The sequence below is a fragment of the Elaeis guineensis genome, chromosome 14 (genome assembly GCF_000442705.2).
Source record: "Elaeis guineensis isolate ETL-2024a chromosome 14, EG11, whole genome shotgun sequence".
NCBI lineage: Eukaryota > Viridiplantae > Streptophyta > Magnoliopsida > Arecales > Arecaceae > Elaeis > Elaeis guineensis.
The window spans coordinates 66,605,475-66,749,653 of record NC_026006.2 but is presented as its reverse complement, the minus strand read 5'-3'; the positions used below and the strand labels follow the sequence as shown (position 1 = coordinate 66,749,653).

General features: G+C 39.4%; 9 protein-coding genes and 1 pseudogene across 24 annotated transcripts; 7 read left to right on the top strand and 3 right to left on the bottom strand.

Moving 5' to 3' along the window:
• Positions 1-10,459: 10,459 nt before the first annotated feature.
• On the top strand, positions 10,460-16,040 carry LOC105057007 (ankyrin repeat-containing protein ITN1). Its single transcript, XM_010939427.4, is given in 5 exon segments — positions 10,460-10,624; positions 10,720-11,421; positions 13,019-13,428; positions 14,984-15,125; positions 15,128-16,040. Coding segments are annotated over 5 exon segments (1,956 nt in total). The 5' UTR covers positions 10,460-10,608; the 3' UTR covers positions 15,814-16,040.
• A 13,330-nt stretch (positions 16,041-29,370) lies between these two features.
• Positions 29,371-29,760, bottom strand: LOC140853666 (uncharacterized). The gene has a single exon (XM_073248317.1). It carries the CDS (start codon positions 29,758-29,760, stop codon positions 29,371-29,373), a length of 390 nt encoding a protein of 129 aa, XP_073104418.1.
• A 4,203-nt stretch (positions 29,761-33,963) lies between these two features.
• Positions 33,964-45,366, top strand: LOC140853590 (nudix hydrolase 9-like). 12 transcript variants are annotated; one of them, XM_073248229.1, is made up of 10 exons: positions 33,965-34,190; positions 34,878-34,952; positions 35,429-35,485; positions 36,462-36,544; positions 38,516-38,574; positions 41,646-41,794; positions 43,241-43,384; positions 44,188-44,346; positions 44,864-44,969; positions 45,082-45,366. In XM_073248229.1, the coding sequence occupies exons 1-9, from the start codon at positions 34,086-34,088 to the stop codon at positions 44,936-44,938; spliced, it is 906 nt and encodes a 301-aa protein (XP_073104330.1). In that variant the 5' UTR covers positions 33,965-34,085; the 3' UTR covers positions 44,939-44,969; positions 45,082-45,366. The 12 variants fall into 12 exon arrangements, with proteins under 12 accessions (XP_073104328.1, XP_073104330.1, XP_073104332.1 ...); XM_073248227.1 differs by lacking the exons at positions 44,864-44,969; positions 45,082-45,366 and adding an exon at positions 44,423-44,835 and having other exon boundaries at positions 33,964-34,190; positions 35,429-35,489; positions 36,462-36,528; XM_073248228.1 differs by having other exon boundaries at positions 33,966-34,190; positions 44,864-45,366.
• Positions 45,367-47,502: 2,136 nt separating this feature from the next.
• LOC105057010 (ankyrin repeat-containing protein At5g02620) lies at positions 47,503-53,678 on the top strand. Its single transcript, XM_010939436.4, has 4 exons — positions 47,503-47,933; positions 48,517-49,017; positions 49,743-50,152; positions 52,176-53,678. Exons 2-4 carry the CDS (start codon positions 48,684-48,686, stop codon positions 53,040-53,042), a joined length of 1,611 nt encoding a protein of 536 aa, XP_010937738.2. The 5' UTR covers positions 47,503-47,933; positions 48,517-48,683; the 3' UTR covers positions 53,043-53,678.
• Positions 53,679-55,230: 1,552 nt separating this feature from the next.
• On the top strand, positions 55,231-76,015 carry LOC105057011 (E3 UFM1-protein ligase 1 homolog). Of its 3 annotated transcripts, none has more exons than XM_010939437.4 (20): positions 55,231-55,516; positions 55,964-56,275; positions 57,773-58,039; positions 58,113-58,160; positions 59,559-59,624; positions 59,768-59,871; positions 63,516-63,609; positions 63,682-63,738; positions 66,618-67,065; positions 67,166-67,320; positions 67,451-67,516; positions 67,602-67,670; positions 68,319-68,411; positions 68,595-68,660; positions 71,131-71,177; positions 71,260-71,323; positions 72,666-72,743; positions 72,832-72,894; positions 73,361-73,474; positions 75,491-75,778. In XM_010939437.4, the coding sequence occupies exons 1-20, from the start codon at positions 55,343-55,345 to the stop codon at positions 75,590-75,592; spliced, it is 2,487 nt and encodes an 828-aa protein (XP_010937739.2). In that variant the 5' UTR covers positions 55,231-55,342; the 3' UTR covers positions 75,593-75,778. The 3 variants fall into 3 exon arrangements, with proteins under 3 accessions (XP_010937739.2, XP_010937740.2, XP_019710452.2); XM_010939438.4 differs by having other exon boundaries at positions 55,232-55,516; positions 73,361-73,453; positions 75,491-76,015; XM_019854893.3 differs by having other exon boundaries at positions 55,273-55,503.
• Positions 76,016-77,379: 1,364 nt separating this feature from the next.
• Positions 77,380-82,917, top strand: LOC105057058 (uncharacterized). 2 transcript variants are annotated; one of them, XM_073248485.1, is made up of 5 exons: positions 77,380-77,611; positions 77,849-77,916; positions 78,146-78,275; positions 82,153-82,253; positions 82,328-82,917. In XM_073248485.1, exons 1-5 carry the CDS (start codon positions 77,434-77,436, stop codon positions 82,364-82,366), a joined length of 516 nt encoding a protein of 171 aa, XP_073104586.1. In that variant the 5' UTR covers positions 77,380-77,433; the 3' UTR covers positions 82,367-82,917. The 2 variants fall into 2 exon arrangements, with proteins under 2 accessions (XP_073104586.1, XP_073104585.1); XM_073248484.1 differs by having other exon boundaries at positions 82,153-82,917.
• Positions 82,918-86,991: 4,074 nt separating this feature from the next.
• On the top strand, positions 86,992-91,346 carry LOC140853665 (uncharacterized). The gene is made up of 6 exons (XM_073248316.1): positions 86,992-88,230; positions 88,417-88,534; positions 88,889-89,028; positions 89,715-89,957; positions 90,156-90,428; positions 90,888-91,346. The coding sequence occupies exons 1-6, from the start codon at positions 86,992-86,994 to the stop codon at positions 91,344-91,346; spliced, it is 2,472 nt and encodes an 823-aa protein (XP_073104417.1).
• A 903-nt stretch (positions 91,347-92,249) lies between these two features.
• On the bottom strand, positions 92,250-96,882 carry LOC140853833 (probable membrane-associated kinase regulator 4; annotated as a pseudogene).
• Positions 96,883-97,026: 144 nt separating this feature from the next.
• Positions 97,027-117,891, bottom strand: LOC105057013 (uncharacterized). Of its 2 annotated transcripts, XR_833918.4 has the most exons (19): positions 117,489-117,891; positions 116,097-116,312; positions 115,104-115,199; positions 113,483-113,535; positions 110,903-110,999; positions 109,678-109,751; positions 108,694-108,814; positions 107,018-107,128; positions 105,611-105,687; positions 103,680-103,746; positions 103,532-103,597; positions 101,688-101,795; positions 101,418-101,548; positions 101,125-101,191; positions 100,916-100,983; positions 100,735-100,828; positions 98,643-98,713; positions 97,983-98,514; positions 97,027-97,055 (listed from the first exon to the last, which is right to left on the bottom strand). XR_833918.4 is itself a non-coding variant. In XM_010939440.4 (18 exons), the coding sequence occupies exons 1-18, from the start codon at positions 117,636-117,638 to the stop codon at positions 98,097-98,099; spliced, it is 2,085 nt and encodes a 694-aa protein (XP_010937742.1). In that variant the 5' UTR covers positions 117,639-117,891; the 3' UTR covers positions 97,834-98,096. The 2 variants fall into 2 exon arrangements, 1 of the variants encoding a protein (XP_010937742.1); XM_010939440.4 differs by lacking the exon at positions 97,027-97,055 and having other exon boundaries at positions 97,834-98,514.
• A 7,635-nt stretch (positions 117,892-125,526) lies between these two features.
• Positions 125,527-126,276, top strand: LOC105057051 (uncharacterized protein At1g24485-like). Its single transcript, XM_029268326.2, has 2 exons — positions 125,527-125,921; positions 126,144-126,276. The coding sequence occupies exons 1-2, from the start codon at positions 125,527-125,529 to the stop codon at positions 126,274-126,276; spliced, it is 528 nt and encodes a 175-aa protein (XP_029124159.2).
• The last annotated feature ends 17,903 nt before the right edge of the window (positions 126,277-144,179 follow it).

Here is a 144,179-nt window from a genome sequence, read left to right as displayed (position 1 = left end):
CTTAACGCGGATGTACTATGACTGGATATGACCTCTCCAAAAAACAACGGCCATGTCAGGAACAGGAGGAGAACCTCGTCCTGACATGAGCAAAGTCAAAGGCCCGGTTCTTTTAGACCGGATGGGGGAGAGGCCTTACAACGCCCTAATGTGCCCCCACAGCCCTGTTAGGGACAGGAGGAAAACCTCGCCCTAACTTGAGCAAAGTCAAAGGCCCGGTTCTTTTAGACCGGATGGGGGAGAGGCCTTACAACGCCCTAATGTGCCCCCACAGCCCTGTTAGGGACAGGAGGAAAACCTCGCCCTAACTTGAGCAAAGTCGAAGGCCCGGTTCTTTTAGACCGGATGGGGGAGAGGCCTTACAACGCCCTAATGTGCCCCCACAGCCCTGTTAGGGACAGGAGGAAAACCTCGCCCTAACTTGAGCAAAGTCGAAGATCCGATTCTTTTAGACCGGATGGGGGAGAGGCCTTGCAACGCCCTAATGTGCCCCCATGGCCATGTCAGGAACAGGAGGAGAACCTCGTCCTGACATGAGCAAAGTTGAAGGCCCGGTTCTTTTAGACCGGAGGGGGAGAGGCCTTACAGCGCCCTAACGCGCCCCCACAAGCCAGGCTGATGACGAGAACCTCGCCACCGGCTCAAGCAAAATGGAAGACCCGGACTCCTACGGGAGCCGGGTTTCACCGCCAGGTAAAGCTTCACCCGGACTCCTACGGGAGCCGGATTCCGCCGCCAAGGTAAAGCTTCACCCAGACTCCTACGGGAGCCGGGTTCCGCCGCCAGGTAAAGCTTCATCCAGACTCCTACGGAGCCGGGTTCCACCGTCAAGGTAAAGCTTCACCCGGACTCCTACGGGAGCCGGGTTCCGCCGCCAGGTAAAGCTTCACCCGGACTCCTACGGGAGCCGGGTTCCGCCGCCAAGGTAAAGCTTCACCCGGACTCCTACGGGAGCCGGCTCCGCCGCCAGGTAAAGCTTCACCCGGACTCCTACGGGAGTCGGGTTCCGCCGCCAAGGTAAAGCTTCACCCGGACTCCTACGGGAGCCGGGTTCCGCCGCCAGGTAAAGCTTCACCTGGACTCCTACGGAAGCCGGGTTCCGCCGCCAGGTAAAGCTTCACCCGGACTCCTACGGGAGCCCGGTTCCCCGCCAAGGTAAAGCTTCACCCGGGCTCCTACGGGAGCCGGGTTCCGCCGCCAAGGTAAAGCTTCACCCGGACTCCTACGGGAGCCGGGTTCCGTCGCCAGGTAAAGCTTCACCCGGACTCCTACGGGAGCCGGGTTCCACCGCCAAGGTAAAGCTTCACCCGGACTCCTACGGGAGCCGGGCTCCGCCGCCAGGTAAGGCTTCACCCGGACTCCTACGGGAGCCGGGTTCCGCCGCCAGGTAAAGCTTCACCCGGACTCCTACGGGAGCCGGGTTCCGCCGCCAGGTAAAGCTTCACCCGGACTCCTACGGGAGCCGGGTTCTCCGCCAAGGTAAAGCTTCACCCGGGCTCCTATGGGAGCCGGGTTCCACCGCCAAGGTAAAGCTTCACCCGGACTCCTACGAAAGCCGGGTTCCGTCGCCAGGTAAAGCTTCACCCAGACTCCTACGGGAGCCGGGTTCCGCCGCCAAGGTAAAGCTTCACCCGGACTCCTACGGGAGCCGGGTTCCGCCGCCAAGGTAAAGCTTCACCCGGACTCCTACGGGAGCCGGGTTCCGCCGCCAGGTAAAGCTTCACCCAGACTCCTACGGGAGCCAGGTTCCGCCGCCAAGGTAAAGCTTCACCCGGACTCCTACGGGAGCCGGGTTCCGCCGCCAAGGTAAAGCTTCACCCGGACTCCTACGGGAGCTGGGCTCCGCCGCCAGGTAAAGCTTCACCCGGACTCCTACGGGAGCCGGGCTCCGCCGCCAGGTAAAGCTTCACCCGGACTCCTACGGGAGCCGGGTTCCGCCGCCAAGGTAAAGCTTCACCCGGACTCCTACGGGAGCCGGGTTCCGCCGCCAGGTAAAGCTTCACCCGGACTCCTACGGGAGCCGGGTTCCCCGCCAAGGTAAAGCATCACCCGGGCTCCTACGGGAGCCGGGTTCCGCCGCCAAGGTAAAGCTTCACCCGGACTCCTACGGGAGCCGGGTTCCGCCGCCAGGTAAAGCTTCACCCGGACTCCTACGGGAGCCGGGTTCCGCCGCCAGGTAAGGCTTCACCCGGACTCCTACGGGAGCCGGGCTCTGCCGCCAGGTAAAGCTTCACCCGGACTCCTACGGGAGCCGGGTTCCGCCGCCAGGTAAAGCTTCACCCGGACTCCTACGGGAACCGGGTTCCGCCGCCAGGTAAAGCTTCACCCGGACTCCTACGGGAGCCGGGTTCCCCACCAAGGTAAAGCTTCACCCGGGCTCCTACGGGAGCCGGGTTCCGCCGCCAAGGTAAAGCTTCACCCGGACTCCTACGGGAGCCGGGTTCCGCCGCCAGGTAAAGCTTCACCCGGACTCCTACGGGAGCCGGGTTCCGCCGCCAAGGTAAAGCTTCACCCGGACTCCTACGGGAGCCGGGTTCCGCCGCCAAGGTAAAGCTTCACCCGGACTCCTACGGGAGCCGGGTTCCGCCGCCAGGTAAAGCTTCACCCGGACTCCTACGGGAGCTGGGTTCCGCCGCCAAGGTAAAGCTTCACCCGGACTCCTACGGGAGCCGGGTTCCGCCGCCAAGGTAAAGCTTCACCCGGACTCCTACGGGAGCCGGGCTCCGCCGCCTGGTAAAGCTTCACCCGGACTCCTACGGGAGCCGGGCTCCGCCGCCAGGTAAAGCTTCACCCGGACTCCTACGGGAGCCTGGTTCCGCCGCCAAGGTAAAGCTTCACCCGGACTCCTACGGGAGCCGGGTTCCGCCGCCAGGTAAAGCTTCACCCGGACTCCTACGGGAGCCGGGTTCCGCCGCCAGGTAAAGCTTCACCCGGGCTCCTACGGGAGCCGGGTTCCGCCGCCAAGGTAAAGCTTCACCCGGACTCCTACGGGAGCCGAGTTTCGCCGCCAGGTAAAGCTTCACCCGGACTCCTACGGGAGCCGGGTTCCGCCGCCAAGGTAAAGCTTCACCCGGACTCCTACGGGAGCCGGGCTCCGCCGCCAGGTAAGGCTTCACCCGGACTCCTACGGGAGCCGGGTTCCGCCGCCAGGTAAAGCTTCACCCGGACTCCTACGGGAGCCGGGTTCCGCCGCCAGGTAAAGCTTCACCCGGACTCCTACGGGAGCCGGGTTCCCCGCCAAGGTAAAGCTTCACCCGGGCTCCTACGGGAGTCGGGTTCCGCCGCCAAGGTAAAGCTTCACCCGGACTCCTACGGGAGCCGGGTTCCGCCGCCAGGTAAAGCTTCACCCGGACTCCTACGGGAGTCGGGTTCCGCCGCCAAGGTAAAGCTTCACCCGGACTCCTACGGGAGCCGGGTTCCGCCGCCAAGGTAAAGCTTCACCCGGACTCCTACGGGAGCCGGGTTCCGCCGTCAGGTAAAGCTTCACCCGGACTCCTACGGGAGCCGGATTCCGCCGCCAAGGTAAAGCTTCACCCGGACTCCTACGGGAGCCGGGTTCCGCCGCCAGGTAAAGCTTCACCCGAACTCCTACGGGAGCCGGGTTCCGCCGCCATGTAAAAGCTTCACCCGGACTCCTACGGGAACCGGGTTCCGCCGCCCGGTAAAGCTTCACCCGGACTCCTACGGGAACCGGGTTCCGCCGCCCGGTAAAGCTTCACCCGGACTCCTACGGGAGCCGGGTTCCGCCCCCAAGAAAGACTTCGCCCGGGCTCCTAAGAAAGCCGGGCTCCATCCGCCACTTCGCCAGCAAGGGTTAAAAACGGTGGCGAGGCTCGGCCACATGACGAGATCGGATGGAAGGGAAGAGCCCTTTCCCACGACGACCTCTAAGCCAAACAAGCCAAACAACGAGAAAGGATCGGCGAACGACAACATTGATGCTACGCGCGGACAAGGTAACACAAAATACCTTTTTCTCATTCTCGATATATGTACTACAGGGCCAGGACGGCCAGAAAAAGAGGGACAAAACGACAAGAAAAGAAATGGGGGCAGCTACAAAAAGGGGGTGACTACAAAAGAACTCTAAGGAGGTCCTGCTCCCTCTAACATAGGGTGATCACCTCCATCCCCCGACCAGGACTGCCTCAGGGTCTCCACCATTTCCTCTAGTTCCTCCTTCTTTTGCAGCATATCCTGGAGCGCCTGACGAAGTCGCCGGCTCTCAGCCTCCGCTTCCCGATGCCACTTCCGTAAAACTTCGGACTCCGCCTCTGCGTCCGCGACGGCCTTCCGCTCAAGCCCCAGCTGGATTTTTACTTGTTGAAGCTCAGCTGTCTTCTCCCCAAGGGAGACGGAAATCCCTTCGACAGTGCCTCTCAGGGCCCAGAGCTCTTCGTTATCTTGGGCGTTAGCAAGCTGCGCCCTAGTAACCAACTGCCTCTGGAGGTGAACCACCTCGTCCGCCGATCGACGGAATCTCCCCTTGAACTCCTCTACCTGTCGGCGCCAGTTGGCCCGCTGCACATCGTGGCTCATCTCGGCATCTTGAAGCTGCTTCTGGAGGTCGGAAACTTTTTGTGACCATATCTGCTCATCCCGCGCTGTGAGTCGGGGTGAGTTCCCTTCCAGCTGGCCGATCCTCCTCTTGGCAGCCGACAGCTCCACTTTAAGGGCGCTGATCCTAGCTTCTTGAGCCCAAGTTCGGTCGCTAGCGCTCTTCGTGCATTCTTCGAGCTCCTTCGAAAAGTTCGCCTTCCTCCGGCTGTAGTCCATGATCGCCTTCACTTGAATACTCCTGAAGTGGGCGGCCTCGGCAGCGGCCTCGGAGTAGCATTTTTTTGCCTGACGGAGCTCGCCTTCCGACTTCTTCAGCTTCCTCGTCAAGTGGAGGACCTCCTTTTTCAACCGTCGGATAGTGGACTTCAGCGGGACCCCCAGGGGCAAGGGAAGTGCTTCGGCAGGACGCTGCCATCGGAAGATGCAAACGTCAGAGACCAACTCTTTACAAGAAGAAAGGCAGAAAAGAAGGGGCAGGGGAAAGAAAGGCGATCCACAATAAAAAGTTCAACTTTATTGATTAATTTTGAAGACAAGCGGAAAGGAAATATGGCAACAAAAGAAAGATACAAGGTCGGAGGTCTCAGACCTCGGAGGCTGGGGGTGGAGAGCTCGGCGCGGGGGGCGCGACTGCGACAGCAGCAGACGAAGGGGCGCCCTTCAGCAACCCCTTCTTATCGAACTGGGGGGAGAAGTACCACCAATCCTTCGCTGAAGGATGGCATTTGAAAGTATAGAAATGTCTGAACAGGGAGAGGGAAGGCTGGACCTCGGCTATATGACAGAGGAAGAGAAACCCTATCAAAAACCTAAAGGAATTCGGGGCGACAGAAGCGAGAGAAATGTCTAAGAAACGAAAAAAGGCGGCAACAAAAGCTGGGAGCGGAAGCCGGAGTCCGGCACGGAATGCCTCCTGGTACAAACAGAAGCGACCAGGAGGGGGAGCGCTGGCCCGGTCGGAGGGGCCAGGAAGCTCCAGATCGTACTCTGAAGGACCCCGTACCGAGCCCTTATCAGGAGAAGTCCGTCCGGAGTCGACGAACAAGGAATGGCGCCCGGTGCGAAGACCGGGCGAGACCCTGCCCCAAGCGCGGGTTCGTCCGCAGAGACAGGGGCCTGGGGGTTCGAAGCCGAAGAACTCCCAGAACTTATGGGGGCAGAAGAATCGGAAGACATTTTTCTTTGGGAAAGAACCTAAAGGGCTCTAGAAAAGCAAGCCGAGAAAGGAGGGGGACACCGGAAGTCAACTCAGGAGAGGACACGAAAGAAGTGTAAGGAGGAGAGAACCCTAAGCGGTAAGAAGAAGAAGGTGGGCACTAACCTATCTTGCTCTGAGGGCCTGGGGAGCGAGAAGCGGAAGGCGCCTACGGCTCGAGAGGGCGTTCGCTAGAGCAGACTCTCGGGGAGATGACAGACGCCAGCAAGAAATCAGAAGCGGAGTGGGGTGCCTGAAGCGGGGAGGACGGGTTTAAATAGACCCTGGGATCCGGCGCCATAATGATCTCGAATCTCCCCAGGCCGGTCCGCATCCGACACGTGTCCCACTCCCCGTGGCAGACGGCTGAAGGCGGCTGGCGGTTGGCAGGGCCATAATTGCACCGTACCTAGGCCAGCGTACCTGCGGGGTCTTCGAAGCGTCCCCTCGTACCGCCCCAATTCGAAAAGACTCCGGCACGCGCTCATTTAATGCCAAAATATCTGGGAGCGGCAGGGCGCGGGATTCGACGGGACGGTTCTGACTGTACTTCTGTGTACTTCCTTCGTTTGAAATTCAAAACTCGGATGTAGGGGGACTGGTGTTGGGTATAAAATACCCACAGTCGGAACCCACGGCGGAACCGCCATCGGCACAGCTCCTCCCGGACTCCTACGGGAGCCGGGCTCCACCGCCATCAGCAAGCGCTGCTCCTACGGGAGCCGGACTCCGCCGCCAACATCAAAACAGCTCCGCCCGGACTCCTACGGGAGCCGGGCTCCGCTCTCAATATCAATTGCTGGTAAGCTCAGTCCGGACTCCTACGAGAGCCGGACTTCACCCTTGACTTTGTTTGCAACGCAGCTCCGCCCGGACTCCTACGGGAGCCGGGCTCCACCGCCATCAGCAAGTGCAGCTCCGCCCGGACTCCTACGGGAGCCGGGCTCCACCGCCATCAGCAAGCGCTGCTCCTACGGGAGCCGGACTCCGCCGCCAACATCAAAACAGCTCCGCCCGGACTCCTACGGGAGCCGGGCTCCGCTCTCAATATCAATTGCTGGTAAGCTCAGTCCGGACTCCTACGAGAGCCAGACTTCACCCTTGACTTTGTTTGCAGCGCAGCTCCGCCCGGACTCCTACGGGAGCCGGGCTCCACTGCCATCAGCAAGTGCAGCTCCGCCCGGACTCCTACGGGAGCCGGGCTCCACCGCCATCAGCAAGCGCTGCTCCTACGGGAGCCGGACTCCGCCGCCAACATCAAAATAGCTCCGCCCGGACTCCTACGGGAGCCGGGCTCCGCTCTCAATATCAATTGCTGGTAAGCTCAGTCCGGAGTCCTACGAGAGCCGGACTTCACCCTTGACTTTGTTTGCAGCACAGCTCCGCCTGGACTCCTACGAGAGCCGGGCTCCACCGACGGCATCAGCACAGCTCCGCCCGGACTCCTACGGGAGCCGGGCTCCACCGCCATCAGCAAGCGCTGCTCCGCCCGGAGCCGGACCCCGCCGCCAACATCAAAACAGCTCCGTCCGGACTCCTACGGGAGCCGGGCTCCACTCTCAATATCAATTGCTGGTAAGCTCAGTCCAGACTCCTACGAGAGCCGAACTTCACCCTTGACTTTGTTTGCAGCGCAGCTCCACCCGGACTCCTACGGGAGCCGGGCTCCACCGACGACATCAGCACAGCTCCGCCCGGACTCCTACGGGAGCCGGACTCTGCCGTCATCAGCACAGCTCCGCCCGGACTCCTACGGGAGCCGGACTCCACCGCCGACATCAGAACAGCTCCGCCCGGACTCCTACGGGAGCCGGGCTCCGCTCACGACGGCTCCGACCATTGTCGAGCTTCGATCGACAGATCCACGCCCCCTGGCAGGCCCTCAAAATGGCCGCGACCCTGCTCCACCTCCTGTGGCGGACTCCACGCAGTATCATCATTCCCTGACAAGCCGCAGCAGCCATAGCCGCCCTGCTCCACTTCCTGTGGCGGACTCCGCATAGCTCCATTATCCCCCTGGCAGGCCACAGTAACGGCCGCGACCCTGCTCCACCTCCTGTGGCGGACTCCACGCAGTATCATCATTCCCTGACAAGCCGCAGCAGCCATAGCCGCCCTGCTCCACTTCCTGTGGCGGACTCCGCACAGCTCCATTATCCCCCTGGCAGGCCACAGTAACGGCCGCGACCCTGCTCCACCTCCTGTGGCGGACTCCACGCAGTATCATCATTCCCTGACAAGCCGCAGCAGCCATAGCCGCCCTGCTCCACTTCCTGTGGCGGACTCCGCACAGCTCCATTATCCCCCTGGCAGGCCACAGTAACGGCCACGAACCTGCTCCACCTCCTGCGACGGATACCCTGCGATTCTCCTGACGACGGACGCTGCTCCACCCCTCATAACGGATTCCACGTGGCAAGTCGAGGTGATACCCACGTGTCTGCTCCATTATCTTTCGCAATCAATTCCCCTGACCATGGGCGGCCCACTACCAGGCAGCTACACACGTCGCCATCAGTCCGTTGCCTCCCCCGCCTATAAAAGGGGGACTCAGATACGTTATTTTTTAAGCTCATTTTTCTTATCTCAAAATCCTGCTAAATTCTCCGTTCGAGCACTCCATTCTTGTTGAGGCAGAGAACTGACTTGAGCGTCGGAGGGTCTTGCCGGAGCAACCCCACCTCCGGTTTAGACTTCCCTTGCAGGTCCCGGCGGCGACCGCGGCTTCCTCAACTCCAGCTTCTCCGGCGCAGGTGGATTTTTGCACCAACAGAAACAAACATGAAAAAAGATGGACGAAAAAGAATGGCCAAAGAAAACCCACTTAGATAGATGGGAGAAAGCTGGAGAGGCAGTTGAGGATGACAAGGGTAACTCCTAGATAGCCCTTTGAAAATGTTATGACAAAGAAAAAATCTGGACGGAGTGAATCTGGCATGGTGATGGACCGAGGGAGAAGAAGAGCCGAAAGAAGAGGGAGTGACTCGAAAGACCGCCAGCAAGTGTAAGAGGGAAAGAAGGTGGTGTAGCTTTATAGTCGAAAAAGGATGGCTCCAGAAGATCGCGAATCATCGCCATCGAATGGACAGTCCACACGTGGCATCTTCCCATCGGTCAGCTCCCCTCGTCAATCATCCAGATTAATGCACCGTGTCAAAAAAGGTACCTGTCAAAATTTAAATCAAAGCCCTATATTTCAGTCATGATGACCTACCCAGACCTCTTCACATCCGCCCTGAGAATTGCACGCACCTTTTCATCTAGGACCTTTCACATCTTTGGTGCTAGGGATCAGCAGTACTCCCTTTGTCCGATCAAAGCTCAGACTCAGAAGTAGGGGGTATGTATTGAAAAAAAATTTGTACAGATCGAAAATGTGAAAAAGTCCAAGGCCCAAAATACCCTGGCCCAATTGCTGGTAGTGCCAAAGATGTGGCCAATTCATGATCGGCCTCTACCCGAGTTAAGCTACAGCTAACCTTCAGCTCACATTGGCTAAGCGGAAGTTGACATCGAGGATTTGTTGGTACAACTTGATGAGTTTTATTTGGAATTGTCGATGGCCCTTTGGTGGCCTACCCCTAGTACCGGCTTTCAGGGCTATCTACGAATGATGCGGATTGATTGGGCATCTATTTATAGCCAGTGGTTTCTGACCGATCAAGCATCGACAGCAAATAAACTTCATGCTTAGCGATTAGCCTAACTCTCAATCAAGGGCTCTCTTTTCAAGAAAATAGTTGTAACATTCGACTATTATTCGGCCCTATTCACTAACAACGACTCGTCCAATAGCCCTTTTAGTGGCTGCCGACGCTCCTCCACCAACGATCGCTGCTGATGGCTTCCCAAATGTCACCGATAATACCTCGGATCAACCTAATCGATTTAAATATACTGATTAATCGGATCATCTGAGCAACCGGACAAAATATCCTAAGAAACTTCCGAAATGTGGTGGACAGAATATCCTGACAAACTTTCGAAATATGGTCACGTGGTGATATGGATATCCACGACTAACAATCTGATTAGTGGGCGGACAGCAAATAACCTATTCTGACAGTCTACAGGCTCAGACCTAACTACCTCCTAACTCCGTCTATGAGAAGACGCGAAAAAAGGGACCCCAAGATAAGCTATCACTCTGCTCCTCACACTCCTCTCTTTGTTGAATGGGATACTGACTTGAGTGTCGGAGGATCTTTACCGGAGCAATCTCTGACTGGAACTTTTCTTGCAAGTCTCATTTTCGGGAGACAGATCTCGACCGTCCGCTCCAGCTCCTTCGGTGTCGATCGAAATTTCGCACCAACAAGACCAATATCCTTATAGAACTCAATCAACCCAATGATATCAAATCATGTAGATCCAAAACTAAAGTCAGACCTCATCTAGACCAACCAAAAACTTGGTTCCATCTGGGTTCAAAATGTCTAACGAAGTCCACTGGAGTCCGCTCTAGGTCAAAACGAAATCCACTTGAGAAGGATAGGGGCGTCCCTTTCGCGAGAAATAAGGATTCACCGTCCATCCATGGATGACAGAGTTCGAAGTGCTTTCAGATTTGTGTAGTGGACGATCCAACGGTGGATTTGCGGGAAGGAAGGTGAATCCTTCTTTCCCGCCAGATACCACCCCGATTTCTTGCAGCCACGTCAAGAGCAGGTGGTTCGTTGCCTGATGCGAATTTTCCACAGGGGGAAGAAAAACGGAAGATAAAAAAGTGATATTCTGTTTTCCTCGTTCGCCCCGTTCCTCCTTTCTCTCTTCTTCTTTCTCTCGAAGACCCATGGCTTCGAAGCCCTAGCGAGGGCGATTCGCGTCTAGGGATTATTCTGATAGCGGAGAGGATGACGATGGAGAAGGGTAATCCCGCTCCTCACTCTTTCTAGGTTTAAATTTCCGATTTTTTGAATCAATTTATATGATTTTTTTTTGGGGGGGGCTCTGATTCGATGAAGGAGGAGAGAGGGATCTGGAGATGGGAACGACGAGCTTCAGCCCCGGCTGGAGCCCCAACTTGCAGCTCCCGTCGCCGTCACCGCGGGCGGCGTACTCACCGGCGCTGGTCTTCTCCAGCTCCGCCAAGCGGATGGATCCGAGCTCACCGTCGGCATCTCCGATTTGCCGAATGGAGGCTGCCTGCGGGCCGGTTCTGGTGCTGTCCAATTCCGGAAAGCGGTTGGACCAGGGTTCGCCGTCGGCGTCGCCCGCCACCCCGGTTCTTGTGCTCTCCAATTCCGGGAAGCGGATGGACCAGGCGTCGCCATCGCTGGTGCTCTCAAACTCGGGTAAAAAGATGGACCAAGCCGGGAAGAAGAAGTATGTGAAGCAGGTGACCGGGCGGCACAACGACACGGAGCTCCACTTGGCGGCGCAGCGAGGGGATGTGGCAGCACTGAGGCAGATTCTGAGCGAGATCGATGCCCAGATGACGGGGACGGCCGTGGGGGCGGAATTTGATGCAGAGGTGGCGGAGATTCGGTCCGCGGTCGTGAATGATATCAATGAAGTGGACGAGACCGCTTTGTTTATAGCAGCGGAGAAGGGGTTCCTTGGCGTCGTGGTCGAGCTGCTTAAGTACACTGATCGGGAGAGCCTTTTGAGGAAGAATAGGTCGGGTTATGATGCTTTCCATATTGCTGTGAGAGAAGGGCACAGAGGTGAGTGGAGTTTCGATTGTGTTTGATTTCATTCATTTCTTAACTATTATGTTGGTCTGGAATAGTTTGTCCTTACTAAATTCTTATAAGTTTCGCAAGTTTGTTTTTTCCCTTGAATTGTGCAATGAATCACAGCTATAAGGATATGTTTCAGAATTGCAATATCCAAGATTTTTCTTTTTGCTGCACAACTTATGTCCCAAGCTGGACAGGTGACCTTAGGAGGCAAAAATTGAAATTGAGTTGGATTTGAGACTGACTAGAAAGATGCTGATTAATATCTTAATCACTGCATTAGAGTTTTTTTTTCAAAATTTTGGAATTGCTTGGCTACCTGCATTTCATTATACTTGTTTATAATATTTCGGGATCTGTCCTCTTTCTCTACTAGATGCAGAGCTTGGATGTACTTGATCTATCATATGAATAAGAACCTACCATGTTTTTCACCTTTCTACCTCGGATAAATTTATTTGTTACTTGTTTGGTCTTAAAATCAGAGAATAGGTTCGGGGTGAAATTGAATCATGAAATTTGGTGTAGGTAGTCACATAAGAGGGTTTTGTACTTCTGTTACTGAAGTTGCAGGCAGCCCACTAATCACTCTTATCAACAAGTTTTCATCTACAATTTTGTACTACCTACTTGATCTATGGTTGTGTGACAATTTACACCTTTGTGCAGTTATCATTAGTCATATGTTATGTTGATAATATTCTTGACAGTAGAAACATCGAGTTGTTTATTTGTAACTAGCAGGCAACTTCTTAGCAATGGTCCAAACTTCCCGAACTTCTCTGCAGTGATATAGGTTGATCATCAGAGCCTCATTTTAGTTACTTTTATTGGAGTTTAGGCATCGACATGAAATATATATGGATTATATTTTGTGTCATCCTTTTGGTGTTCTTTAATAATGGTTTCTCCTCCTTTTCACTCTGTCTTGCTGATGTCTTGCTGATGATTCTTTCTGTCTCAGGTGTGCTTGTGTTGTTGTTGAATTTGTTCTTTTGTCTTTGGCTGTTATTGTAGGTTAACTTTAAGTTAAACCTGGCCTGGACCACGTAACCTCCTTCCATTTCTGTCCTTTGTGCATGATTTCACTCTATTTATTATTCATCCCAAGGAGACTGAAGTTCTACATTATTGCTGTCAGACTGTTAAAGATTGGGAAGCTATGTGCCCCTTTAATATGTATCAAGAACTCTGAAGTTTCTCAGATCTTTATTTTGATCCTGCGCATAGGGTGCTATGGACCAAATATTAAGCTGAATTTGCAAGCCGACAAGTCTTCACCTATAGAGCTGGATGTGATTCATTTGAAGTTGATATTAATTTTTTAATTATTGCCATTGATGGTGTAGGCATAAATGCTGCAATGACTTCCAGATATAGCCAATCCATGCTTGTGGTGATTGACTAAATTTAGAAAAAAAAAATGTCTACTTATTCATAAGTCTCAAATTGTTGTTTAAGCAACCTCCCTTCCTCCTGCTCTCATCTGTTTTGTTGTTTGAGGTCCAGCCCCCTCCCCACCTTTCTTCTCTATCTCTCGATCTTTTATGCAGCACATCTGTTACTAACTAGTTATATGCAGCTATTGTCCAGGTACTTTTGGACCATGACCCAACCCTTTGCAGAACATTTGGTCCATCAAATGCGACTCCGCTTATATCTGCAGCAACAAGAGGTCATACTGAAATAGTGAATCTGTTGCTGGCACAAAATACTACCTTAATTGAGCTGACAAAAAACAATGGGAAAAATGCTCTTCACTTTGCTGCCAGGCAGGGGCATGTTGAAATTGTAAAAGCTTTGCTAGAAAAGGATCCACAGCTTGCCCGAAGGACCGATAAAAAGGGGCAAACTGCTTTGCACATGGCAGTAAAGGGAACAAGTACTGCAGTTGTTAAAGCCCTTGTAGATGCTGATCCAGCTATCGTAATGCTACCAGACAGAGCTGGGAACACAGCATTGCATGTTGCAACAAGAAAGAAGAGGGCAGAGGTACTGCTTTATGATGTTCTTGTGGTTATTATTGCTTCATCTTAACTTTGTTTAAATGAACATTCTGATGCTTTTTGAATTCGAATTCAGATTTGGGATAATCTTGATTAGCTTCCTTCAGTTTTCCAACATGGTTGATGTTTAGACATTAACACCCTTTCCATATTTTACTTGACTGCGTTTGCATTAAGCTGGAGCTGGAGAATTTGAAGTATGTTTTATGAAAAGTTTAGCTTCTGATCAGTTATTTTGCAAGCCAGTGAAGCTTGCATAGTTTAAACCATTGGATCACACTCTGTTGGAAAATTAGTTGGCAATGATTGATGATTTGGAAGTGATTAAAGCATCGGGCATGTGAAGTAGTTGGCTTTTGACAACATTTTTCCTTTCTTTCTGCATTTTTTATAAGCTAAAGTTCCTTTAAAGTTTTAATCAACTTAGTCAAGAGTTGCCTGTCATCATATTCATTCATTTCTATATGACATTTCAGTTTCTTCCTTTATCTGCTAGTTGTATAATTAAGAGTCCATCTGGCCACTTCATCAGTCAAAACCATCGCTTTTTTTATCAGAAGATCTCAAACACTAGCATCCATTTGACAAACACTGTTGAGAGGAAGCTGACCAATCTAGAATAAACCAGAGAGAGCTCATGTTAATGAATATACCTATCATCTACTGCTAGTTATTTAGATTATATCTATCAAATGTATCATCTCATTTTAGTGCTTCAATCCTTTAAAGATTGAGTTGTTTTTAAAATGGTGGAAGTAGATCCAAAACAAAACACCCATCTTATAATAATAATAATAATGAAGAAATTTAGAATTTTTTTAATCCCCTTACAATAACTTCATGTGGCGCTCTTTAGGAAAGGCCCTGGATATGACCATTATGGGCACATTATTTTGGTTCTCGTCTGTGTCATCCTCTATCACTGTTTACTTATATTGTTGCTACTCGGTAGAAATATCTATATGTTTCTGCCAATTTACCTGCTCATGGAATGGAGAACGGTTGTCATCTTGAAAGTCTTGTATTATATGTTGAATTGGACTTATTTGGTTTGTTACCTTGAAATTATGTGAAAGGTAGTTCATGCCGAGTTGTCTCCACCACTGCCAGCATAAGATTTGTTGGAAAATGCCAATTCTTCAAGAAAAGTCTCCTTGGTGAAATTTTAAACTCTTGGTTATGAAAATATTTGGTTTATTAATATTTTGTAGTATTAATCTACTCTAAACTGATAATTAATCATGTGGAAGATTATTATCTATTATGTTATTGCAGTTTATGAGTCTGTATATGTGTCTAATCAAGGGAGCTTGAATATGATTTCCTTTACTTATCTATTTATTTATCTTTTAGTTTTTGCTATAACCAAAAAACATACCAAGTTGCGCTGCTATAAACACAAACTAAGGACTCAAAAACTCTAACTGTAGTGTTTTTGAGCATATTATCTTGCATTATGAGTTTAACAGTTTCAAGCAATATGGAATTTGCACCTTTTGTTATCTTGCTAAAATTACATTCATCTCTTTATCTTCTTGCAGATAGTTGATGTTCTGTTACTCCTACCAGACACCCACGTAAATGCACTGACGAGAGACCACAAAACAGCTTTTGACATAGCAGAAAGTCTACCTCTCTCAGAAGAGTCTGCTGAAATCAAGGAATGCTTATCTCGCTATGGCGCAGTCAGGCCAATGATCTAAACCAGCCTCGAGATGAGCTGCGGAAGACTGTAACTGAGATCAAGAAAGATGTTCATACACAGCTAGAGCAGACTAGAAAAACCAACAAGAATGTCCATGGAATTGCCAAGGGTCTCAGGAAACTTCACAGGGCAGGCATTAACAATGCCACTAACTCGGTCACAGTAGTTGCTGTGCTCTTTGCCACGGTGGCATTTTCTGCCATCTTTACAGTGCCTGGTGGAAATAAAGATGATGGAGTGGCAGTGGCTGGTCATTATGCATCATTCAGAATATTTTTCATTTTCAATGCTCTTTCCCTTTTCACATCTTTGGCTGTGGTGGTGGTGCAGATCACCCTTGTGAGGGGCGAAACGAAAACAGAGAGACGGGTTGTGGAGGTGATTAACAAGTTGATGTGGCTGGCTTCTGTGTGCACCACTGTTGCATTTATCGCCTCTTCTTACATTGTGGTAGGTCGGCATTTCCAATGGGCAGCCATCCTGGTTACGCTTATAGGTGGGGTGATAATGGCTGGAGTTCTGGGGACCATGACTTACTATGTTGTGAAGTCGAAGCGCACCCGTACTATCAGGAAGAAAGCAAAATCATTGAGGAGTGGCTCAAACTCGTGGCATCATAATTCTGATTTTTCTGAATCTGAGGTCGATAAAATTTATGCCATTTGAGGGAAGGTTTGTGATTCAATCTCTTTGGCTGATTCCTTCTCTGTCCATGGAAACCTGGTGAAGCCTGCTATTTAATGATTTATGGATGTAATTTGTGCGCGCTGCTCCTTATGATTTCTTGTGTCTAATTATGTTAAAATGATATCCATCACAAACTACAACGACATCTATTATGTCAGGCCATGGAGTAAACCTGATGGGTTTTTATATTAGCAGTTTCGCCATGAGATGGGATCTACTGGTGGCTTGAGTTGGATCGCTGGTTTGTTCATGTGAAGCAGTTATTTTTCATGTGGCTCTTCACCAGGATATCCAGCATGCTTTCTCCTTGGGATTAACATTAGCTAGGTGAATGTTCATCAAAAAACATTACCTAGGTGAATTACAATCTGGCTTGCTTACTTGGTTATATTCTTAATGCATGAGAATTGAGAATGCATGAAATCCTCCTCGCATGAACGGAGGAGCCATTGAAACGTAGAATTCCTGGGGATATTTCTCAGCCCACGTGTGCCGCAGTTGATGCAAGGTGATAATGTTTTAGATCGGATATGAATAGGATATTAGTATATTTATATTTATATTTATTTAATTTGATCAATATAGATATGGATGTTAGTAGGATGTAAAAATTTATATTCATTATTTATTTTAATGGATATAAATATAATTTAAATATTAAAAATATGGATATAAATATGGATATAAGTATGATAATTAAAATTTATAATTATAGAATTAAAGGTATTACTAAACGAATGGTAAATCAAATCAATAACATGTTAATATAATTTTTATTTTTTTTTTAAATTTATAAGTGCTATATAAAATTTAATAAGATTACAAATAGATTGGATATAGGGATACTAGTTGAGTAGTCGTGGCCACATATTTGGTTAGATGTTTAAATTTTTATCTATATTTAAATAGATTTAGAAATAAAAATGGATTTGATCTACTTTCAATTCTATATATCTTTCAAATCTGCAATGTCACCCCAAATTTGAAGCTCAAGGCACAATCTTGGGAGAGAACTGGACCTGGTGGAGGTTTCATTAAATTGTAAAGGGATCCCACTGTTATGCCTCTACCTTCTTACATCTTCATTGGGGGTGCAAAGGTATTTGGTCATGAGTGACATCAATCTGATCCGATTTTTTAATTGGATTTTAATGTTAGATCTAGACCCAATTCAATAGAAGATCGGATCAAATTCATAGTTTAAATTATCGATCCAATGGATCATTTGAGGTTCGGTCAAATCAATGTATAATCCAGTCCCAATATGAAAAATATGGATTTGGATCAAAGCCGGATCAAACATAGCCAACTATATTTTAATTATTATACAACCAACTACTATTAACTGTACAAAATATATATTAAATAATATTATTTTAAAAATAAATTAAAATATAATAATAATTATAAATCTATCTTTATGTTAAAGATATTGCTCGTACAAGTTTTAAATCATCACTCAGAGGCTCAAACATATTCGATTCCTAACGGTATACCGAGTTCGGATCGGATCAAATCCAAATGCAATAAATCCAGATCTGATTCAAAAAATGGAGCAGATCTAATTTTAAAATCTGATTTGATGTCTTAAATTATTTAAAATGGATAAGATTGGGTCAAACAAGTCGGGCCGCATTGAATCACAAATTAATCCGATCTATTTGTAGCCTTACTCTTCGCACCCTCCTATGCGTTAAACCAGCTCCGATCGCTTGTGCCACCGTCCCATTGAGCAACTCTAGCCTATCCTTGCCGTCTTCCATTTTCCCTGATTCCTATGCCATTAGAACATTCTTCCCCGCCGCCTCTTGTTGTTATTTTTTTGTTTTTCTATCTATTGTGGGCCCTTGGGATGGCTTGACAAAGCAATACTCGTGGCCAACGGCAACCTTGCTGCGATCTTGGTTGGTCCCAACTCGAGTGCCTTTGGAGAGGAAGCATGAAAGATGGGTTGGCTCGCTCAATGAGAAGGCGATACGGGTGGTCGGTGATGGTGACGGTAACAAATTAGTCGAAATTGGTCTAGAAGAATGAGAGAAGGAAAAAAAAAAAGAAAAAGAACAGATCTTGAGGAGGAGGCATGAGTTGGAGCGACGATGGTTTTGCACTAGATCATGACTGCAATGGGGTAGAGCGGGGGAGCAAAACCGTGATAGGCAATAGGCTAGCCTAGAGCAGCCAGGAGTCGTCATAGGGTAATGATTCATGGGAAAGGAGAATTGATTTAGGAAATATTTGGTTGCGGACTTGCGGGAGAGGGAGAATTGGATTCTAAAATGAGAACGAGAATGAGTGATTCTCATTCTCTCTTTTGGACGGAGGATTAGAAAGTTTTATTTCTATTCTGATTTAAAAAAGGAATAGAAATATTTCAATCTTTTAAAATCTAATTCCTACTCTTCTCTCATAATCAAATTTTATTTCAATTTTAATTTTGATTTTGATCATAAACTAATTATATTAGAAGATATGGCTATTTAAATTTTATTTCAATCCATTCTAATTCTGATTCGAAACAAATGCTCCCTTATAGGTGATGGAGGATGTCAGCATTGATAAGTAACAATAGAGCGGTTGTAAGGCACGGAGAGAGGTGGAGTGAGCTGGTAATCTAAGCAACCGTAAGAATTAGAATGAATGGTGATGGGAGCCCATGAAAATACATGATGCTAAAAAAAGAGTAGATGGGAGCAAGAACGAGAAAAGAATCAGTTATATAATCATATAAATAACTTCTTAATTTTATAAATATTATAAAAAAATTAATGATGTAATTGATTAGATGGTGCCTTATATGGTCAATCATACTAATTGGATGGTATCTTATGAAACCAATCACACATGTTCAATATTATAGGATTCCATGGCATGTCTCTCTTATTCTTTGTTAAATATATATTTATATTTATTTTATTTTATTTATCTGATTTATTAAAAAAAAATTTGATGGTGTCAACCAGTCGTGTATAGGGTGACAGCGGATCGCCCGTTCTAATTTAATTAATCTCTACTACAGAGCAATGGAAGAACGAGGACACCAAATCGGAGTTCATTACCTAAATAATATTAAAAAAAATTATTTATAAAACTCATTCATTTTCTAACTTATTTATCATATTAATGCAAATCTGTAAGACGTCATTTGAAATTGCATTTTACAGTGCCACGTCACCTGCCACGTGGACTAAAAAAAAATTTCCATGTGAAAACACCATTTGGAATGGTATTTTCAAAAATACCATTCCAAATGGTGTTTTTAATTTTTTCTAATAAAAAAATATCTCAAAAATAAAATATCTCAAAAAAAAAATGCCATAAAAAATGGTGTTTTTGAAATGGCGTTTTTTAAAACGCCATTTTTTTTTAGCATTTTTTTTGTTTAAGAAGCAAAAAAAAAATAAAACAAAACAAAACTCACCTCAGAGAGAACCACAACTCACCTCGATGGCGAGCTCTAACATTCCCTCTAGCATCTTCCTTCTCCTCTCCGACGGCACAGCGGCGAGCTCCGACGACGGTGAGCTCCTTCTTCTCGCTTTTCTCCTCCTCTCTTCTCTCCCTCTTCTCTCCTTCTCCTTGGCCTGCCGGCGACGACCGACCGCGGTGGTCCCGCGTGCCGCCCCATCCCCTTGCTCGGCCGCCCCTCCTTGCACCCTTCCCCCTTGCTCGATCGACGGCAGCCCTGCGGCGGCCGGCCGACGGCGTGTCCGGCGACTATCCCCCGACGGCGGCACCGCACGCCACCCTCCCTCCACGTCCTTGGCCTGGCGGCAGGGAGGCGGCGGCCGCCCCCTCCCCACCCGCCCCCCTTTCGTTGGCCCTCCCCCCTCTTCAGCAGGCGGCGGCCGGCCGGCGGCAGCCGACCGGCGTCGGCCTCCCAGCGATGGCCTCCCGACGGCGGCCCCGCGTGGCCCGACGGTGGCCGACCGACGATGGCCCTGTGGCGGCCCCCAACGGCAACCCCGGTGGCCCTGCGGCGGCCCCCCGATGGCGGCCTCACACGGCCCTATGGTGGCCGACCACCAGCGGCCCTGCGGCAGCCCCGTGTGCCCCCTCCCTTCTCTTTGGCCGATGGTGGTGCGGCGGCCGGCCGGTGGTGGCCCTGCGGCTGCCTTGCGCCCCCCCACGTCCTTGGCCCATCGGCGGCGTGGCGGTGGCCGCCCCCTCCCACCCCCCTTCCTTGGCCCGACGTGGCCCTGCGGCGGCTAGTCGGCCCCCTCCCACCCCCCCACCTCCTATTTCAGTCTTTTTATTTTTTATTTTTATCTCATTATTTTTTATTTTTATTTTTATCTCTTTAGATTCAGATTTGATTTAAAATTTGATTCGACCTTAATTTAAGAATTTTAAAATATGTTACATTTCATGGAACGGTAGATCTGTCAGTTGACCAATGTAGGATATTCTAAGATATCCGTATAAAATATATATTTAATTATATATTTTTATACATGCATCGTAAAATATATACATTGATCAATTGATTGTCCAGTTTGGATACTTTGAGAATTGCATTTAATTCTGTAGGTAATTACATTATTCAAACGAATGCAAAGAGTTCGAAAAAAATTTCAGATAGTATTTTTCTTTAGTTCTCCTCACACATTTTTAGCCGTATGGAGAGAACTCAGGAGAAATACTGCCGAAATTTTTTTCGGTCCCTATTGCATATCGTTTGATTAATGTAATTAACCTATAGAATTAATGCAATTTTCGAATGGGATAGGACCTATCTGTCCCTATTAGTTGATGATATGATGCGTTTATCATGTAAATCTTTTGAAATGATAAAATAATTACTAATACTAAATTTTTTGATTTTAATTTTGTCATAGATTTCTTTGAGAAAATGGCCAGTACTCGGATTCATCTACTATTGTATTATAATAGCATAATACAGAATAACGAAACTGACATGCAGTACAGTCACCCTGAAAATTAGATGATTAGAATATCTTCATTATTATCACGTCAAGAATTATTGACCATTTATACAGTAGTATTCCTGTAGACAAAGAAAAATATGAAATAAAATTGAAATGGAGATCTCCCAATCTGTCGGGACAGTTAATGTAGAGCAAGTATATCTTAGTTCTAATTGATGACGATGAAAATATCGAAAAAATGCTGACCTTTCCTTTGAAATATTCAGAATATTGATTTTTAGAATTATATATTGAAAAAAAAATGTACCGAGTTTTGGATACTATAGTCGATTTTTAACCCAAGCGGACAATACTATTAGGCCTTCCTCGTCTTTCGTAACTCCTATGGTGCAAACCGATAGTGTTGAGGTCATATTTGCAGAACAACATTCTACTACTGTCGGCCCTAGTTGTCCAATTATTCAAAGTTCTATGGTGACTTCTCCAATGTCTTCTGCTATGGTGACTTCTCCTTTGATAGAAGTAGTGGTAAGTGCGGGATACGACACTCATATAGGGGAGGATGATTGGATAAGTGGTGGAATAAATTCTGATAATCTAGGCTTTGAGTCAGATGAAAGTGGGGATGAAGATTATTGGATGGATGAGGACAGTAGCAGTCATGATGATGATGATGAAGATGAGGATGATGATGAAGATGTTCAGCCTAATATTAATGTGGGAGATCCAAACAGAAAAGTAGACCAAAGTCAACAAGACTGCGAAATGAGATGAATGATAGGCAAATAAGAAATAAGAACCACTGTGGTATTTGTAAGGATAAGGATCATGATCTCCGTCGCTGTCCTAAGATACTTCAACACACTTCAACTTCAAGCAGTAGAAGAAATTAAAGGCTCCGAAGATGTATTTTTACCATTATTTTATGTATTTCTGTGGGATTATATTTTCAATATTGTTTAATATCCAGAGATGAACTGAATTGTGTGTTTAAGTTATATTATGTAACAATATTATGTTTAAAATATATTTCTTATAAATAAATGGCTATCATATTTCTTATTTTTTAATACATTTATGATAATATCATTATTTTAGATTCATTAGCATATTATGGCTTACGATCCGCGGCATCCCGACCCTCGAGACAGCAGTATTCCTACATTACAGGAGCACCATCAATCACAGACTATTTTAGATGATGGCGTAAGCATTCCAATCCTACTCTTACTATTTAATTTTTTTTGAAAAGTCATATACGTTATCTAATTATTATATCTTATTGCAGGAGCCCAGACACCTTCGTCTACGACGATCCGATGCTGACTTCTAGAGGATAGAGGACATCCCACATAGAGTGGTGGATTATTTACAATATCTTAGATTCTATGGAGTATATCGGATTGGTTGTATACAGATGGACGTTGGTCTTATTACTGCTTTGCTTGAGAGATGGCATCCAGAGACACACACGTTTCATCTTCTATTTGGTGAGGCGACCATCACGTTATAGGATGTCAGCATCCTTACCGGACTACCAGTTAATGACGATCCAGTTATCGGAGTTGATCCCATGCTTATCATTCTGGAGTGGCAGGCTTTGTGCTTGCAATTGCTAGGGTTTGAGCCCGACGCCCAATTTTTTCGATCATTCACGACTCGGGATAGAATATTTGGATGATCGTTATCGATATTTTCACATTAGAGATGATGCACCAAAGGAGATGATGCAGCAGTATGTTAAGGTCAGGTGCTGCGGTTGCTAAGTGGTATTCTATTATCCGATACTTCATTGAACAAGATAAAGTTGATATTTTTGCCATTATTAGAAGATTTAGACTTCGCTCGTAGGCTCAGTTGGGACAGTGCAGTACTAGCTTGTCTGTACAGAGCTATGTGTCGGAGTTCTTATGCTGACCGAGCAAGATTGGTGGTTATCTTATATTATATTGTAGTACCCAGATGACATCATCGATACCAGTTGGCCACATGAATATGACACTTTCTTTTTAGGCCATCCATATATCCAGATGACGGGATTGAGGGTGTCACTCAGTCCGCAGATGCTCCGACAGCATAGCAGACCATTCCTGAGGAGATTGAGGAGGTTATTCCTGAGCAACATGACCAGCAGACCTTCACTGATATGGGGGAGGAGCCATCACAGCAGATACAGGAGCAGGAGCGACCGTTGAGAACCGTCCTTAGAAGGTCCAAGCGACCACGGACACCACGATGTCCTTGTGGGATTTAGTATTTTTTAGATTTGTACTTAATATTTTTGGATCTTTTATTGTACTATTTTTTTATACTTGATATTTTTTATTCTATTTTATATTATTAATTATTATTTTTATCAAAAATTATTTTAATTTCAAGTGATCGGATGTTATGCTTTGTGAACATTGATACACATAGTCTCATGTGTCTCAGAAGATTAGGAGAGAACAAGTTATGCTAAAAGAGCTATAAAAATTATAACGCAAATAATAATAATATGTAGGATAATTTAATTATATTTTTTAAAATATCCAAAAATAAACTAAATCAGACAAGTCGGTAGGGCACGAACCGCTATGTACAGTGGATATGGGCCGATACAAGTCGATAAGGCATCGGTATGATATGGTGCTTTTACCAACCGCTCGGTGCGATCGGTTTGGGTTGGTATAAGTCGGTACGGTATTGGTATTGATCGATATGCGGATGACACGGATTGGTTTTTTGATCGGTACGGGGATGACACCGATCGTGTGATGTAATTTGGATTAGTATATTTCACTTGGTGCTTCATGATTTTTTTCTTTCTTAAAGTATTTTCCATGTAAAAGTTTGTTGTTCTATTCTCTTAGTTGTTTGATTTTTTTATGTTTATTGGGTTGTTGTTTGCCATTGTACATTGTGCTTGTGAAATATTATCAATACCTTACCTAAGAAGGGAAGAGAGCACTCATTCCCAACAAGTAGTATCAAAGCTATAGTTGGTGCATATAAGGTATTTTATAAAATTTCTAAGTTAGTAATGGAGGTGAATACAAATAGAATGGTGAGCCTAAATGGTGATAATTGGAGACATGAAAAGGCAAGATACTAGACTTACTTTATTTTAAGGAGATGCATGCTCCCTTGAAAGGTGATCATGCCAAGCCTAAAAATATGACCAATGAGAAGTAAAAATTTTTTAACTGATAATGTGATGGCTTTATTCGATAATGGTTGGATGACAATATTTACCATCATGTAGACAATAAAATATTGGCTACTATACTTTGGAAGAAACTTAAAGATTTGTATAAGAGAAAAAAACTAATGATAAGATTTATGTGTTTAAAAAGCTTGTTAATATTATTATAATATTATATTATATTATATTGATATATTATTATATTATAATATATTAATATATTATTTTATTTTATTATTATATATTATTATATTAAAAATATTATATTATATTAATATTTTATTTAATATAATATAATATATATTTTATAATATGATTATATATTAATATAGTATAATATATTATATTAGTATATATTATTATATATAAAATCTTATATTATTATATTATTATAGTATTATACAAATATTATGATATAATTATATTGTTATATATTATTATAATAATATAATATATTATATTATATTAATATCTTATATTTTATAATAAAATATATATATTATATTATTATTATATTTTAATATCTTATAATATTTTTATAATATTATAATATAATATCTTATTTTATTTTATAATATATTATATTAAAATATAGTATAGTAATTATATTATATTATAATATACTATATTAAAATATAATATAGTACATTATATTGTAATAATATATTATAATATCTAATATAAATATTATTATATATTATATTATATTATTATTATGATATATTATATTATATTTTATATATTATATTATATTTTATATATTATTATATTTATATATTCTAATATATTATTATTATATTATATTATTTTATATTATATTATTATTATTATTAAGGATATAGAATTTTTTAAATTAAAGATTTTGAAGCTTTCAAAAACATCATTTAAATGATGACTTTAATTTTTTTATTTTTTATTTTTTTTATGGTGGTCGCCGTAGGTATATTTTTTTATTTTTTTGGATATTTAATAGATAGAAATGTCAAAAAAAATGATGTTTTTGAAAATACCATTTCGAATGACGTTTTCAAAAATATCATTTTCTATAACTTTTTTTAAGATATTTTTTTGAGATATTTTTTTATTAGACAAAAATCAAAAATACCAAATGGTGTTTTCACGTAGAATTTTTTTTATGTCTACGTGGCAGGTGATGTGGCACTGTAAAACGCCATTTCAAATGATGTTTTACAGATTTGTATTAGTTTAGTAAATAAGTTAGAAAATATATTAGTTTTGTAAATAGTTTTTTTTAATATTATTTAGGTAATGAACTCTACCAAACCACCTGGCACGTCGCGTTGGTGCAATGTTGGGTCGGCCAATATACAGTCGCATTGTGATGCAAAGAACCAATCCATACGAGACGCATGGTAACGTGTGGCCGTCGGTTGCCTGATCCTCAAGCAATTCTACCGTGAGCAAACTTGGATTTCATCCGACCCTCGTGTGGCACGTGCGGACCCACTCTCCGCATATTACATATTAGAGGGAGGGCTTAACCTAAGTCGCTGCCGTGAGGCATCTACTCTTGAGTCTTTCCACGGGGCTCTGGAAGCTGTTTTTAAAGTCCAGAGGCGTGGGCTCCATGCCTTCTTGGGTGAGCATTACGCCCTGTTGCTGTTAATCCCCTCATCATCTGTTCATCAAGAACGAGCACCTACAAAATGAAGTTCGCACTGATCGGAGTTGTCTCCGACGGAGATCCTCCGATGCTTAAGTCGGAGAAGGGGACTGGGCAACAATAGAATAAGAACGGAGACAGAGCTCAGTGTATCAAAATTAGCTTATCGAAACTTGTTGTTTTATCTCCTTTTTATAGAGTAGATCGTCGTAACTATCGGATATGGTCCCGCATTTAGCGACGTAGAATCACAGGACGATAATCTTATAGTGAGTTATTAATCTCTATGGATTATGGCACGATATCAATGGAGTAACCATCCGTGATGGTTATGATATATTTGAATGAGTCGGTCGACTGTGCGTTGGGAGTTGGTTGTCGGTTAGTAACTCTGAAATACTGACGATCGAAGTAGTTTATTGTCTGTAGAGTCCGAACATTGGCCACCTACCGATCTTGATTTGGTGAGGGATGTTCGGTTGGTTGGTCGAGAGTAGCATCAGTCTGCTCAGCCGACATATAGTCAGTAATCCTTTCAGGATTGTCTGTTCGTTGGGTGGGTCAGAGTCGGACATCGATCGGTGTGTGTCGGAGATCGGTTAGTTTATGGAGGTCGGTCGGTTTACTCCAACAATTGCCCCCCCCCACTTTCGAGTCCAATGGTGGATCATCGCATGCGTCATCATGTGGTTAATTGCTTTGGATGAAATAAGTTGTTGTTTGTCATGTCGAATTTCAGTTCTGACATCACTTTTGTTGGAGTACGATCGAACAGTCATTTTGTTGCTTTCGAGCCATTGTATCGACAGGAGGATCTGGTGTCATGCGTCATATCAGAAAGGTGAGCCAGCGCCAACTGTTACATTGGAAAGGCGAACCGACGTCACGGGATTTAATTCTGGCATGTAGAATTTCACCACGTGTCGGGGTGCCATTGGGTCGGAGACGTTCACACGAATAGGGATGACATGGTTCAATCTGAGGCAGGTGCATCGAACCGTCCGATCCATGGTCGGCCCAGATGTTGTCATGTGTCATCATCCAACGTGTTCTCGATCTGACCACTTTCATCTAGACTGTCGGGCATTCCTATATAAAGGAACCACTGTCAGCCAGGTACTCATCACTCATTTCGTTCTTTCTGATGGGAGAGCTTTGTCAGAGAGTCGCTCTTGAGTAAAAACTATTCCTTGTCATTTTCTAGAGCCTCCCAAATGATTTTGATGGGTGAGGTTCTTGCAGGGGATGGTTGGTTGGAGATTCTGATCGACGGCTCCCTATCGGACCTAGAGATTTTCCTGTTATGTGGTCCGATTGTAAGTTGGTTTCAGAAGCAGAATTGTGCTTTGAGCCGGCGTCAGCTTTTCACCCCTGGTGCTGAAGGTGGGGTCGACGATCCGTTATCGTGTATTCTACGTCCCCGTCTCAGCTACCTGATCAAAGTCATTTTCATCAGTGGACAAAAATTTGAAGCTCGCCTCTAGCTCCGGTTGCTGGTCGGGCTTCAGCAAGGAGGGTGCAGTCATTGATCGCATTCTTCATGTAGAAGTGGGTTAGGCTGTTAGCGTGGTTGGTCAGGCAGTATGATCGGCCAACCATCTTCGCAGTTTTAATCCGATTCATATCGTTCTCGAGCTGGAAGGTAAAGTTTGTTGGAGAAGTCGATTCAAAGTGGGTCCGTCGATTCTTCAGCAAAATGAAAGGTAGCGACGAAGATTAGTCGGTATTTTTTTTTTTGTAAAGAAAGTTGTAATCAAACTTTGGTCTAATTTTGTGCTTTCTTTTCTGATAATGAATGAAAATATTTTTCTTCAAGATAGAATTTTTGTTTGCTGAAATGTCTGTGATGTTCGTCCATGGAGTAATCTCCAAATGTAGATTGTAGATCCGACCATTTCGTAGATTGTAAGATCTGCTGGTCGTGTAGTTTCCAATGTATTTAGTTAGGATAACGATAGTAAGTCGTATATCCATTAGCCAGATTTTGATTAGGTTTATACGTCGTATTATCTAATAAATGATGGCAAGCCAAATATCTCTCGACTGACCATGGCCATGTCAGTATAATTCCAATCCGACCTTGATCGTTTTGGTATTTTGCCTTTCTTAGTTGATACCAAGTCGGTAAATTAGCCAGCCATTTGAATAGAAAGCTGACTATAGGGGTGGTGCGGCTTTTGTGGAGAAAATCTGTGTGGCCGGTGCTAGCCTCCTGTTGAAGTAGATTGGTCGGTTCTGCAGGGGAGTCGGGATGCAGTCGGTGGTCAGGTTGAAGGTTTCTGACTTCTTTGAAAAGTCAGACCCCAAGCCATGACGTAGATGATCCGACCTCCACAACGAGGATCGATATTTCATTAGAAGTCTGGTTTACGATTTTGGAACAGAACTATATTTTCAAGTGCGTATAAGGATTACTGATAGTACAACTTTAGATTGTCAGTATTCCATGTTTGGGGAATGGCTGAACCTTCCAAGATTTCGAGTCGATAGGCACCCGGTCTGGTTGTCTCTGATATCCTATAGGGTTCTTCCTAGTTCGGAGATAGCTTTCTTTGATTTAGAGGTTTTGAAATTTTTGCTTTTCTCAAAACTAAGTTTCCTGATCGAAAAACTTTCGGCTTGACTTTGGTGTTATAGTACCGAGCTATCTCCTGTCGGTACATGACCATACGAAGTTGAGATTCATGTCGGAGTTCTGGTAGGAGATCTAAGTCGGCTCTTCGACACTCGGAGTTGTTCGGTTCATTATATTGCTCAACTCTTGTCGATAGTAATCCGATCTCGAGTGGGATCATCGCCTCCATTCCGTAGGCTAAGTTGAAAGGAGACTCTCCAATCGGTATATGGAGAGTTGTCCGATATGTCCATAAGACTAGATATAGCTCTTCAATCTAAAGACCTTTAACCTCATTCAGTCGGGTCTTTAACCCATGCAAGATTATTCAGTTGGTCACCTCAACCTCTTCGTTTGATTACGGGTGTCTAACTGATGTAAGCTTATGTATAATATAGAACTTCATACAGAATTCTCTAAAATCATGATTATCGAATTGTCATCCGTTGTCGGTGATGATGGTATGCAGCAGTCTGAATCTGTAGATGATGAATTTCTGGACGAAGTCTTTCATTTTACGTTCGGTGATTTGGGTCAGGGGTTCGGCTTCTACCCACTTGATGAAATAGTCGATTGCGACTACTATGAATTTTTTTTGGTCAAACATCGAGGGAAAAGGATCGAGTATGTCGATTCTCCACTGAGCGAAAGGCCAGGGTGCGACAATGGACGTTAGCCGATTGACGGATTGATGCTATATGTTGGCATACTTCTGGCATGGTTCGCACCTCCGGACCAAGTCAGCCGCATCCTTTTTCATGGTGGGCCAATAGTAACCTTGTTGCAAAATCTTGTAGGCTAGGGACTTGCCTCCCAAGTGGCTTCCACAAATTCTTTCATATACTTCCCTAAGTGCATAGTCGACATCGATCGATCCTAGACACTTCAGTAAGAGAAGGGAGAATGATCTTTTGTAGAGACAACCATCCATCATCACATACTGGGAGGCTGCCCATCGAGTTCATTTTGCTTCCACAGGATCTTCAGGGAGGACTCCATCGGACAGATACCGGATGATCGGATCCATCCAGCTAGGTTCAGCTGTTAGCTGCAACACTTTTTCATTTTTGTCGATGCTCGGTTGCTCAAGATACTCCACAAATATTCGGCCCAACGAACTGTACGCAGTCGTTGCCAGTCTGAAAAGTGCGTCGGCTCGAGCATTCTTGATCCTGGATATGTGGAAGATCTCGAAGTATCTTAAATTCGTCACGAGGTCTTTCACCTTTTAAAGGTATATCATCATGATTGGGTCTCGAGCTTCAAATTCGTCTTTGACTTGTCCCACGATCAGTTGAGAGTCGGTGAAGACTTTCAGACTGTCAATCTCAAGCTCCTTAGCCATTTTCAAACCGGCTAAAAGAGCTTCGTATTTGGTTTGGTTATTTGAAGCTTTGAAGTCGAACCGAAGGACGTACTCGATGACTACTCCTTCTGAGTTGGTGAGAATGAGGCCAGCTCCACTGCCTTGAGCATTCGATGCCCCATCGATATGCAGCACCCAAGTCAATCTTAGGTCAGGCTCGGGGGTTGCAGCCTCCTTCATAGTTGCATCTTTCGATTTGTTGTCGGCTATTGTGCATTCTGCGATGAAGTCGGCTAAAACTTGTGCCTTCATGGACAGTCGTGGTCGGTATTATATATCGAATTTGTCTAGCTTTACTGCCCACTTCGTCATTCATCCCGATGTATCAGGACGGTGCAAGATCACTTTTAATGATTGATCGGTAAGGACCATAATGGAGTGTGCCTGGAAGTAAGGGCGAAGCCGTTGCATCGATATGATCAGAGCGTAGATCATTTTCTCTGCTCTTGAATATTGAACTTCGACGTTGTGGAGTATTTTGCTAGTGTAGTAGACGGATCGGTGAATTCAGTTTTCATCTTTCTGAACGAGTATCGAGCTAACCGCCTCTATCGATGTCGCCAAGTAGAGATATAGTATTTCTCCAACCTTTGGTTTTATGAGTAAAGATGGAGAAGCCAAGTACTTCTTTAGGTCTTTGAAGGCTTGTCAGTATTCATCTGACCAGGAGAAGTCCTTCATTTGCCTCAAAGTCTTAAAGAATAGTAGACACCTCTCAGCTGACCTAAAGATAAATCGGCTGAGCGCGATGATTCTGCCATTCAGTTGTTGTACCTCTTTCTTCGTATTTGGATGCTTCATATCGATGATAGCTTTTATTTTCTTGGGATTGGCTTCGATGCCTCATTGCGAAACAAGAAATCCAAAAAATTTCTCCGAGGTCACTCCGAATGCATATTTGGTCGGATTTAACCTCATTTGGTATCGTCAGAGTGTGTTGAAAGCTTCTTCCAGATCTTGAATATGATTCGAAGTCTGGGTGTTTTTCACCAGCATGTCGTCCACGTACACTTTCATGTTTCATCCGATCTGTACTTTGAAGATTTTGTTGACGAGTCGTTGATAGGTGGCTCTGATATTTTTCAGACCAAAAGGCATTACTTTGTAGCAGTATAAGTCTTTATCGATTAAAAAAGCTGTGTGTTCCTCATCCTCTGGTGCCATGCGGATTTGATTATATCCAGCAAAGGCATCCATGAAGCTCAGTAGTCGATGGCCCAATGTCGCGTCTACTAGCTGGTCGATCTTTGGCAGTAGGAAGCTGTCTTTCGGATAGGCTCGATTCAGATCAGTGTAGTCGATGCAGATCCTCCATTTCTCATTGGACTTTTTCACCATCACTATGTTGACGAGCCAGTCTGAATATGTGGCTTCTCTGATGAAGCCTACTGTGAGTAGTTTGTCGACTTCCTCGTCGATGGCTTTCTGTCTTTTCGAGGCAAAAGATCACTTTTTCTGTCTCACTGGCTTGACGTTTGGACTGATGTTAAGCCGATGAGTCATTATTTTCAGAGGAATGCCGGGCATGTCCATGGCCGACCAAGCAAAGATGTCGGCGTTGGTTTTGAGCAATTTGATTAGTTGTTGTCGCTCTGAGTCGGACAATTGTGATCCGATTCGGATCATTTGCTCGAGATTTTCTGTTATCGGGATGGAAGTCAATTGTTCGGCTGGCTCACCCCTTTCCTGGTTCTTCCTTTGGTCTAATTTGTCGGCCGGCAGGGAGTTCTCAGGTTTATTGTTCTAGGCGGAGATCGTGAAACAACGTCGGACGAGTTGTTGATCTTCGCGCATTTCTCTGACGCCATTTTTGATCGAAAATCGGACCAACAGGTGGTATGTCGAGACTATCGCTCTCGGGACATTTAGTCCGGATCTTTCGAGTATGGCGTTGTAGGCCAAGGGTACTCAGACGACTGTAAAGGTTATGAAGATGGTGCTTTGTTGTGGTTCAATCCCAACGGTGAGGGGAGGGTGATTTCTCCTTCCACTGTGACCGCATCTCCAGTAAAGCCGACTAACGGCATCGAGATTTTTCTGAGTCAGTCAATCGGCAATTTCATTCGGAAGAAGGTCGAGTAAAACACAACGTCAGTCGAACTTCCATTATCAATAAGTATCCTTTTTACATCATAATTCGCTACTGTTGCTGAAACAACAATAGCATCATCGTGGGGAGTTTGAATTCCTCGAGCATCTTCCTCCAAGAAGGTTATTACATCATGGAGTCTTGGTCGCTTCGTTGACTCCTCATCGGAAGTTGCCCCCCGATCTAGCCATTTGGTGATCATGTTGATGACTCACGCGGTCGGTTAGTTATTCGTAGCTTCCTAAGTCGTATGGGGTCGTTGATCGAGAGGGGATTGAGTCAGCGGCTCCCTCCTATATTTTTCGAGGTAGCCATGTCGTATCAGGGCTTCTATTTTATTTTTGAGCTGGATGTATTGTTCGGTGTCGTGGCTGTGGTCTTAGTGAAATCGGCAATACTTCCTTCGATCACGGTTCCTTGCTTTCATCGGCGGAGGGTGCGCAGATATTCCGTCCCTTCAATCTCCATGAGGATCTATGCACGAGGAGCAGAGAGAGGGGTATGGGAATTACACATGTTATGTGTCGGTCTCGGACTCCGTCGTCGGGGTGAGGCTTGCTTATTGGATGTGGGCTTACTTGTTTCGACCGGAGCCCTGCTCTTCTTCTGTTTTTTCTTCTGATTTTTGTTTTCTGTCTGACGCCGGTTAGAAGCTCCTTCATCCGCGCACATATATTTGTACGCGTGTTCTAAGAGTTCAGTATATGTCCGAGGAAAAATTTTATCCAATGAGTACGTGAATCGGGACCCCTTTAGACCTCTTTTCATAGTCAATATGACCATGTCTTCGTTAAGGTCCCTGACCTCAAGTGTGGCTCCGTTGAATCGGACCACGAAATCTCGGAGTATTTCGGTCTCTCCTTGTTTGATCGAAAAGAGACTATCCGAGGTTCATGGCGGCCTCCGGCTGGTGTTGAAATAGGCCACGAAGAAATATTCCAACTGCTCGAAGGAGTGGATACTTCCCGACCGAAGCCCAGAGTACCAGGCCCGAGCAGCTTTTCGAAGTGTAGCCGGGAAGCCGATGCACAGGAGGATGTCGGTTGCTCCCTGGATTGCCATGAGAGCCTTATAGCTCTCGAGGTGATCGATTGGGTTGGTGGAACCGTCATAGGGCTCCACATGCAGCATCTTGAACCGAGTCGGGATCGATTCGTTCAAAATAAGTCAGGAGAGAGGCTGGGCGGTATGAAAATCGAAGTCGTTTGACGATTTCTGACCGTCTGTCTAGAGCTGGATGAGTCGGCAGTCGATTTTCTCGAACTTACATTCATAGTCTTCAATCCGCCAGTGGTGGGAGACTCTGAGGGTTGATCCTCCCGATGAATTAAAGACAGACGGTGTTCACGGTCGCTTCCCCTTCCTTGCTTGATCTAACTGGGAAGGAGAGGGATGCCGTGAATGGTGGGTGGCACGTTGAGATTGCCACGAGTGCCGCTGCTCATCCCGTTGAGAGAGCCGAGATCGCCGCTCTGGTGGAGAAGACGAAGATTGTCGCAAATGACAGCGGCTATGCTTGGAAGACGCTGAATGCACCACCGGTTGCTCCACCGACGGTTGTGGTGGCTGGGTTTGCTGTTGTTGGAGGCTTTTGACTGCCTTCGTGAGGACGTTCATTTGTTGCACGATCGCAGCAATCTGAGCGTCTGTGGTAATCACGGGGCGTGGAGAACTGAGTTCTGCTATCGGGGGCAAGGGAGGGGCCTCTTCCTGGTGAGAAGAGTGTCTCGCCGAGCCGGTCGTCGTTGATCGTTGAACTCTGGTTCTCGTCATTGCGAGTTTCCTTCTTGCTGCTGTTTTTTTCCTACCTGATGCGCCAATCTGTTGCTGCCAATCTCCTCGTCGCTTGTTCGTCGAAAACGAGCACCTGCAAAATGAAGTCCGCACTGATCGGAGTTGTCTCCGGTGGAGACTCTCCGATGTTTAAGTCAGAGAAGGAGACTGGGCAACAGTAGAATAAGAATGGAGACAGAACTCAGCGTATCAAAATTAGCTCATCGAAATTTGTTGGTTTATCCCTTTTTAATAGAATAGATCGTCGTAACTGTCGGATATGATCCCGCATTTAGCGGCGTAGAATCACAAGATGGTAATCTCGTAGTGGATTATTAATTCTCATAGATTATACTGTGATATCAGTGGAGTAATCGTCTGTAATGATTATGATATATTTGAATGAGTTGGTCGATTGTACATCAAAAATTAATTATCGATTAATAATTTTAAAATATCGATGATCAAAATAATTTATTATTTATAAAATTTAAATACCAGTCGTCTATTGTCCTTGATTCGATAAAGAATATTCGATTGATGGGTCGAAAATAGCATTGATCCGCTCAGTCGACTATACGCTTTCAGAAATATCTGTTCGTTTGGTGGGTTGGTGTGTACCGAGAGGTCGGTAGGTCTACTCCACACGTCCTTTGGCCCTCTCTCCCAGTTTCTTCTTCCTCGAAGTCGCCTCCGCCTCCGATCGTGCAGGAAGATGACATCCACGCTCGCGGGAACGGGGGAAAGCGGCGGTCCCGTTGATCCCAGGAATGCCTTCAAGCTACTACTGTCCTGCCCCTCTGGTCTCCCCCCATCTCGGGTAATTTCTCTCCACGCTCCTCCTTCCTTCCCATTTCTTTTTCCGTTGCATCAATCTCGGATTTATCTACTCTAGGGTTTTCTTGGATTTCAGTTACAAAACAATCCGGAATTTCTTGTTTCGTGAACCGTAGCCTGATCTTGATGCAGTTCTCGTACTGCCTTCTTCTTGAAATTTAAGCACGAATGAGAGTTCTGTTGCCAAATTCTTGAGTTTTTGGGATGATGTTGTCTTTGCTACGTTCTTGGAGTTAGGGTAGGTTTCTAAACGAAATGCCTTTGCGAACTCTTCTTGTTTACTTTCTTTTCGTGACATAGTATCATATGCTTGATTTGATTCTTGGTTCTTTGTAATATATATGATGCAGCAGCCGATATTCTTTTTTCCTATAACTCTGTTTGATCTTGATGCCTTCGTGTGGGTTCCAAACTTGGGAAGCAAGGATTTTTCTAATGTTTAGTTTTGATTACCAGTAATTTTCCTGGATATTTATTGAGGTGTATACTTGATTTATCTCTTAGTTTGTGATACTTGGGTTTTCAACGCAAGGAATTATGTCATGCCTCGTGTCTAAAAAGTAATTAATGATTTTTTTTTTAGATAGTTGTATTTGCTTTGCGGTTATAATTTATTTAAGAAATTCCAAGTTTTATTGAATATTAAAGTTCTGTACCATGTTTAATGAAGGTTTCTGTCGACTTTCATCCATCTTATGACAGAATTCCTCATCCAGATGCCAATTTAGAAGACTCTATAAATGAGGTACGAAATCTTTTTTAAAAAAAAAAAAAATTTCCAGTCCCATTTCCTCCTTCAACCTATGCTAGAGCTGCAGTCAAGCTATGTAACTAAGATATATTTCCTACAGAGTTTTCTTCAAAGAATGCTCTAAATAGTAATCATGTAATTTTTTCTATTAGCTAATAAATGCTATTCTTGATAATAGGAATAATTGGCTTCTAATGACGACCTTCTACTCTGCAGCACTGTTTTCTTTCTTGAAACTATTTTTCAAATCAGTTTAATGGTTGGGACAATTAATGTATGCACACATGTATATGGTTAACTTCTTTACCCATTTAACTTTGTTATCCTTGTACTGGGAATCATCTCAAATTGAAGATTAGTCAATTGTTTTGATGCAATCTTCCATTCGCTGGATTGCTTCAGCAATTGAACTGGCATTTAAATCTGATATATGTGTCTCGTCTTATGATATTTTCTTTCATATGTTGTAGATTTGGAATCGACGACTGGAAGAGAATCCATCACTGTATAATGGAAAAAAGTTCAGGGTTGGTAGTTTTCTAAAATCTTGCCTGTCTTTGATGTATATTGATTTTAATCTATCTGTAGTTCTTGCTTTGCGATCATGCCTGTTTTTGGTATACCTTGCTGGCAGTCTGTCTCTGCTGCTGCCTGTTGAATTTAAATGTCTTGAGTTGATGATATTTGTTTGAAGTGCCTAAATTGCAACTGAAGAACATTTGCTCAATTTTAGTGGCAACTATTTTTATACTCTTGTGTCTTAACTTTAATCTAGAATTCCAAGTTTATGCTTCTAGAGATGTTGGAGATTTTCAGAGATACTAACTTAAGGTGGTTTCATTTATCATAATTGGTTTACTTTTCAGTGCTTTTAACTGAATTTTATAACTGATGATTGTCTGCCTATACTAGTTTTTTTCTGGTTGACTTGATTGCACATGCATTTTACACTTTGTTTCAAGATTGACTCTCTGTCATGGTTTCTTGCTTGGTAATTTTTCCTGACATGTGTATGGGTACTTCTTTTATGACAGAAGATTGTCTGTCTTTTTGATATATCTTGATTGTAGTTTGTTATGCTGCTGCCTTGTGAAATTAAATGTCTTTAGTTGGTGATACTTGTTTTAAGTGCCTAAATTGCAACTAAAGACTATTTGCTTAATTTCAATGGCAACTATTTTTATACTCTTGTGTCTTAACTTTAATCTACAAATTCCAAGTTTATGCTTTTGTAGACGTTGGAGATTTTCAGGGATACTGAGTTAAGTTGGTTCTATTTATCATAAATTGGATTGCCTTTCTGTGCTTTCAATTTTATGCAGAGGATTATCTGTCTAGAGTAGTTTTTTTTCCTTTTAATAATTTTTTTCCATTTTAGTTGACTTAATTGCATGTGCATTTTACACTGTTTCAATATTGATGCTTTGTCATGCCTTCTTGCTCGGTAGTTTTTTCCTGACATGAGATTGGGTACTTCATTTAACTGGTATTATTGCATTTCAGTATGCTGGACATGCTCTGCGTCATGTGGATGGCTTGGACCAAGAGTCATCTGTATGCCTTCACTTAGGTCTGACAGATTACAGGTTTTTTCTTTCTTCTTCATATTCTTGATTGCATTTCTTTTGTTGGTTATATTTTCCAGATGATGTCCAATGGATATATTAAGACTCTTGCTTCTACAAAATTATCGTAATGTTCATGAGAATTAAATGCTGACATATTTATAATGTTATTGTGCATGTAATCCTCTTAAAGCATAATTTTTACACCTTCCTTTTTAGTTTGTCTTGTGGAAGGGTCTAAATTCTATAAATAAGCAGTGCATATTACACATGGTAATAATTTACTTTCTAAGAGGATGGGAGAAACAATGGTGATCCTGAAAACATTTGTTTTTTTTTTTTTTAAAGATACCTTTTATCAAGGTCCACATATCGGAAATCATTGTACACCTAATATTCGATGTATGTACTATTGATAAGTGCATTTTGCATTGGTAAATGAAGCAATAGTCAGTACACAATATTGCGGTAGCATATGATCTTTTGTAGGATACCATCTTACTAGTTACTAATGAGGTCTTTATACTGGTCTTCTTTACATGAGGAGATATAGTCACCTCTTTGAGCTTGTTTAGAAGCACATATTCTAATCGGCACACTAAACCCCTCCAACAGCCTTATTTCACCATATCTATTTTTGAAATATGAATTAACCATGCAATACACCCATGCAACCAGCTCTAAATTCCCATCAGTCAAATCTTAGTTGACAGATATAAAATTCTTCTTATTCTATGCCAGAAGACCCATGCACAATGTGTTCTCAATGTTACTGGCCATACTTTCTTGTTTTGGAAGCAAAATTATAAGTCCATGCAATTGAATTTTTAAACCTTAGAACTATTTCTTTTTCAGCAAGCAAGTTGCCACATGTTTGTTGCTAGACATTTGGCATTGAATAGTTGCATCTATATGAATAACTAGATCTAATATCTTAGCTACACAGTACATTATTTACCTATTTTGTTCATTTTTAAGTGGAATGGTTGGGCATTATTTGATTAATCCTGAATATTTTGAGAATTTTTTCCCTTTTGTTCTAATGGTGAAATGGAATTCAAATAGTTGATTTGAATACCTTATGTCATTGCTTCTAAAGCTCAGAATCATAAGGTTGATTCTTGTGAATTTTAACAATTACAGAGAATGATATTAATCAGCCATATGAAATATAAGAACTATGAAGAGAACCTGGAGACATTCTTTTTCCTCCAAATTACAAGATCATAATTGGGATTTAGTTAGATGTAGAAGATTTATCTAAACTTGGATAAACTCCTACATTGGTATTTCATTTGTTAAAAATTTTAACCAATGTTATGAATGAACTTACTTCATGGGCTCGAGAGGTTTAAGCTGCTGTGATCTGCTCTTGCCTACACTTTCACAGTCTGAAAAGCTTTTTTTTCTTTTTTTTTTTTTCTTTTTTTGTTTTTGGGGTTTTTTTTTTTGGGGGGGGGATATTTGCTATGCTTGTCTTTTTTCCACTTCTTTTTTCTTGATGCTTATGTCAAGGTTGGAGTTGATCAGTTGGATAACTGAGGGCTTTGGTTAAAGCTGGTTCTTGTTTTATTTTTCATCAGTCAACTTGTGGGGTTAAATTGAGATCTATGCAATGCTACCCTGACCCTTTGGTTTAACCTCAAGGACCTGCACCTGACACTTGGACATAGAGTATTAGTATGACATCGGAAAAGAAACTCTTAGAAATTGGAAGGTTTTGACCGTTAGATACCAACACCTGACACACCTGACCATGTTCATGTACAAGATTCATGTTTCTTTAGTTAGGGGATTCATATTATCATCTTAACATATTCTAATGTTTAATATGATTCATTCTGAGATTGGTCACCAAGGTGTTAGTTTTAGTAAATGGTTTGCTGTTTTTCTCATTTTCGTGGTGTAACTGGTGTTTGTTAGAGCTGTTAATTTTTAGACTTTAATTCTGATTGAAGCCAATTATTTTTTTTAAACTTGTATATTTTTCAGGACATTTGTGGGTACAAATTTGAATCCTTTATGGGAGAAGTTTCTCATTCCTTCAGAAGGTAAAGCATGCAGATAATATTGGGGTGCTGCATAATGTTGATGCTTTTATGTAACTATGAAAATCATATAATCTGAAAATTAAGAGCAGGTTCTTATTAGAGTTAATTGACTCAAAACCTGAAGTTCCATGTTTCTGTTATTGTAATTACTCTTTACATTGTAGAATCAAGTTCTGTGTGCATATAATATTGCCTAGAACACAACCCTTGTGTACCCGTGTCTTATAAATTATCAATCTTGTATAAACATGAAGTATGGGGTGAGTAATAATCATGGAACAAATGTGTCTGATGAACTGCAAATGTTGGCATCTTGATGCATCACTAGGTCAGATCAACAAGTGCCAGTTCAGCTCTGAAACTATTACCTTGTATTGCACCATCGTATGGTTACTGATGGGAGTAAGAAGTCTCTTGAGAAAGTTGGTGAATTTATCACTATTTAACTAGGGAAATATCTACTTTTAAGTAAAGTAATCACTGTCCATGTTGACAAATCCACACTATTCGTTATTCTGAATTTGAGATTGTGAGAACCCTCTTGGGCTTCTCCTAGTTTGTCCCACCTTAGCATGTCCTTTAGCATCTGAAGCTGGCTAGTGGATTTTAGGGCAGACTGTCTTGCTTCTTTTAAAGTGCTCATGTTAATATTGCATGACCTGCGACAGAATAAAGTTTGTATGTGCAACTTGATACATGTCTGGTTTGGGTTTCCTTGAGCAACACAGATAAAAATCATAGATCAAGGTCTTCTGGAGGTCAATTTTTTGATGCTTGTCATTGTAAAACCTGAGGATGAAATTTACACCAACTAGGTGACAATGATGCATCCCAGAGCATGTGGTCAGATTGAGAAGGCTTGGAATGAAACCAGAGGAAAATTGCGGCAGGTTGCATCATTTTTTTTGGTTGCCAAACGGGAAAAGCAAATTACATCATCAATACCTGAGCATCCAATCAGGGAATTTGTGCAGTTCAGGAATTTCTGCTCAACTTGAGGACATCTCTTTTTTGTTTTATTCTCTCAGTCAGTCTGAAGACGTGAAAAATAGCTGGTTGTACTTAACATTTGGTTTGCGTGGACTCAAAAATTAGCTGGTTCTACCTAACATTTGGTTTGTGTGGGCTCGTTGGATGGCTGTCTCTGAAGCACCTAATTGAGATTTTAGGAGAGAAGTCAACAGACAGGCACCAAAAGCTTTAAGTGGAGAGTAATGATCACTTGAGCAAGAAAGGAAATCCAAATTAAGATGTTAAAGAAGAAGATTTCGAATGTTGTGAAGTCGTAGTAGAGCTATGGAAGAAAGGTGTGATTTGTTTTCTTGGTATCATTAAATTATCAATGGTTTGGTTCATCAGAAAGAAGATCCATTTAACTTAGAAGAGATTGAGATAACAAAGGAAGAGCATCTAGGGGAAGCCACTTCTTTGAAAGTAATCTGTAAATAGTAGGATGGAGTTCCCTTTCAGCCTGGGGCCATAATGCAGCTCATATCACCCTATCATGTTGGAGTAACATCCAATCACATTGGTTTGCATCTGAGTGTGCCATTTTGTCAGATACATATTGAACAAGTTCTAATTATATCAAAGAAGAATGCCAATTTTTGTGTTTGCCCATATACTTGTGGAGGTCATCTATTTGTTTGGCCTTCAGGTTAGTGAAGCTTGTGATGTGTGTGAAATTCGGCAATAACTCGAAAATTTGTCTTTTTCCCTTTTTTGGTAGTTCTTTTACATGGTTTAAAGATTATGTACCTTATTGAGAGGTGTTCATTATTAACTAGGTCTGGAAAGCTGAGTTGAAAAGGTAAAGAAGTCATGGAGTTTACAAATGCTTCAAGGTTAGTAAAAGGCCAGAGTTTCTTTTAGGTTAGATTTCTGAAATATCAGGATTAATTCTTGCTAAGGGGCAGTCAGACTGTTAGTATTTGTGAACTAACTGATTCACCTATTTATGCTGAATTTTTATATAGTGCTTGTATTTGATTTTTGTTGATGTAGTCAGGTTTGTCATTACACATTGTTGGCCCCTTTCTTTCTGATCATACCAACTAGAAGGAGGCCGAAAATGCATATACCTTTTGCTTTTAAAATTCCCTTTCTTACCCCCAACACTTCATATATAATTTTAAATTGTCAGGGGTAAAAGGAAATTGGAGATAAGAGAAGAGGAAGTGGGTGATATTCTCTAGTATACAAGGTCAAAATCTGAAGCATTTTTAAGGTTCTAAAATGAAAATTGAACTTTTGTGGCCACCTGTATAGCCATCTCCTTTGGTACTTTAGTTTGTTCCATGGCATCTCTTCCTTCACAAAATAGTTGCTTGGGTAAGTTGGAAAACCCACTAACAGTGGCTGCTGATTTCCTAATCCAAAATTGTGTGTCCCACATGCTATGTTAATGAGCTTGAATTACTTCTATGTATGGTTACTTGGACAGTTTTAATATAGAGAGCCTTGTTTTGGGCGTTTTATAGAGTATGCCATGGAAATTTGAAGTGTGAATCACTTGCTTTATGTGGCATTTTGTTTTAGTCTCCTCTTAGCAACTAAGGTGCCAGGTGATACTGTGGATCATTATTCTTCTTCGCCCATGATTTTCTTGAGTAATTAGGTAAATTGCTGAAATCAATAATGGCAGTGGTACTCCATCAACAAATTAAACTTTGATTTGGCAAACTGCTGAATTGAATTTCAAATTGAAATGAGACACATAAGAGCCACAGATCTTACTACTTTTCATATTTGTTTTTTCATTTTAGCTTTTAGAGAGCTTGAAATAATATCAGAGCTACCACTAGTTAGGAACTAATTTGGCAAATGAGGATTGGCAAAACCAACCCCAAATGATTATGATGCTTGATGGGTCATAGTTTTGGTTCTACATTTGTTTTCAAAATGAAAGTAGATACTTACCCATATCACATTCTCTTATGAATAGATCATTTATATGCAGCCTGCTGCATTCATCAGTCAAGATACAGGCAATCTTTTTTCATTCTTAATTTTTTTTTTTTGCCAATTACTAATTCAAAGCTTTTATTTATTTATTTGTTATTTTTTTGTAGATGACTCTGTACGTTGCCAACACACATCAAGTCCCCTAGGTAATGGAGCTATTGTGGAAACATCTGACAATAGGATTCTTGTATTACAAAGAAGTTATAATGTGGGGGAGTTTCCGGGATACTTCGTGTTTCCTGGAGGTCATTCAGAGGTAATGCATTGACATGTCCAATCATTCAAGACAATACTAATATGGTACCCTTAAGATGGGCCACTCTTAAGTCTTCATGCTGAGCCTTTTGTGTAACTCTAGAATCATATTGGAGAAGCCCTTCCATGTATATATCCATACCATAGAGTCATTTACGAACTTTAGGTAGGTTTAATTGCACAATCTTGTCTTATATTACCTCCTAGCTTGTGCTCCTTAATGAGATTTTCATGATTTCATCATAGGTAGACAAATGTTAGTCTAAGTTCAGTCCATTGTTTATTGCATAGTGGTTTTTTAATGCCTACTTTCATTCTCTTCGAGATATACTGTGTTATATATATATATATATATTTGTATTTTTGGGCTATGATGTACCTCAACGACTTGGTCAACCACTAGATAACTTGCAGTGAACAGTGAGTCTCCTCATCATCCCTATGTTATTTTTAACTGTATTTTGGAAGCCATCTGATACAGGAAATGTGGACTTACATTATGTGATTGAATAGTGGATGGACATGAAACTGAGATCCACCAGTTGGAAATTGATATGCAAACATGTATAATATTTTAAATGCTTTCACTGATAATTATTGTTTTCTAAACCAAATCACTTCTTCTTTTATATGCATGAGAGGAGAATAACAGGAAACTGTGCTTTTCTGCAGACAACCACATTAGTCACTGACATTTTCTAGAGACTTCTCTTTGTACCCACTCAGCAACTTTCATTAACTTCCAACTGTAGCCATTGGTTTTCTATGGAAATATAATTCAGTCCTGCTTCAACATTTTTTAGTCTACTACCTTTGGCAGCTGAGCTGGATTCAACTCGAGGAAACATAAAAGAAACAAATAAGAATGCAGGAGAAGCTGGCCTCAGAGAGAAACTTTTTGGCTTCATTAAAGCCCATGCTTTATGAAAATAAAGATTCTTATTTTATTTATGGGTAATGGCTGAAACCCTGAAAAAGCCTCATATCTTCTCTGTGTGGTGGGGCTGTGTAGATAAGGGTCTATTTGAACCCCATTAAGGACACCACCTGAGTAGCATAGGTGCTCCATTGGAATGAATTTTTGTGTCCTATTCATGTGAGATCAATAGGCAGTACGGAATTCTATGCCAAATTATGCTTTTTTTCATTCAAGTCTCTAGTCATTTGAATATCCTTATTGGCAGATGGTTTTAGTCACCTAGTTATATTCTCCAGAATGAGTAGAGAAGGAAAACATGTTCTTCCATCCGCAGAAATACCGAATTTCTTTCGTATCAATAGGTTGATGATATCAAGGTTCTTTTGCAATAAATAAGAAATGTGATCCATCTAACTTTAGAATATGTGACAGAAATGAACAGCTGTTGCATAGTTTGTGAAACCTAAGTAGTATATAGTTTCTATTTTGAACCAGTGCAAGTAAGGTCTGTTTTATTTTCTCTTGCAGCCTGAGGAACTTGGCATTTCAGACCATCAAAATGACAAAGGTTTGACACAAGCTGCAGATCTAAATCGAAAGGTTTCACAAGAGATGTTTGATGGCATCATCCGCGAAGTGGTTGAAGAAATTGGGGTTCCCGCAGAATCTCTGGTCAAGTGGCTACCCTAATTTTCTTTGTTTTGTCTTTTTCATGGTGTACTTGGTTGCTCAACTTTGTTATACTTGTATTGTTACAAGTCATAACGTAGGCTTATTGCTCTGTTATGCTCTAATATATAGCAGCAGAATATGCTGCATTTTTGGTTTTCAGTTTTCTAGTTACTAGTCTCATTTACAGATCTTTCTTACCAGTGGGGGATTATAAGGTCTCGTCTTGTCGTTGTAACTTGTATGATGGTGATTGATTGAGGCTAAGTTGAGACTAGTTTTATCGAGCTTTTAACGTTGAATTATATGTGTATCAATTATGGATGATACGTACTTGTGCATAGCATAGTTTACTTTCCAAGTACAAATCTCAGCATCTGTAAGTATCATTTGTTCACGCATACATACATTGCATTTGTATACACAGATGTGAGCCTGTCAGTTCATTACTGATCTTATACATTCATTTTGTGGTTATCTGTTGTATTGCGTGATATTTGAGCCTGTTAGTTGCTATTTCGAGGTGGTTTTTGCTGGGATAGGCTTTTTCAGATGTGATATGTTGAGGTTATATTTAGATTAGCTGCTATAGGCCTCATGGATTGTGATGAATCTAAGCAATTTTATTATTAGGGACAATTGTCCTAGATACTATCAGAGTCTGTACTTTGTCTCTCTCTTCAAATGTCAACTTATTCTGGAAATATACTCCAAGTAAGAAAGGATGCTTCACGTCTGATTCTTCAAATTGCATCGCACATGTTATAGTCCATGCACGTTACTGACAGGTGTTTAATTGCATGCAGACAGATCCAGTCTTTATCGGAATATCTTGCAGGGAAATGAATGTCAGACCAACGGCTTTTTTCTTTCTGAAATGCAATATGGAGTCAAAGGAAATTTACCAGGTGTATTCTAGAGCTCAGGATGGTTTTGAGTCCACTCAGCTTTACACCGTTTCAAGGGTTAGTTTCAGTATTATGTTTTGTTGATTTTTTGTTAATTTTGTATATTAATTTCTAGTAACTGTTGCAAAACTAGGATGAATTAAGGAAAATGGCTCTTAGAATGCCTGGCTGCCATCATGGTGGATATACCCTGTATGAATTGATGATACAAACTGTTGAAGATGCCAGACAATCGTCCGTGAGTACCATGATTGCTTAATTCAGTGTGCTGTTACCATCATTCACGTCTTCTCTAGTATTATTTGGTTCTCCATTTAGTTCTGAATCAATTTTTATATGCTTTCTGCTGTATCTAGGATGTGCTGCCTTGAACTTAGGTCGTTTTTTTGTACAAAAAAAAAACTCTTCATTAAATAAATAGATATTTTATTTTTTGCATTGAAATCATGCTTTCCAAACCTTCTTTGCTACTTACATTTAGTAGAATATGCTGCCATATCCAATGGTTGATCTGTATTTAATGAGAGCACTGCTAATTTTTTGATCTGGTTCTGGAATATGATGTACTCTGCAGGATGGCTGTGATCAGATCAGCTGCATGGCTTGTAAATGCTTCTGCTGCAATTTTGTGTCATGGTGGGAGAGATGAACATAGCTTGTTGCCATGTCAACTCTGATTGGTACATGCTGAAATAAATGCAGATTGGCTTCTAATTATAATAACAATTAATGTTTATTTTCAATAAGGGAAGCTGTGATTGATGATCTCTTTAATGGTTTCATTATTCCCAGTAAATGGAGTTTTGAAGGTCAAAGGGTTATCTATTGTTGATGCTTTATCCATGGCCTGTTGAAGAAAACCAATATGAATTTGTCTTCCTTCTGGGAAGAGCTGTTTTATTTCATTTCATAAAATTACCCCATACTTGTTTTGCCCCTAATATCAAATATTCATATAAGAATATTTTGTAAAAGCAACTCAAGTCCGAGAAAACTCTGAAATTGATATGATGTTGTCATTTACAAATTATCAATTTTATGATGGTAGTCAAAAAATGCACGATGCGTCTTCGTTTATCTAATTTGCGTTTCAATATTTTCTTCATTATATGACATGTTTTATCATAGTATTATAACGGTGGAGCAATTGTTTTATTAGAGTTTTGGATTGAAACAATGGATGTATTTGTATCCAAAGGACTGCAGACTCAGCATCTAAAAGTGAAGGGGTTCTTCTACATCCCCTCTTATTCATTTGTGTCCTAAGATGAAGATTTTATTTCAAAGTTTCTTTAATGTAAGCCTATATCTATATTACATCTTTGTGCACTCTTTGATTTTCCGTCCGGTTTCCTTTTTGGTTGACAATCCTATCTTCTGGGCAGGATGTCACTCCAACAAGCAAGCAGAAAACAAAAACAAAATCTGATCTTTTGGAAGCTTTCACTGTTAAAATTGTAGCACGTTAGGTTATCAATTTCAAAATCTTAGCTCTAATGCTATGTAAAATAGTATGTTATATTGTTTGTATAGCCTAATATCTAGAATAAATATCAGATATAAAAATATTTGGAGAGAATTCTGAGAAAAAAATGATTATGAAAATAAATTGATAGAAAAAAAATTATTTTAAAAAAAAAGTCAAGATTGGGTGAGATGTTGAACTTCTATTTGAACTAAAATATAACAATCCAATGTAAACTCATGAAATAATTAAATAGGCTTCTAAAGTCATTAAAATTAATGATCAATTAAAAATATAATTTTCATGACTTAGCAATAAATTGCAACATTAATTATTCTGGAAAATTCTTTATTCGAGTGCAGCCGTGTGGAGTCAACATTGATGTCAAGAGTTATAGTGGTTTGCTTCTGCGTGACATGAGATCGGAGCACCAAACGGTAGAAATAAAATTTTATTAAAAAAGGAAAATCCAATTGGGAAACGGTGAACCGTGCTACAAGGTTGGTAAGTCAGCATCTCTAGACTATCCGGATAGTTACGGTTTAGGAGATTCACACGCAGATTGCTTGATTCTTAATCCATCGAGATGAAAATGTTAAAACACTGTGAGATGATGGTTACGGTTTAGGAGATTCGCACACAGATTGCTTGATTCTTAATCTATCAAGATGAAAATGTTAAAACACTGAGAGATTTCAACTTTGAATCAATTTTTGGTATGAGCTTTCTTTTGTAACGTTGCTTGATTCTTAATCTATCAAGATGAAAATGTTAGAACACTGAGATTTCAACTTTGAAAGAATTTTTGGTATAAGCTTTCGGTGTGGATAAATTCCTTGACTTTTTCCCTTCGGGGTTTTAATGTCAACTTTGGCATGAACAGTGCTGCAAAGCCCATATGCATGTCTACACCCCCCCCCCCCCCCCCCCAAAAAAAAAAGGCCCATATGCATCAGACTCAGTAATGTAGGCGCTGATTAGTTTATGCAAAACATTATTTTAGTCATCGACATCCCCATTGATAAGATCCTTGGATGCTTGTTGAAGGCTGGAGACCCACCACATGGACGGAATCAGCTAAGTTCCAGTATTTTATTATTCAGTCATAAACATAAACTTCGATAAGTTGCTAACCTGTTCCAATATTTTATTCAGTCATAAAAATGAACTACGGTAAGTTGCTAACATGAAAATGAAGTATATTCGATCCATCAGCCCATTGGGCACCACGAGTGCCATCTGATCTTGATCGCACGGTCCAACAAATCACCGTGGTTTGGTGGAAGCATTAATCTAATGTCGGGACAAGTTTGGAGTGCTTCCCTCCTGCGGCCTGGATTGGAAGCCAAATGGATCACGACGTTGGATTAATTAATAAACGGTCACTGTTGAAGTCGGTCAAAAAGTGTTAGTTGCGGCACGTGCAGAATTCCAGCGGCCCTCTGACATGCACCCGGCCCGGTCGTTCCTCGGTCGGTTCGTGGCGAACCCCGACACGTGTGCTGGGGTCTCCGAAACCCAAGTTCGGAGACCGGTAGCATAAACTTACCCGCGGAGCAGCGCAATCTCTCCCCTTCTTCCTCACCCGATCCGTCCGATCAGCTTGGCGCGCCTCTTCGGGTGGTAATAGCTAACCAAGGAAGCGATAAAAACGCCCTTTTCTTTTATTGGTTACGGCCGTAAAAACTGAACCCCTACACGGGCCCCACTCCGGCCGTACTCTGGCGGGTCCCATCCGGCCTTCCCTCGTCAACGGTCAATGTCCTTCTTGGGTCGTTGTCGCCCTCGTCAAATCCAATAAATTTTCTGATTCAGACAATACAATTTCTAACTACTAATTCGTTATTCAATTGTCTAAATTAGTAAATACTCCCGAAGATTTTCTCCACCTTAATGCTGTTCCTTCTTCCAATCGAACGCCACGATCACCTGCTTTATATACTTCAGTGAAGACATCTATATATCTGTTATTAATTGATAAAATAAGCAGATGTTTCCATCCCCGTTTCTTATGGATTTAAATGGTTCCTCTCCTCATCATTTGATGAAAGGCCCCCCCCTCGGAGAGGATTGCTGCTTCCATGGTCTCATGGCTCCCTGAATGAAATGGAGGCAGGAGCCCATTTCCACATGGCAGGGGATGGGTTTGGGTCTTGAATCATAGATAGCACCATTGCAGGTATGTGTTTCTCCCATCCCCCCATGTGAGCCTTGATGATCTTGTCTCTTTTTTTATTTTTTTTTCTTTGTTCTCTCATTAATATTTCCTGCATATATTATCTTTCTCTGGATTCTACCCAAATGTCGTGTACGCAATACCCATGTGATGTTACCATCCTAATTTTTTTTTCCCCTCGTCTTGTTTTGATTGTCTTTTAAATTTTTTAAAAGAAGATTCGAGCTGGGGGGAAGCTCTGGTGCTTTTGTGTTTATCTTTTTTATGCATAGATATGGAAAGTGTTGAGGCCATATGGGTGATCATCTTGTTTTCTTGCGTCCTCGTTGTGTCATTGATGGGAGGCCACGGCAGCCAATAGTTAATTCTGTCCAAATGGGGCTCATTTGTTTAGATTGTGGCAGTGGCGAGGCACTGCAGCAGGAATTCCCCTTTACCATTTTCTATTCCTTTTTCCTTATCTTTATTGCTTTTTGTCGTTGATGTTAGAGAATGGTGGATAGATGGGAGGCTGGGGGGAGCCAGGGGGGATGGATTCAGAAAGTACAAAACTTTGCGGTAATTGGCCTGCTGCTTTTGGATGCAGGGCTTCATGATGTGGGATTGTATAATTCACCTGGCTACTTTGAGTTCTGAGGCTTCCGATCATGGCGACTGGAATGATGCTTTGCAGAGATTGTCTCTGGATTTGAGTTTTTGATCTGAAAGGAGATTTTAGATTAGGAGGTGTTGCGGTACATCAAGGTTAGAAAGATGGAATTGGTGGTCGGAGAGCAGAGCTTCCGCCGGAAGAAGATGACGAAGCAGCTGACGGGGAAACGGGATGACACTCCGTTGCATTCGGCTGCAAGGGCAGGAAATTTGACAGTGGTGAAGGAGATCATTTCAGGAGCCAATGAGGAGGAATTGGAAGAGATGCTGATGAAGCAGAATCAGGCAGGTGAAACTGCGCTGTTTGTTGCCGCCGAGTATGGGTATGTTGATGTGGTGAATGAAATGATCAAGTACCATGATGTTTTCATGGCTGGAATAAAGGCTAAGAATGGTTACGATGCTCTGCACATAGCTGCTAAGCAAGGGGATGTAGGTATGAACTCTATCATAAAAAATGTTGCTTTTGAACGTAAACATTGTCGATCAATGTGGCAAAGTTCTAGATATTCTATTCAGTTGTTAGTTCTTCAGAAATGCAATACCCTTTTCCTAAGTTTTTCTAAAATTTATTATGCAAGACAATAATTTACCTGGATACAGAGGATTGAGGTTTATGTCACTTCTTTTCCCTGATTATCTTGAGTAAAATGTTGTCCGAATAGTTCTTTATCTCTTTTCTTTTTTTGTTTACAGAATGGTTCATCCTAAATCTGAACATTATTTCACTATTATCTTTTCTTGTTTCACTTGTTGGTCTTTATTTCTAATTCTTTGTCTCTTATCTATCGATCTTTCATCGATGCAGATAGGTGACTACCTTAACGAAGTTGTGTGTACATGTGCTCTAATTAAGTCAAAAATAATGTTAAGACATAGGAAAGAGGTTCTGCATGTCAAAAAAATAGTTAGCATGAGAAAGCTGTTTCACTAGTAGACACCTAAATAAGTCAATGTGTTGATGTTATTTTCTTAATTTTGAGCTGCTAAATTGCATGTTTGAGATGTCATTGGTAGACTGCATGGTCGCATCCATACATAGTCAGGGAAGTTGGAGAATCTGTCACCTCCGGTATCAATTAAACATCAGCATCTCTCTCTTGATTAAATATGGATTTCGTTTTATCACCATTTGACTAACTAAGTAATTACATTGGCTAGATGTTGTAAAGGAGCTTTTGATGGCTCTTCCAGAACTCTCAATGACTGTGGACTTGTCAAACACCACAGCATTACACACTGCTGCCACACAAGGCCATATCGAGGTGGTGAATCTCCTATTGGAAGCTGATGGGAGTTTGGCACTCATTGCAAGGAGCAATGGTAAAACTGCTCTGCATTCTGCTGCAAGGAATGGGCACTTGGAAGTTGTCAAAGCTCTTCTGAACAGAGACCCTGGAATTGCTACTAGAACTGATAAGAAAGGACAGACCGCACTTCACATGGCTGTCAAGGGAACAAGCTTAGACGTTATTGAGGAGCTTCTCAAATGTGAAACCACTCCAGTCAACTTGGTGGACACAAAGGGCAATACGGCCCTTCAAATAGCAGCTAGGAAGGGTCGTACTCAGGTGAATAGCTCTCAAGACATTTATTGTTTTTATGAAGACTATATTTTCTCAATATTTTACTTTCTTAATGTGATCAATTATCAATATATTCATCATCCGCATTTTGCAATACTTCTGGATGTTGGTGGCTTCTACATGAGTTTTAAGGAACACTTGCCATGTCATTTGTTGATCACCATGCCAAGCCATCACTGTTATTTCCAGTGCAAACTGCAGATAAATCTAAATCTAGTAATTATTGGCTTTATTGCTCCTGTGCCTATTTTCATTGCATTCTGTAATTTGCGATATTTGTTAAATATTGCAGGTAGCCCATACTTATCTTACATTTTGTTTTTTTGTCTATTGTCCATATTAAAAGGAGATGTGGTCAGATGCAACTTAATTACAGCAATATATTATTTGAAAAGACAAGAATGCATTAAAATGCTTATCTTGAATCATGATGTAGCAGGAACAGAATTAACACCACCAAAAATGAACTGATATTATAGGAACAACAGTGAAATGTCCAAGGCTTATTATGCTTCCCTATCATCTTTGTAAGATTAATTTGTGTGATAGAGGTTTTCTTGACCAAGTGGCTGATAAATTCATCATGCGTATGCAGTTTGGCTTGAGAAACATGTAGGATGGCTTTTTTTTGTTCATCGAGTGCATTGAGTAAGGAGGCTATCCAGTGTTGATTCTGAGTATGATTATTAGGAGCCTTTGACGAAGTTAGGTGGTATTTGCTAGTCAAGATATTCTGTACATTCAACTTTGCCTTTAGTAAATTTGATGGTTCAAAAACTTTATTGGGCCAATGTTTTGATTCTTGTAAGTTTTCTGTGGATTTTTTAGCTCATAAGCAATGTTGCTTAAAGAAGATTATTCTTCATTTCTCAAATCTTTATTATTGATATTATGATCAGAATGTTTATGCTTTATCATAGCCTGCAGGATTGCAGTGCCATTAGTCCTATCATTGACCCAGAAGAGTCGCCAAATTTGCCACCATTTTGCAAAAGAAGAGAGAAAAAAAAGGAAAAAGAAAGCATGCAACTCTATTTGATCTGTAGATGGGGACTCTTGTCTTCAGCAAATAAAAATGATGAGCGTGCTACTTAATATCTTTTCATCATCAGTTTCCAGCACATAAAATTTTTAGCATTTTGGTTGTTGGCATATCATCAATTACATCAAAGATGAGAACTGAATCTTGGGCAGGAGGGCATTCAGAGTCTTCTAGGTTACAAATACAATATTCTGATTTATGGGGTATTATGGGAAATAACTATCACAGTAATGAAAATTACTGTTGGTACTGCTGTGGAAATACTTTTCCAATCCAATGGTGGAGTTCTGGACTTGATCAAAGGCCATATAAATCATCACTGAACTCTCTCTCTCTCTCTCTCTCAAAAAAAAAAAAAGAATCATTTTGCCCAGGGTTTCCATGTAGAATATTTCTTAGACAGAATATTCAATCTTCTTATACAAACTTCCTAGGAAAGTTAAGAACTGAGAATAAGAACAATGGATGGTGGTTGCCTGTTGCTCATTACCATCATCATAAAGTTAAGAAACCTACCTCTGAAATACAACCAGAGTAGTGAGATAACACATTTGCTCATGTTAGAAACAAAATGACAGCACATTTATTCAGAAGATTTTATACATTCTTGCCCTTACAGCTGTAGTTTATTAAGTATTAGAGCCTTGAGGTTGCGTAGCTAAGCCATAATGGCTACAACTACATTACATATGGCATGAGCATGTTGTTTCTGGCATATCGCATCACCTGATGAGGGAAAAGGTAGTCAAGGCTATGGTGTTGAAGCCCCTTTTATAGCCAACCTGCTACTGTATTTTCTTCTTGATTCTTTTGTTATCTTTATGTCCTCCAGCACCTTTAGCATATGAAAGATGTGTTCCCAAATATTTCTCAAGACCCCTGGCAAGCTAGTTTTGTTTTTAAATATTTTTCATAGACTACTCAGATTTACTAAATTTATGGACTCATTAAGAAATTTTTGTGCAGATTGTAAAAAGACTTCTTGAGCTTGAGGAAATCGATATTAAAACTATCAATAAATCAGGAGAGACGGCGCTTGACACTGCTGAGAAAATGGGAAATACAGATGTTGCCACCATATTAGTACAGCATGGTGTCCAGAACGCCAGGACCATTAGACCTCCAAATCCTGCCCGTGAACTAAAGCAACAGGTAAGTGAGATAAAGCACGAGGTCCACTCCCAGCTCGAGCACACCCGCCAGACCAGGAAACGTGTGCAGGGAATTGCGAAGAAGTTGAACAAGCTACATGCAGAGGGCCTCAACAATGCAATCAATTCCAACACTGTTGTTGCTGTCCTCATTGCCACTGTAGCATTCGCAGCCATCTTCACCGTTCCTGGTGAATATGTAGAGTATGAAAACCTGGCCCCTGGGGTCACTTTAGGGGAAGCCAACATCGCACACCAAACACCTTTCATGATCTTTTTCATCTTCGACTCCGTGGCTCTCTTCATATCTTTAGCTGTTGTTGTGGTACAAACCTCTGTAGTGGTTATAGAGAGCAAGGCAAAGAAACAAATGATGGCAATCATCAACAAGCTTATGTGGCTAGCATGTGTGCTTATTAGTGTTGCATTCCTCGCACTGTCTTTCATTGTAGTAGGGAAGCATGAGAGGTGGTTGGCCATTGGAGTGACAATTATAGGGACTACCATATTAGCCACAACATTGGGCACCATGCTCTACTGGGTGATTGCCCATCGGATCGAGGCTAAGAAGCTGAGAAACATCAGACGGTCGTCACTAAGTAGGTCGCGATCATTTTCTCCTTCCGGTTTGTCTGATGGGGATTTGTTCAACAATGAGTACAAGAAAATGTATGCAATTTGAGAATGAGAAGGCCAGCTTCCTGACTGCGCTATGGCTGGCTGCTGCACCTCTTACCACAATGTATATCAACCAGGTCATTGCTGTGAGTTCTTCCCCTGGCAGCAGTGCTTGCTTGGACTGGAAGGACAAGTGCAGGGAAGAATAATCAAGAACAAGTTTACATGTTGATGGGAGTGCACAGGTGAGGGAAGTTTAACTTATACAAGGCTGATTTGGTGAACATTATGAGAATTGAGAAGGGCCTGTGTATATTTTCTTACAGAATATTACAGTGAGCTCTTTCATTTTGTTTCTCAGATCAGGCCAAAGTTTTCTGAAATTGATTGCATGCCACCATAGTGATTTTGTCAGTTATTTTACAGAGCGCAGTCTATTTTCTTGTCTAACCACATGGTGGTGAATTTTGTTCCCATATTTGTGGAAGTGCACCGTCTGGGAGAAGCGGAAATCATCATAAACCATGTAGATCATCATCAAATAGGAAGGAATAATTTATTTTTGTGTATCCAAAAAGTGGTATTGATACAAAAGCAATATATAGCCGGGCAAACTTAATTTTCTCCTGCTAGTGCCTGGTATTATATAATTTCATTATAATCAGTGTGTGGTCTATGGAAATACTCTCTCTTGTTACATGATGTGCTTTTTATATAAAACAATATTAATAATGTGTGATGTACGTGAGAAACATGATGAATGGCTTCGATAGCAAATTTCTGAATTTTTTTGAGACCTACATTGGATGATAAATGTGATTGCACAGTCGATAATTTAAATTTTTCCATTTTTTTTTAACAAATGAATAGAAAGGGCAAGGCCAGATAAGGTGCTTTTAGGTCCATGTGGTATTCCTTTTTATTTTTTAATTTACCTTAAAATAAAATTATATAAATCAAGATAAAAAATGTATTTGTTGCTTTTTTTTATTTTTAATAATATTTTTATTATTTATGTAAAATATGAAAGAAAGAATTTTTTTTCATATTTTTTTTAAAAAAAAATTATGTTTTTGATCATCACAACCAACACATCTCCACTACTATTATTCATATTTCAACATTATCACCTCTACCTTTACCATTTTTGTCATATTTACTATTGCCATCATCAATTTTATGTTGCTATGCCATTGTTGTTATCATTATTTACTTCAACTATATTACTATTGCTTCCATCATCGTTACTGTCATTACTACTACCATCCTCTTTTATTATGACCACCTTCACACCATCATGTATCCTTACTACTGTCACTTCCATTACATCATCAAGCCTCTATTACCATCATTGTCACGATTGCTATCATTGTTGTTGTCATTATTGCCATCGATACAATTGTTATCTTTATGATATTATTGTTGTTATGATATTGTTGTTACATTTAGCACCAATATCACCTCTACCTCCACTATCTTTCTCACTACTATCATGATCTCCATCACCATCTCCATAGTTTTATAATACTATATTACAATAATCAATTATATTATTATATTATAACATTATTATAATTATATAATGCTATTATAAATATATTACTTATTTATAATAAGTATTAAAAACATCATTGGATAATTAGATTAAAATATAAAAATAAATAATTTATAAAATTAAAAATATTATGCGAGTTTTTTTTTATAGTATAAATAGATAAATAATTGAAAATGTTATGCAATATCCTCTATCATCACTTTCTTATTATAAAGCATGTTCTCAATTTGATTATTAGATAAATAAATACTAAAATTTCGGCACTTTAAAAATATAGTTATCAAATAGGTTTTTATCTTTTTATTTTTAAAAGCTTAGCGGACAAAAGCGCCATTGCCCAGAGAGAAATGGCAGAGGGGCGAAGTCAACTCGGGAGTCAAACAGGATTTGGTGTTACGAGTGGTTCGTTTAGTCGGGCTTTATATATGATATTACACACGATCAGGTTTTATATGTAAATATGTATTAGGTTTTCCATTGACGACTGCAACACGCTTGCCGATTCTTCTTCAAAGCTTCGATTGCTGATTTTCCGTCTGACCGTCTCTGAGGGTTTGATCTCTAGGGGTTTAAATGTAAAAAGGCATATCCTAAGTTTGGACTAACATCGGCAACTCAAGCACCGACATCAGTTCAAACTTAGCACAATCATTTTTTTTATTGGCCCTGCGGTTTTAAATCGTGGCAAGCGAACGCGATGCTTCTGGCGTTATAAAGAGAGAGCCCTTGTTGTTAAATTGGAAGAAAAAACGTAAAACCTCCTGATTTCCATTCCTTTTCTTTCCTGTTCCTCCGATCGATCCATCGAGATGGACGCGGAGCTGCTCGAACTCCAGCGGCAATTCGAGCTGGCGCAGCAGGTCAAGTCCAGCGTCCGCCTCTCCGAGCGGAACGTCGTCGAATTGGTCCATAAGCTCCAGGAGCTCCGCTTCATCGATTTCGACCTCCTCCACACCGTCTCCGGAAAGGAGTACATCACCACCGTAACCCCTTCTCTCCCTTTTTCTTTCTCTAGGGTTTTCTTTTCTCAATTCGATTTATCAGATCTTTAGGGTTTCTACGGCAATATTTTTGCCAGATAATCAATTCAATTCAATCATGTAAAATATTCCTTTTTATTGGCCATCAGAATCATGTTTTATTTATCGGACCAGATATCGCAAATTCTTTTCTTTCTTTTCTATTCATCTTGTTTTCTTTTGGAACTGATTATGAAAAAGAACAAATCTTGTTAGGTTTCATGGCTTCCCTCTTACTTTGGTACCACCAGCTATCCCAAGTTCAATTCAAATCACGCGGGAGATTCCCCCGTCTCCCGTAATCTTGCCTTTTTTTTTTTTTTTTTTGGAGCCAACTAGGAAAAAGAACGATTCGCGATAGCTTTCAGGGCTCGATCCTCTGTGATTGATAACTTGGTGTTTCTGTAACAGGATCAGTTGAGGCTGGAGATGGAGGTGGAGATTAATAAGTCTGGTCGTGTGTCTCTAATTGATCTCTCCGATAATATTGGAGTTGATCTGTACCATGTTGAGAGGCAAGCCCAGAAGATAGTATCAGATGATTCGGGTCTAATGTTGATTAATGGGGAGATTATTTCGCAGTCTTATTGGGATTCCGTGGCGGAGGAAATAAATGAGAAGTTGCAGGAGTGTAGTCAGATCTCTTTGGCTGAGATTGCTGCCCAGTTACATATTGGGTCGGAGCTGGTGGTGTCTGTGTTGGAGCCCCGCCTTGGAACACTTGTGAGCGAACTTTATAATTTTGCCTGATATTTTTTTTCCTCATTTTCTTCTTGATATCGATCATACTGGGCTATTTTTTTTTTTCTATATATGATGATATTTAAACATGCAAAACAATATCATGATCAACCAGAAGTCTGATATTACATAGGAGAATCGGTTGCATCAATTGCATGGCTTGGTGTTAACAGATACACAGTATTGCACTTTTGTTCTCCTTTTGTTCTTCAAGAAAGATGAGAAAGACCTTGAAGAAAATGTCAGGGAAAGTTTGTTGGAGCTGAATGCTATTTTATTTATGTTTTCTTAGATGTTAAGATAATACAGTTTAATTATTGTATATTGTGGAAGTGTAATACAAATTAAAATGGATTTATTAATGACACAAACTTAAAAAGCATGATGATATGGGATAAATAACAAATGTCAGAAACTGTAATTTAGGTAACAAAAAGGGGTGAGTGGGTTGTTGCTGCTGTATGAGAAGTGGTCCTTTTCGGTCTTATCTTTTTTTGGGAGAAAATTTGATCTTAATCTTGCATAAGAAGAATAAAAAAAAGAGGACCATAGAAGCAAATCTGGTTAATATTAAAACAATTAATTTTCAAATTACCATTACGGATATACATATTTTGGTAAGAAGCTAAGGTTCATTGGACAGGAGGACAAGTTGTCAGCATTCTTATTAGTGAAGCAAGTAATTCCCATGTGGTACAAGAATCATGATTGAAGGCAAGTCATTTTTCTGGACACAATTCTCACTGCCTGTTGCAGAGCTATGATTTATCAGCCTGATGCAATTGTTATTCTATATATGTCTAAACTCATTTCAAGCTTGAAGATAAGTCATAAGCAATCCCATTTTATTGGTTATGATATTGAAGATGAAAGTTGGACTTGCACATGGTGGAATTTAGGGAGAACATGTTGGCAACCACAAAAGCTTATTTGAATTTTGAGTGTTCTGTGATCACTGTGAGATTAGGTGAAATAGTCGCAACATGGTTGAAGGTCAAGTCACTAAACTTACTTGTTCTCATCTTGTTCAAATGCTTGGGTTTTAGTTGTTGATGCTTAGCAATCTCTTGGATGCCATATGCTGATCTGGAGCTTCTTTTAATTCACTTAGTGTGTGTTATTATATGTTTATATCATGTATGTATGTATGTGTTAGTGTGGATGAACAAGAACATATAGTGAGGAATTGCGATGATCTTAGGTCTTGGTAGTCTTTCTTTTACAAGATTGTTCATATCTTGAGGCTGTTCAGCCTGTTCCTTATTATTGTCTCCATAAGGATTTTCCTTTTAAGATTTCTTTCTTTTTTTTTTTTTTGGGTGGGGGGGGGGGAGGTGGGCCGTGTGGGGTGTGGGTGCAACTGTTTATCGCAATTGTATGTGTGATACATTTCCCTTCTGTTATATGTTGCCTCGAATATACTCGCTCCTTCCCAAATTCTAGCAACATATGCCAATTAGTTCTTTATCCTCTGCCTAGGTAAAAGGAAGACTAGAAGGTGGACAGTTGTATACTCCAGCATATGTTTCACGTATCACTGTTATGGTTCGTGGTGCTGCAAGGGGTATCACAGTTCCAGCGAACTTACCAGCTGTTTGGAATTCCTTGCAGCAACTACTGCAAGATATAGATGGTGCTAATGGAGTGTCTGTTGAAGGTGCATTTTTTCAGTCCTTATTTAATGGGCTGCTGAAGGAGGGGGAGATTCTTGGGTCACTTCGTGCTGGAGTGCAATGGACACCAGCTGTAAGCCTCTTCCTCTTTCCTGTCAATACACTGCATTTAAATCTTATCCATAAAAAAATTTATTGAATTTTAGGTTTTCGCCCATGCTCAAAGGGAAAGTGTGGATTCTTTCTTTTCACAGGTTTGAGACATCTGCAGCCCTTGTCTTTTTATTTATCTATCTGCCTACATTTTTTTGCATAATGTGGGCACTTCATCGTTTTTTAGGGTAAAGTGCTGAAGATTTTTTTTTTTAGTTTGTTAAAATGCATCTAATTTTAGTAAAAAAAAATCTGGCTATGAAATTGACAAATGAAATTGGCAGCATGTCTTTGTGTTAGCATTGCCTGGAAAATCCACATTATTTCCGATTCATATATTTAGATATTTACTTTGTGTGAGCACACCATTGTTAAATCAGATTTTTACTGCTTTGGGTGTATGAGATATATTTTTGCAAAGATTATTACTTTAGATTTTTGGGTGCACATTGTATGTTCATAATATAATTACTTTGGCTTCTTTGATTTCTGATTAGCCTAATTTTGTAACAAGACAAATAGACCATGAAAGACCTGACAAAAAAAGGGTTCTTCGTGTGTGGAAGCTTGATAGCAGCGTAGCTTATTGTTAACCTTAGTTTTCCATTGTTGCAGTAACATGAATGATTAATTTCTTCTTGCAATTGCTAAAATGTGGGATTTAGATGTTTGATATCCTTTCCTGCTGCCTTGCTCACAAGGTTTCATGGTAAGCCTTTCTCTTTCACGAAGTTGTCTTAGGTTGGAAACCAATACAAATATAGAGGTTTATGCCAGGTTGAGAGCTGGTTCTGAAACATTTCTATAATTTGAATATATCTTGATTCATAAACCCATATAGAGGGAACAAGGCCTGTATTCATTGGTTTGGTTTTTAGGGGCAGTTGGAGGTAATTGTGATGTTATAGTTCTTTAATTTCCATGACATATTTGACTTTAATTTGATAATAAAGTTCATATGGACTGTTATGGACCTGAATTGGAGATCCATTATCAACTATATTTGCGGCCAGCTGTCGTTAAGAATGGTTTGCTGATAGGTGGAGTCGCAGTAGATGTTGTCGTACAGCCACATCCATAGCCAACAAGCCTTATGTATGTGGGGCCCAATTGATGCGTTTGATCTCAAGTCATACCTTATAGCATTCTTCTTAAAAATTGTTTGCCTTTAATTAAGTAGTATCTTTGAAATATTTGTATGACCTGTCACAACCACTTCTTTGATCAAACTACTCATTGTTGATTAACTGCATGAATTGAATACATGGGCAATAGTTGATTGTCCATCTGTTATGCAGAAAATAGATTTACAATTCTTTTGTAGGATCTAATGGATACTTTGGTTAACATCGCATATCGTGTTTTTGTGCCAGTAAATCTGTGCAAGTATATTAGAGCATCTTTTGTTTTGTGGGAGAAGTGAATATATATGGAACATTGCATAAATTTACTCAGAGATCTAGTGGATTTCTTTTTTGAACAATCCCTTTGCATTACAGAATTCATACATCAGCTATGAAGTTCTTCATAAGCTTGCAATACCTCAGCCTAAGCAGTACTTGCAGGTATTTGAAAAGCATACATTGTTGCTTCTTCCTGTTATAATATATTATTCAGAACCATATTGAAGAAAACCTTCATTATTTTTTATTAGGTGCATCTTTGTGATATATCTTGTAATCCATTGTGTTTATGCACTCCAATGTAGTCCAGGTATCCCGAAGGTATTGCACTAGATGCTGTTTTTGTTCACCCTTCATTGGTTGAAATGTTGGATGCTGCTATAGAGGATGCTGTTGAGCATGGGAACTGGTAAGGATCATAATCAACATTTGAATGGTGACATTTGCTTACTTTTCTTTTGAATTGAACATATTTGGTGTTACATAAATGGTACATGATGTCTCTTTTCTCTTTTCAAGATAGTTTTGCACCAAAGTAGCCTGGCATATCCGATGGCATGATTCTATATCTTATGGGCTGTTTATGAGTCACATAAAGTAATGTAATGCATGATGATTATTGCTTAGTATATTACAAACAAAGAACGAGGATCAAACCTCATCTGCTTAAACATCATCAGAACATCAGGAACAGGAATAGTCTTCAGTGGTTTGTCGTGATAGTATGGAATTCCGTACCGGTCTGGATTGGTCTGTACATCCCATATCAAGCTGGACCGACGGAGAACCGGGACAGTTCGGCCGGGAAAAATGGTATATCGAAGGAGGGAGAGGGAAAGAGAGGAAGAGAGAGAGAGAGAGAGAGGAGAGGGAGAGTGAGCAGATGCCGTAAGAGGTCGGTGGTGGTCCGTTGCGGCCGTCGGAGGGCTGCGGAAGCTTCTGCGGTCGAATGTTGTCCGATAGAACTTTTAAACGAGCAAGAAAGAGAGAGAGGGGGAACGACGTATCGGAGGAGGCACAGTCGGTTGCGGGGTTGCTGGAGTTTTTTGGGTGGCCATTGGGCGGTGAAAACGCGTGGGCGGAGCCGTAGTCGCGATACAGGGGCGACCGCCTCTATTCACACATCGGATTTTTTTTAAAAATAGAGATGAATAGCGAAGTCGGCAAGCGGTTTACTGACTTCACTTTTTAAGATTTTTTTTATAAAATTTAAAAATAATGAAATCGGCAATTGATTTGTTGGCTTCACTTTTTAAGAATTTTTTTAATTTAAAAATAGTGAAGTCGGTAATTGGTTTGTTGGCTTCACTGTAATTTATATTTAAAAAAAAATCGTGAAATAGGGGCGATCGCCCTTGTTTTATGCCACATCGCTGTAGGCATTGAGCATGCTGTCTGACAGCCACGGCGGCCAGCCAGAGGCCCTCTGCAGCCTCTTCGGTGGCTTTCCTCCCTCATTTTCTTTCCCTCTCTCCTCTCTCTCGGTCGAATGGTTGATGAAGCGGAGGCCTTCGCAGCCCTTTGAGCATGCCGGCACCCGCTCGTGGCCATCACCAACATCTCCTCTAGCCACGGCCTCCCCCCTTCTACCTCCCTTTCCCTCCCCACCTCCTCCTCCCCTCTTTGTCTCCTTTCCTTCCGGTTCACTTCTTCTCCTCTATGTCGGTTCGTGTTGGTCCAGTCCGGTACGGATCCGTACTGAACCGTACAGCCGGCCGACCGGCACGGACTCTGGTACCGAGTACGCGAATCTTGCGCGATAGTATAGAAAACCCATCATGAGAGGTTGGTCCCCCCTTTGACAATCTTCATCATAATTTTTTGTCATCATGGTAGTCTGGAGGGAATGATGTCGCATGCTATTTGCATTCTAACAATTTTTCTGATGGATTTATTGAAATAAAGTTGACGATTTTGCGGTGTCTGCCAATCATTCAGCCCTTTGAGTTTGTTCAGAGATGTTTTGTAATAATTCCATGTTCTCTTAGGTTTTAGATTCCATAAGTGTCTAATTCTGAGTAACAGCTTTTTTTTTTAATGACTAACCAAAATTGTTGATTAGCTCAACCCTGGTCCTCTGTTTCTTTCATTTTGCTGGGAGTAATTCTTTGTTCTTATCAAGGTCTGTGGAATCGGTACCGGTGGTCGGATCGGCCGGTCGGTGGTATGGTTCGGCACGTCTCTGTTCCGTTCTGAACCGAGGTGAACCGATGAAGGAAAACAAAGCCAAACCGGAGAAGAAAAAGAGAGAAAGAGAGAGAAATAGAGAGAGAGAGGGAGGAAGAAAAAAAAGAGGGAGGGGGTCCGTCGGGCGCCACCGTGGAGGCGCGGCTCCGCGCGTGGAACAGAGGCGATCCACCTCTATTTTTTTTTTTTTTTTTAATATTTTTCAAAATGAAGCCGGCATGGGGTTTGTCGGCTTCACTTATTTTTCGTTTCTTTTTTAAAAACGTTTTTCAAAATGAAACTGGCATTGGGTTTGCCGGCTTCACTTAAGTGAAGCCGGCAAACTCCATGCCGGCTTCATTTTGAAAACTATTTTTTAAATAAAAAAATGGGAAACAGGGGCGGATCGCCCCTGTTCCACACGCGGAGCCGCGGGAGGTGTTTACGTCGCTCGACGGAGGCCCTCCGGTGGCCCCTCCGGCGGACCTCCCTCCCCTTTTTCTTCCTCTCTCTTTCTCTTCCTCTCTTTTCCTCTTTTTCTCTCCTTTCTTCCCCGTCACCGGCATGTGCCGTTTTGCATGCCGGAACCGTCTCGGTTCCCTGCCGGGACGGTTCGGCACGGTACGGTATTCCTTTGTTCTTATGCATAGTTTCATGACATTCGATAGTCTTATTGTTGGTTCTAGTCGATGTTTGCAACACTAGGATATCATTTAGGATTAATTGGGCCAATCTGTTCTTTTTCATGCACGTCGGGTTCTCTCTGTTTCATAAATCTTTGGTTCATAACTTCATATGGAACGTTATCCTTGTTTGTACTCATTTCTTGTTGTTTCCCTGTATATCTTGGTTATGTAGCATTAGGGTGCTTGGCTTTTCTTCTCTTGGTTCTCAGAGTTTCTTTTCTTAAATCCTCTGTATCTTTACTTTTTGTGCATCCTTTTGGTCATCCTATTCTCTCCCAATTATTGAATACCAAAATTTTCTCCTCAAGCTTAGCTTATGACCAGACTAGTAACATGCTTCAAGTTTGCAAAGGAAACAAACTTTATCTTTATAGATCAAAATCTGTTGCAAAGTTCAATTAAATTAGTTTATTTTCATATTTGATGTGGCATCCGCTAATCACATCCTTTTGTCTACATGAATCAGGCACCAGTTGGCCTGCCTGCCTGAAATCTTGTTTATCTATATGCTTATTTCAAGTTAGGTTGCTCATTTTCAGTTCATCCCTGGCTTATAAGGGGGCTCATATCTAATAATGAAGTCTTACATGTGCATGCATTGGTCATAGATGGAAACCGGGCTTGGGACTAGACTGAAATTAATCAAGTCTAAATGAACTATGACTTGACGCACTGGGCTGAAAGGTCGCCTTAGACTGACTGCAATTAGTTAGATGCAGCACTAAAAGCGATATGGTGTTTTAACCCTCTGAAACTAGAGGCACCCAAATTAACCATCTTTAGTATTATTGGATTCCATCCAAAGTCCTTACGCATGTATAATGGAAAAATTCAACCAAAGAATTAACACCAAATAACAATCGATAGCCATCTACCAGTTAGCACACTTCTTAAATATTTTTAGAATGGTCTTGGAACTAGTTTCTCATATCACTAGAAGTTCATTTATTGTCAATCAGGTGTGAATCTATAGCAGTCACAGTTTTCCCAATCTGGCAAGAATATCGGTTTGACTTTGTTGAGGTTCATCACAAACCAATGGCTTAAGTATTAAGTTCACACTCTTGTATTGAAATTGGTTTCTTTATTCAATGTTTGTGCGATTAAAGCAATTTAAAAGTGTAAATAAGGTTGTATCATGTTCAAATTTTTACTATATTCATAATGGGAATATAATGTATAAAACTTTTATTTGTTGCAGGATAGATACCCTTTCGGTTCTGCCAGCATATATTGGGGGGCAGGATGTCTCTAAGATTTTGTCACTTTGTCCAGCTGTTCAGAGAGCCATTAAGGTTAGTGTCTTTAATGCAGTTTGACTTTCTTAATGATGCTATTTGTTGATTATTCTACATTTTGTTTTTCAGTCTTCAAAAGCAGTAGTACTGGGAGACTCCTGCCTTTTTAGCAATACCTATATTAAGGTGAGGTTATACAGCCTGCTACTTGTGTTATCATTTTATATTGAATATTGTTATCTAGCTTTGTTATGATTCAAACTGTTTATGTATCATCATTCTTCTAGATGTTTGAAGTAATTTTCTTCATTATCATACTTCTACATTATTTTCTTCATGTTTATATTGTTCTGTAAGTTTTAAGGTGTGTATGCTTGGTATTACTTGGACTGCTACAGATACATATGTCTATGTATGCAATATTTTTCTTGCTACTTTCATTTACCTTTCATGTGGAAGTGAAATATATAAGTGTGTAAAGCATCTAATATTGCAATTTTTTCGCATATGTGTGCCGTGCTTTTCCTTCCTCTGCTAATATCTGGCCAAATTTCCTGATAGTTTGATATTTGTCATTGTAGCTATTTGATATGTCTGTACTTCTTTTTAAACCTGGACTAGTTAATGTATCAGAAAAATGACATTTTGTTTTAGAGTTGTGTACTATATACCTACTTCTGCTGCATATTTATTCTATCATGATATCAGAACACAAAGTAGAGTTCTGTCTTTCAACTGAAATAAGAATGTTGCTCATTCATTTTAAGTTCTTAACATTTATTGACTTTTCCTTTTGACTTGGATATTTTCTACAAGTAGTTCCAGCGGCACTTACTAACTGGAAATTACATGTGTCAACATGTCTGGGCACTTTGGCATGTGGAGAAACATCCTATATGATATATTTCATGTTCCTGTTGACTGATTTGTAGTTCAGTAACCCTTGACCACCATCGCCTCCATTACTCATGGGTTTCTATGGGTTAGTGCTTTAACCTTGAAAGCAATAAAAATATGTAATGTTTGTTTGAGAGAATCTGGAGCAGGTTCAGTCATGTGGCTGATGAGCATGTGATGGTAAACCATGTGGTGAAGAGCATAGTGTGATCATGTCTTTGATATCCAAAGGAGTACTTGGACTATGTCTAGATCTGATTGATCAAAGGTCATTTTCAATTTTGTGGAGCAGATGCGCATGCCAAAAGCTGTTGATAAAGGCTGATTTAAGGTTAATATTTACACAGACAAGAATGTTTAAGATGCAAGCTAAGGTGAATTAAGCAAATGACACAGAGTAGAGGAGTGTTAGGTCTTTGATGCCTGATCACTAAGGAAAAGCCAGGTTTGCGACAATCTTAGTTTTGTAATCCACGACACAAAAAGAAGGAAGTTAATGTTAATGCATATCTCTGGGTTGATGGAGGTAGTATTTCGATTCTGTTGTTTATCGAAGTTCATTCAATTTAGGACATTTGATAATTGGACATCACTTGGGGTGGTTTTAGAGTTGGATATGGTTTTAACTTCGATAAGCTATCGATAGTATCATGATGGGTAAGGTTAGTTTAGAGTGAGTCAATAATGATTGGGTTCACTCCAGCTGATGTTAGCTCTCGACAAAAAGCTTGGAGGTTGTGTTTTAAAATATATCAATAATTGATTGTTTTGAACAATTCTTTTAAATTTTATTTTCTGGTGCTTAATGCCACTTTTTTCAATCCACCTTTTCTCAGTATCTGTTAAGTAACAATTATGTATCATGTTGCTACCAACAAATATGCTCATTTGGAGCTGGAGTTGATTTAAATCAGATCTGGACTGCTTAATTATCTTTGAGTCTCTGAAGAAACTTATGGAAGTCAGTAGGGAGCAGGAACTGCTACAGATACACATTACTCAAATAGGTGAAATGAGATTACAAATGACAAGTTTATGTCCACTTTCACTATGGAGAAGACTGTTGTTTTCAACTGTGGATTGCAGATGTATCCTTACCTGCTTGCTGTCATTGTGGGACTGATTGTTGCTTGGGTAGTTGTCATGCAGATCAGCCCTTTATTTTCACAAGCTTTGCAATTATTTTCTGCAGTGCTCTGTTTCATATTATTGCATTAGAGTGGTTTAATGTAGCAGAAGATTATTTCTGGAAAAATTTGAATGAGAGGAGAGTAACATTGGTACAGATAATGAAATTATATGCAACCTTTTGACATATATGTTTATAATTGGGCAACTTTTTGTGCTTTATAGTGGAGGAGAGGCATGCTTTCAACTTTCAAGAATTTGCATACCATATATTGGCATCCTTAATCATCTAGAACTAGTGTTTTATAGACCTGAATGCAGATGTCAGCATGCATGCAGTTGTATTAATTAAGGGAATTTAACATGTGGTCCTTTATTTGGCTGCTGTTTTACTTGTAGCCCTCATTTAGCATTTATGTTCAGTACACAGTCAGGCTTCTTGCTTTTGCACACAGTTATCTGTTTCTGTACAGTCACTACTGCATTCTATACCCTTGTACATGGGCCTGAGATTATAAAGCAGAGACTCGAACCAGGGATGCGAGTAAATTTCTCAGTCAGCAGGGATTAAACATAAAATATAGTCAATCCAGGTTGCGAACACCAATTTCCACTATTATCAATTCTAAATGCTATATATATGTTATCGAATGAAATTATTTAAAACAACTGTGAAGAGCTACAAACATGAATAACATTGACCTATCATAGCACACCCTATAAAAATTAACCAAGGGGATACCAATTATTGGCTCTATATGACTAATGTCACCCAATAATCAATCAGCGAACATAAGCACAAAGTATATTAAAAGAAGCACCATTTTACTCTCTACAAATTCTCATTTCTGGAGAGTGTCCATTCCATTTTTCTCTAATTGATAAGCTTATGGAGCCATATTGATATGCAAACTGTAACTGATATTTCAGATATATCGATAATAATTAAAAATGATAATGCTTTTTTACTTTCTGAAGAATCTTTCTAGATTTGTTATTAAATTGTGACTCTTATGCTTTCATATCCATTTATTGAGTAGGATATGTTTGATCAAATGGAGAAAGAGTTGGAAACACTTAGTTACACAAGTTCTGGTCAAGGGTTATCCAAGGATTTGCGTTCAGCCGGTGAACCCAAGGTTGGTCTTAGTTCTCGTCAGTACTCTGAGTCAGAAGAAATTGGTGACAATTTAGGCAGCAGTAAAAGTGTTACTGAGAAAGGATCAAAGAAGAAACGAGGAAAACACTCAGGTCCTGCCAAGACAGGAACATTTGAAAATGATCATGACGACCAGGAAAGTCTTCCTACTAAAGTTAAGAAAAACCAGCGGAAAAACAAGGATGCAAGTTCTTTGGATGCTTCTGACACAAAATCTGGCATCAAGAAAGGTTCAGATAAAGTGAAAGAGGATAATTTGAATATTATATCCGGAGAGTGGATAGTGCAGAGGATATTGACGCTTGCCCCAGATCTGGGAGAATTGGGAGGTTTGAACAACTCACTGATATTGCTGCATGCTTTGTCACTCACATGAATGCATGAGCATCTACTTCATATCTAGTTTTGCTGATAAAGTTGGTTTATTAGATCCCGAGGATCCTGATGCATTGGTGAGACACTTGTCCTCTTATTTGAGGCCTATGCTGCTTGAGTCGTGGACAAAAAGAAGAAATACATTGCTAATGGAGAATGCTGCAAGGAGGAGGCAGTTGCTTGATAATCTGCAGAAGCAGCTAGATGAGGTTCACTTATCATTTTTTTTCTTGTTCTGTTACAATAACTTTCATATTGCATTCAACATGGAACAACCATAATACAGGTGCAGTTTTGTTTTATGCTAATTTTAATTTTGCTGGCATTATGTGGTTACAGGCTTTCTTAGATATGCAACTGCATGAGAAAGCACTTGATCTTTTTGAGGATGATCCTTCAACCTCCGTAAGTTCCATCAGTTGTTCATGTTGTAATCAGACTCATCCTTGATGGCACAATTGATTAATAATTTAATATTATGTATTCTCAGGTTATTTTACACAAGCATCTTCTCAAGACAATGGCTGCTTCCATTGTTGACAACCTTCTGTTAACTCTGGTAAAGTTCATGGATGGTCACCTGAAAACACTCTATTATTTGCTTTGATCCAGAAAGCTATTGTCTATTTTGGTCTTCATGTGATCTAAAACCTGTCTATATTTGTTAGCCTGTGCTTAAATCCAAGGACTTGTTCTTAGCTATGGAATGAAACAATTCAAGAGTGTCAGTTATCCTGTTCAATATCTTATTTCATTTCTTTTACCCTTTGTCAGTTGTCACATTTTTTTTTCCGGTTCAATGTACATTACAAATTTTTAAAATCTTATCAAGATGCTTTTTTTGAAGAGAAGGGATGGAGATCCACCCATACAAAAATTACTGAGGTCCTGATTTTTGAGGATGCACCATACTAAGCAGAGGGGTGTGACCAATGCACCATCCTAGAATTGAACCCATTACCATCTGATTTCTATGTTGTTGAACTCTTGGAATGTTCTGAGACTATGAATATGAAAATTTTTAGTCCTGCATTGAAGGTTTTGGTTGAGGGGCCTTTACCTGAATCTTTTGTTATATGACCAAGAATAGTATTATTTCATCAGTTCTGCAAAAACGACAAGATCTCGCTGGTTTATTTGTTTTATTTAGACTGTTTGGGCTATTTTGATGCCTAACTGGTGAATGTGTACTATATTACATTTTCAGGACAGGGATAACAAATTGAAGAATGGAATAGAAGTTGAAGATCGTCAAAACCTGGAATCTTTGCCACTGAGTTCTGCAGACCGTACATCTCTGGTCCAAGACAATTTCCCTCAACCATTATTAATTTCAGCATTTCACAGTTTTCTAGCATTTTGATGTTCTATCATTTTTAGTTGTCATGCTAGGTGTATCTGCATGTGTTTTAATTGTTCAAATGTTTTGTTTCTCTGCCTTGGTTAGAAACTGTTATTGAAGTGTTTTCCCCTTTTTATATAGGCAAAAGGTTTATCTGATTCTCTGTCGATTAAGGCTCAAGCAGTGGTTGAAGCATTGGAGGGAAAGGTTAGTTCTTGACTAATGTTAAGAGAAGTTTTGATCTTGTCAGATTTCAGATTACTATTTTTTGGAATTTAGAGCTTGAGCTTGCACAAACAAATAATTTTGAATGAGAGAAGTTTCGTTGTTTGGAACGTTAATGTTTTTGCTTGATGGAAATTTAAGGAAGTTGCTGTTATTTACCATTGATCTGGAGACATTATAACACTTCTGAAACTCAAGAATAATTTATGTATCAACCGAGTTCTCTAAGCAAATCCTGCATTTTATTACTTCTGGTGGAGGCATGTGGTTCTTATACACATGAATCACCCTTTATAAATGATAATGAAGGCAATCAAGATGCAACATTAATTTTATGCAAATCACAGTTATTTTTCACCAATGCCATTTATGCACCTTGAACAGCAACTACATTTCCAATCTTCTAGCAACCATGCTTATATTTGTTGTGCTTTATGAAATAGGGATTTGGGTTATAAGGTGATTGGACCAACACTATTGAAACCTTCATTTTGGACAAATTTCTACATATTGTTACATCATCAGTAGAAAGGCTTGGTTCTGGAGCCTCCATAGTCTTTACCCATGATTCAAATGGACTCTGCTGTACTTCCATTTTCCTTTCCAAAGTGATGCATTTCATTATTAACTTCACTTTACCAATCTTCACTTCACTTGGTCATCCCATCTCTTATGTTTCTTTCCCCATCATGTTATCATTTATTGGCAAAATTGTAAGCTTCCTGCTTGTTTTACCTTAAAAATGAGTTCTTATGTAACTTAAATACTCTATTATGGCTATCCTATTCTTGATTACCAATGGATATGGGATCAGTCTCATATTTGATTATTCTACTCATATTTGAAGTATCATAAAGTTTCACCTAGCTATTTTTTTAGCCTTTTATTTTCATATTTTTCCTCAGGTGTTTATTTTCTCCTTGACTACGTGCCTTAGTTTTGCTCCCTCATGTACGTCAGAGTGACCCTGGTTTTCCTTGTTCTTACTTTTTTAGGACAACATGGTAGAAAATGCCTTACCAGTTAAAAAATATCATGATCAAACAAGTGGGTCAACTCTGGCCTAGTTAAGCTTCAGAGCAGATATCAAAATGTCTCTGGCAGATTTACCGTTGCTGACATTTCCATGGTGCTGGTTATTTCCTCTTCTTCATCCAAGTAGTCATATGACCTAGGTTGCCTATGGGGCTCTCAATATGTAGGAGAAACACGATTTGGATTTGGAATTTTTCATTTCATGGTATGTCACTCACTGCTTCCTGAATCATCCACCCTAGTGCAAGGCATATTCGCAAAGCATCTCAAAAGTTTGCTTACAAGTCTGTGGACGATATGCTCAAATGTCAATCATAACAAATGTATGTGTGTGTGTGTGTGTGTGTTTATGTAGGTACACAGGCATATACATTATGTATGTGTACATCCATCCATCCATGCATGCATACATACAAAAAGTGTGCGTGATAGAGAGAGAGAGAGAGATGTATCTGTACACATGCACATGTAAGAGAGAGAGATGTATCTATACATACATGCATGCACATGCGTATGTGTATATTGATGTATGTACTATTATATATATATATATATATATATGCATTAGTAAGGCTCGGAAAATGTATTATATCATTCTCTTATTGGAGAAATAAACATTGCCATGTATCTGAATGAGAAAGGAGAGAGTGATTGCCTATGTTATAAACTGCTTGTGTTTTTAATGTCACCAGATGTCTAGGCCTTCCATTTCTTAACTTTGATTTATTAAAGGCATTCACTATTGAGATGCATTACTGATGATCTAAAAATGTTAAAGATTCTCAAAGCATCCCAATAGTTGGCTCAGAGATCTATATACAGCTTGCTTAGACATTGAAGAAAAGGTTGTTGCATATTGTAAGAGGAGGCAGATATTTTGCATCAAGGTTCACCATACTGGTCGGTACTGTATTATACCAGTCCCAACTCGGTACGCGGTCTTGTATCGTACGGACATTTGGTATGCCTCGTAGTCTCGTACCATACCGTGTGCTAACATTGTAATTGGATGGTCCCGTATCAATATGGCAAACCTTGTTTTATATGCTTTTAATGATTTCTTGCTGTTAAATTTCTTCAAAGCTTTCCCTCATCAATGTAAAGAGAAAGGTGAGAGCGAGCATCCTTAGTGTAAAGTGCTTGTGTTCCTAAACAATACCGGTCATTTGTTTCTTGGCCTTTGATTCATTAAAACTCTTGTTATAAAGATGCAGCATTTGTGATATAGGATTGATTACTTTGGGGGATGGGGCTGCACCATTCATATTTAAGATTTCTGCATGCAACAATTTCATCCTTGTGCTTTTATCACTAAAATTTTGGTTTGACAATATTACACATGTGCCTTCACAACATTTTTATTTCAGTAACTTTCAGACATCTGGTTTAATGTTCTGTTTGCTTTGATTATTGGCAGCGAGTGGATGCATTCATGACTGCATTAAGAGCTATAGCAGAGGAAAGGTAATAACAATTCAATGTAGTTTGTGACACATACTGAGCATCTTTTATCACCTTGGATCTTAAGTACTCTGTCATTACACAGTGGATTGCTATTGAAGAAGCTTGATAAAAAATTAGAAAGGACAATGTTGCATTCTTATCGTAAGGTATGCTTGTATACCTGTTCAGATCTAGCAAACAGTCTGTTTTTATTTACTATCTTGCAAACAGCCGTATTAAGTAGACTTACTCGTCTACTGATTAATATGTGCTCTGTGCCTTGTGCATGTGTTCATATGTGTGTACTAATAGAGCAGACATATATACTTACTATTGTGTAAGATTCATGTGGTTTGTTTTATATATGCATGCATGAGCTATTGTAGTTACTAGCTTTCAAATTTTTGTTTCTATATTGGGAAGTGTGTGGGGAAAAAAATATTTGATACAGTGGTGGGAATTCAATGATAGAAATTATTTTGTTACATGGCAAACAGTGCAAGAAAACATGTGAAAATGCAAAGGAAACACCTGGAGAATCATGATCTGCTGGGACACAACAAAGATGTGGACAGCAGTCTCCCTGATTTTCTCACATGTGAAAGCATATTTGCTGGTTTGTTTTCCTGTAAATTTTGAGCAGTTTCCTTAGCCTTTCTCTTGGACCACCCCGCTTTTGGAAAACCAAATTGCATCCATTTCCTAAATATGTTATTGGGGAAGCACATATTTGATGGATAATTTGTTTCTCAGCAGTAACCGTCAAAAAGTAGTGCTTGTAGTTAGATATATATATACATGTTGTATTCACAGACATCTCAAAGTTGTTATCATGATTTTGGATTTGTCTTGACTTGTTATAAGACAACCTAACACAGATACGCATATAGAGATGGTTGTATCTTGCATGGATCAAGGATTTAGGTCCCAATAGGACGTCCTGTGGGACACCAGGATGGAGTACTATCCCATGTGTTGGGACACTGGGATGGGGATGCCTTGGGACATCCTCTGTCCCAAGTGTCGGGACGGGACGGGATGGTGACGCGTTCTATTCCATGAAAAAACTGGGACAGTCCTGTCCACGGGATTTAAAACCTTGGCATGGATAATGATGGGATAACTGGCAGACACCCACAATTGAACATGCATATAGATATTGATTCCTCTGTCTGTCACTTGTTAGTCATTTTGTTAGCCAGATTTTTCCTTTCCCTTCCACCATCTGCCATTGAATTTGCTGCTCTTCTTCTAGACTTGGTAGATATTCTGTCTCTAGCTGTGTGGTCATAACTCTAGTATCTGCTGATTGCTCATGTCCAGATTATTTGCATATTGATTGTCATCCCTTTTGGTGCCATGCTTTTATTCGTATATATAATTCTTATGCTTCTGAGAGGACCTTGTTTGCATCCTGTATGTGTATTTTCATTTGGTGACATGCTTTTTGGTGTTGGTGATCTGTAATGCTTCTGAAATGGATGCTTATCATGGTCTTGTGAATTTTAGGACTTGATATCACAAGTTTCTTCAGAAACTGATCCAATCAAAATTTTGCCAAAGGTTGTTGCTCTACTATATTTGCAGGTCAGTTGGGCATATATGATTTTCTCTTCCTATCTCTCATTGTTGTACAATTTAGATTGAATACGTTTTATACGCAATCTCTTTCTAGGTGTATAACAAGGCTCTTCAAGCACCTGGAAGGGCCATATCTGCTGCTGTTGCTCGATTGAAGGTGTGTAACATGTGCTTTTTATTTAATTTATTCCAAGAGATGTTTTTAGTTTCATTAAATAAAAAAGATCTTTGATGCCTCACACCTTAAGGCAAGCCCTGAGCCTTATGGGTGACGCTTTATAAAACGAGTCCTGTCTTACAGAGGCTCATGCATGCACACAACTCGACCTCAAGTTACATGTCATGTGGGAGGCACACAAGTCAGTTTTGATTATTTCCAAAAGAAATCATTCACCAAATTGAGTTCAGCCCTATTTGAGACCTAGACTTGCCACATACCATGAAATCTCTCTCCATTTTTGCACAATCTCGGGGATTTAAATAATATATGATGCTTGCCAATTTAAACTACAATTAATGCTTGATGTACTTCAACCAGCAAGTTTATTATATAGAGATTTGTATTTGTTGGACAGCTTAAATTGATTCTTTATACTTACAGAAACTTGTTTGAATCAATGCAGGATAAATTGCCAGATTCGACATATAAGAACTTGATGGATTATCATGGTGCTACAGTTACTCTTCTAGCATTACAATCTGCTGCGACTGAAGATGTGAGTAAAGGCAAAGATAATGTATACAATTATCTTGATATACACCAATTGTATTACTTTATTTCATTTCTACATTTGAGTTTCCCTATGCTTCCTTTGAGTTGGTTATCCTCGTATGAAACAAATAGAACAGTCCATCTGTTAAAATAATTTTTAGAGAAAATTACAGGAACACTCCTTCAACTTTAATCCAATTTTACTTACATCCCTTCGACTTTAAAACGTGTCAAACTAGTCCTTCAAATTTTTGAAATATTTAATATGGTCATATCATTTATCTCTGTTCATAGAATGATACTATTATTTTATAAAATGACCAAACGACTTTTCTCCATCTCTTCCTTCTCTCTCTCCGATTGCTCTTCTTTTCCACCTTCGGCACCGACGTCTCCTCCTTTTTTCCCCATCCTCCTCTTCCCTCATCTCCTTTTCCTCATCATCCTCCTCCTCCAAGTCCTTCCCTCTCCTCTTTCTCTTCTCCTATTTCTCCTCCTCCTCCAAGCCCTTCCCCTCCTCTCCTTTCTCTTCTCCCACTTTCTTCCTCCTTGAAGCCTATCCATGTCCCTCTCCACAGTGGCTCCCACCATCTCCGCCCCTTCCTCACCGGTGATTTCTCCTTCCCCTCCTCCCCTTCCTCCTTATTCACTTTTTCCCTCATTCTCCTCCTTCAAGCTTACCTACAACCCCTCCTTCCCCCTCCAAGCCCACTTGTGAGCCATCTCCCTTCATGGTGGCTTCCTCCACCTTTGTCCACCTCGCGGCGAACTCTCTTTCCCCCTCCTTCTCTTCCTCTCCTTCCCCACCTCCTCTCCCCATCTCCTCCACCTCTGTCCTTCCTTGTCGGCAGTCCCTCTTTTCCTTCCTCTCTTTCTCCTCACCACATTTTTCATCATCTTCTTCTCCTCTAAGCCCATCCATCAGTGCTCCTCCTTCCCATCCTCTTCCTCTTACCCCATCTCCTCCTCTTCCTCCTCCAACCCCGCCTATGAAGTTTTTGACGTTGTCCTCCCCTTTCACGCTGACCTCTGCAATCCCACCCTCCCCCTCCATGGTAACTCCCTCCACCTCCATCTCTTCCTTTTCGGTGATCCATTCAATGAGAACAAAGGGATTTTTGTCTGTTAAAATAGAAAACTAACACCATTAGTTGGTAAGTAAACAGTATGACCACATTGAAATATTTCGAAAATTTGAAGGACTGGTTTGACACGTTTTAAAATCGAGGGAATATATTTGAAATTGGGCTAAAGTTGAGATGTTCCTGTAATTTACCCTAATTTCTATCCTTACTGGATTGCTATTGGACATCTGGGGTGCATGTGTTATTAGAACTTTCTTTTTTCAAAATTTATCATATAATATTAAATTTTATCTGATAACATTTGTCCCTTCTTTGATCTTATGCAATGTGCTTGAATTTTCTACACTTGTACACTGCAAGGATGCAATATTCAATAAATAGACACTTTTAACAATATTTTTTGGATTGTTGTCGGTATGGTTGAGTTAGAGACTATTTAGTGCATAATGAAAACATTCTAAGAATTAGTATTGCTGTCATTTGGCTTCCATTTCTGATGCTGACTATGCCATCTGTGAATTAATTGTTCATTGGTCCATCTATTATCTTTTCCAACACAAAAAACCTACAGAAGTCCTCAAACTGTTTCATGATTGTACATAATTTTGCTCCACCATTTCCCCTTTAGGTTATTGTCCCTTCAGTTTCTACTAACAACCTGTATACTGTATTTACCATGACATGTCATAATACTACTCTAAACGGATCTAACCACTGCAGAAGGGTTTTTTTTTTGTCTCATGTAGCTCACATGTCAGGAGAATTTCCTGTTTGAATTTCATCTCTGGTGAAGTTTAAGGTGTACCCTATTAGCCGTAATAATATAAAGTTCTTATGACTGATATCATACACCAACTTTGATTCTCTTGGGGGGTGATCTGGGTTTGTTCTGCTTAAACATTTATTTTAGGACGCTCTTATTTTGATATGTCACGTCTGCTTCTTCTGTTGTGCAGGAAGAAGACTGTACATCTGACAGGATTCTCAGCAAAAAAGAGTTGTTGGAGAGTAAGATGCCGGAACTGAAAGCGATGGTATTGGGTACTGCAAGCACCTGAATTGTCGAACTTCCCGAAGCAAAAGCAACTGCAGAGACCTTCATATAGACATAATGGCCCAATTTTTCAACCATTCTTCTACATATTTGACACAATCCTGGAGGCCGTATCGGAATATGTAGACTCGGGCTCTTGTTCTTGGATGAGTCACATATGCGATCATCCATGTGTAATCAAGTGCAAGGATGACAGGGACTATGGAAGATTATGTTTCAAAGTCTGGTGGAAGCAGTGGCACTTGAGAATGTGGGTCTGTCTTTTGTAGTACGTATCAAAAAGGCATGACGGTTGTTTTATTTCTTGGACACGAAATAGTAGTCAGTTTTGTGTCATTGTTAAACCAACAGCAAAAAGTGGATGACTAGATTGTTTCATGATAAATTCTTAGTTAAACCATGGTAGAGTCATTGAAGGTTGGCATTAGGTTCGAGTGTCCACCTGATTTTTGGTTAGAACCTTTCCTATCCTAGTTCTAAAAAGATGTTAGACATGTTGGGCTGATTGGTTGAGGGAAGTTTAACTGAAGTGCTTTCGTTCAAAATTCAAAGTGAATGAGTTTAGAAAGAGGTTTGACGTATTAATCCTTAACCAGATTTCAAACAATCTTCTTCTTCGACTTCTCCTCGACTCTTTTTGTCGAAAACCGAAGAGGCTAGAGAGCCTGAAAAGGTAGTCCTGAAAAGGTCTCTTTTCTGTTCCAAGTAAAGCCTTTTTTTAAGTCGGATCTGTGGAGAGATATATATTTTTTAAATTCTTATTATTTAAAAATTTTCTTGGGAGAAATTTAATGTTGCCTGGGTATGTTCTCCAGGGATCCCATGAGCGAAGTCATCTCTCCCTTTCATCAACGAGTTTTCCAAAGAACCGGTTGTTGAGCTTGGTTGTCTTGTCCGTCACAGCCGAGTGCTCGTTGTTGGTCATGATTCCAAACCTGATCAATGTCCCTAGAACTGTTGGCCTCACGCAGTTACCCTGAAGCGAAAGTTACAGGGGTGGTGGGATTTCGCAGGGATGCCCTTAAAGCCGGGACTGTGGAGTGAGACGTTATTGGTCATGGAGATCAGTTTGTCCATCGAAAAAAATCAACATAGATTCTTACCCCCACACCCCCCCCCTCGCCCACACAAAAAAAAAAAAAAAAAAAAAAAAAAAAATCAAAGATGACACAGTTGATCTAAGACCAAAGTATGTGAGAAACGTGCAAATAGACATGAATGGAATTGGTTACCGTTCCACTATCATTGTAAGATTGGAACTTGAATCAGCAAAAGAGCTAGCGGGATTATTATTATATGAAGATTCCGCCGATGAATTTTGGCTAGGGACCTCTGGCACTATGGCATTGTGATGTTATGGTTTTATCTTTTCAAAAATATTTTATAGAAAAAAAAAGTTTCCATCCTTATAAATCGGAGTCCTTATTAGCTCACGATCGACACGGAATTAATGATATCCTAGACGACGACAATCCCTTCTAACTTTTTTTTTCTTCTTATGGTCAGATTATTTTAAAATAACAGACATTTCATCTACATGATAACCTCCTGTTTCTAAGCGCATCACGGCTCAAAAATAAATAAATAAAAAAAGAGATGAACAAACGGACAAGAACCGATCGAACGGTTAAAGGGACATCCATCTCGCACGCGCTTAGAGAGATACACGGTGGAAGATTCTAGATAGAATGCGCAAATGGGAAATAGTACGCGACGACGACAGCCGGCGGGGTCCTGCGTCCAAGAACCTAATTGTATGTTGTTTCTATTGTGAGGACTCGTTGCCTATTTATTGAGTTGTGAGGCACGAAGAGAGGAGAGAGGAGAGAGGAGAAGAAGAAGAAGATGGTGGTGGTTCATGTGCAGGCGGCGGAGTCGGAAGAGTTCCTGTACGAGTGCCCCTCCTCTTCGACCATCGACGAGATCGCCGATTCCATGTGCGACATCGCCACTCTCCAGTCCAAGATCCATACCCTCTCCCGCCTCCTCAGACGCCGCGCCCTCATGGACGACGCTTTCCGAGGTACCTACTAGTCTTTTTCTTCTCTTGATTTCTCTTTCTTTCTTTGTTCCTGGACCAAATCCAGGAAGAATTCTCAAGAGCGGGACGGAATCCCCTCCTCTTTAATCCAATATACTTTCGTTCTAGTAGCTACTTACAAAAATTTTGAAACCTTTGCGTTCCCTTCCTTTTGAAAAAGTTTCGAGCTTTTACTGTTTAGCAGAAGAAATTGATGGATACCTATTTATTCTGTTTCAGAAAGTTATCCAGATGTCGCGCTTGCTCTGGAGAGAACGTTATCGGAAGCCGAGGTTTATGCTTCTAAGGTTTCTCCTCCTCCTCCTCCTCCTCTTGAGCTTCATCGTTCTAAGTCTTATAAGAGAGATCTCTATTGGGTATATTTCTTTTGTTTTTTGCCCGAAATCAGTTTATATACAAGTGAAAGGCATGGAAGGTTTTGGGTGACAAAAAGTTGCCAAGTAGCTGTCAGTTTACATTTCTTGGTTTCTTTGCTGTGTCGGGAGCACTCGTTGAAAGATTGGAATTTTGTTCCAGGACCAGGTTCAGTACAAACGGTTCTTGTCGCCTCATGCCCTCAGAGCACATATCAAGAGCATTGAGAAGGAAGTCAAGGGTTCTCAATTGATGAGCTTGTCTGATTTAAATCTTTCACAATTCTTTTCTGGTACTTCTTCTGTGTATATTACTTAGAATGTTGTCCATGTGCTATGCATTAATTTGAGTTACTCATGATCATCTATTAATTAAAAACATGATTCATTTTCTTATTTGTTTGTCGGTTAACATGAAATCTCAATGAGGGATTCTTGGTTCGATGCCAATAATACCTAATTATAAGTGGTTAGTGATGAGGTGTTACCAGCTAGGAACTTTGTACACCTTGTTTTGATAGCATTCAGCCTGTGCCTGTAAAGTTTTACTCATTTGGTTGTTAAAGGTAGGATAAGTATTCAAAAACATACAATAGAAGGTGGCAAGAAGATCATGGAGGATACCTAAGAGAGACTAAAACACACATTTTATTAGGTTAGCATGAGTATGAAAAGTAACGAGTACGTTAGGTATAATTGTATAAGGTCCTGGAGCATTCTCTACTAGTGTAAGAATCACTCATTATTAACTAGTCTGCACAACATTGTTGGATACTTGTCTGGCTGCTTGAGATGATCTCATAAACCTGTTCGACAAGTTTGTAAGCCGTGAGTGCTATTTCCTTTTGCACCTTAGCCTTTTGAAAATTTTTACATGCTGTTTTCAGTAGTTAAACCTCCATGCACCCATATCTTGGCAAGTTCTCAGCCTACAGTAAGCTCTGAGTTATCTTGTACATTGCAAATCCCAAAGGGCCATGAAGAAATTCAGTCCTTTTGAAAGTCATTTTCAGTAATAAAATTCCAGTTAACCATATCTTGGCAAACTCTCAGCCTATGGTAGGCTGTCCAATATCTTAAATTGCATGCCCTGGTGGGTCCTAAAGAAATTCAGTCACTTTGGAAGTAGCATAACAGAATCAACCAGCTATTTTGCCAGCCCTATTTTCTGAAATAGATATTTTTAGAGTCTTGGCAATTGAAGGGTGTATAGTAATGATGGGAGATGCTTTCCTTTTTAGGTCTCTATCGAGGATATGATAGGCTCCTTGAAGAAAGCTGTCATTCATCTGCTTTTACTTTTATAAACTAGAAAACACTTACCCTGAAAGGATTGTGGAGGAGAGGAGTAGCACGACTTCCCTATGATAACATTTTGAGAGGAGATCCTCTTGATTTGTTTATGTATGTATAGAACTACATCCAGAAGTAAACTCTGGGATTAACCATGCATATTAACTGAACTTAGTGGCTTTTGGAGTGGGGAAAGAGGGGTAGCATGACTTTGCAATGGTAAGTGAAAAATAGGATATTGGATTTCATTTTAACAACTATTTTAGAAGTTATTTCCTATTCAAGAATAAGTAGTTTGGAAAGCTCACCAGATTTGATGTCATAACATTGTATTTATACAATGTACCAAACAAATCATTCATAAAGTTCAAAGCAAGAGCAGTTGATTGGGAATTTGGAAGCCAAGCAATAATCTCCCTATCATACATTATAATACCTATCCAACCGTTACCTAATCCTAGAATGATGCTTCCCAATATTATATTCTTTATGTAGGATTGTTCCATAGTCTATCAGATTTTTATTTGAAAAAGCCTCATATCACAATTAAAAGATTTCATGCCAGCATTACTACCAAAAAACCTCTCACTTCACCATAATTCTTGGATATATGCATTAAATAGTTTCGGATGCGATTCCTATATCGTCATTTCAAGTGGGGTAACTAAACCTGGGCATGCATTAAGGACATGAAGGAAGGTATAAGCTAGCTAGATGCCTTAGATCAAAAGTGAATTGTCCTTCTTGAGAAACATAAAATAGATCTGCTTGTTTGGGGCCAACTTCTACTTAGAACTTATATATCACATTCCCATGTTTAGCTTCCTTAAGAAGGGTCACTTGTTATGAGTTAGAGTCATCGAAAACCTCTGACCGGTAATTTTTGCATGCTCTTTTAGTGCTTTCTACCACCTTTTACCACATGTTTACAATTTTATCAAAGCTTACTTTTTATTGAACTATTTATTGTCAATCACAATCTCAAACCACCAAAAGATAATTCCAATGACATGCCCTTGCTTTTGAGAGGCATCACTAAGACAAAGGTATCATATGCAAGTTAAAATTGGAATTCAAGTGCCACAAAATCTTGCAATTGGAATCCATTAATTAATCCATGTTACATAGGATTGTGAAGGTTTGGTGCATAAGCAAATGAGACACATTTCTTGCTTTACAAACCCACATGTGGGGTTAGTGGGGCTTACAACTGATTCATGATTGTTTAAGTTAAGTGCTGAATGTTAAGCGTCCACATTTTTTATATGCAAAAGACCAGACCATCAACCTTCTTAAGTTGGGGAGTAAATGTTCCCATTGGTGTGCATCCTGTAGGAATTGAACCTACAAATTTGCCAACTATGAGTTGGGCGCTTTAACTATTCAGCCATGGATGCTTAACAGGATCATCATACATCGTGAATAACCGAATCAAACATGGACATGGGTAACAAAGTGAAGCCTAGACTGTGACTTTGTCACATTTGTATCCTTAAAAAACACAGTCTTGCTATTATAAGCATGAACCCTTTGTCTTAAATATCTTTGTGCTAATAAGCTTCCTTGCCTCACCGTCAAGGATGGACCTCAAGTTTTTGGGAGATCAATGCCAGGGCAATTGATACAAGCAAACTGCAGAATTGCTTGCTTTTTAAAAGGTTCCTAGCTTAACTGAGATCATATACCCTGGTATCATCTAGGACTTCTTTTTGCTAGAAGCGACTTGGATCAGCTACACTTTTCTATCATCCTAGTCTGACTATAAGGTCAAAGTGAGAGATGATTTTTACTGAGAAACTGATCATGGATTTAAGTAGAAGTTATCATCACATTTTTCTATAATTCAGTTTTCGATTAGAGGTTTTACATCTTATTGAATAAATCCACACCCATTTCACATTCTTTTGGAGGTCACGCCTCAAGTATGATCCAATTTATATGATAAAGTTCCCTCTTGATCATGCCATTTTTCTCATTTTCCTCCACTAAAGATACGTTGACAAGGGACCATCTAGCCTCTCACCTTTAATAATGTGAACATGGAGAGAAACATGACAACTTTCTGCATTATGTGCAATACTCATCTTATCATTCATATAGGACAATTACCCTATAAGATGAGGTTCGCACCAACATGCAGATTACACATGGCCACATGAGTAGAAATCCCAGTAGCTGTTTGAACCATAAATTTGAATTTTATTTTTCGCAAACTCTGTAACTTTGAGAATTTACTTGTAGTCTCCCAATTTTAAAGGACTTTGAACATTGATAATTATTATCAGAGTCTGCAAAATATAATTGTATGAGAATTTTGATGGAAACTAAACTTTTAATTGGCCAACTCAAAATAGGTTGGTAGCATTTGGGCCAATTCAAAACTAAATGTTCCAGACCCTCGGCTAATTTTTACTGTGTCCACATTTAAATCCTCTCTCTCTTCTCTCTGTGTGTGTGTGTGCACGGGGGCGGCGTGCATGCATGCACATGCACATGCACATGCATGTGTAGATTTGAGTCCATTTCAGAATTTATAGTTTATTGCAATTGCTTTGCTGTAACATCTTTTTGGAAGACAACCTTTCTAATGTACTTAAATAGTGACTTCGCCTTTGGACTAAGAGTTCTTTTTCTGTGCATAGTTTCATAATCTTATGGATGAATCAATGTTTTCACCAATTTTATCTCTTTTACCTGTACTTGGTTATCATTCTTTATAATCTCAACTTTCCTGTCTTAACACTAACTACTAATTGTTCACTTGATGTGCATTTGAGATGATATTTTTTGTGCTCCTGTTGTATTGTCTGATAATATCATACAGAAATCCATTTGCCTTTTCTAATTCTCAAGCTATCATTTTATTTTCTATTCTAGACAGTGAGCATCATGATGGTATGCAACTGTGGTGGGCTGGAAAAGAACTTGTTAGGGGAAAAAGATTATCTGATTACATAGGTGAAAACGAGAAGACAAAGGTAGGTGTACTTTGTAGAATCAAAGTCATACATTTCTGGGGGATTCCTTAAACGAGTCAGTCTTTTGATGGCAGATTATCATCAGATTGAAGTCAGTTTCCACAGGGCCGTAAGGTTTCTCTCATATTAGTGGAAGACATGCAACTGCTGTTTAATCTGTTTTGTGCAGTTTTGTTGCTTGTGGCCGTTCCTGGAAGCTTTTTAGGTTCTCAAGTGTTTGGTACATCTCTGGTGGGTTGCCATCGGGGCTGCAGTCCCGCACTAGTTGAATTATTCCTTTTTCAGTATTGCTGTTTACCTAACAAGTAGACTGAGGAGGAATGCAGGTGTCACAGCAGTAGCATCATTATTGAACAAGGAAAAAGTATCCTGTGCACAGCTATTCCAAAGAATCTTTCAGCACATGACTCTTTCAGTTCAGGCACATGCTCTGTTACCCTGATCTTTTATTCTGTCTCTTGTGCAGTATGAACTTCATGATTTAGCCAACATGTACTAATTTCTAGTTTCAGGGGACATCTAACACCTGCAAGTACCTTCCAAGACACACGTGTAATGATTAATGTTCAGATAGTTGATATTCTTGTCTTATATTTTGTTACTGCATGATTGTTGACCTTCTGAAATTACTAATATACATCAGAATTTGATCTTTTGTTATACTCATGAAAGAGGTAGATTGTGCGTAACAGCCATATGAAAAGTTGCTGTTGCTGACAAATATGGTGCAGTTAAATACATAGAGCATATTACAAATTATATCACATGTTGCCGAGTATGATCCTGTCCTGGCTGCAGCTTTTATCTGCAGACGAATCAGGAAAAACTTGAAAAAGATGAGCAAGTGGTATACAGGAAAGGTTGCAAGGCTGTGTGCTTTTCAATGTTCTTTTTCTACCATTCGAATGGCCACTTGTTCTGAGGAACATGCATTGCAATAAAGTTCATTGTCAGACAAGTTGCTTAATGGAGAAGTTTTGCAACTCTTAAATGCATCTGCAGGGAAAAAACAAAAGGCCACCATGCATCTCCTGATGTCATTTATGTTCTTTGTTTGCTGCTTATTCTGGCCATCATTATGAAAGAAGCCTTCAACACAATTTTATGAGCGTATGATTACATGATGGAAGCAGCAACAACGCTTAGGAGTAATCTGTCATTAGCTCCCAACACGAAGAAAAATCCAAGGTGAATTACTTGCAGATAACCTTCAGAAATATATTATATTCCCAACAATTGGACTATTCAGATGCATTTTAGAGTGAAGAATTAGCATATAGAAAAAAAAAATCATGCACTTGTGTACTCGCTGATATGGTCTTTTTAAATTCAGTACTTGTTAATGACATGTATAATGACAGATGACTTCTTCTTTATTTGGATTTTCTTGGATTTATTGCAGAACAAGCTTTGAGATTTGTATGTATGTGACTAGCCTTGCTAATGATCATCGATTACTTTTACTCAGTTCTAGGGTGAAGAATACAACTATATCCGTAATCAAGCATCCTTTAGAGCTTGAGATATCAAGAAGCACCACTGAAGATTACCTTAAAGAAAAGGTATTATTTAAATTAATTGCCTACCATCAAAATGAAACTAGACCATTATATTCAAGTAATAGTTGGGAATTTCTTTTTGAGATATCTAAGGATCATGTAATGCCCGAAGTCTTCAGTTGATAGGTTCTCCTTGTCCACAAGTTGCGAAAATGTTTCTACACCGAAATCTAGAGTTTACGTGTTATGATAGCTTGGGTTAAGAGTTATAGATCAGTTTATCATTTTTGTGTTGAACGTCATGTGATCATGTCGAGTAACTGTCACTTTATTTCATTGGTCTAGAAAGGTTCCCGTTTAATGGGATCTGGTTCATCAAGAACTATTATAAGAAGATTTTCTTACAAAGGTTCTTTCATTTAACATAGCATGTGACTTCATTCAACAAATACCTAAGTCAACACATAAGATACTAAATGATTGTACATTTAAACACCTCTCTAAAATTAGTATGTACTACAGAAGTTCATTCATCTTCATGTTTTCTTGGAGAACATGATACATGACCACCGATGTCATGAAGCCAGCTGCACCGAATATATAAATAAAGCATCTTTCATTTCCACCTTATGGAAGCTAGAGAAGTTGGGTGGACAAAAGGGGTCCCCTTTACATGCCTATCAGTCCTAGAGTGCTAAAGAGAATGTAGGTTAGGTTAGTCGTGCTGCTTCCTTTAGGTTAGTGCTGAAGATTTCTTCCATACTTTTCTTTATAGTCAAGGAAACATCTTGTCATTAGTGGATATATGAAATTATGCTTATTTGATGCCAAAGTGTCAAGAAGCTTAAAGTCTGATTGTCTAATGACCATCATCATTGAGGTACCCATTGCAGTGATGGGAACCAAACAGCTCGGGCTCGGCTTTGGTTTGACTCGAGAAGAGTTCAAAGCAAATAAACAAACCAAGCTAGAACTAACAAAATGGACTCAAAATTCATTTCAAGCTGAGCTGAAGATTGACTTGGCTCGATCAACCTCGGGTAGATAAGGCTTCAACATATATTGGTTGTATATGATCTGTTATATATACATATAATATTATATAGCATCTATTATATATTTGATTGAATCAAGCTTGAACCAAGCTTGATTCATACTCCAATTAATATTTCAGCTTTGTAGAGGATTATCAAGTTGATCAATTAGACTCATGTTTGGCTCAACTTGGAATTAAGCTTGAATTAGGCTCGAAATAGTGACAAATAAATAAAGCTTGAACTTAAAGTTCAAGCTCAAAGTTAATTTTAAACCAAGCTTGATCAATCTCGGCTTGATTAGACTCTAGTTAAAGCTATTCTTTTACGCATTCATCTAACTTGTTGTTCCACTCCCTTTGCTTGGTTTACTTAAAATTAATAGAGAGCTTCAGCCGATGGTCTTTAAACTCATATTGTAATATAGGAGTTATCCCTTGATCCTGTACTTATACGGAAGTCTCTTTTTTTAACCTTGTTTCTCTTGTCGATCACTGGCTTTCCTTGCCCTCCTTTCTTCAGTGAAATCGACTGGCTTTCCTTGCCCTCCTTTCTTCAGTGAAATCGACCACTTTTATGCAGAGTGAAATTCCAGGCGTAAAAAATGGCTTTCTTCCTACCAGTCGTTTAAATCTGACAGCCAAAAAGCATAACTAATGTGTCCTGACATGCTCATCTTACCGCAGATTTAACTTGAGTGTCTTTTCTTTTGGGAACTTGCCAAAGTCTTCAGGACATGTTTGTTGGTGGAACAAGAAGTTGCACTCTCATTTGAATGTTAAGTTGTCTAATGGTCTTGTCGTATGTAGTCATGCACAATTGATGAGATGTAGTGTCATAGATGTGTCGTCCCACAAAACTAATCCCATAATGAAGTTTGTAGTCAGACAACGCTACATTTTTGTCACTACCTTGTTCTTACCATTCAAAACATCCCGTGACTAACGAAACCAACCCTATGAAGACAAGAAGTTGGAAAATTCATCGGGTACATGCAGAATGATAGAAGTTCTATAAGTTATGTCTCTGGAGAAATTTTAAATTTCTTGTTGAAATTTTTTCATTAGTAACAAAGTGTACATACTCCACCATATTCTAATGAACTGCCACAATGCATGATAAAAGCATTTGGCACTGGAGTATTATTGAAAGGATTGAATTTAATTGAAAAAAATCTAATTAAAGGTCCAGAGATTTATTCCGTAGCATATTCTTGATTATTCTTTGGCATATTCTTGTTATTCTCTATCTATATTTGGGTCTACATATTTGTATTTATAGGTCTTTGTACACACTTTTGATTTAGAGTGAAGAAAAATAAAAATAAATATCTCTTTCTCTTTTTCATCATGATATCAGAGCTTCCGGGTTCTGATCCATTCTTTTTTCCTTCCCCTTCTTAAAGAAAAAAAAAAACCTCTTTTCCTCTGCCCACCTCTGCCCTCGTTTTCATTATTATTATTATTTTTTCTCTCTTCACAGCAAACTGCTGCCATCTTTCTTCTCGGGCGCCTGCGAAACCCCTTCGAAACTCCGGCGTCAACGTTCTTCCCGGTCGCCACCACAGCCATCACAGCGCTCTTTCTCACCGACCGCCTCCGTCGAGCCTCCGTCGAGCCCCTTCTTCCCGGCTGAAGCCCCTCCAAAGCCTCCGCATCCGCCAAATCCATCCGTAGCCATCGCCACCGCACCCTTTCTTCCCGGCCGAAACCTCTTCGTCGGCATCCGCAGCCCCGACCGAAGCCCCTCCAAAGCCTCCGCATCTGCCAAGTCCATCCGCAGCCATCGCCACCGCAACCCCCCTTTTCTTCCCGGCCGAAACCCCTTCGCCGGCATCCGTCGAGTCCTTCCGAGTCCCATCTTTCTTCCCGGCCGAAACCTCTTCCTTCCCGGCCAAAACCCCTTTCTCCACCTCCCGGCCGGCGTCGTGGCGGCCACTGCAATATATCCTCTTCCTCCTCCTCCAGCCCCCGACGGCGTCGCCGGCGAGGTGGCGGCAGCAATCCCGTGCTTCACGGGATACATAATCGGTAAAAGCCACAGCTTCCTTTTTTTGACACTTTCTTTTATTTCATTTACCAAAAAAAAAAAATGGAGAACTTTTATGCCTAGATACTTAAGAAGCATGTGTTTACGGTGTGTCCGGTAATTCGTGTGTCTGGTGATTCATTGATAGTGTGTCAGTGAGATTATCATTTTGTTTGTATGGCCAATCCAATTACTATGCAAGATCTTGAAGGTCTGCTGGATCGGCTTATTACAGTTGCCACTCGATCAGGGGGTTCGTCAAGAGATAGTGGATCGCTGAATGCTCTTCAAGTGGTTGTAAAACTTGATGGCCCAACGACATATTTACAATGGGAGAGGAGCACTCGTCTACTTGTACAAGGGCGAGGCTTGGAGGGATATCTCACCGGCACAAAGAAGAAACCTGCTAATAATGAGCAGGATATGGCTCAATGGAGAATGGAGAACTCTGTTGTTCTAGCATTTCTTCTAAATACCATGACACCAAATGTGGCAAGAAGTGTGCAACTGCTGGAGACTGCACAGGAAGTCTGGGAGACGGTGGCCCAAATATTCTCACAGAAGCAGAATTCTGCTCAAGCATTTGAGATCCGTTCTCAATTGCGTCAGCTTCGTCAGGGAGATTTATCTATCACTGAATATGCCACCGAGTTGAAACGTCTTTGGTCCGAAGCTGATCATTATAGAAATTTTGCTCCACAATGTTCCATCGATGTTGATGGATTTCAGAAATATTTAGAAGAAGAACGGGTCCAGGACTTTCTATATGGTCTGAATCCGGAATATGAATCTGTCAGAGTTCAGCTCCTCGTCAGAGATATTTTACCTAGTTTAGGTCAAGTTTTCTCTACTGTTTTAAGCGAGGAGACACGGCGACGAGTGACTTCTGACTCCAATAGTTCTATAAGATCAGCCCTTACCGTACAGCCACAGCAAGTAGGTGAGAATGTTTGTTTTCATTGTAAAAAGCCTGGGCACACTAAGGCATTTTGCTGGGATCTCCATGGCTGCCCAAATCAGCCTGGGCGTGGTAGTCGGGGCCGTGGTGGTCGTCGTAGTGGTGGAAGAACTGGAGGACAGAATCATGTTCGTGGACCTGCCCAAGCCAATCTCTCTGAAGAGACCGAGGGTGCTATACACAGCTTATCTACAGAGGAGTATCAGACCTTCCGACGAATGATGGAAAAGTATGAATCATCTTCTAACACCACACCTTCTACTCTGGAGCAGTCTAGCCACCAGGACGAATATCTTGATTCCTCTCTTTTTGCACACTCAGGTACTTCATATAAGTTATCACATGCATTTACTTGCGGGACATCTAACTCCTGGGTAATAGACTCAGGAGCATCCAGTCACATGACAGGGGCACCTAATAGTTTTATTTCATATTCACCATGTTCAGGACATGACAAGGTCAGAATAGCTGATGGATCTTTTATCCCTGTTTCAAAAAAAGGATCCATTGACTGTACTCCTAACTTAAGATTATCATCAGTATTGCATGTTCCATCCTTTCCTACAAATTTACTCTCTATCAGCTCTGTTACTAGAGATTTGAACTGCTCTGTCACTTTTTGGCCTTCACATTGTCTATTTCAGGAGCAGAGAACGGGGAAGATACTTGGGGGTGGTAGAATGCACAATGGACTCTATTATCTATCAACTGATGAGAAAAGTATGAGCTCTTCTTTGATGGGGTATGCATTGTCTGCTGAAGGTGCCACTTCAGAACTTATGTTACATCATCGTAGGCTGGGTCACATTCTTTTTTCTATTCTTAGTCGCTTATTTCCATCTTTATCAACTAAATGCAATAAAAATTTGTTAGTTTGTGATCATTGTGAATTGGCTAAACACACCAGAGCAGTATTTTCTATATCTGGAATTAGAAGTTCTCAACCTTTTGCTTTAATTCACTCTGATGTATGGGGACCATGTAGTACCAATACTCTCAAGGGCCATAGGTGGTTTGTTACCTTCATTGATTGTTTTAGTCGAGTAACTTGGGTCTATTTATTGAAAGAAAAAATGGGAGTTTTAAACTGTTTTAAAAAGTTTCATAAACTTGTAGGTACTCAGTTTGATGTTGAAATTAAAATTCTACGTTCTGACAATGGCACAGAATACATTAATCAGGAGTTCCGTGCGTATCTTCAAACTCACGGAATTCTTCATCAAACCACTTGTGTTGATACTCCTGCTCAAAATAGAGTTGTCGAAAGAAAAAATCGGTACTTATTGGAAGTAGCCCGATCCTTACTTTTTACCATGCAAGTTCCTAAATTTTTATGGGGTGAGGCTGTCTTGACCGCAGCTTACCTGATCAATCGTATGCCTCTAAGAACACTCGGGTTTAAGTCCCCCATACAATGTTTGAAAGGGTCTACTGATTATATAGTCACTCCTAGGGTCTTTGGATGTGTTTGTTTTGCTCGTGATCATAGACCTTCAGGAGGAAAACTAGATCCACGAGCATTAAAGTGTGTCTTTGTTGGTTACCCTGCTACTCAAAAGGGATACAAGTGCTATTATCCCCTGAGCGACGAATGCTTATTACTATGGATGTTACTTTTCGAGAAACTGAAGCTTATTATGGAAGTCGTCTATCTGATAATAAGACACCAGAATTACTTCTTCCGGGTGACTTTCTATACACACCAAATTCTGGTGCCCAGAGGGAGTATCATAGTAATGATGTTCAGAGGGAGCCTAGTATTGAGAATGATGTTCAGAGGGAGCCTAGTGTTGAGAAAGAAGAAGAGTCCAGTGTGCATTCACCACCAATTGCCCATGTATCTCCACCGCTTGAAGCTTCTTCTCCAGAGTCTCCTAATGGTAACAATATTTCTACTACTTCTTTCATTTCTAATCTTAATATTCCTATTGCAAAACGGAAGGGTACTCGCTCAATTGTTCCTCCTGCTCGTTATCGTTATGATATCACTAATTATGTTTCATATAAGAATGTGTCTCCATCTTATCAAAGCTTTATAGCTGCATTAGACTCTGTCTGTATTCCTAGTACCTGGCAAAAGGCTATGGCAGAACCTAAGTGGAAGGAAGCAATGTTAGAAGAGATGACTGCTTTATCCAAAAATCAGATGTGGGATCTGGTCACTCTGCCAGCTGGGAAGCATCCTGTAGGGTGTAAATGGGTGTACACTATAAAGCATACTCCATAAGGCAAGGTGGAAAGATACAAAGCTCGGTTAGTAGTAAAGGGATACACTCAAATATATGGAGTAGACTATGATGAAACCTTTGCTCCAGTGGCCAAGATGAACTCTGTTCGAACACTTATATCATGTGCTGCTAATTTTGGCTGGGAATTACATCAGTTAGATGTGAAGAATGCATTTCTTCATGGAGATCTTCAGGAGGAAGTATACATGCAGATACCACCAGGATTTGAGACTAGAGCAACAATTGAAAAAGTCTGTAAGCTAAAGCGTTTACTTTATGGTCTTAAACAGTCTCCTCGAACCTGGTTTGATCGATTCAGTCGGACTGTAAAAGGAATGGGATATAAACAGAGTAATGCAGATGATACTCTATTCTATAGACATCTCAAGGGAAAGAAAACTATACTCTTGGTTTATGTTGATGATATTGTAATAACAGGAGATGATCATCATGAGATTAAACAACTCAAAGAAAAATTAAAGCAAGCATTTGAGGTAAAAGATCTGGGTCCACTAAGATATTTTTTGGGCATAGAAGTTGGACGATCATCCAAAGGTATTTTTCTGTCACAACGAAAGTATGTACTAGATTTGCTTTCTGAGACTGGGATGTTGGGGTGTAAACCTGCTACTACTCCAATAAATCAGAATCATCGAACAGTGATAGATGGTGGAACTCCTGTTGATCGAGAAAGGTACCAACGGTTAGTTGGAAGGTTGATATATCTTTCACATACAAGATCCGACATAGCCTATGCTGTCAATGTCATCAGTCAATACATGCATGATCCATGAGAATCACACATGGAGAGAGCTTTCAGAGTATTACGCTATCTGAAAGGATGTCCTGGTCGTGGTTTGTTGTTCTCCCAACACAACACATTCCAGGTTGAGGGATTTACTAATGCAGATTGGGCTGGATCATTGGATGATAGGCGATCTACTTCTGGATATTGTACATATGTAGGGGGTAATTTAGTTACCTGGAGAAGCAAGAAACAGTCAGTGGTGGCTAGATCATCAGCAGAAGCTGAATATAGAGCAATGGCTCTAGGCATATGTGAACTTCTTTGGCTTCAGAAGCTGCTTCAGGAATTACAACTTCTAAACAAATTTCCTCTTCGGTTATATTGTGACAACAAAGCAGCGATTGAGATTGTAAGCAATCCGATACAGCATGATCGTACCAAACATATCGAGATTGACCGTCATTTTATCAAAGAAAAGATTAATCAGGGTCAGATCTGCATTACCTATATTCGGTCTTCTGATCAGGTGGCAGACATTCTAACCAAAGGGCTTAGCTCATTATCTTTTTCTGGATTGACTGACAAGATGGGGCTTTGAGATATCTTCGCCTCATCTTGAGGGGGAGTATTGGAAGGATTGAGCTTAATTGGAAAAAATCTAATTAAAGGTCCAGAGATTTATTCCGTAGCATATTCTTGATTATTCTTTGGCATATTCTTGTTATTCCCTATCTATATTTGGGTCTACATATTTGTATTTATAGATCTTTGTATCCATTTTTGAGTTAGAGTGAAGAAAAATAAAAATAAATATCTCCTTCTCTTTTTCATCAAGTATATGTGACACTTCGATTTAATTAGAAGCAATTTACACTTGAATACGTACAAGATCATACGATTTTCTGTTTGATGGGAATCTACCTGAGGACAATTTTAAGCATTGCCTATTTTATCATTTAAGCACCCATTATCACCCTAATGTATGCAAGCTAACACACCGAAAACTATCACGAAGAGCGATACTGCAACTTTTCACTATAAGGTGCAGTGATATTTGGCATAATACCACTGCCATCTAAGGTTGATATCCAATCTAGTGGCCGTAATTTGGTCTGTCTAAACCGTTCTCACAAGCAATGACTGCATGCTTTCACCATAAGGCCCTGTATTTTAACTGTGATCACCTGACCGCCTCCTGTCATTTTCATGGGCACTTGTGTCATTGATGAACGCAATAAGAAGAGACATTGAATCCCCTTAACAGCGCCGCTGAGGGTTGGGAACTTGCTACAATCCTGGGGAAAGAGCATCTGTCCTCAAGTATACAAATTAATGGATTAAAAGAGGTGTGGCAGCTTGTAATTCCAGACCTGTACAAGTTGACAAGCAACCTTGTTCAGATTGCTTCGACTGCTATTCTGGTCTAGGAAATGATGTCACTGGCTCACTTGGAAGTGAAAAGTCTTTCCCCCCTTGAGTTTCTTTGCATGTGTTGGTTGTCATTGGTTTACCCAAGTTAGCCCAATTATACCAATGCTGTATAAAACTTATTTGGCAATTTTGAGGAGTTGTAGGTCTCTGTCTATCTGATTCTTGCATAACGCGCTCTTTATCAAGGCTCATGGAATTATTTAGGTTGGTCCAAGCGCCCTGGAAATTGCTGTCTCATGCCTAGGGCAGGGCACCTTTATATAAAAGGCTTGCTCAAGAAGTCCTTTCTTTTCTTTTTTTTTTTCTTGGTTGGGGGGTAGATAAGAAAAAAGTTTACTGAAAGGGCAAATATGACTTGAGTTGTGAACAAAGTAGTTTCTACCATGGCCAATGGTTTTGGCTGGATGAAAGAGAGAAAGATGGAGCATGATCTGGACGCAATCAGATGGAATAGTTTGTTACTTGTTGTGCTTATGATTATTGACTAGATTTCCAGTTGGAGTGAATATAATCCAAAATACAAACCTATAAAATTTCAAGAGTGCAAGGTTAGATTTTATTTAAGCTTTTCATCTTGGCATACACAATTAAGCCTAGAATCCTTAGCCATTTCCAGCGGAACCAAAGCTCAATAAGATTAAAATCCTCCAAAACGAGCAAGAGAAATACTCACAGGATTCGCTTAAATAATGACTGATCTTATCCTCATCATCCCCTACAAAGCCCAGGTCTCTCTTGGTCCTCACAAGCTGCAGCAATCCTAGGTGCAGACAAAGAATAATACCCAACATCACTTAACACTCTTTCTTGCGCAAGCCAGCTGCTGGGACTTCTTGCAGTAGGCTATCGCCCCCTGGATCGAGCTCTCCACCTCCGAATTCACACTGCTGCTCCTCTTCAGAGTCTGTGGCTGGTAGTATCCACTTAAATTTGCACTTGCCAAGGCAGAGGAGGGAGAGCATGATGAAGATTTCATTGTTGAATTCCATTTAATGATGCCGGAGAGGGACTTTCTATGACCACTCTCTTCTTCATTGGGTCTCCTAATGAGAGTAGCAGCACTGGTGTCTGCCACTAGGTATCTCTCTCTCTGAATTTGACCAAACGAGTCCTTCTTTCGTGCCATCACGTAGCCATTTGAGCACTCCTTGGGTTTAGAGACCGCACATGACTCGTTGGAGCAGCCTGATTTGGTGAAGAGAGACTTGAGGTAAGCTTGCGAAGCCTTCAGCCTGAGACCCGGAGATGAGTACTGCCTGATCAACTGAAGCCTCTTGGACCAAGACTTCTTTGGTTTTGACCGAACGAGCCCGGTAGAACATTCGAAGCAGGAGTTCTCTGAATTCATCTCTCCAGTAACACAGCAAGAAGTGTCGGGGGAGATGTTGCAGGTCTCAAATGGAGTGCTTGTGGTGGTGGCGGCAGTGGTGGCGGGAGTGGTGGTTGTCTTCTCTTCCAAGGCATCTGGAAACTCTCCATGAGGTGGGGTGGTGGAGCTCTGGAGGAGCTTCTGAACCATTTGAAGGCGAGGTGGGTGGTGTAGAGGGAGGAGCTTTCCCTTGTGGAAGAGCTCATCGGCAGGAAAGGTGGTGGCTCCTCCATCTCTTAGGTTGGTGGATGCTTGGAATTCAAGTTCTCTAGAATGTGGAGGAGAGGATACGGTGTAGCACAAGAAGGTGATAGAGCTGATATCCAAGTCTATGCAGTCTTCTTCATAGGGAGGGAGGGTCCTTGCCATTACCAGAGTTGTGATGGCCAGTAATTGTAGCTCTATTCAGTATTTTGTTCCTCTTAATGTTCTCAGCACTTGCTTGATGGTGTGGCCATGGAATGGAGTTGGTGGTGGTGACCATGGAAAGGAGGGGGTGGGCATCCTTTAAAGTAAGAATAGAGCCAAACAAGAGAGAATTATGAAGGGGCTGTCAGATTTTGGAAATAGGAAGAGATTCAAGATAACACATGCATGCATTAAGGGGAGCCTTCCTATGGGCCCGCACCCAATTTATGTGGCCCATATTCTGTTCTCTTTTGAACTTGTCTCTGTTTACCTTCACTAAATATGTTTTGTTCCCAATTTAATAAACTCATTTATTAGTATTGGTATTGTTTTCTGATTGTTTCGTTGTTTGAGCGTCAGATTTTGAAGTAGGCAGTAATGAAGACAAGCGCACACAGTATGCATGGTTGGATCTGTTAAAACAAAGACAAAAAAACATGATCATTTATGTGGAAGCGAAAGGGTTTCATGCAATCTGATGAACAAAAACGGATTGAGATGGTAACATGAGCAGGGCTAAATATAAAGACTAACACGATGCTTGAGAAATAGCTGGAGAGGAGATGGTCAGAAGACAACATGGATTGTTGAAATAGAAGAGAACTTGAGAAGGCTCGCAGTGGCATAGATGTGCGGCTCTTGATAGAGTGAATGAACCCGCAAAGCTTTTTTATCTACCCCCATAGAAAAATAAAAAAAGACTAGGTTACTTTGATTTCGAAAAAAACCCACAACCACTTAAATAAAAATCCAAAAACCAGGACCTGAAGTTGGGTGCTTCCACAGTTGAGGTTGCAACTAGGGATGATGACAAAACACCAATTCCTCTACGTTCAAACACTCATGCTATTTTAAACCATAACATCAAGGACGACACCCTTAATCCTTTTGTGGTGCGATTTGAAACCCAACTAGCAAATGATTCAGCCAAATTCTATAGCAGTCATCTGATCAAGATCCAACGGAGATTGGACATGACTCATGTTCCTTTCAACTCGTCACCATGGTATCTGGTATTCTGGTTAGCCTCTACTCCCTGCAATAGGTTTGCTATTATTGAAACAGCCGAAAGCCACCCTGTTGGATAGAAGGCCCTACAACCTGACAACCGACCTTCCCGTGTCAACAAGCATATTTAATCACATCCATTTATCCCAGATCATATGGTTGCCAGGTTTGATTTGGATTATTTCGAAGTGTACGGGCTATCATCCTTCACTAATCATGGAACTACCATGTAAAGTTTATCACTTTAGGACTTCTTCCATGAACCAAGTCATGGAGAAATTCTATATTGAATCCGCAGTGCCCTGCTTATATCCATGTGTTGGTGCATCTAACCGAGCTCTGACCATATGGCAGTATCAGTTAAAATCAACATGTTATCGATCTACAGGTGAAACATCATCATATCACATCAATTGATCTGAAGATTCATCAGAACCACTTTAAGTCAGGTCGGATTATTGCCGACTTATCGATATGTTACTCAATTCCTAGCAAGAAAACATCGGATCTGATCAATCTCATCAAACAACTGATCTCACTCTTAGAGCCAATGAAGCTTTAAATGATTTATCTTCCAGCTATATTACAGTTGTGTTATAGCTATGTTATAGCTATACTCCATATGGATAAATGACAACTTATGATCTCCCTACAGTTGGCTATTTTATTATAACAAATTTCAGATAGTCACCCATAACAGTCTAATAAACTTTTCTAACGGCCTGAGTAGGCTCTCTATATATAAAGGGGGCCAAGATACTTTTCGAAGGATAAGTCATAACTCACATAGTCCAGATTTTGCTGAACTCTTTCTAATTCTCTTATTGAAGGAAATCTGAGTTCTTTCTATTTCAATTTATACTCCTTGCTCTTTATGTCTCTATTTTTCACTAACTATTCTCTAGGTTCCGACTGATTTAAGTATCGAAAAATCCTAAATCGAAGGATATTCCATTGATTTGAAGATTTTTTACAGAATTATTTACAGACTTCGTCAACTTGATCCTCTTCAGCACTCTAGCTCGGTTCTAGACTGACCTCGCTGTTCTTCCTCTGGAGTCTTGTGGCAACACCATGCATTTGTTTTTACTTGGAAACAGTTTTGCTAAAGTAATTTTTTTACTTAATCTCCCGTTCAGTCTCCCAACAGAAAACGTGAAGATTTTTTTTCATCATGGATGCAAGCATCCCTCCAAGAACATAGAGCTCATTAACAAGAATGCCCCACAAAGCTCGAGGCCTTCGTTAAAAGGAAAGTGCTGTGCACCCTTTGGCATAATCGTTAGCATACCCCATTCTGGTTTTTTGCGAGCTGCGAGGGGTAAGACGAGGAACAAAACCCCTTCACGAACGGCCTGTGTGTGAATTAGAAATTCTTTGTGCACCACGGCGATATAGAAAATCCGACATGGAGCATATTATTTTGTTCGATTGATTCACATAGTCAACACTTTCCAATACATATTTAATGCCTACAAATCATCATTTTTATTTAAAAATTTTATATTACGAAAATATCCATATCTTTTGGTTATAACACACCTTTACAAAAATTATGATATCCCTTCAAAAACATTATGATGCTTCCGCTCTTTAGAAAAAATTATGATATCTCTTCATAAAAATTATGACACCTCTGTAAAGGAAGGGTGTCATAATTTTTATGAAAAGATGCCATAATTTTTGTGAAGGAATATTATAATTCTATGAAAAAAAGATGTCATAATTTTTATGGAGTGTCATAATTCTGTGAAAAAGTGTTATAATTTTTTTGGAAGAAAATGGATATCATAATTTTTGTGAAAGGATGCCATAATTTAAGAAAAATATTTTTGCCATTCAAAATTTCAAATGAAAAAATAGAACTGCGGATATTAAATATGTATTGAAAAGCAATGGTTACGTAATTTAATAGAGCAAAACGGTGCACTTCACATCAGATTTTCTACATCACGGACGATGCACAAAAAATTTTTTGTGTATGAAGATGACCCAATCCCCCGATCCAAAATAGTTCCCAGAAAGTAGAATGCCCATGTGGCTTCTACCTTTTAACTCCTGGGCCTCTTGCACGCATCTACGTGAAGTCAACTGTGACAATAAAAATTAAAAAAATAAGATGAAATTAAGAATACAAATAAATCAAACTACTCGCGAGCTACTTGAATTCGACTCGATTATTATCAAGCTCAAATCAAATTCAGATAGTCGAATCGAACTCAAAAAACTCTTCGAATCAAGCTCGAATAATAGAAAGCTCGAATAATAGAATACCCGACTCGAAAGCTCATGAATCTACTCAAATTTATATATATTTTTATTAATATTATTTTTTTTATAATATATATTAATATAAATATTTATATTATTAGTAGATCAAAATTCAATTTCGAATTTGAACTCGATTCAATTGATATTCGAGTTGAATCAAATCAACCTCGAGTTTTATCTACTTTTCGTCAAATCGAATTCAAATTTAAAATATTAAGACTCGATCGACTTAAAATTAAATTTTAAATTTAAATATTTTAAATCAAATCGAACTCGAACTTCCAACCACTCAACTCGGTCCAGGTCGATTGCACCTCTAAATGGAATAAGCCCAATCTTGGGAAGGCATTTTTCATCAATTCTGAGTGAAGTTTTTAAACCATTGACATTAATGGCAAAGATACCCACCCACCCCTCTTTAATGGCAGACTTACTCAACACTTATCTGGTGGATTATGCTTGTATACCACGCTCGACACAACTAGAGAAAATTGGACTTGCCACCACCACATGGGATCATTACTTACTAGGCCAGAAATCCTTCAACGCAACTCAAAGTCAGTATTTTGACACCCATTATTTACAAGGCACCCAATGATATGGTAAACAGAATGGTCATAATAAATGCAAGTACACAGTGCAACCGTAGAAATTGTCCCGGAAAAAAACAGGTAAAACAGTTGCAGTATCTAAATTATCCAGATAGATACAAACTAAGATGGAAAAAGACCCAAAAGGTAAACTTACAATTTATCCAGTTCCATTTATGTTCGAAGAGCATGCTTCATACCATATATTGATGATGTTGTGTGTACAGAATGGGACTTCGATGACTGCTACTTCAGCCAACGCAGTTTAGGCCTATTTATTTGATTCTGAAATGCCCGACCTCAGTTCCTGCTCAAGCTCATCAAACTCCCAGCCACCAATCTCATCTGTTGAATAGTCTTTGCTGATTTTTCCAAATTCAAGTTCCAGTTTTGCCAGTTCTGATTCTGGATCCAGGTTTTGTTCAGTTCTCACTTGAGATGGCTTGGGAGATCCAACCCCTATGGGTCTAGGTGAATTAGAGGCTGACTTGGGAGACTCAACCCCCTTGGATTTAGGTGAATTGGTTGTCTGTGCAGTATGAGATGGACCTTTTTGTGATCTCTCTTCAAACACAGTCACCTCTTCTCTAGGCATCTCGATCTCCAGTATTGGTCTCTCAATGGATTCAAATTCTCCTCTCATTTTCTCAATGGAATCAAATAATTCTTTGATCTCAGAATTATCTTTCCTGCATAAACAATGAGCGTGGTTTGCATATTCTTTAGGAGAGAATGAAATTTTAACAATAGGTAAGGGCCACACTTAATGCCAAGATCACGCACACAAGAGGAGAGCTTAGATGTTAGAAACCAATACCTCAAAGTGTTCCCTTGTTCAGCATAAAACAGCTCCCTCATGTGATCAACCACACTGAAGGTGATTACGATCTGAGAAAATAGACCATAAGAATGGCAATTCAACATCACAAAAATTAATCTAGTGTACAACATCAAGATCCTTAAATAAACTAAGCAAAGAAATGAATGCACTGAACAAAATCTAAACAAAGGAGACATCCACTCCTTGGTTCCTATACTCAGGATATGCACCGGTCAAAATTTTACATGGCAGACAATCCGTATATAAAGTTTAAATCTTGAAATTCTATGAAAATCCTAAGGTTCTGCACCTGCTTCAAAATATAGCCCCACTGCCCCGCGCCTGCACCAATGCTTAAAACCAGTGTTATTAGAACTAGACCACAAAACCAGTCAGATTGAAAAACCTCTGAGCTGGACTTCTGGCTGGTCTGGTTCCCTAGAAGATCGCGTATGTAATTGGACCAACTAAACCCAAGTGACTCAGCAGGTTTTTAACCAATTCTTAAACTGTGCAAAAAAGACATCTCTGCCCTTGATTTCAAACGTCTTTAAGCTCGAAATGTTAGGAAAACTTAGTAAATTGATAGAATAAAATTTAAAATAAAACAACAAGTCTATCCTATTATCTTTGACACCTAATTTCTCCTCTCTGGTGCTCTATAGCTCCATTCCTCTCCGGCTCTGAGAAGGATGACCACTGGCACTGATGATTCCATGATAGGGGCTCCGAGCACACACTCTTTTCAATCACATCAAGAAACAGCATGGTTTCCGCTCCCCAATCTCCAATAATAGCCACATCCTCCCCCCACCTTGTGGCCCTAGAGTCTAGCACCATTCTCACCTAAGCACCCTTGCACCCACCCCACATCAAGCCACAACAACCTCCTCTCTCTCTCTCTCTCTCTCTCTCTCTCTCGCTACACACACACACCCCCCACCTCCCCAACCACTGGCCATAGCTCTTATTTGTAATGTCTTCAATTTATTAATAACTCTATAATCCAAATATATTGAGAGTATCTATTATATATATATGTTTTTCTGAAGTTTTTCTTTTATTTAATCTGGCTAATTTCTTTTTTGGCCATTATTTTGTAAGGTTGATAGATGACCAATTCATAAATTAGTACTCATTATTTTGTAATTGTTTGTCCTGTCAACATGGCGTGTCTACGCGTATATCAATCTCTTTTAGACACATCTTGTGTGACACCAATCATCATTATTTGCTAATCTTTATAATTTGCAAAATCTAAGGATATGCATGACAATTGTGTCACATGCGACTTACGACTATGAATAATTTTGATATGAACTCCAAAGTTTTATTATTTAAATTTAAAAATTTATCAACTAGTCTAGCATATTTTCTTACATAATATCAAATTTGTCTGCAACTATTTTAGTTATTCTAATATTCACACACATACGTATGTATATATGTATATGTATGTATGTATATATACATATACGTTCATACGCCCGTGTGTATGTGTGTATCCCTCCAACAGTCTGATCAGTTGAAGAAGTCGACAAACTACCCAGCCCCTTGGCTGGTTCAATATCTAGTCCAGCTTTGTAACTATGAGTATAGCTGGCTTCCTCTTCCACCTGACTTCAATCAAGCATCTCTAAAGCATTACATATTCCATCAAGGAAACCTGCAATTTGCAGCTATAATACTTTTTGTTAGTTACTCTTTTTCATGACAATCAGTTTTGTAATTATTTTATTTTTTTAAGGGCAGAGGAGATCGACAGAAGAGGAGGAAATGTAGATGGACATCTCAGACCCATATTTCACAGACAAAATTAACCCTTTAAGTGCTGCTCACATATAACCAAGTCTGGCTCAATAACAAGGTTCAGAAAACAGTAAAAGCCCAACTTCAAGCGACACAGCCCATTACATGATACTACATTAGCATGACCACATTTTGACAACAAAAAGATAGCTTTGACACTAATTTTACCCTAGTCGAGTACAGATTCCAGCATGACATGTTTTTAGTACAAATTGCAATAAGCAGTCAACAACCATTGTCTTTAATTTTCTAATGCAAGAACACACATACAGATGCATACCTTTGTCTCAACTTCCAAATATTCCTCCTCAAGAACTATCCGTGGGTTAGATTCTTTAGATATGTCACTGTCTGCACTTTCTGTTACCTCCACACTTGCAAAAATATATGAAAGAAATCACTTAAGCAAAGGATAAGTTATCGAATTTACTGAAAAATATCACAAAAGATAATCATACTACCTTTCGTTCAATCTTTTCAGGTTATCCACAAATGTCTCAATACGATTTATAGAAGGCCTCAATTCTTCCTATGTCAGAAAAAAAGCACAACCAACAAAGATAATAATGATAATAACAGCATTAGATCAGTGGTGACATCAAAGGGATGACCTTTCATGTAATTTTGTAGATTTGAAACTTTCAAGGTAAATAAATGGCAAGAGAAATACCTGGCATGCAGAAAGGTGATACTTGATCAACTTCAGAAAACAGTTTCCATATTTTTCCAACTCATCACTTCAAGTAAGAATACATGAAAAAGAAAAGAAAGAGAGAAGGAATGATATGATCAATTAATTCAAAATGAACAAAAGCAATTATTCATCCAAGATTCACCAGCAATTGAGCATGAAACTAAACAGAAAATATGAATCACGATGGTCTTATCTCCTTCCAGGATATAAAACACATAAATTGGATAAAGAGGTAAATAGTTATGGGCATATAAACAGGACATGCATACTTGGTCTGCTTCTCCTTCAGTTCTGCATAAGAGGACTGGAGCTGCCAGGTATCCTCCAAGAAATTGATCCATGTATGGACAATATCAGCTTCTACTTTACATGACACAATAGATCTTGAAAGCTCGTTCTCCTATAATTACGGAAATTAAATGACTGACAAATCTCACATCTATTTTAAGATTTCTCAGATTATTATAATGAATTGACTCAACATATTTTCCCAGAAATTTCTATGTTGAGAGAACGGAGATCAGAGAGGAGTCTGAAACCTTGGCTTTCAAATGTGCAACAATCTGATTGCTCGCTTCATCAAACTGATCTCTCTCCTCCCTGGTCTTCTTAAGGCGTGCAACAGCAGCTGACAAAGAAATATTGACCTACATTGCATAATCCAGTTCAAAACTTGAGTGCAGATCAAAGCATAAACAATAGATGAAATTTCTGAGTTACCATTAGTAGAATGTTAGACAGGATTCAGATCCAACTCCATACAAGATTGATTTGAGTAATTAGACTTCCAAGCAATATAAACATAGAGTTCAAATCAGCACGATCATATGTATATAAATGTCAAAGTCACTACTTGTGTTCTTACTATAGATATCCATAATTGCACCATCACACTCTCCCCTCAACATAAGAATGATAGTGTTGATTCTGCTTTTCAGATCCTTCTAAAAAAATAAATGAGATCCACAAGATCTATGTATGACAAACTTGTGCCATTGATCAAGGAGAATATTGAAGAACTAGGGGTGAAAGTGGACGGATAATATCCGTCCGGATCCGTTTTTGTATCCGATGATCCGGATATGGACAGAAATTTGAGCATCCGACTAATATCCGTAATTGTATCCATATCCATCAAAGAAAAATGGATATAGATATGGAAAGACAACTGTCTAATCCATATCTGAATATCTAATTCTATTTGTAACTTTATTTAATTTTAAATAAGACTGAATAACTTTTAAGGAAAATATATAACCATATTAATGTGCTATTGATTTGATTTAGTATCGACATAGTAACATCTTCTGTAGCTACAAAGTTTAATTATCTGACTTATACCCATATTTATATCCATACTTCCACTATCTAATTTATATCCATATTTGTTTAAAACAAATATGGATATGAATTTTTGCATCTGACTAAAATCTATATCCATATTTACATCCATCAATGAAAACAAATATAGATTGGATATACTAGCATTCGATTTAACCCAATTTCAGCCATATGAAGAACTATTAGGTAATCACACAATAGGAAAAGAAAGTTATCTAAGTTTTGATCTATATTAACCAATGTTCACTGTCTCGGTACTGGATCCCGTCCCAATGAAATCTCACCATAGTGCCCGTATGCGGTATGATACGGCACACCTGTGTCGGTACATGGCAGTTTGGCATGCCGGTACGCTACCGATATGGTAGGGTATAGGATGTATCGGACGGTTCGGAACGATACGGAATTCCATGAAATTAACCATAACAAGCCACATTTCTATTTAAAAAGTAACCTGAAATTGTAGTAAAAATGATGCCATATACATCCAAAATAAGACATATTGAATATAACCAACCAATAAGCAAATTTTAAATTGTGATAGAGAAGGAAAGTATGTTAAATGGGAGAAGATACTTTATCCTCCAAACCTTTTTTTTTTTTTTTTTTGATGAGAAGGAAGGCAAAAGTGCCATCCATTTTATTGATAAAGGAAAGAAGATACAGTATCCTCCAAACATATGAAATTATAGTAGTGTCACTTTGGATTTTGGAATGTCTCTCATTAAGCTATTGTGGAAATTAAAAGAGTTCAATCTTCTATTTTGTACAATTGTGTATTAATAAGATCAAAGCACATCCAAACATATGAAATTATAGTTGCAACACTATGCAAGGTCTCGTGTAAGCCATTTTTGGACTTTGAAAGAGCTCAATCTCCTATTTGGTACAATCATGTAGTAATATCATGCCAGTTGCAAGACCTTGCAATTAAAGCATGACCAAAAGGTAAAATATAAGTCTAACAAGAGCCTTAGGACCGTAGAGAATTAAAAATCTTTCAAAAAAGTGAGAACATGAAGTTTTGTGTCAGGGTTAATACTTTCTTCAATGCAGCTTCTAATTCATTTCTTTGCTTCTCCAGCCCAGCAATCTCCGTGACCAATTCCTGATTTGAATGACAAAAGTTATTAATGATACTAAGCAGGTTCATACGTAATTGAGTCTGGACTATCCTACCAGTAATTTACCTTCTCTATCTCACCAACTTCATTGGCTTTAGCCACACGAAAGTTGAGAGCCTCCTCTTTTTGATGCCTGCTTTTAATATACATGAAAGCATCAGTGAATTAATAATTTGTTTATGTAGGAAGGTGTAGCAATAACATAATTTTAAAAGATCAGCAATCTTTAGAAAAAATATTAGATTGCATTACTATAATGAAGAGGCCACTTGTATTAAAACATTTTACACCTTAGTATATCAAGAAATAACTAATGATTGGTGAAATTCAAGACATTTTGGAAACAAGTAGGTCAAAGAAGGCAAAAACAACATATTTGAAATGTCCATGATAACAGAGCATCCCCTCAATGAACAAACAAATTACCCAAAACAACCATACAAAGATGCTGGATCCCTTGAATGATGATGATGATAACTTTTGTGATTCAAGCAATTAAGATCCATATGGTTCATTAATATTTCTTTTTTTGGGATTGCTTATTTCAAGTAAACCCTCCCCCCCCCCAAAAAAAAAGAAAAAAAAAAAACACAAAAATACAAGATCAAAGGATAAAATTCAAACAGATAAGAAAATACATGTAAGGGGTACAAGAAACATGAAAGCGGAGAAGAACCAATAAGAATAAAGCGAAAGAGGAAAACAAACATCTGCTAGCAAGATTTGCCATACCGGTTAGCACCTATACCATACGCGTGCCAAACCGGTATGCTGTACCACACCGATATTTGACATGCTAAGCTGTATCATACCAAACCATGTACTGATACTGGCATACTGCAATAGGATGGTACCGGTTCAGTATTTGATACCAACATGGCAAACCTTGTTTGCTAGCTTAACAGCCCACCCCCCACCCCCCAAACCACTTCCCAAAGAAAACACTGGAATAACACATCATTTATTATGACATGGTTCTTCTCATCCAAATATTTAACAATCTCCCTTTATAAGCCATCCATATGCCATGTTTTCAATACTTGTTTTTTCACCGCTTCCAGCAGGCTGAAACTAACAATAACCATCAATATTATCTACATCATCTTGGTCTTGCATTCAGATCTCCTGAGAACAGTCCTTTAGAGGATCTTACTTCCTTCTCTCTCATACTCCAATTCTCTCTCATCGTTTCTCCTTCCTCATACAACTGTCAATTGTAGATGTTTTTATTAACAAAAAGCTTTTACTTAAGAACCATCTGGCAGCAATGACAAATACTGCCCAAGACCAAGTCTTGCTATTTGTCATCACCACAGAATGGAGACCAACATGATAGGTGCCTTACCCCAAAAAAACTCCATCTTGCAAAGCAGTGGACCATTTCCTCTTCTGGACATATTCATGTAATAGCACCTACTGGATTTGGCATGTTGTCGTGGAAACAGCCTCCGGCCAGTCCAGGATAAATCTCACACATCCCATATTGTGCTACTTAGCAAACCAATGATATTTGATGATTGCACCAACCCCTTAATTCACCATACGTATTTGCAGATTAAAACATCACAGTGAATCTTCAGATAATGAAACCAAGATGCTTTTAAAAATCCATTTAGCAAAGCTTTTGTTCCCAAATTATACTTCCTTGATTACATAGAAATTTCACAAAAGAAAAAAAAAAAAAAGCAAGCCATGCACTTTGTCTTGGTACTACTATTTCTGAAATCTAATATCTCACATCTCATAAATAAACACAATATCATATGTGAAATAACAAATATCAAATTTTTCCCCAAAATCAACATCCATATTTGAACATTCACCCTTGCCAAGCCCCTACTTACTCTCCCATGCATGAAAAAACAAGTAAATTTATCATATTATTGTTATCCATGAAATATCCATCAAGAAATAATTGTAACATCCAAGAAAATGCAAGCTCATAATTCAATTAATAGATCACAAAAGATAATGAAAAGAATAGAACTATTTAAGACCTGTGATCTAGTATTCGTTTTTCTGCCTTGGAGCAAGAGTTGGCAAGAGATTCTTCTAGTACCTTCAACTTATCAACCTGCCATTTGTTTACACAAAACATTGGAAAAGGAAATCAAAAGAAGAATTTCATTAACTGGAATATGCAATTATAGAATACAGATCTATTCTTTGTGATAATAGATTCAAGAAGAAAATATTGAATGACTAATTTGTATGAACTTGACAAATGAAGTTTCATAAAATCGAAAATTTTGTAGGAAGAGTTGTCAAGAAGATAGTTTCTGCAGATGAAAGATAAATTGTAAGAAAAGACAGAATGTGCAACTTCAAACATTAAAAAGAAAGAAAAAGTTTTGAATGTTTATTGTGCAGTTGAATATGCTATGCATCTATCGCAAGAACAATTACTATAAAATAAATGATCAGTTATTATGAGAATAACATTCATCATCAATGTGCCTAATGATAGTTACAGCATTCTTATAACAACTGCTACCTGAACATTTGATATTTTAAAATTCAAAGTACCAGGCCTTTCAGGCACTCGACCCTGGTAGGACATGCATAAATGGGATATCTTGCTTATGTCATCACAATGTTAGCTTGCCAATAATTTTTATTGAAATGTTCAGGTGTTAAAGTGACGACACTACAAATTTTAACCATATCTGCTACTAAATGTTATTTATATCTGCTACTAAATTTAAAGGCTTAAATTTTTTAACAAAATATGTACTTAACTAGTCTACTTGTCAACATACAAATCAAGCCGTATAATTATATATTTATTCATTTTATTGCAATAAAATGTCCCTTTGTGATATTCTTAGAGGTCGTTGCCCTAACACATTCATTCATTCTCAGTGCCCGTGTAACGCTGCCTTCCATACCAGGCACAAATATCTCGATATTCAAAGGTTAAATAATGCCCAAACAGCATTGTAGGAATGGTTTGTGCAGAATGCAAAGTGCCAAAATTTTAACCAAAATCCTAGTTTGTGAAGAAATCCATGTGGACAATGTTGAATTCAAAAGGTAGTGAAAGAAACAAAGAATTAGCCCTACCACCTTTAGTATTATGCCGGTGGAAGGCCCCAGTAGAAAAGATTACAATACATACTTACATAGATATTCAAGGTAAAGCTAGTGAGATCAGGAGAATACTGGGAGATAATTATCACTTGTAATGCAAGGTTCTTCAGAAGTCATGGTTAAAAAAAAAAAAACTTGATATATTGCATAAACCATCATTGCATAAATCTAGCATGGGCTGCTGCCAGATGACAAGGCAAAAGCATATTGTACTACATGGTCTAAATATGGAAATTAGCATCAATATAAAAAGTATATAGATTTACATAATTCAATTTTCAATGATCAAAGATGGAAAGAAACCATGAGCATGCCTTCTGAGAGCGAATTTCTAATGAGTCCCCACTGTTTATGGACTTCTTCTTTAGTAAGAGTAGTACAAGTCTAGAGCATAGGCGAACTTCTGCCAGTGCATCTTTTAGAGCCTACAAAATCAAATTAGAAACTTGAACATGAATGGATCATAAACAATCCAAGCAACATAATGGCAACAATCAAGATAAACTAAGAAGGTTCACTGCAAATGTATCATACAGAAAGGCATGGTAAATTTGAATGAATTGATGGTTTTCAAGATGGCATCTCACTACAAGTAGGAACATTATTTACAACTTAAACACTCAATATAAATTAAGCAAATGTTCTCGACTGACCAACCACCAAGACCAACAAAGCTTGCTTCAAATATCTGAGACCAGCTTTGTCAATCCCACCAAGTTATTTCTTCCTAAAATTAAGTGATTAAATCAAGTGACTAAATCAAGTTATGAATACAACTGTCATGCTCTTTAAAACCCATTCTGCCAATGTCTGGCCACGTCCTCCCTATCTTAGTAAACATGCACCTCAGCATCATCAACTTGAAATACTTATTTGCATCCACTTCCTTTGCAAGTCAATTAACCCATACCACCCAAAATTCTTATTACTTAGTCAGATTATTATTTAAGAGAATATTCCTTACTGCTGCAATAGCACTCATTACAACTTACATAAAGTCTTCAACAGCCATTCTTGACAATGCTAATTTTTGTCTCATGATAAACAATTTGTTTTGACAAGCAATCCATAAAAGCATCATGGGAACTGTACATTGAGAATTCATGAAAATGAACAACCAGTACAATCCTGTAAATATCGTGATAAGATATATATTTCTTGAAAAAAAAATCTAATAAAAAATTTCTGCAAAATCAGTCATCGAGCAACACAATTTTGTAGAAGATAAATACCAGCAGTAGGTATCATAAAAATATGTCTTATATGACAAACTTCTGCAAAAGCTTCTTATGGAAGTTCAACAATACAAATATGAAAGAACCAACTACGGGTATGCACTATACTCTAGAACACTATGGCAGAGTCATATACTCATCAAGACTAATAACAAAAATAGTAATCAGAAGATTGCACACTCATGCATGATAGAAACGCAAATGGGTGTGACAAAAGCAGTAGGCTGGTTGAGAAAAATGAAAAGTTGGATTCATGGGTGCATATAAAGTGCAAAGGGATAACATAAGCATGTCACATAGTTTATCATTATTTACTAATGCCTTGAGAAATGTACCATGCAGCGCCATCTTAATATCTTAGATCTAGAACCAATCCCTATATCATGATTTGAGAACTTCAATAAAATTAAAACATGACAACATGGCAGATGAAAAAGGGTGTCTATCTAAACAAATTTGAGGAATCTTACAATTGTATTTCAAATAAATTTATTTAAATTCATGCATGAATAAAATATGAAAATCATGCTTTTAATTCTCTTACATATTTCATAAATAGGATTCAGTACACTAGATATCAGGAAAAAAAATATCATGCAAGAATATATGACGTTTAAAGGGACATCATTACTAGGTGATAAGCATTGTAACAAACAAGCAGACAACCTACATCCTAAAAGCACCCGATCATTAGAAAAACAGTAGTTTGAGACAAATAATGATTTGTCATGCTGATTTGGAAGCATTAGGCATACCTCCACAGTAGCAAGAGAAGTCCTTTCAGATGATGCTCCATCGTGATCCTCGACTGACGGAGTCTGCAATGCTTCCACTCCATCAATCTTTTTCCGCAGCTTTGAGAGTTCAGCATCTACTCTGTAATCAAATATATATCATATGTGGTCGATCTACCCTAGCAAGATAACCAGTTTCGAAACTTTGTAACCAGGCTAGGAAAACAATGATGGCAAAAAGGTACATAATATGGTGATACCCCCTACAATCATGTTATTTGTGAAAAGAATCATACGTAACCCTACAATCATTTCTTTCCGCTGCCCATGGTTCCTGATATATTCCCATATTATGACTGGCACCTATTTGGCATGTACTTCGATATACCGGCAATGAAAATTTGAAGAAATATATAACACATAAAGACTAGTAAGAAAGTCATCTAGTCAATACAAAATCTTCAATATATGTATGGATGATCAATACTTTCCAGTTATACATTGCCCATGGTTGAAATCATACTTCGCTTATATCGAAAGATCACCTCAAAAGGTCCACTTCTATAAAAATCTTGAAGATCAACACATTCTTCAATAAATTCCACTAATCAAGAACAACCTAATCATGCTTCATCATGAACAGGATCCAAATCTGATGCTAAGTCACAAAAAGTTTGGCATGCAAACAACAAAATATGTATATCCAATTCTACAAGTTTGGATCTTCTAACATCAACCTCAGAGTGATTTTCTTCAGCAAATGTACAAAAAACTGGAGAAGAAAAATAATAAAACACAATAAGTTAAAGAAACAACCAATGACTGCAACTCTAGACAGAAGCACAAACAAGGGCAATGAATGACCAAAGCACCAGGAATCTAATTCTTGGTCCAGCTCTTAGGGATCTTGGATTCACACCACATAAATGAAACAGGTGGATGACCACCTTCTTTTGCTCGGGTAAAAAAGATAAAAGCACAAGAAACCAAAGTTTATTTGACAACCTTGATTGTTCAGCATTTACTTTAAGTCCTGAAATAGCACATTGCGCAAACTGAAGCAATTCTTCCTGTTTTACCTGAAAACGTCACCATATCAAAATTACACCACATGCAGATGATTATAAAATTGTCCAATTTAAAGCAATGTATTACCTTGTACAATATCTCTAGACAAAAAGAAAGCATTACAATATATATATATATCAAATCATCAATGCGTAAGAAAGGATGGAAGCAAAACCATCATTGTAAAACATGACATGCAGAAAATGAAGCTTTTAAATGAGATTAAGCAACTATTTGATGATCAGACTTGCTTATACAGACAGTAAAAGATGGACTAGGAAAGGAACATGGTTTAGCTGTAATAATAATAGCATCCTTTAGGTGGCAACACTTCAGTTCTCATGCTAACAAGAAAAAATAAGAACCATACCAACTAGCATGTCATCTAAAGTTGACGTGTTTATTGTAACATGAAGAAAAAGCAAATACAATATTTATATAGAATATGAAACATGTAGATTTAAGATTTTTTCTAAAGAAAAAAGTTCAAATTCATTGTAAAGCAAGGTGAGTAAATTTGCATAAAACATGGATCAAAGCATCTTGCCATAGTGGTTCATGCCAGGGACATGCACAGACAGTTGGGGACCCCCCAGTATCATGCATGTCCAGCTCTCTCTCTCTCTCTCTCTCTCACACACACACACACACACACACTGTACACATGGATCAAAGCATCTTGCCATAGTGGTTCATGCCAGGAACATGCTGGCCACATGCACAGACAGTTGGGGACCCCCCAGTATCATGCATGTCCGGCTCACACACGCACGCACGCACAGATATATAGATACATGCATACATACATACATACATACATACATACATATACATATGTATGTATATATCTACGTATGTAACGCACACGCACATGCACACAGATATATAGATACATACATACATACATATATATGTATGTATATATCTACGTATGTACGTATGTGTATGTATATATATATATGTGCGTGTGTGTACATATATGTATATATATGTGTATACATGTGTGTGTGTGTGTGTATACGTACACACACACACACACACACAAACATACATACATATATATATATAATACACATACATATGCGCATGTGTGTGTGTATGAACAGCCATAAAAGAAATTCTGTTTGATGATGGAAAGAAAATAATTGGGTAAGAGATATACCAATACTTCATCTTGGTAATTTGAGAATGCTTTTGCCAAGTCCTGTATACTACTCATAATTGCATTATGGACTTCCTTCCCTCCTGTAAAACAGAGTCTGCAGGTAATTGACCCAAAAAAAGCTTAGTATGCAAAATCATCAAACCCAAAATAACAAACATAAAAGAAAGTGCAAGTCTTTGTGGTTTTGGCAACTTTTGGCTAACAGTTGGAGCATTTGAGATTCCTCCAAACTTCAGAATTGTTGAATCGTAACATTGAATATTACCTCAAAACAATATGACTACTCTAAAATAGGTTAAAAAGTCATTGCTAAACCTAAGTGAACCGATGAACTTTGGATAATAGTCTATAAGTATCCAGTAATTATTGTAATAAAATGAATAGCTAGTGCAATCACATTATTTCTTAGAAATAGAGAAAGCTGCATAACAGCATCATTCTTCATCTAAAGATGCAAGTACGATTCGAAAATATGGTACAGAGACCATGGAATAACACTAATTAGCGCAATGCAGATGGACACATTACAAAAAATGATAAAAAGGCATACAGCAACAACTTACAATGACAAAAATCAAAATTGATAAATAAACACTACTTTCCAAGATCCATACATAATGCATGATAGAGTAATCTAAACCAATGGAGACAACAAATATTATGAACCGTTATTCTGTTTATTACCAAAGGAAATAGTTAGTACACAGAAGGATCGGAAGTGATGAAATTCCTAGTACTGCATCATAAATCAATAAAATTAATTCTGATAATATACAACAGCCTCTTTTTCCTTCTTTACCTGTTTTCGGAGGAAAGGGGGAGGAGGCAGGGATAGATAACTCAAAAAAAAAAAAAAAAAAGAAAAATATACATATAACAGAAAGAAATACATTAACACAATGGAGAAAGAAAACCCTATAAGTTGGCAATTTTACCTAAACAATACTATTTTAAAAAAAAATTATAAAAATAATACTCTTTACAAAATATTTATCAAAATACTGTCCAAAACAAAGTCGCCCTATAATAGGGCCATTTTATGTGCTGACTCACCACAAGTCACGCCATGTGGATGGTGGAGTCAGCAACGTAGAGTCACCCCATGATAGGGCAACCCTATAAGTCACCCTACTCCACCAACGTAGAGTCGTCCTATGATAAGACGACCCTATAAGTCGCCCTATAGTAGGGCGACTTACAGAGTCACCTAATGATAGGGCGATTTTGAGTAACCACCAGCCCTACACCGAATGACCACTAGACTCTCCAACACCGAAAGGGAGGTTGATGGGAGGGGGCGTGGGGAGGGGCAGCGGGGACCGAGAGAGCTGAGAGGAAGAGGGTCGAGGGACCGAGAGGGAGAGGGGCGGGGTGTTTGGGTTTCTTTTTTTTTTTTCTAAGTGATGGAGAGAGGGGTTTAGTCGGGAGAGAGGGGAGATTAAACTCCTCTCTCCCTTCTCTCTGTCACTTAAAAAAAAAAAAAAAAACAAACACCCTGTCTCTCTCCCTCTCGATCCCCCGACCCTCTCCCTATCGGCCCCCGCCGCCCCTCCCCGTGCCCCCCCCCCCCAATCTCCCTTTTGGTGGTTGGAGAGTCTAGTGGTCTCTCAATGCAAGTTCGGGGTCGAAGTCGCTCTATCATAGGGCGGCAACCATAGGGTAACTTATAGAGTTGCTCTTTTGTAGGATGACTCTAGACTGCTGACTCAGTCATTTACATGCGTGAGTTGTGGTGTGTCAGCACATAAAGTCACCCTATGATAGGACGACTTTATTTTGGATAATATTTTGATAAATATTTTATAAAGAGCATTATTTTCATAATTTTTTTTAAAATTAATATTATTTAGGTAAAATTGCCCTATAAGTCACAAGTATTCAGAAAAGACTGACAGGGTGCCAAAGATTTCAATACAGGTGAATTTAAAATGCTTCTCAATGTTTAAGCATAAAAAGAAAAGAACTACAAAATAAACCAAAAACAAAAAAAAAAAGGTGGGACAAGAAAGGGTAAACTTCCATGAATTATTTATATTACAAATCCAAACCTCAGGAGTGTCCTGTTGAAGTACACCCAAAGTGACATCAATAGAAGCATGACTCCACCTAATTCTTGCTTCTTTTTTTTTTGGTAAGGAATTCTTTCTGTTCAAAGTCATCACTTTGGCTTTACTCATTGGAGCTTCAGAGACAGGCGTTTTGTAGGACAGCTTGAAGAGAACAAGAGGTTATTTAAATTCTCAATTCTAGGTGCTCAGTATGCAGTCAATACCCTAAACACCGATATGCTAAATAATCTAGAGAAATCAATTGTTGTGTAATATGATGTTTGAAATATAAATATTAAACAGATCTCTCATTCTAACAGCATCATCTTTAACAATGTCACTGTGGTCAGCAAAACTACTTCTGCACAAATTGACACATCATTATCTGGAAATTGTTAACCAACAGACAATTTTCAGATCACACTGGCTGCCAAAGAATACAAATCTAAACTATACATGAAGATAGAAGCAAAAACATAATGTTGAAAATAGCAAACTAGGAAAACAATAAGGGCAAGTAGACTCTTACCCAAAAATTTCCAAGAGCAGAGAAACTTCTTCCTCATTCGGAGCTTCCAGAATCTGAGTCAGAGAAAAGAGTTAACCTGCGGTTAACTTCCATGATCAGCAAGAACAATCCCTAAAATGGAATGCAATAGAAAAATGTGACACTTAGGCCAGAGCAAATAAAGGTTGTCATTCTTCAGAAAATACTGCAAACTGTTATTTCCACAAAGAGAAAACTGATTATGACAATCCACAAGCATGACTCAGTCCATATGGTCAACGTAAATAAAGCATTTGAAGTATGAAATGGTGCTGCCAAAAGGCATCTTTAGGTCATAGAGTATATTATGCAAAAAGCTCAATTATGTGAGAAATAGATGACTGGCCATAAATTGAGTGAAATAAACATTACTTGTCAAGATCTTGTCTGTCTTAAGATGCTCAACTCAATCATCTACTATCTCAATTATTGGGACTCCAAATGAGCCTAAATCTCCAGGTGCAATTTCTACTGCACATGTCCTGTCCCCATCAACCATATCAAAATTTAATAAAGAGAATTTCCCATCAGAAAAACAAAAAGAAAGATTATAACCAAGGCTAAAGTTTCCATATTCTGTAAATGGGGCACTTTTCACTATATTTTGCAAAATTATCATCTTAAAGTTTCTAGAAAGAAAAAAAAAAGTGCTTAACACAGGGTTTCAGGCTACTCCACTGGGCACAGAAAATTGGAAGTCCTAAATTTAATTCATTTAGGCAATTAAATTGGATCACTTCAGATTCTTTTAGTCACTGAATATGGAAATTTGGAAACTGCTACATTCACTACAAATCTACTCAATCCCTTCACCTGCCAAACTGCATTTCCTTCCGTCATCTTTAATCCTAATCACTAAAAAACCTTTAAGATCAGAGATTGACCACAAGCCCTTTCTCTTGTGTACGTTTACAACATCAAATGGTTGATGGCAACTAAAATCTTGCATCCAACCATCCCAAACACAGCAAAACACCTTAAGCTATGGCAGTACCTCTCTCAGCAGACACAAAAATGATCCGACTTTATGCTAGACTTCTACTCTCCTGTCTGAGAAAAATTCAGTTATGACAAATTGGTTGATGGAAACCACTTCCTTCTAACTATTCACAAAAGGAGTGTTCTGCCAGTCATTTTGACAGAAGGTCCACAAGTAATTTTGACTGGACATGCATTGCACATGTTGAGCTCCAGTTGTCAGGCATCCATGCATTAGTTAGATTGAAAGCAAAGAATGACTTAAAAAAATGTCAACCAAACTCCAATTCCACCATAATATGCAGATGTCAAATTCTAAAGATCACAAATTTTGCCTCAATCATGAAATAATTTAAAAGAAAGCATAGATTGTCTAACTCAAAAAATTATGATATGGATGTCACGATATGAGAAGCAAAATTAGTGCACCCACAATCGATAGTACAAATGATTAACAGATATCCAGCCAATTTATGAGTTTTTTTCAAAAGCAAAAACAACTATCTGAATGATCCCTTCTAATTGATCTGAGAGCCAGATAGAATAGACATGTCTTCCAAACCTTATTTTTACATTGAACTAAGAATCAAACTCAACATTAAAAAGTAAATGTCGCAAAACTCACCATGGACAATGTGATGCCTTCAAGAGCTTGACTATGAAGAAACATGTCGCGGAAATTCATGGGCTCACCCCCCATATCAGAATCAAAAAATAAAATCTGTTCATAACAAAATAAAGCAACGGGCAGGCAACATTGAAACATCAGATAGTTATCCTATGTGAACAACTACTAAGAGCAATAGGTTTCATTAAAACATTAAATAAACTTTTCATATTAGCTCAAATCTAATAAAAACTATTACTTTCATTCATCAAATTTTAGGTGAGGAGACAGAAGAAGACAGTTTATTAAGGTTGCATCCATGTTTAACTGTGTTATTTCTACGTATAAACTTACGGTGCATTAATGAACACTAGACAGTTCTTTCAACAGATCTAAATCATGCACATTAACAAATAAGAGAATTAGGAAGGGAGAAAAAAAGAAAACGCAATGGATTGGTCATGCATCAAGCTTATATGTCAAGCTGGACAACATACATCACATGCACAGGGCATGAAGTGCAAAATAGATGAAAAATGGAGGGAGGAAATTGCAAAATCTAAGAAAAAAGGGAGCAGTAAAGTGAGGAAAATAAAGTTGCATTAACTATTATTCATCATCATTCTAACAATTAAGAGAAACAGGATATCTAGTTTGACATTCATTTTGTGCAAATTGGATTAACCATGCCATGAACTGCGGTCCTCAATTTTCGCTAGCAGGTTCAGCTGGACCAGAAACATATGGGGAAAAGAAAGGAAAAGGAAAAAGATATCACTATAGTTTGCTGTTAGTTTCATTGTTCAGAAGAACATAAGACCCTTCTAGTGATGCCTCCACAGCAAATCTCCTACCTTTATCATCCAGTAAAGAATCAATAGTTGCAAAGTCTAGAAAGCAAACCTCATTTAAGGACAGTCAAATCAACAAAATAAATGTTTCCCTTATTTATCTGACACAATCAAAAACAGTAACATCGCAAGAAAACCAAAAAGCAATTGATATACTCACCAACGAAGCATTTCTAGGAGATGAATTTGCCTCATCAGAAGATGTCGGCTGCTCTGGAGTTTTATCATCCACTGAACTTCCAGATAATCTCTCAGTTTCTTTCAATGCAACCAACCATCTTCTTAATAGCTGGACTCTCTCTTCCCCTCTGCAAGTTACAGCAACTTCTTCCAATCTTTTCACAGTAAGTTTGAAGCTTTTGTAATTTCGCATTCCCTGGAAATATATGCGAGTCAAATAAGCCAATACACATGTTAACTAAAACTCTAAAACATGCTACATATGTAATATGAAGATGACATTTTAATATCATCGCTGTATTTGCCTTATTGGCTCAGCTGAAATGAATGTTTTTATTCATATATTGCCAGCACAGAACTTTGGTATGGAAGACATGATACTGCACTTTTCTGCGAACACTTAAAGCAAATGCACATGAGCGTCAGGATGTCAGGGCAGCATGCTTTCAATTGTACACATTACTGTTTTTGTACTTGTTGCAAGATGGAGTCAAATGATAGATCTTGTGTTCCAAGGCTTGACAAAGGCTTTTGCTAATATGAGCACAGCCAATACATTCTGAGACTAGCTTAAACTAATGAGAAAGCTGATGGATTTCCACATATTATTTGGTATGTTTCCATAGATTCCAAAATCAAAAACTCCTGCAAAATGAGCAGGAAAACTTGCAAGCAGTGGATGAAACTTTTGACTCTAAGCAGGAATAATAATGTGCACTCAGGAACTCCCTAGGACCAAAAATCCAAAGATTTTTGGTATTCTTCCAAAGCTGCTTTTCTGGTAAAGACATAATGATAAAGCCTAATCTACCTATGCAGGCTAACCATTAAAAGTTAAGAGCCACCCTACGATAATGGAACAGTTCTTTTAAAGTAAAACTTGAGCCTTAAAGAACAGAAAAATTCTTCCTTCAAAAAAAGAACACAATAATTCAGTAGGACCCATAACTATTCTAGAGTCTGGAATCTCGTTCCAGCTCCTGGCACCATCTTCTTGTTGCTCTTAACCTCTTAACCTTCCTATATATATCAAGAATATCGCTTCTCCCTTATATTAGTTCCAAGTTCCCAATTTTTCTAAACCAAAGCGGAGATTTGTTACAAAAGGACAGGAAAAGTACATTCAGTAACAAAGATAAACCCACAATCTTGGAGTAGGGTGAAAAAAGAAAGACTAAAGAAGATTTATCCAGACTTTTTTTTTTTTTCCATTTTGCACCCTGGTTGCTAGTTCTTGGGCGTTCCCCTTGTGTAATAAGTGATTCAAGAACCGTTAAATTCACAAAATCTCCATCATCAGAAGCAAGAAACATGGAATTCTTGGTCTTCTCGAAAATAAAATACAAAAATAGGGGGTTGGGGAGGATGATACCATGCGGTCTTGGATGATCTTGGCCCCGCCGGCGACGGCCTGGCCAGCGTGGTGGACGACGGTGTCGGCATAGTTCTTGACGGTGCGGGTGAGATTGTTCTTGCCGCCGACCTCGACGGCTTTGTTGACGGCCGATCTCAGCCACGACATTGACGAGAAGAATCCGTGATTTAGGGTTAGATAAAGAAGAAGAGGGGGTGGAGGATAGCGGGAAAAGGAGCGGATAAGAGATCGAGAGAGGGAAAGAGAAGGGAAGTGATTGGGGGAGACGGGCGAGAAGGAGTCAACGGGTCCGCATGGCGATGAGGGAAGGAGAGGGAGGATGGAGACCAGCCGTGGAATCCGGTAGCTCTAGATGATAATATAACCAGGCGGTGCCCCGCCGGGCTGTAGATATGGGCACCGCACGGGTTGTTGAAGCCAGGTGTGGACATCGCTCTCGCGGCGGAATGAGACAGCCCGCTTACGTTGCTCCGCGGGTTAATATGATTCTCGAGTCCCCCGCTACACGCTCACGCTGTCATGCGGATCAAACCACTTTTTAGCGGATACAGCTGTCAAAATGGATCAGATCGGGCCATCTCCTATAGATAGGGCTATCAAAATGAATCAGTTCATTTGACCCATTTGTTTAAATGGGCTAAAAATTTTTAGTCCGATCTTAACCCACCTGGACTGTGGGTTAGGGCTGGGCCACGTGGGCTAGGACCGGATTAGCCCTTTTTTTTTTCTTATTTTTTGATTTCTCCCTTCCCTTCCTCCTAAGTCCCACCCTCCAACCCCGACTGATCCTCCGCCCCACCTTTCTCTACCGACGGCCGATCCACACCCACCCCCCTCCAGCACGCCACCCGCGGGAAAGAGGTGGCGGCACTAGAGAGGGAGGTGTCGGCGGGGGGATACATTTCGATCTTTAACTTCTCCACTCAACAACCTGATCCCTCTCCGTTCCAGCGATCAAATCCTCGACCTCGCCCATCCTGCGGTTGCCAGCAGCGCGAATCCACTGTCGTCAATAGTCGCTACGCCGTTCCTCATGGGATCTTTCGTCTTTCTACTCGCCATCTCCACCACCCTTCTCGTCAGCACTAGATGCTTCACCTTGGATTACCTCCATGCCTCTGCCTCACCGCCCTCTCCCGGTGGCGACCACAACAAGAGGAGGAAGATGGCCGGACTCCGCTTCCTCTCCTGGGCCCAGACCGTTTTTTCCAAGGCTAGTGCAATCATCGTGGTTGCCGCCGCCAAAACAGGGGACACGGAGAGGACCAAGTAGAAGAAGCCCGTCTTTCTTGAGATTGAGAACCTCGCTGATATTCTCGAAGACTTCAAAATAGTGACCTATCCTTCCAAAGCCCTCGAATAATTTGAAATTTTTTTGAAATTTCTCTATCACGCCGGTGGAGGGAGGGCGGAGGAGGTGGGATCGCCGAAGAGAGTGGGGAGGGTGCAGAGGAGGCCGAGCGTGATGCGTTGCCACTGCTGTATCGCAACCGAAGCAGAAGAAGAAAGAGGGGGAGATCGAAAGAGAGAAGGAAAATCCAAAAAAAAAAAAACAAGTAGGCTGGCCTACGAGTTGATCCGGCCCTAACCTGGTTCAGCCCATGGGCTACAGGGGCCGGACTAGAAAGCCCATTTGCAAAACCCAATCCATTTTTAGGGCCAAATGTCCATGAACCCTATCCCATTTTGACAGTCCTACTAGCAGAAAGTGGCAATAGGCGATGGCACCGTATAAAACCAAACAAGCTGCACCTTGGGCCTTAGTCAACATCCAAGCCCAGATTCTTCCCTTTAAAAAAAAAATAAAGCTAAAATTTTATGTGACCCATAAAATCATCTACGTCTCTCCACCTTTATCGTCCTCCCCTGCACTAGGCCAACATGTCAAAGTGTATTATAGATTTCTAGCCATCTAAAAAGAGGTAAATTTTGAGATTTGGATTTCACCCAAAAGCTTGATTTTATTTTTTTATTATTTTTCAATTAAGTTGGATTTTTTTTTTTTATCAACCACGATCATTCATATATAGCACCATAGACATTAAATATTATATGTTGCATAGGACTTATTCATTCCATATATGAATGGCTATAATTGATGCATTGCCTCTCTCCAGATCAATTTTGAATTCACTTATCATACAATTAGAAGAATATCTCCATCTACTTGGAGATTGCAACTATATTTCTCTTCCACTTTTCTCTCATTTTTTTTTTTTTTGCAAATGCACGTAAAATTTAATTTTTATGCAAAGGGAGTAATTCCAAAATTAAGGAGCCATACATCTATCAATACCCAAAAAAATTACAATTGTCAACTAGCCTCAAGTCATCACACCTCCTTAAATTATATAAAACAAAAGATCCATAATATACCATTATAAAGCATGGTAAAAAATAAACTAACAAGCATCCGTTAAATGCCAATGCATATAAAAGTAGTGCTACTTTTGATAGCACCATCAACACATTTTAAATACTGCAATCTCTTTCTTTCTTTTTTTTTTTTCAATGGAATTCAGAGTACTTCTTCTCGTGTGCTTACACAAATGGTACAATAATTAAATGTATAGTGACATATATGCACCACCCCACTTATTTTGCCTTTCAAGCATAACACCACATGGATCTCTTTTCCAATATACATTCCCAAATTATGAAGCAGAAGTCAATAGAAAATTAAAAGTAGACAACACCAGTATAAACAAGGAGAAAAGATCTCATGATGTTCAGTTATTGACTGGCAAGAGCTCTATATGCAATACGAGCTATAAATTGAGACCCTCTCATATATAACAAATTATTGGCTGCATCAAATCCCACAACTCAGCAATGGACTAGTCTATCCTCAAACAACATGCACAAACTTGCTTGTATTGCACGATTTTTCCTTCTCTTTCTTTTTTTCTTCATATTTGTACATATTGGTTTGTGATTGGACTGATCCACCGCTGAGCTGATGGATGTGGTCCAACTAATAATTTTCTCTCATATACAAATCCCATGTGTGCCTGATCTCATGCCTGCTTCTATCAAGCATTTATCTATGCTGCTTACATATAGGTAAGTACATCTTTTAATTTGTTTACTCGCTGATGCAAAAGCAGATGGCCTCCATTACAATTAATAGATGGAACCATTGGGCTTGAAAATCAAATACCAACAGCTCTCCTTTGGTACAATCCAGCGGTCACACTATCTAATGCGAGTACAATCCAAAAAATCAACATACAAAATATTACGCAATGTCTTGGATAGTCGTCACTTTGACGTTAGATCCAATTTTCAGTGTGATCGGCCACGAATGAAACAACTCAGTCCACAATACTATTCATCTCTCGAAAGACGTGTCGAACAGTCATTGCGGTGGAATGACTAATAGCCCCCCAAATGTCATGGAGTAACAGATAAATATCGAGATGCCTTACCTCATCATGGATCAGCTAATAATCATCGCAGAGTCATCCTCAATGAAGATCCTCTCAGTTCGTAGCTCCTGACGTACATAGATAATGCAGCCCAGGTGGTATGGAGCTCTGCACCAGGGACTGATGAGTCGAATAGGGGTGAACTCCGAGCAGCCAGCATGCTGACATCCGAACCACAGATGACGTAGTCCACACTACCTCTGTCATCTCTCATGCTGCCATCAAAATTGATCTTGACAAACTTCAAGAGTGGGGGCTTTAAAAAATCAAAAAATCCTTTGGATCACTGCATGAGCAGTAAGGAAGTCCCAAAAACTCGAGACGACAAGGGACTGGCTAGCAGCATCAAAGCGGCTATACTCCTCCACAAGATAGTAGGCTCTTTTTAGCATCCGATGTATAGGCACCACCTCAGCGTCGAAGACCAAGCTTTTCTAAACAACCAAATGTGATACGCGACATATGCCAGCCTACCACCTCAGAGCTGTCCCTCAGATGTACTTCAACGAATTGCATTTAAGAAAGAAGGGCACCAAGATCCAATGGTTGTCCTCCAAGGTTGGCCACTTGCCATCTCCTATATCAAGCATGCTCTTGGACATCGAAGCAGGGCATGCTCTGTCGACTCCTCCTCTAGCCTGTAGATGGGGCATGTGGCCGGAAGCTCCATGCCTCTATCTCAGAGAAGAGTCCAGGTCGGCAAGCGGTCCCAAGCAACCTTCTGAAAGAAGAGTCTGATCTTGGGATGGACAGTCACTCTCCAAATGCAAGCTGCCTCAATCCTCCTCTCTGGTACCGACCTGCACATTGCAATGAGGTCTCTTGTAAGGACCTTGGGATTGCAAGGTAGGCCCTACACCCTGAAAATGGTTAGGATCTTGTTAGCAAGCTGACCATCGAAGAGATGGGTGACCTTTTGAGACCTCCAACCCTTGTCATCATCAGTGATTAGATCACGGATTCGTATAACATCATCCACCTCCATGCTGACGTAAGTCGGCCACTGTGAGAGGAGAAGGCAGAAATCTAGACATCCTGACTCACAACAATTGAAGTTCCATCACCAATCAGCCATCTGACTTGGGCCACAACTGCAAAGATGCGACTGTAAATCTCTCTCCAGATGAAGGAGCAACTACAATCAGTATGAATTTGGGACTCCTGGCTCCTAATCTTATACCGAGACATCATCACCTAGCTCCACAAGCAGTCAGACTGAGTGAGGAATCTAGCCACGTGTTTGGGAATCATCGCCTTTCTCCTAACAGCAAGGATTGGATCTCCAAGCCCCCATCTTGCATAGGCTGGCAAATCACTCCCAAGAAAGCAGGTGAAGCCCATGGCCACTCTATCTGGAGCCCCAAAGAAAGTTGTAGAATTGCTGCTCAAGACTCCTGAGGTAGGAGCACGGCACAGCAGTATTAGCCAACAAATAAATCAGAATGGAACTCAGGATGATCTCATAAGAGTAGTCCTCCCCATTATGAAAAGATATTGACTTGCCAACCCTCCAGGTGATCCAGATCTGCTACTCCATAGCCTAACGTCAGCCCTTTGAAGTCCCCACCTTGTGATGAAGACCCCCAGATAGATCAAGGTTCAGATCTGCTCAGGGATCTCTAGCCTGTTTCGAATCATCTGCTTCATCTGGATCTTCATCTTGGGGCTGAAGGTGACCGTAGACTTCTGCAGATTCAGAGCTGATCAGAGGCATGATGGTATACCTCAACAATAGATGCGAAGCACCTCGCATTCCTGATGGAGGCCCGATCAATAAGCAAGCAATCATCTACAAAGAGGAGATGCGAGAGCGGCTGAATCCCAAGGCCAGGCTAGTAGGGTTCCGGCTTAGCCCTCTGGACCGCGTCCGAAGAGCATGAGAAAGAGCATCGCACATTAAATAAATAGATAGGATGAAAGAGGGCACCCTTGATGCAGACCGCCCGTCGAGTGGAAGAACTCTATCGAGGTCCCATTGATCAGGATGGCATAGCTCGGGGCCTCTATACAGTCCATGACCCAGTCAATCCACCTGTCTTGAAAGCCGAGTTCGTGAAACGTCCAGTGTAGTTGCCAACTCATCTGATCATAAGCTCGCTCCATGTCTAGCTTGATCGCCATCAGGCTCCAACAAATGGAGCACGCTGAAGATCATGCATGAACTCCTGAGCAAATAGAATATTATCGGTGATAGAGTGATCACTGACAAAAGCACCCTACTTTTGGCTAATGAGGCGAGAGATAACCGGCTTCAGTCGTCTGATCAGAACCCTCTCACATATTTTGTAGAGAGTGGTGCAAAGACTGATTGGCCTGAAGTGACCTAGGGCCGACGCATCATGTCTCTTCGGAATGAAGGCGATCAATATCTTCTTTCACTGCTCAGAAATATCTCTGGACTCAAAGACCATATGCACTGCCTGAATCACCTCATTGCCGACAATCGGTCAGTAATGTTAAAAGAAGAAAGGGGGAAACAATCTGGCCCCAGGACTTTATCCTTTTCGAGAGACCATAGGACACCTTGCACATCCTCTGTCGACACTGGACGGGTCAAATCCTCATTCTCCCTATCAGAGATGTTGCACACAGAATGGGACCCCTGGAGGGGCATCCCTGTCCAAAAAAATAATCTAATGAGACCTGAAAACTAAAGGATTTGACCCCTGATCTCATCGTTGTCCTCTATTACTCTACCGTCGCTCTCTGTCCTGCTAGCCTACCAGCAGCTCTTAACCCTGACAATGGATGAGTCTATGGACTACAAATGTCCAAACCCAGAAGAAGAATCAACTCTCCCTTCTATGAACGGCAGTTTAAGATTGCAACCTGGAAGCACTTACACAGAGTTGATCTGACTGAATGGCCACTGTGGTCCCTCAAGTCACCAACCAGATTCCATTATTTTGGATGAACTATTTACTTGTAGATAACAATATAGTATGATGGGTGACATTCAATTTTTTTTTTTTTTTTAAATCTTTGGGTTATAGCACAAACCAGTACTACGTATGATGCTTGATGTGCAAGCATTGATTACTGGGCTGCATTCACCCTACGGCTAGATCCGTAGTATAAGGGGGGGGGTGTGGGCGAACATGTGCCATGCCTCCGTTAAGCAATCCTTGATTATAGCCCAAAAATTTTTGTCACTTAACGGTTTGGTGTTATTTACACATATCCAAACTGATTATGATCCAATGGTTGATACATCAAAAAAGATACATACCAAAATACCAAGGATACATATCGAATAAATATTATGTAGACTCAAAAAAGTGAGAGTTATCTCCCTATAATGGGATCTTAGTGGAGTGGAATCCAAAGATACCAGTTACCCCATTTTACTATTTAGAATATCGAAGGAGTGAAGCAATTATGCCTATTTTACCACTATCCATACCATTATCTAGAATATGAAAGGAGTGGCACAATTACTCAAATATAAAAATAATGAAGGGAAGATAACTGTTATAGATGACAATAGTGGCCCATTTAGCCCAAATTGGTTAGGATAAGTGTCAATATTTAAATAGTAATATATATCCCAATAATTAATGAGAGCTAGTTATAAATATCATATCATAATATTAAAAAAATATTCTTTTATCGATCAATGAAATCAGTTTATCTTTAAATTATCTTCACATTTATCTTTTATTTTAAAATATTTTATTTTTAGGTTTTCAGTCGGATTCTAGTTTATCAATACAAGCAAAAGTAGAGTATTTGATCATAGCTGAAGCTACGATCTATATTTATTCTTCCAAAAAGAGAGTAAGATGCTACTGAAAGTTTTTGAAGGTCTGAATTTATAAAATTGAAGGTAAATACATGCCCAACTCCTGAAATTGTGAGCTTGAGCCACGAAACTTGACTACCGGACAGGTGCAGCCACGTCACAGCGAGCCCAACACCAACCGAACCTACTCAAGGCCATAACAGAACAAGCAAATTTTTTTTGAGAAACTTATCATGAGAACCTTCTCCCAAATTTTTATTAAGAATCGAAGTACAAAGAAGAACGTACAAGTGGGGTTACGAGAGCGGTGGGGGCCCCTAGCCTGCAGATGAAACAAAAAGTTCCGAAGCGTTCAACAGTGCACCGGACTTCTCATTGCACATCCGACTACAAAACATAAACATAACCCACATGAAACAATTTCTTAGTTCTCTTGTCGTCACAACCGGAGCTAAAACTAACTTGGAACGCCTAAAAACAGCGAATATAGAAGTGCTATATCAGGAATTTTTCTCTACTCAGAGAGAAAGATATAGAGGGCTCTACATTCTTTAGATCTGATGGAAAAAGTTGGGCTAATCCTTTTGCTGGTCTTAATTGCACTTATGGACATGCATGAAGCTTTAGACTTCCCTGGTGAGTGTCAGGCATGCACACTCTTCCTCTACACTGAATTCTTGAGATCTTCTATTCTTTTATTCGTCTTCCCTCCTCCTCCTCAGACACTTCACAGTGGTTGAACATCGACTGCGGTGCATCAGCATGGTACTCATTGGATGATAGCCTTCTTTTGTGGCAAACTGATGACAGCTACATCACGACCGGTCAAAAAATGCTCGTATCGCAAAGCAAGAATCCCCGAGCCATGAACACCCTTCGCTTCTTCCCTCAAGGAGAAAAGAACTGTTACCTTTTGCCAGGCCGAGGCCAGAGCAGGGTGCTCCTTCGTGCCGGGTTCTACTACGGGAACTACGATGCTACCTCCAAGCCCCCCACGTTTGACCTCCAGTTCGATGGCCATCAGTGGGCGACCGTTGCGACTTCTCTCGATGAGGATCCCATCTACCATGAAGTGGTTTATAAACCCAATGGAGGTAGCATCAGTGTCTGCCTTGTGAGGAGAGGAGCTGATGGTGGGATTCCCTTCATTTCTTCTCTTCAAGTCACGCCATTTCCAGCAGATATATATAGAGAGATGGATGAGAACATGGGATTCTATCTACGGAGCAGAGCCGACTTTGGAGGTTTCACTGACATCAGGTAATGATGAAGCGCTGGTTTTACTTTAACAGCATTCATGGTATGGAGTCTCCACCCCTGGCATATCTCAATATTCCTTTTGCTTCTTCTGCGTTATTTCGAACAAAAGAGACCAATTTATCAAACAAAAATATCATGGCTATTGTTGGCATTTGCTCCGACTAGTAGTTTAGTGTCAACTTTAACTTATTAACATGTTATCTCCACCGTTTTGGTTGACAGGATTGGTGTTGGTATGGATGAGAAGTTTAACAGAATTTGGAAAGCAAAAGGAATGCCAAATTATCCTAATGCATCTAGCATCCCACCAAAAATCTCAATTACTGCTGAGAATTACCTCCTTTCTGGGTCATAAACACAGCTATAACAGCATCAAATTCTTTAGAGTCCCTTGTTTTGCTAATTGAGCTTCCACCGATCAACCAGAGAGCTTACATCATATTATATTTCATGGAGGTGGTCCCTATCTCAGATGCCATCATTGGCAGGATTTCGCAATTTATATAAATGGTCAGGCAAGTAACCACACCATACAGCTCAAAAATGACTCCTGCCAAGTGGTGTCTTTCTACACAAATGAGTTCTCAGGCCCTGCCAATTTGACATTATCTCCACTGGAGGGTTCTATATTACCTCCCATCATCAATGCCATGGAGGTATTCACTACAATCAACTTGGATCAGCAAGCGGGAGGTCCAAGTGGCAACCACTTCAATCCGTTCGGTATGAGTAATAGTGAACCATCTTCAATGCTTCTAATACCGGCAATCTTTATTCTTGGTTTGTTACTTTATTTTTGTAAGAAAAGAAGGGGGCTGAAAATAAATTCACTGATGAAATCAGCTGTTTGAGAAGGGTATTTTCAAACATATAGAGGGCTATTTGCCCAGTGATGGTCCTGTCAGGTCCTGGGAGCGGTGAACGAGGAAGATATCTAACCTTTCAAATACCTGACTTAATTGCTTGGACTACAAGTGAAAGTTTTCTTTGATCAATAAAGGATTTACATATATACATCTGACTGCAACCATGACATATTTAGTGGTTCTTCTATGGTCTCTTCAAAGAAATAGCAGAAGCATGCTGCAATAAGACCTGCAGATCCCCTGAAACAGTCTGTTTCTCTTGTGTGAAATCTATGACCTTTCAGTCTCATGTTTGCAAGAACAATAGCACAATGCTCAGAAATAAACCAGAAATTAATATATCTGATGCTGATAAAATAATCATCTTTACCATCATGATCTGTAATTTAGAATTTGCTGTTCAATGAATTGGCACAGTCATGTATCATAGTACTTGAAGCTGATGCTAGATTTTACTAAGCCTGGCCAAGGGAGAAATAAAGGTTGCCTGATATTAGGCTGAGCCAGGTTTAATTTCACAGCAGCAAAGTACAGGCATGATTAACCCCTGAAGTTTCCAGCTTGAGCCAAGCACACAAATGAACCTACTGAAGACCACATAATTAAGCAAATTGGGTCATTGCAGTTCGAATGTTTCAAAAATAATCCGGGTTTCTTCCTATTCACAAAAAGTAGAGCCAATGACAAACACAAAGCAGATATAAATAAATTATTTAGATTCAACTCTGCATTACTGGGGCTAAGCTCGAAACTCCTTAAAAAAAAAAAATGATGAGTGCTATTTCCATTGATAATTTAGACTCTCATGCATTAACATGCTACTTCCATTGATTTAATTAACAAGTATGATGTTGAAGGAGAGAAGTGCATTAGAATTTGGAAAGCAGAAGGAATGCCAAATTATTACATCATATCTTCCTTCCCATACAAACCCTCTAACATTAAGTTACCACTGCCATAACAGCACTGAATACTTCAGACTCCCTTGTTGTGCCTAATGGTCTTCCAACGTTGAAGCTGACAACTTTGTGTTACATTTCATGGACGTGACCCTTTTCCCAGATCCAACTGATGTCAGAAAGCTTGCAATTTATATAAATGGTCAGGAAGAGAATCGCATCATACAACCTAAAAATTTTAGGAAAAAAAAAATTTGAGTTGTGTGATGCGATTCGCTTACTGACCATTTATATAAATTGCAACCTTTCTGACATCAGTGGGATCTGGGAAGAGGGTCACGTCCACGAAATATAACTCAACAATGAATCGTAACAAGCGGTATCCTTTCATCCAATTGAAGTCCCAGGCCTGGCAAATTTGAAGTTGTCTCCAGTAAGATGTTCTGTGTCATCTAACAATTTTTTTTTTTTTTAAGCAAAGCTTGCAATTTATATAAATAGTCAGGAATGGAATCGCGTCACACAGCTCAAAAATGAATTATAACAAGCGGCATCCTTCCATCCATTTGAAGTCCCAGGCCTGGCAAATTTGAAGTTGTCTCCACTAAGATGTTGTGTGTCATCTAACTTTTTTTTTTTTTTTTGGCTAAAATCGGATTTATCAAATCAATCTAATAAAAGTCTATCCATGTGATACAGAAAATAAAATATTTTAAAAAAAATCAGAAGAAATATCTAATACAGCAGTCTATAGAATAGTATCCATATGATCAGCCATATAACTCGCCATCCAATCGATAGCACTGTTTACTTCCCTATGTTTATAGGCCGCCTCAATAGAATATAGAGGAGAAGCCACCGCCCAACAGTTATTGTGTCACTTCACATATGCCGATGCAGCAAATTCAGACTCCAAGAGAGGAGATAAAATTCCTAAAGCTTAAATTCCTGAATTTTTTTTTTTAAAAAAAAACAAGAATAGCAGCATCTCTATGTAACTTTGTAGGTGTGTCACCTCTCTGATTATTTTGGGATTGCATGGACCATGGGCTTGACTCTATTGTGCATTGGGTGGTGCCCAGTTGAAACTTTGGATTTGCATGGCCCATGACCTTTCTCAGCACGAACATCAGTCCCGTTGGCCTACTTGCATTTAACATGAATTGGATCCAACTAGCACTACGTTCGAGAAAAATAGGTTGAATCAGAAGTTAAATTCCTTCCTAAAAAGTTTGCCATGCGGTGCATTTCGATGTAACTCATAGACTCACAAATATAACAGCACATGCGTGCACATACACACAGCAATGCGTGACATGGTCTCAAGTTGATCTTTTGGGATTCTACTTACATGAGCAAAGGAATCTGATGAAGATTAGAGCTGTTAAAATTCAAATAGATAAGTTTTCACTGGCGCTTTTAAGAAAGCAGGCAGGCAGGTGACTTTCATAGTTACATGTCTATTATTTGGATTATTTTGGCTGCATTTTCTTTATTTTTCTTGTGCATATACCACTCTAGTTGTCTATCTTTATATGTGCTCTTAATACACAAAATAATTTAAAATTTCTCATTTTAAGAAGAAGGTTTGTCTAATTAACAACCATCCAATAAAAAATTTAAGGTTATGTTTCAGTTGATCTTATGTTACATTTATGCAGAAAGTCCGTCATTATTGTATCTTTGATGTGTTCCTCAGCATAATTTCCAGATACTTTAATCTTTTTAAAAGCATTATAACTCCACTCGCAGCCCTGGTTAGCTAGAAGATTTCTAATAGTTTCTGCATCCAAACAGGGGTATGCTAGTGATCCAAAATATATCCACCACGGAGCAAGTGATGAAATAGCAGCCATGCTGCGTACTTCTGCAGCTGTCTGGTTGATCAATTTTCCCACTGAAGATTTCCTAAAAAACATTCAATGGCAGGGGAAATTTATTCCCTGATCACTAAGACTATCGTCCCTTCAATGCTTATTAGAAATACAACCGGTCTGACATTTGGATGCTTTATGTCATTTGCCAGCGAAGCGGAGATGCCTCTCTGTCCTCACCTGCAGCCCCTTTTTTTTTTTTTCCTTGGTAAACACAACTGCAGCCTATCTAATACGTACGACCAGTTTAGTTTAGTTTACATGACCACCTCACATGTCTATGAAATGACCTGTTCCTAATTCAAATGTTCCTAGTTTGCAAACCAACTTAGGAAGTAAAGCTCTAGTAGAGACATCTATGTCTCAGCATTCTCCTTCTTTTAATACTATTAATATTGGTGTTCCAAATATTGCAAGTGAGAATATTATACTAGCTCTAAAAATATAATAGATATTTTATATAATTTTTAAAAAATAAATATTTAATTAAATATAATTGCTTTAAAAATTTACTTTATATATATATATATATATATATATATATATATATATATTATGGTCAATCAAATATATAAGAACCACTTTTCAAATATTATCTACCTAAGCATCAACTTTCTAGAAAAATTATTCCAGAAAGGTAAAACTCTTCTCACGTCAAACAAAAGTTCTCAAGTCAAACTGTCAAAGCCAAGATGATATTGTTCTCTAATGTTCTTTATTTAAACCAACCTCTTGGCTTCCACCCGATTTTTCAAAATTGTTGCAGTTGATGGTGTTGTGTAGTCCTTCTCCTATGGGACTCACACATATATTTTAAAATAAAAAAAATATAGCCCTAATCTTTGGTGCGATAAGTAGAGATCAAGTGAAAAAGAGCATGAAAAATCATGACAGCAGCATAAAAAAGATAAGAAAGAAAAAAATAAGAAAATTTTGTACTATTTTATTTAAAAATTGGATGGTTGATCATATTTCAATTTTGATAAAATTTTAGTAGATTATTTATGATATTGAAAGTTGCAAATTGAATAGTTTCGATCTTTAAAAAATTTTTTATTAATTATTTCAAGCATACATACATTTGGTGAGATCTATCTTCTATTTCTATTTATTATTAAAATTTATTTTATTAATAATCATTATTTTTATTATAAAATCAAATTTATTCTTGATAATATATTTGTATAGCTTTTCATTGATCTAGAGAAGATCTGTAGTAATTTCATTATTCTAAATAGTGAAAGATTTACATCATAATTATAGTGTCTCTTTTTTTGGGTTACTTGATTATTTTTGTTTATTAATTGTCTTAGTAGATCGTTCCGTTGAGATTGTTATTGCTTTAAGATATCTCATTTAATTACACAAAGAGAAAAATTTGTGGCTTTATTATTCGTGATTACAGTTTTACCAATAAAATGGATCGTAGCAAGATTGTTACTGATTAAATTTTTTATATTGTTAACTAGAAGAACATACGGATGTAAATATAGTTGAACTTACATCTTCTAATTATTCAATTTGAAAGCTTTGAATGAAAGATTTATTATTCTGTAAAGGTTTATATGGACCTATTGAATGAGATAGTACCAAACCAAGTGACAAAACTTAGCAAGAGTGGAAGAAAATAAATAAGAAGATAATTGGATTAATTAGACAGTGGATAGATGATAGTATTTTCATCATGTTGCTATGGAGACTAATATCAATATTTTATGGAAGAAATTTGAGAATCTCTATGAGTAGAATGAAGAAAAAATGGATAGTTCAAAATATGTATTTTTAAAATTTTACAGGAGAATAATAAAAGATTAAATATTTTAATTTTTAAATGTACTTTAGATCAGATCTAAACTATCATTAAGGATCTATTATATAAAAAATTTATATATAAAATTTGATATAAAATAGAAAACTGCATCGATCACATCGATGCTTGAATCTGATCTAACTTTTAGATTATGTCGGTGAGTTCAAACTCATCACTTTTTATGGATCGATGATCTTCATTGCTGATAAATATGTACAAAGCTCTGCTGATCCGAGTAGCTGTACAGATCGTCCGACCTCTACAGATCGTCCACTCGAAGTTCTAATCGATCTTTCTTCATAGGAGTGTTAGCTCGCATCGAAAGCTCTGGATGGCTGATCCAAGCTCCTTTCTTCGGATCTCCCGACTCCTCTAGATAGAAGATAAAGCTTTATGAGAAGATGATGGTGTGAAAGATTAGACAAGACTCACTCTTGTATTTTCTTCTCACAAAACCTAGAGATGAAACCCTAGAACCCACAGCTCACGCCTGAGAGGAAGAACACTTCTCTGTTTCTCATGCATGGAAGCCCAACCCACTCTCAACTTTTTACATCTCCTCCCTTAAATTTTTCATGCCAAAAATCACTTCTAATCTCGTACAAAACTGATCTCCTTTGAAGGTTGGCATCCCATGGAAGATAAGGAAAAGAATAAGGTAGTTTTGGTTCAAATTCAAGTGTTGGTTGATCCTTATCACCAATTCAAATCAAATTTGAATTAAATTTTGAACCAAACTTATCTTTATCTTATAAACTCAGAGAGGGGTCGACCAACATCAGAATGGTGCAAAAATCTCATGCAAAAATACTTTATGCATGGAGAAATATGGTGGCATGAAGAGGAGAGTCCAACTCAATTTGGACTCTAAGTTTTCATTCAAATTCAAATCAATTTGAACTCAAATTTAAACCAACCAATTTTTAATTCAAAAAAACTCATATGAGATGTGAAAAAGCTTTCATATCTAATACTAGATAGTAGAATCATAAATTGAGAAATTACAAGGTATTATCATATAATTACCTTGTCCAGCAACAACTTGCTTCTTTCTCAGCCTGTTCGGATCCAGGGAGGTAATATATTGAGGATAATTCCTTTTTCAGTGCCTCTACTTCTTGCAGTAGAAGCATTCTGCTGACTCTGATCAGACTTGGGTTTCTTGATCTGATGGGCTTGGGTGCCCAGCATTTTGTACCTTTTTTTGTTCTTCTTGTTCTTCTTTCCTTTCTTAAAGGGTCACATCCAGAAGAAGACCCTCTCATAATATTCATGACACTTTTGGAGCTGGTGATCCTTCTCGAATTTTGCAGCAATTCCAGCAAATCGTATAGTTAACTGCAGGCTTTGTCATTCGAAAATGAATAAGAAAAAATAGAACTTGGGCAGAGAGTTCAAATAGCATCTTTTTCCAACTGCTCATGTAGGAGAAAGTCGAGTTGCTTAGCGCTCAATCATCTCGATCATGTACAATACATGATTAGTGACTGATGCTCCTTTCCTCATTCGAGCATTGAGATGGCACAACTAGTCTTGTACCTCTCAACATCGTCGAGTGTGCCAAAAGACTTGTTCAATATTTATAACATATCCTGTGGCTGAGCATTCTTGAAATGATGGCTAAACTCATCATTCATCGCCGTCAGTATAATACAACAAATCATAGTCCGATCATTGAGCCACTTCTAATAAGTGTCTCTGATCGAGCTACATGCATTTGGAGCTGGCTCCTTAGGTGCGGATCAGTTAACACGTACAAGATCTGTTCGTGCTCCAGATAATTTTAGCTTTCAATACCAGCTATCAAAATTTGGTCCCATCAATTTATCACTATCTAATAGTGATCGGAGCGATAAGGTGGTGGCCATAACTGCAAAAAAAAATCAAAATCTAATTAGTATATGAATTGATTAAGCCTAAAGATATGATTTTAGTCTAAAGGTTCTTTCACTATTTTATTCGAATTAATAACCTCTACCTTCAATTCGAAGAATTATACTAATTTCTTAGTCGGTACTAGAATCCATATGGACTGCACATGGGCTCGAGTGTGGCTCGACCAACCCTTGTATACCCATGGATAGAATCTTAACCAATTGTTTAATTAAATAATTTTTAGTATTCAATTTTATCCCAGATACCTCTTCAGCAGACGTGTGGTGCCTCTACTGAAATTTTGATTAGGTCCAACCATTAACATATCAAAATTTAGTGTATCTAGCAAACGAGTGACCAGGTCCGAGTGTGGCTTGGCCAACCTGACCAGGTCCGAGTGTGGCACCTCCAATGATCATCTAAACCATTGGACTCATTATCACCTAACTTAATGGAGGCTATGATCTAGTTATCACCATAACTATTTCATTTTTAGAGATCTAACAATTTTAGATGATTTAATTTGTTGAATTGAGAGATAAGAAAAGACTTGGCCAGTTAATCTTAATCCTACCACTGACTTCACCAAGTCAGATTAAAGAAGATTCGATAAAAGCTGGTCCAGCCAACAGTCATAAATTCTCTCACTGACTTTATCAAGTCATGAAGAGGACTCAAACAAGTCAAACTAGGGGCACCTAAATCATCACATTGATTTTCTAGTTAGCATGGGTCAACTCAATTATTAAGTGATCTAATCAAAATATGATTTATCATGTTGGCCAGGTAAGTGAGATCGATGGGAGGGATATATCATTAACTCGATATAGACTCAATCTATGCGAGTAGCTCTCAATTAATGACCACCGATCAAAGCTGCCATATTTACCTTAGATACCAACTGGTTAGTCATTTTCAATCTGATCAATTATAGATTTGGATTCGATCAAGGAGCTACGATCAAAGTCCATATTGGTCTAATCAAAGACATGAAGTTGACTAACTACATCTATTAAAATTGATCAAAGAAGAAATTGATCTAATCAGAATTAACTTTTAATTAGATTTGATCAATTACTAACATGGTCATTATCAATGATTTCTAACCCTAGATCTAATCCAGTTAAATGGACTTGACTCGAGCTAACCCATTAACTCATGAGTTATAAAATTATTACCTTAGATTTTTTATTCTCAAATCTAGATCTTTAATTCTCAATTAAGTTTTGAACTGATATGGTTCGGGTTCGTATTTAAAATAATTTTTAATTTTATAAAATATTTTTACAATCAATCATCTAATAATCAAGACTCTAATTTTAGATCTAATATATATTATTTCAGATCTAAAATAAAATTTTAATTTTTTTTATTATTCATCATCATGAAAAAGATCGCACATACCCCTACACACCACAGGAGATTCCATCGAAAGGATAAATAGGATAGTGAAATCCTGATTTCTCCTATAATCAGACGGCTATCAGATCTATTCAATCAGATTACTATACTACTCAGATTCAAAATTAACTATTTAGATCTAATCTAAATAATTAAAATCATATTTTATATAAAAATTTATGTCATAAAAATCTGACTCTGATACCATCTGAAAAAAAATGGATAGTTCAAAGTATGTATTTTTAAAATTTTACAGTAAAATAATAAAAATTAAATATTTTAATCTTCTAAACATATCTTAGATCAGATCTAAACTATATTAATGATCTATGATATAAAAATTTATATATAAAATCTGATATAAAATAAAAACTGCATCGATCACATCGATGTCCTGAATTTGATCTAACTTTTAGATTATGTGATAGAGTTCAGAACTCATCACTTTTTCATGAGTCGATGATCTTACTACTGAAAAATATGGTACAAATTCTCACTGATACTGAGCAGCCTACAGATCATCCGACTCTACAGATTATCCACTCGAAGCTCTGATCGGATCTTCCTTCACAGGAGTGCTAGCTCAGTCGAAGGCTCTGGATGGCTGATCCAAGCTCTTTCTTTGGATCTCTTGGACTCTTTCAGATCAAAGATAAGCTTTATGAGAAGTGATGGTGTGAAAGATTGGACAAGACTCACTCTTATATTTTTCTTCTTACAAAACCTAGAGATGAAACCTAGAACCCACAGCTCATCCCGAGAGGAAGAAACTTCCTCTGTTTCTCATGCACGGGAGCCCAACCCCTCTCAACTTTTTACATCCCCTCTCTCAGATTTCTCACACCAAAAATTACTTCTAATCTCGTACAAAACTGATCTCTTTTTAAGATTGGCATCCCATGTAAGATAAGGATAAGAATAAGATAGTTTCGGTTCAAATTCAAATATTGGTTGATCCTTATCACCAATTCAAATCAAATTTGAATTAAATTTTGAATCAAACTTTATTCTTATCTTATAAACTTAGAGAGGAGTGACCAATATCAGAATAATAAAAAATCTCATGCAAAAATATTTTATGCATGGAGAAATGTGGTGGCGTGAAGAGGAGAGTCCAACTCAATTTGGACTCTAGATTTTCATTCAAATTTAAACCAATTTGAACTCAAATTTAAACCAACTAATTTCTAATTAAAAAAGACTCAAATAGGACATGGAAAGGCTTTTGGATATAAAAAAAATTACATAAAATATTTCTCATGTGAAGATAAGAGGACGCAGATAAAGGAGGTGCAAAGGATTCGAATTCGAATTATTTTTTCATCCAATTAGATTCTTATCCTAACCAAATTAGATTAAACCCATTTGGATCATTAACCTAATCTAATTAGATAGTAAATAGCTTTGATCAAATCTTAATCAAATTAAAAATTAATCAGCTCAAGTCTGATCATATCAGAATCGAACACCCTTAGCGATTAGGTCATCTCATAACCTAATCGGATCAAACCAAATTGAATCCAATTCAATTAGATTCGATCCAAACCTCAATGTTCAATCAAATTAAATTAATCAGTAATTTAATTACTAATCAATCCTTCCATAATTCATTAACAATTAGCAAATTGATTTTTTACAACTTTTACATAGGGTTAATCATCAATCGAATTGACTGTTTTGTCCTGAATGATTCTTAATCATTGATCAGCCATATGATCAATCAAAATTTTTTTTGAGTGTGACCCCATAGGTTCAAACCTAAGCTGGTAGTATGAAAAATATTTTTATACCAATCAAAATGACCATTAGCAATGATACCCGACATCCGGATAGGTCGAAAGATTGCAAAGCATCATTCAAGAATCTATTGGCATATGGTTACCGTATAATTATCCTTTGACCCAAATGCTCAAGATGACCTAGGATTTAACTGCCAACCCTTTTATGGTCATCCATATTGTATTTCAATTTTCAAAATTTATCACATGGATTATCCGACCAAGATTTTACTAAATTGAAACACATTGATACATTAATTCTACTTATTTGGAGGGGTCAATTCCATCTTGACTCACACACCGACTTCGCAAGTACTTGACTATACCCAAAAATTTTCATCACTGAATTAAAAATTAGATAGTTCGCACCAAAGCATAGTGAGTTGCTTGCAAGTCACCGTGTGATTTTAGATCGGAGGGACACTTATACCCATATCCTTCACGAGCTACTCTTGACAGCAGAGTGCTTAGCAATTGATCACGTTCAGTAAGATATACTCCTATGTTTCACTTGCATGCCATGCCAGTGTCTCCACACTCCTTGGTTAAAGGACAACCAACGTATATGGCACACAACGATCTATACTTGATATAGCTATTATCCTAATAATAGTATATCATTTGATCATGAACTTAAGGTTTAAAGACTAAACGATATATCCTCCTATATTGAATCAAATAGTCCTAAAGACTTCATCACATAACAGGAGTTCAAAATTAGATGTACACAGTGATGAAAAAATAAATAATATTTATTAATTTAATAATTATATATAATTATAATGATAAGTACAACCGTCAACAGGCTAACGATTTGTTTTAGGAATAATTTTCAATAACTCTCACTTGGACTAAAGACAATCGGTACATTATCGTATACCCATCTTTGATTTGTAGTCTTCGAATTCTTGACATCGAGAGCTTTAGTAAATGTGTCGGTCAGATTTTTTCTTTCCATCGATCTTCTGAAGCTCGATGTCATCTCGATCCACGATCTCTTGGATCAGGTGGTAGCGGTGCAGAATTGCTTGATCCACTGATGTGACTTCGATTCCTTCGCTTGAGCAATGCTCAGTACTGTCACAGTAAACAAGATGGGGCCATCAAGGAAGGGTGTCACTCCGAGCTCGTTGATGAACTTTCTAACCAACAGCTTCCTTCGCAGCATCAGATGCCCGATATATTCTGCTCACAAGTAGAGTCGACCAAGTGCACTGCTTGAAATTTTTCATAGATTGCTCCACCATTCAGGATATAAATATATCCCAATACTCTTGCTGTATCATGATCCGATTAAAAATTGAGTCTGTAAACTCCATAAATTTTAAGTCAATTCTCCATAGATAAGCCACTGATCCTTAGTATTTCTCAAATACTTAAGGATGTCTTTACGACCTTCCAGTGATTTTCATCTAGATCGGACTGGTATCTGCTCACTACTCCTAATGAGTATACCAGTCCGATTTATATATGTCATGGCGTATATAATAGATCCTACATCGAAGCATATGAAATTTTACTCATACGCTCTCTCTCTTGAGTTGTCGGACAATCACTCTTCGAGAGAGAAATTTTTTGGCCTATTGAAAGATAGTTTTTTTGAAATTCTCCATTCTGAACCTTTTTAGCATAGTATCAATGTACGTGACTGAGATAATCAAGCAACTTTTTAGATCTATCTCTGTAGATCTTCATCCCAAGGATGAAGGATGCTTCTCCAAGTCTTTCATGGAGAACTGTGATGACAACCAAACTTTTATTTCCTGTAATGTAGGATGTCATTTTTGATTAAGAGAATGTCATCAACATACAAAAAAAAATACTATCACAGAGTTATTAACCATTTGTATATGCAGGGTTCCTCTCTATTCTTAATGAAGCCATACATTCTGATCACTTTATCAAAATGCATGTTTCAACTCCGAGATGTCTGCTTAAGTCCATAGATGGACCTTTGAAGCTTGCATACTTTAGACTCATTATGGATATGAAACCTTCAGGTTGTATCATATACACTCTTCTTCTAGCTTTCATTTAGGAAGGCTATTTTCACATCCATTTTCAGATTTTATAGTTCAGATGTACTGCTATCGTAAGCATAATCCGAATAGACTTGAGTATTGTCACAGGAGAAAATATCTCGTCATAGTCAATACCATAATGCTGACAGTAATCCTTGACAACTAGATAGACTTTATAGGTCTCCACCTTTCCGTCTACATCTTTCTTCTTTTTAAGATCCACTTACACCCTATGAGTTTTACCCCTTCAGGTGGGTCAACCAATGTCCATATATTGTTGATTTTTATGGACTCTATTTGGATTTCATGACTTTCATCCACTTATCAGAGTCAGATCTCTACATCGCATCCATATAGGTGATCGAATCCTCATTGTTCTCATCGAGTTTAACTGGATCTCCGTTACAGACTAAGAAGCCGTAGTATCTATTGGTTGATGCGGTACTCTACTGGATCTACTTAAAGATGTTTCTACAATAGGTTCTAGATTTGATCTAATCAAGTTGACTCTATGGTTTACTAGATTATGTCAGTTCTTCTACCGATCAAATTTATCAAGTTCAATCTTTGAGGCATTAGTTCCTTCACAAGAAATTTTTTTCTAAAAAGACTATCCTATTATTGACGAACACCTTCTGTTCATCAGCAAGATAGAAGTAATATCCTTGATCTCTTTTAGATACCTACAAATAGATATTTGTCAGACTAGTCCAAGCTTGTCAATTTTTAAATGTTTGACATAAGCCGACATCCCCAAACCCTAAGGTGAGAGAGTGCTGGCTTACATCTGTCCACATCTTATGTGGTTTTTACTTATAGACTTACTTAAAATTTTATTTAAAATATAACAAGTGACTCGAGTTCGTATCTTAAAAAAAAATCGACGGACTTGCAAAGCCCATCATGGATCGAACCATGTCTAACAGGATTCGATTCTCCTTTTCGATACACCATTATACTGTAGTGTTCTAAGAGAGGTCATTGTGAGAGAATCCATTCTCTTCTAAGTATGTCAGAAACTCATTGGAGAGGTATTCTCCTCTCGATCGGATCAAAGATTTTAATACTCTTTTCAGTTTGTTTCTCTACTTCATTATGGAATTATTTGAATATTTCAAATGATTCTGACTTATGTGTCATTAGGTAGATGAGCCCATACCTCGATAGGTCATCTGTAAATATAATGAAATAATAATATCCACCTCTGGCACTAGTGTTTATTGGTCTACATACATCAGTATGTATCAGACCTAGAACTTCACTGGCTCGCTCACGTTTTCCAGTAAAAGTGATTTGATCATTTTTTCAAGAAGAGAACATCAAAATAAGTGGATGTTTGAATTGAAAATTGAATAAAAAAGCTCATAGCCAAGGTACAAGGCACATTGGTTGCGAAGGATTTGGTCAAAAAAAGGATATTGGTTTTAAAAAAATTTTCTCACTTGTGGTCTAAATATTTGTAACAACACCTCACCCAAAAAGGCTAGTCAGAAGATATTATTTAGATTTTTGACCTTGTATAGGTACTGAAGATCTTTTTAGCGAATAATCGATGTGGGACTAAATAAATGCCGCACAGGTCTTCACATACTTTTCTTTTTAAGCCATAATATCTTCGCTAAGCTAAGAGTCTAAATCATACTTTCATTCACAAACACCATGATCGGCTCATGATCAGCCCAATGAACTCATACTGTAGTGCCCTGTAGTTCACATGGTTATGGGTTGGGTTGGCTCTATATCATTTTAATTGTATGCTCCTGATCTGAGATCATGAGTTAGGAGTCATGGCAACCACTGCATATTTATGAAGAAGTCTCTCCATGAGCATGTAAGGCATCTTATCATAATATTGTAAAGCAATAATGGAAAAAATTTAAATAATTAATATTCAACTTTATTTCAATAACTAAGTCAAATGTCTGTAAAATAAAATTTCATAATTTTCATTAACATCAATAGATCTAAGTTTAAAATAAAAATATCAAAGTCTGTCTGTAATTTGCTCTTCTATATCGAATCCTCGAGTCAAGCTAGACTTTATATTTATAAAAATAGTAAAACATAGAGTAATGAGCTAGACAGTCCAGTAAGCAACGCATACTTTAACTAGATAAATTCAGTAATAATATACATGCAAGATGCATTAATTCAAAATATGTAATACTAATCAAATAAGATCCATGCAAATTCAGTCTTTTCAAAATTATTTTCAAATTTATAAACTGATTTCTTTCAAAATATCTGATTTATCTCGACAACCATAAACTAAATCAAAGTGCCACTGCATAATCTCCAATGTCAGAGTATCAAAGTACAGCACATAATTCTCACTGACAAGGTATCAAAGTACCAGTTAGAATCACAACTGATAGATATTAAAGACTAGCGCACAACCTTACTAGAAGGGTATCAAATACCATGCACAACCTTCCACTGTAGGATATCGAAGTACCAATATTTAACCCCCATTAATGGGTTCGAAACATAGTCAGACTGTGAGTCAAAATTCATCTCAATTCAAAATATTTTTTTATATTTCAATTCAAAAAGTCACAAGTCAGGCGACATCGAAATAATCAATACAATCCATAAAGAATTTAATACGATTGTTCATAAATTACTTGACATATCAAAAAAGAGTATATTCAGTAATTCAAAATACCATACATTAGATTCATAAATCAGATATAATTCAATATAAAAATATTTAATAATTTTGCCGATCAATTTAGAAAAAGTGAAGTATTGTTTACTTCACACATACTCAACAAATTCATATAATTTTATATTTTTTTTAAATCTTAATTTATAAATCAACTGCAATATCTCACTGCTAGATATCTTCTTGTCATGATGATTATACTCTTATATAGAATTTAGTCTAATAATCAAAAGAATTAGAATAATTAAAAAGATATGATTATAGATAGTCGCATCTAACATCTGATCGATTGCTCATCTAACTTTATCTGATTAAAGATCATACTAAGATATAAGTAGCTCAACAAAAATCAAGGATATCAAAGCAGTGATATTTGATAAGAGTCCTGGTGGAGGCTGGTACTAGGCTCGACAATCAGAGGTCATTTGAATCAACTAATTTTATTTAATCAAGATCAGATGAAGATATAATTGTTCTATAGAGATCAAATAGATCAAATCTGATAGTATCCGATTCGGCTTAGATAGGTGCTGGCACACTGTCCAATGATTGTAAATCAGAATTCTTCACTAAGCTCGATCAAAATCATTGAATTTTTTTTTTATGGATTAACCTTACAAGCGAGACATTTCTGAAGAGAGAGGTTAACTTTTAGAGAGAGAAATAGAGAGAATTTAGAGAGATAAAGTGGAGATGTAAGGTCAGAAAAGGGAGAGAGAAAGAGGGAAGAGAGAGAAACTTTATCTCTCTTCTTTTTTTCTTTTTTTTTCCTTTTTTTTTCTTTCACAGAATAGAGGATCTGCATCCTGTTCTTCATATTTTTCTTCCCATGGTTTCTTAAAATCAGGGATTTCTCCCCTCCTTTCCTCAACACGAAGGCAAGCTCTACTGACAAAGGCAGCCATGGCTAGAGGATCAATGATGGAAGGCTTCCAAATGGTGGCGGCAACCGATGGCAATATGGCTAAAAAATGAGCAAAAGACATGGAAAATCATAAGAAAATCAGGGAAAATGGGAGGCTCGGCTTTTCAAGAAGAAATCTGACGATGTTTGGCTGGAATCCATGAATCAACGATCAAGGAAGAATGGGAGGAAGATTAATCAGCAATTGTCAACTTCCTACATGCTTTTCCGACAACTATTGGGATGAAACATGATGAGCTTGAGAAAAGGAAGAAGAGGGAAAACTTCGATGATCTTCCTCAAATTTGGCCTCGATTCATGATGTGAGGAAGAGGAATCCCTCTTCTCTTTAAATAGGGCTGAGGGGAGGAGTTCCACTCCTCTCTGTGGAGGATTTCCAACTTCATTTAGGAGTCATTCGGGAAGAAGACTTCCAGCAAGAGTCTTCTCTAGTTTCTTTTTTGTTTTAATTTTTTTTAGTGTTTTGAGATTTGTGCAATAGGTCTTTATTTCTGATTGGGGTGTTACTTTCTTTTCTTCTAAAAAAAATTTTATCTTTGAAATTTTTTCTTGTTGAAGTCCTAAAAAATTCAGATTATTTTTTTCTAAAATCATAGTCATCCTCTAATTTCAAAATTGAATCTTTCATCATAAAATCTTCCAAATCAAATTAGTATTCAGATTAATTTGAAAATAATTTGGACTACTATGCTTTCATTGTGCACTTTGATTCAAATCCATCAATATACTTGTGCCAAATCTAAGTTTCTATATTATGTCACAATCAATATAAGTTATCATCTCCATGTCCCTAATGTCTACCCACCTATACTCATGTGTGATTCTATATGTCATAATTCATCGACTAATACTCTAATATCATATTAATTACTCTAATATCATTTATAACAATCTAAAATCTCATCCAAAAAGACTAGCCAAAAGATATTATCTGGGTTCTTTAGTCCTGTATAAGTACCTAAGATTGCATTTGGTACATTGTCAGGCAGTGGTAATCTGGATTATCTGCTAATCTGAATTATCTACAATTTGGATAGATTATCAGTAGTGTTGATTACTATGTTTGGTATACACAGATAGTGTTACAGCAAAATTACTGAGAATGCTGATTGACATGTTTGGTATAACAATCAGATTACTGATAATATAACATCAAATTTTTAAAATATTCTTAAATTAAATTTATTAAAAATCACATCTCATACACAAAATTTTTAATATTTCAAAATAAAAGAACATAAATATATTATATATATATAATATATAATATATTTATATATATAATATATATTATATTATATTATTATTATTATTATTATTATTTTCTTTCTTTCTCCTTCCCCCACATGCCACAACCCCCTAACCCCCAGCTGCTCCACCCTCGGCCCCCTAATAGTCGTGTCTCTGACACCACCCCTGGCCCCTCGTCCATCCGTGCCACCCCCTGCACCATCCCCTGGCCTCCTAACGAACTCGCACCCTGCGCCCTTCGTAGCTGCCTCCATCGTCACTTTCACCCACCCATGCCGCCATCCTCATCCGCACCACCGATCCCTCGCACCCCATCCCCCACGATCGTCCGGCACAGCACCGTCGACGGCGATTGGCATTGCTTAATCTCTGTCGAGTCAGATCTTCCTCTTCCTTACATCAGACAAAAAAAAAGAGGAGAAAGGGACCGCCAGCTCCTCCACACCATGTCGCCCTTTTTCTCCATGCAGTGACTGCAAGCCATCATTTGGAGAGATGGCGATGACTCTGACGGCAACATCTCGGCAGTCAGTGGCATCGGACGTGACTCGCCGATGACCTGGTTAACCAAATAAACAAGAAAAAAAGGAGGAAGAGGAGGAGTCGTCGGATCCCACCTTGACCGACGTTTTTCCCTTGCTTTCTATGGCTACCGATGGCCGATGATTGGGAGATGATGGCCCATCGATTCATCAATTTTGGGACTGTTGCTTGTCAGATTTTATGCAGGAGGGTGTCAGTTTTGGCCCCCCTCTTTCTGCTGTCTATCGTGAGGAAGAAAATCGTCTAAATTTTGAGGATATTTTTATCCAAAAAATTATTATAAGATTACCAAATACATGATAATCTAGATAGCCATCCCTCTCCTGATAATTCAATTATCTCATGGGATG

Bases quoted from the DNA above. Each gene is read 5' to 3' on its own strand.
- LOC105057058 (XM_073248484.1), top strand. From the start codon at position 77,434: ATGGTGGTGGTTCATGTGCAGGCGGCGGAGTCGGAAGAGTTCCTGTAC. The intron at 77,612-77,848 runs GTACCTACTAGT...ATTCTGTTTCAG, and splicing joins CATGGACGACGCTTTCCGAG to AAAGTTATCCAGATGTCGCG. The intron at 77,917-78,145 runs GTTTCTCCTCCT...ATTTTGTTCCAG, and splicing joins CCGAGGTTTATGCTTCTAAG to GACCAGGTTCAGTACAAACG.
- LOC140853590 (XM_073248239.1), top strand. From the start codon at position 34,086: ATGACATCCACGCTCGCGGGAACGGGGGAAAGCGGCGGTCCCGTTGAT. The intron at 34,191-34,877 runs GTAATTTCTCTC...TGTTTAATGAAG, and splicing joins CTGGTCTCCCCCCATCTCGG to GTTTCTGTCGACTTTCATCC. The intron at 38,575-41,645 runs GTAAAGCATGCA...ATTTTTTTGTAG, and splicing joins GTTTCTCATTCCTTCAGAAG to ATGACTCTGTACGTTGCCAA.
- LOC105057013 (XM_010939440.4), bottom strand. From the start codon at position 117,638: ATGTCGTGGCTGAGATCGGCCGTCAACAAAGCCGTCGAGGTCGGCGGC. The intron at 111,000-113,482 runs GTAAGAGTCTAC...AATTACCTGCAG, and splicing joins CTGCTCTTGGAAATTTTTGG to ACTCTGTTTTACAGGAGGGA. The intron at 101,549-101,687 runs GTTTCAGACTCC...CCGTAATTATAG, and splicing joins TTGCACATTTGAAAGCCAAG to GAGAACGAGCTTTCAAGATC.
- LOC105057051 (XM_029268326.2), top strand. From the start codon at position 125,527: ATGAACACCCTTCGCTTCTTCCCTCAAGGAGAAAAGAACTGTTACCTT. The intron at 125,922-126,143 runs GTAATGATGAAG...TTTGGTTGACAG, and splicing joins GGAGGTTTCACTGACATCAG to GATTGGTGTTGGTATGGATG.
- LOC105057010 (XM_010939436.4), top strand. From the start codon at position 48,684: ATGGAATTGGTGGTCGGAGAGCAGAGCTTCCGCCGGAAGAAGATGACG. The intron at 49,018-49,742 runs GTATGAACTCTA...TACATTGGCTAG, and splicing joins TGCTAAGCAAGGGGATGTAG to ATGTTGTAAAGGAGCTTTTG. The intron at 50,153-52,175 runs GTGAATAGCTCT...ATTTTTGTGCAG, and splicing joins CTAGGAAGGGTCGTACTCAG to ATTGTAAAAAGACTTCTTGA.
- LOC140853666 (XM_073248317.1), bottom strand. From the start codon at position 29,760: ATGAAGGCACAAGTTTTAGCCGACTTCATCGCAGAATGCACAATAGCC.
- LOC140853665 (XM_073248316.1), top strand. From the start codon at position 86,992: ATGGCCAATCCAATTACTATGCAAGATCTTGAAGGTCTGCTGGATCGG. The intron at 88,535-88,888 runs GTGCCACTTCAG...ATAAACTTGTAG, and splicing joins GTATGCATTGTCTGCTGAAG to GTACTCAGTTTGATGTTGAA. The intron at 89,958-90,155 runs GTAGGGTGTAAA...GAATTACATCAG, and splicing joins TGCCAGCTGGGAAGCATCCT to TTAGATGTGAAGAATGCATT.
- LOC105057011 (XM_010939437.4), top strand. From the start codon at position 55,343: ATGGACGCGGAGCTGCTCGAACTCCAGCGGCAATTCGAGCTGGCGCAG. The intron at 67,321-67,450 runs GTTCACTTATCA...ATGTGGTTACAG, and splicing joins TGCAGAAGCAGCTAGATGAG to GCTTTCTTAGATATGCAACT. The intron at 68,412-68,594 runs GTCCAAGACAAT...CTTTTTATATAG, and splicing joins CTGCAGACCGTACATCTCTG to GCAAAAGGTTTATCTGATTC.